Consider the following 144,179-nt stretch of genomic DNA (forward strand, 5'->3'; position numbering starts at 1 on the left):
CGTTTTATCGCCGTTTCGTCATCTTGAGCTTAATGGTTTGTTCCGCGATTGAGTCTGATTTGAGTCGACGGGGTCACGACGGGGCCGGAGTGGACGCTGTGTCTCCAAACAAAACAACTCAAGAAGCATTCCATCTTGTGTGGAATTATAATAACGCACCGAAAACGGTGTGTAGGAGAAAGATGAAACACCGTAGTAAAAGCAACAGCAGCAACAGCAGGCAGCCACTCGCTGCGCGACTTTTGAACGATTTGGTGGCGTCCAAATTTGGGCGGAATAAATTAGATCAACCGCCCGTGGACATTGACTGCACGGGTGGGTCGTAAATGTCACGCGCAGTGTGTAATTGATTTTTCAGCTGACATTGTGATCTTTGCAACAAATTGGTGTGTTGTGTTATCGGGACTGAAAAATGAAAAATAAAATGAGAGCAAGGGAAAGTTAAATACGATAAGTCTTCGTTCTTTCTGACTTTTTGGAAATATTAAAAAAAATACTATTAAGGACGATTGCAATTGGCGTCAGCAATTGAACAAATTATAAACAATTAATTACTGTAAAAAAAATTAAGAATAAAAACTAAACAACCTACAAATTATACACAACATGATGATACAATTTATAAAAAACTTAATACAATTTAATCCAATTTTTTAATCAACATTTCTGTAATAGTTTTGATAGTAGGCGAAAAACTTAATATGCGATTACTTAAACAGAAAAGTTGAACACCACTTGCAACTATAGTCGACTTCCGAGTTACGCGGTTTCTGCGTTCCTGACGAATCCGCGTAACTCGAATATCCGCTTAACTCGAATTTCACGTTTTCGACTAAAATACTATTGATTTCTCGGAGTTTTAGATTTAATTTTGTACTTTTATACACTTTATCATTTATTTGATATGATTCGTGCAAAAACTTCTAATATTTCTGGCCTTTAAGCGTTTTCAATTTGATAGCAAAAATGCAATTTATACAGAACTTGAAGCAAATTGTACTGAGTTGACATTTAATCTGTCAAATTTAGAAAACCGAGTATCTCCGAATCCGCGTAAGTCTAGAACCGTGTAACTCGGGAACAGACTGTATTACAATGTTTTCCACAGACCTGAACCAAATGGAATGTATATATGGTTTAGGTATTCACTAAAATACCCACCTATCTAAGACAACAACCAAGTGGAACAAAATTTGTTCAGAAGGGAAATTTTCGGTAATAAAACTTTCCCTTTTTCTTGGGCCGAAAAGGTAAAATCAACTTTTGATATTATTTAAGTAGAACGAATAAGTAATAACACATACTAAAATGCATAAACACCAATGTGAATTTAATGAATGATTTGATTTATGCTATGTTTCTGCGAATGGCAATAAATGTTATTTCGCAATCGTTGCTGAACCCTGACATAGAGCACTACAAATGTTACATTGCGAGCCGGTTTGCCTGGAGAAGTCGTGTGACGATGGATGTTCGAATGAAAATCATTTTGAATATAACTATAAAGATAATACCATTGTTCATTGTTCATGTATAGGTCCGGCATGTAATCAAAAATATAGTCATTGAGGCGAATCTGTATAAATAAAGGAAGAATTTTTTAAAAGCTAAATTCAGTTGTTTAAAATGGACGTGTACTCGTCTAGACACAACATATTCCTTATGATCTGCAATTAAAACGTTGCCATTTGAACGTCAATCAAATAATTCGATACAAAAAATTGAATGTGAATGTTTATTCCTCACAACCAATCCACCAAATCATCCAAATCATAATCTTACACACACTCAACGGTGTCGATCTGGCGGTTGGTTCCAATTTTTGAACATCACTAGTCATGCACGACCGGTCCAGGTATAAGACCGTAGCTCGTGCGACACCCTCTCAGCGCTTGTTTTTGTTCTCCTAACACAAAATAGCTTTCTTTTAAATCGAAAAAAAAACAATTTTTGACGTCCTCAGGGAAACGGAACGGTTTCTCGGTAGAAGGACCTAGACGGCTGTATGTCAAAATAAAATATAAAAAAACCCCACCACCAAACCAATGCACTCCAAGCCAGACAACCTCGAGACGGTTGGTGGACCGCACCAAAAACCGGAGAACCGGAATGGGTACAAAAATAGACGCACCCGTGGTCAAACCGCTGCGTGACGCTGTGCGGCACCTGTCATGCGTGCGTGCGTGCGAGCGGCAAAACAAGCGGATCGATGGGATGAGCTGGACGTCACCTACAATCACACAGCACAGATGCGGTGAATTCGGCCCCGGGTTCGATCCATCCATACCGACCACCGGCACCGGTAATATGATACAAGATCCCCTAAAGGCAAGGAAAATAAGGGGGAAAGTCAGCCGTTTTACACGACCTGTCACAAAGTGGAAAGCCATTGCCTGTGTACGCTGAGAGTACCTTTTCAAAGCAGCGGGTTTCGGTTGCGCTATTAGAAGGTGTTGTGGAACACCGACGATGATGATGATGATGGCGATGATGGCGACGCCGACACGGCCACGGAGCTTGCCAGCACATCAGCACCAGCAGTGGGCTGAAATGTAAAGTCGGGAGTGATTTGAGCTTCTTAAGCGAATGTGTCGAAAGGAAGTGACAGCTTACGATTTTCGCAAAGGTGTAGAAGGACGGTTTCAATGGTTGGTGGAGTGAAAACTCAGACCGTTGGTGAAGATGGATATGGTGTTACGGTGTGTGCCACAATTTGTGCATAATTTGCGTTTTGATTATTTTAAATGAAATAAGGCTACGCCTTATTTATAAGATTAATAAGATTTAGGTTCTAGGAAATTGGTTTTTTCCGTATAAAGTCGTCATTTTGTTATTTATGTTTAAATTTTACTGATTTATCTTTTACATCGCTAGTTTTTATATTAATTTAAAAAACTGTATTCCTATTTAAAACATATTTAAACGAATTTTTGCCTTAAATGACTTCAAAGTGGGTCCAAGCTAGTTTCTGAAATAATCCTGAAATAAATTGATTTATTTCAGTCCTAATAAGCCTCAAAACTATTAATCGATTATTTAATAACTTTACGCTCTTGTTGTGAGCATAAACTGCCCAACAGTTCCACGCAGCGTCTCCGAAATGATGTGCTAAACTCATTTAATGCCAAAATATTATGTACGATTATGTGCCCGAAGGCAAACAATTTATGACCCTGTGCTTTCGATTTCATTCATCCATTTTTTAAAAGTCGCCTCTACCATACCAGAAGCCCGTAATCCGTCGACTCCGTGCGTCGGAAATTTGTCATCCAGGAAGCGATAAACTATTACCCGGCTGGGTCCAGGCGGGATTGCATCGACCAAAACCGGGAGAGGTTAGAAATTAATGGCCACTTTTTAGGTGGCCCAAGTTTTGCCCACAAACGCTTTCACAGGGGAAAAAATACCATTCATTAATCAACAACAACCGGCTTTGGGATGGAAACGGGACGAACGCGATCACTTTCAGCAGTGCTGTTGCTGTTGTTCGTGTACGCCCACATCAAAGACATGCCGTGGGGGAATGGGAAGGGAGTGTTTTCCGAACGCTCTGAGTGTTGGTATTTTTATGTTTGCCTCTTCCGAAATGTGCGCTCGAATGCTTGTTCATCATAAGCCGGTGTGTGTGTGCGTGTTTTTCCATGACTGTACAGAAGTCGAGCTATGGGTTTGGGATGTGTATCAGTTTTCATTAAATCTGAAACATGTTCGTCGGAGTTCGGAGAGTGGGTGTGGACGAAAACACTTTCAACTCCTACCACGCTGACGACGCTCACCCGTGGAAATCAAAACAACACACACACTCAGTATGAGCGATGATCGCGTTCGCGTTCGGGATAGAAAATGTGTTCCTTTGCTGCATGATCTGCTTCTTTCACGGTTGGTAAAGATCCTCTACAAGAAAGTGTCTTTTGGCCCGGTACACCGGCAACAAACAGACACATTCAATTAGTCTGTCAAGTGCTCGGCGTGACATGGACGGTCGTGGGGGTCGTGACTTACTGGTACCGTACACTGCTTCGCACCGTTTGGCGACACTTTCCTGACAAGAGCTGGACGGAAATTGTTGTTTCGTACGAAGATAGATTGGAATATGATGGACGTGACCGAGTGGGCCGAATGATCAATGGAATTGGTCCGATGCGTTTGTTGCGGCCGTTTCCGATGTGGATCGAAGCCAACAAACGGAAGGTTTATGGTTCGAAGGGTCTACGACGTGAACAAATGATGCATCGTTTTAAAGTTTTGAAAAATTGGAAACGAAAAGGACGTCCAACATGACAGAGGGCACTAACATTTTGAGGAGCATTTTTAATGTATGATCGTTTGGATGAAGGGATCGCTTCGCGTTTTAATGCTTAGTATGTGTTTCCTTCTCATCGTCAATTTCGTTTTATGATGTGCTGAAAAGCCATTTTCACTTTGCTCTCCAATTTTAACGATTATATTTTATTTGCTTCTTCTCTTCACCCACTTTTGGAATGATGAAATTGATGTTTTATTGGCTCTCGGAGGATAATTGTCATAAAAAGCGAACTTGATTTTGCTCGTTATGGAAGATGTGATCGTAAATTTGATGATTGGCCCAGTTCGGTTGATTCATCATATATTAAAATGCGTGATATGGAAAGGGTTAGACCAAAGTCAACCTCATTTTTCAATTGAACAAAACATTTCAATAAACACAATTAAATGAGAAACAAACACTATCTAACGTTCTTGATTTCATGACTGTTTCATTTCAATACCACACCATCAGCTGTAACCTCAAAATCAAAAGATTGCGCTACAATCAACTGTTTCAGTGCGATGCAATCCTTTTGCCCAACTATCAAGCTACCGATCCATGACTGAAATTTCGTCTCAAGAGCCGTTCCGCTTTATTAAGATGACAATCTGCCACCTTGCCCGACTGGGCTTGACCAACACCGATCGTGTACCACAACCGTCTTACATTCCCGTTCGCAAACATTTTGTGCAAGCAAAAAAAAAAGGGAAAAAATGCACCACCAACGTGCATTGTGCGGCGCAGTGTGCAGTGCAAGATCACACTAAAAATAGGTCTATTTAGCGCGCTGATGAACTGATTCCACTTCCTGGCAAGTGACTGCACCGTAGTGAAAACCGTTTTCCTTCCTATTTGCGTTCCCATCCTTCGGTGGTCACACCTACAAAAGCCATTTTGTCACGTGCCCAGCGTGTAGCGAGCGAAGCTGGTTGCCAAACCGCAATGCAGAATGATCGCACACAACGTAGCGATCGCCCAAGAAGATCGCTACTGCGTTTGACAACTGTGAGGCGATGCGTTCTTGAGCCGGGTTAATTATGGGTGAAGTGAGTTTCCCACCGTGTGCATCCGAGCGGGAAAGACTAGGCGAACGAAGGCGTCGGTACGGTTTCTTGGATCGAGTGTCGGTTGCCAGTGCGGCACTTTCCGGAATGTGACAAATTCGCGCCAGTATTCGCACGCATTCTGTTGCGTTCGCCTGAATGGTGAGCGAGGAATGTAGGTACGTTTTGAAATGAAGAACTTAATATTGGAAAATTCTTTTACACAGCAGAATAATAGCAATGTTAGGAGTAAAAACTGATTTCTATATTAGTTTTGTCTTCACAGTCTTAGAATTAACAAATAATTCATTTAATTAAAAAATAGGAAAAAAAACCTCTTTACAGGGTTTCCCACGATTTATTGGTTGGTTCCCATACATTTTTGGTAGGTTCCTATATTTTTTTGGTTCCCACGATTTTTTGGCCGTTTCCTAGAATTTGTTGGTCCAATTGTATTGATATCCAACAAGAAAATACCGATAAATAATGGGAACGAACCAAAAATCTATGGGATACGATTAAAAAATCCTTGGAACGCACCAAAAATTCATGGGAACTGACCAATAAATCGTGGGAAACCCTGTATTAGTCAAATTATAGCCAAATTATATCAAGAAGTCCTATTTGAGAAACATCGTTTGATCTTCTGTCAAAAAAGAACATAAATTGTTGACTCCAAAATCACAAATTATGGAGAAAAATGTTGCAAATCTTCTTATTGACTTGTTTTTTATTTTAATATTTTGTATAAAATTATTTAAAAATAATTACTTCGCAATTTAAAAAAAAGTATCAAACCCAACGATTCAATTAAACATGATCATTTTCATTCGCCGTCTTTGAGTTCAAAGCAACCACACAACTCGTAGCAATGTCTCAGTCCAAACCTTCCGTTTACCTTTTTCTGAAATGAACACACGCGGCGGGTTTGTTTACTCGCCCGAGTGAAGAAACAATAAACCGACCCACCAGAACGTACCAAACAAACTGGACCGAGGCCGACCTACCGGCGCCGATCGGACGATCTTCCAGCGTGCCACCAGCACCAGCACAATCCATGCACGCGGTGCGCGATGTGGGATGGTGAAAATCCCGCACTGACCGATCATCACTTTGCACACGCCATGAAATCCATTCTCTCAGCACCCGTGCATTCGTTACGCTGCTCACCATTCGCACCCGCCCGCTTTCTAACTGACCATGGGCAACCGATGCGGGGAAAGGGGAACAGATATTTGATGGTGGGCTATAAATTATAACTTTTCACTCCTTTCTTTTACCCCTGCCAACGATTGCAACGATCTGTGTGGGAGAAAATGAAAGGAAGGAAGGACACAAAAAAACCTGCTCTTAGTTTCACGCACGTTTCTGTGAAACCGCTCTGCTCTGGGTGGCTGGGCGCCTCCATCACCCAGCGTCTCTAACAAGGCTTGGGAAGGGGGGGTATATACAAGGTGTGGTCCGGCCACATCCCACATGCTGCTCGCCGAGCGCAAAATGCATCTTGAAGCCGTGCGATCGTAAGAAGGTTTATTCGCTTAACGATCGCTAGCACAGCACGTCCGGCAGCAGGGAAGAGCACGAGCACGCCCCGACGCCAGCTCACACAATCGATGTAGAAAGTTAGCATTTGAGTAAATCGTACACAAGGAACGTGCCGACGGAAGCTGGCCCTGCGTTCGGGGTCCAACGGTATGGTCGTGTTTGGTCGTTCGGCTGAGGATGGTGTTGGCCGTGGCTTTGCGTTGACCCGCAAAACCCACACGTGCCGGACCATCGGATGTCGGAATGGCCAGCGACTGGCTACCGCTCGTCGAGAAGCCCCGCAACCAGGCCGGACATGTCGGTCGTCCCGATTTTTGCAACACCTTTCCTCAGAAGCGAATTCAATTTCCTCGGGAAAGGAGATCATTTAACAAAATACTTTTCTGTTTGTACTGTTTGCGGGTTTTCCGGTGGGGTAATAATAAGTGGATCAGTCTGTACTTTAAGTGAATGTGTTCTCTGGTTATTGAGTGACTTGCATTTCAAAATTAGTTCGACTATGGAACTTACAGTGTCATCCCAAATAGACAGCTCGTACTTCATATTTGATTTGGGGCTGCTTAACAAAAAATCGTTCCGATGTCGTACTTTGTGGGTGATTAAGAGATAGGTGGTACTTTGTGTAACTATGGAGCTTCTTAACAAGCACTTGGGACTCTCTGGAACTTTGCAGCTGGTTTGTTTGATGTGTATGGTTCATGATGGAACTTGAAGGCTTGTTAAGAAGGTGCGCTGAACTTCAGGGAGCTTCATAGCTTTTTAATGCATGACATTGGCTCTTGTCAAAGTGTCAAAGACTGATGCTGCTGCATAAATTAGATAACTTAATTGGAGATATAATATTGAATGAAGTGATTGTGATTGTACAGTAAATTGTGTGGATTCTTGTGTATTTCATAAATATTAAAGAATTAAAAATATACAAAATTACTTAAACGAGATAAATCTTGTAGTTTACTTCATCGATGACGCTTGCTTGAAAATAAAATAGTCCACGGCACCCTGGCATAAGGCAGCTGCTTAGGCGCTAGTGAGCAGGACCCATCTGGAACTTTGATGCTGTTTATCTACTGCAAAATGTGAATTGAAGCAGCGATCTTTTGCTTGTCAATATTTGCTTCATCTGATCGATCACAAAGTACCATGCGTCTCCATGCACTGATCGTTCATAAAACACCAGTCGTCTCCATCCATGTGGCTCCACAAAGTACCATGCGGCTCCACAAAGTACCATGCGGCTCCATGCAATCGAGTACAAGCCTTCCAGCAAAATTACAATCAAACATGAAAATAGCAGGTTGTGTAAAAGTTAGATGAGTAATCATTTTGACACAATCCTGCGCTTCTTGGCTAGTTCTATCCCATCCATGACTATGGTCCATGGTTCTCCATTGATTGGTTCATTTTGTATGAAGCTATTGTGTACAACACAATCGTTTTCCAAGATGTGTGGTGAAAACTGAGTTTGATCACTCAATTATTGCTTTCATTTGGCATTCTATCCTAAGAAGTTCAACATTTTGCTGATTTTGCTTTCCTCACTGCACTCGTTTCATGTTTCAAATTGTAATAATCTCCTCCTGCGCACTGAGCTCATAATTGTAATAATACACATTTTGAGCGAATATTAGTCCACCACCAGCACCACCACCTTCGCCGTCAACCAAAAGCGCCATAAAATGTGTCCCTTCCATTTCGCACCCCTCGTAAACCACTGGCTGCGATTGCCGCTAGTGCTCGCGCGTCTAACGCGCGACAGTCAAAACCCCCCCCCCGGGGCCAAGATTTATCGCCGATGTCACGCCGCGAACGGGCGAACGATGCAATAATTAATAGCCGACCGCGGACGCGCACTGTCTTCACGCGTTTCTTGCTTTCTCGTTTTTTGGCGAACGATAAAATTGCACGCATCTCGCCTGAATGTTGTGTGCCACCGAGCGAGTACATCCGTCATGATGTAGCATAAGCAGATGACTTATGATATGTTTCCGCCCCGTTCATCTTCGGGCTCTCCCGGGAGGGTAATACCCGCACGGTTGGCAAGACGATGCAGGTTACTTTCTCGCATCTTGTGTCGTGTAGCGAGTATTTTATCATGCGGCGCACATACATGACATTGCGCGTGAGGAGGGGCTTTTTGCATTGAAATTTGTGGGAAAGCAAATTGTTTCAGATTTTATTTGGGTTTCAGACATGGTTTGGGGTTTGAGTTTGGTCAAGGTTGAGAAAAATTGGGGTACAATTTGTCGCAAAGAAGGTAAACAAAGCCATGGTGCAGCTTTATTTGGGTCAACTCAAATAGAATTAATGGCTTTTGTACAAGTTGAAAATGATCTAAAATATGTTTTTTAAATAAAATTAGTTAGATTTTTATTTAAGACAAAATCCATCGAAAAAAGCTCATTTAACCATTTTCATAAACATAATAAAGAATTATTTTCCAAATAAAATAATCACCCCATAAATCACTTAACCACTTTATAGTAAGCTTGTTCTAAGCCAACAATAAAAATGTGTGCCTCTATTACCGTGCAACTATAAATCATGCTGACGGCAAGGAAATCCCACCAAACAGTTAAACAATCGTGATCCTCATCCCGCCTGTTTCCCCATTTCCTTCTTTCGTGTATAATTTTCCCATCCGAAATGGTTTGTTTGACAGGCCACGGTCTCACGGTATTCATCCGGTTCATCACAGATCTGCACCTGCACGAAGTGCTGACGACTCCCTGAGTGCTCATTTTAAACACGGTCGTATCGGTCTGCCACCCCTCTCCAAAGGCGTCCCCCCACATTTGTGCCTCATTTCCGGAGCGCAGTGAAGCCGAAACCGGCTCCTTCACGAGCAATCGCACAACAAAACGCACCGACTCGTGCAATGTGCGCACATGATCTACGGCCTGTTAGCGCCGTACATGATGCCGCACCGCGAACATCATGACGATGCAGCGGAAATGCCACGAGAGCGGAGGGCTGCTGTTGCTGTGGCGATTAATCTCGGCCTCATTTTCCTCGCACGATGCAGCACGCTCTGGCCGTACATTTGGAAGCAATTGGGCAAACGGGAGAGGATTATTGGGGCAGCAATTTATTCGCGGTAAAGGTCCCTTTGCCGACAGGTACGCGGGGAGGGGGAGCCAAACCGCAGCCGACAACATCTCAATTAGCATCCATTCATCCGGGATGCGCGCTTTCACCCGATCCCAAATCCGTCACGCGCGGGATAGCGTTAATGTGTCCCGTCCACATCAATCAATGTCGCCGCTAGCTGTCAAACCATTGGCACCTGTCAATTGTGCGGCCGTGAGACACGTCGCTCACTGCTAACAGACACTGCCCCTTTTGTACGAGTATCGCTTACAAGCACAAGAGCAATAAACACTTAGCGCAGAGAAATCGGTCCCAAGAGCGATCGAACTTAAGCACCACGTTTACTACCCCATTCTAAAGCGTTAGCTCGAGTGTTTCCAGTGCAAAGTGTTTCTGGAGATAATGCTAATGAAGAGCGCTGCTAATGGGCATACCAAGCGTAGCCGAAGGCAACCACTTAACGGCTCCGGCCTTAGCACGCATTCTCGTAATCGGGTTTCCGTGCGTCGAGCACAGCCGAGTACGAACGGGGTACGAAAATCTTACACCATTCCGTTCCGCTGGACCGCGGGGCGTTCAAAAACCGCAACAAAACAGCACACCTTGTTGTTTCACGGCTCGGCCGTAAGAGAGAAGCTATTTTTAAACCCCTGCTTGCTGCACAGCAACGGACCTGGCAGCAACAGAACACGGCACAAGACGTGGCAAGAGAATGAAATCATAATCATAACGTGGGCTGTGTTGGAGCGATGTTCTTGGCTTTGCTCTGATCGCGCCAGCTAGCACGATAAACAAGGTTTCCCTGCCCGCATGCTCCACCGATCCCCCGAGTGAAACAAGCCATACTTTACGCTCCCATTCTGCGTTGGATGCAACATTTCTTTCGGCGTTGTTTGGAGCGGTGCGGATTTATGATAAGTTTTCAACGGCGGTGGTCACAACGAACAAACCCGCAACAACCTTGCCCTGGTTTTGATCTCACCTTCCACTTCCACTCCGGCGTGATAGGTTTGGAAAAAAGTTTTTTGTTTTTATTATTTTGGAAAATTTTACAGCGAAAAGGACAACCTTTACCACCACACCACCGCGCAGAGGGAGTTTGCTGGAGAAAAAAAACGGGGCGGAAAATTATGGCCGCTGACTCGCAAGGGTGTTCGCTTAATGGTATTGGAGGTTGGGTGTCTCGTTGGGTCCGTGTTTTTCCCTTCTTCTTCTTCTTTTTCGTAAAAAACAAAATTTGGACAGGGACAGGGCAATGTGACAGTTATTGGAGGTGATATCCGCTCGGCTCCGTAGAGCGAGGGCAAACAACGCACACACACACACACACACGCACAACAAACTGCCCGCTAGCATGTTTTCGAATGGTTTTCATCGGGTGGAGAGACGGTTTGGGTGGAAGGGCGTTCTGTGTGCTGTTTTGCTGACACGACAAACGAGCCGGGTAAGGTATGTTTTGGGAATTTTAAGATGATTTAAGGCGGCACCGGGCGACATAGATTGTGGGAAAATGCTCGGAATTCATCGGGTGGGGAATGATGGTTGGTGTTGTTAGGAGGTTTTTGAAGAAATTAAGGTGTATTATACAGGGGTACGGCTCGAAAAATCATCAGTTTTGTTTATGTTTGTGTGATGTAGGATGGAGATAAAAGATAATTTAACGAATAAAAACTAATAACAAGCTATCTAATGATAGCTTAAACAACGACTCAAACATATCATCTGAATTTTGCATTATCATAAATATATGTTGAAAATGTTGAACAAATCAACATAGAACCAAAAGAAACTCAGCATGGCTGAATGAAAAACATATCCAACTTTCTAATTTACAAACACATAAGTTCCAGTCAATTTGTAGAGAGCTCTCGTAAGTGCGAATGACACTCTTGAGTCCCCAAAACCGCTTAACGAACGATGTCAGAGACTGTACATTGTACCTAGAATGATAAGGAGAACAGATGCTGGCATGTGTTAGAACATATTTGATATGAAACATAACCTTCTACATACTGCATTACTACAAAAACACACAGTGCAAAGCAGCACAAAGATGAAATGGTTTAATCAACACCAAACTGCTTCAATAAAAGACTTGATGATGCCGGCGGGAATAATCTACCCAAAACTTCTTTCCGTTGCCACAACGCCTGCGAGCGGGGAAATATTTCACCCCGAACCGACAGTGAAAACCTTTCCTTCTCGTGCCAAATGCAAACTAACGAAGTTCGCTCCGTAGTTTGAAGCTTCCCGCAAAGCTATTTCTGAACAAACAAAAAACATTTGTAAGGTTCCGCTTTACACACACAAAAAATCCACCTCAGTCTCCATTCACAACGGCATGTGCATCGATACGGCAAACGATAATGTGAAGGGAAGTGGATCGTATGGAGTTTTCCACGCTCTCTCTTTCTTGCGCACGCCTGCTCACCAGAGAAATAAAGCAAGAGAGAAAGAGAGCGTTTTCGCACACACATACACACAAACAAAATCTGTGCGCATGTGTGTCTCTCGGGAGAGCGCACCCCGCTATCGCCAAGACAACCACTCGGGGGAAGGGGGAAAGTGTATCACATTGCACACACACACACACACAGATACACTCCATCCCGCTGTGTAGAAGAGCGAGTTAGTTGTCTGACGACAATCGTAAATAAACAGCATTGTTGGGCGCCAACCGGGAAAACTCCTTCTTCTTCCCTTTCCGCTCAAACGGCTGCTGACGTGCGGAAAACGCCGGGTGATAATGCCCGCTCGCTGTCCGCCCTCCGCTTGGAAAAACAGACCGTTCCAGCAAGCCTACTCAATGCAGGTCATGTGACGAGGAGGTTTTTTTCTTCTTCCCATCGCACAAAAGACTGCACAAAACGGGCGCTCTCGGCTGCTTGAGCCGAATTGGGCGGGTCGGACCACTTGGCACGACTATCTGCATTATCTGTCGTCACAATGTAAGGCCCGCTGCCGCACTATGTTGCGAATGGCACGCTGTATTTTTAAAAAGGTTTCGTTTTCTTTTTCTTCTTCCTGTTACCGTTCTCGCTCTTGGTTTTGCTGCTCCATTTTGCTCCATCTGCATGCCATTTTTCTGGCCTGTGTGGCCTTTTGTTGCGGGTACTACCATGCAGGTGCCACCGCACGGTGGGTTTCCCGCGCCATCCCCACACGTTGAAGCAATTTTGAATAGCCCACGTGGCCTATTTCACAGTGAGTGGATACCATCCGCGCCTTTGCTCGCACTGTCTCTCTCTCTCTCCTGTTCTTCCTTTGTTTTCCTCGTCTTTTTGCCCGACCACTTCACAAGAGAGGGCGATAATGACGCTGCTGGAATGTAGTGTGTTGTCGTCGTCGACGTCGTCTCTGTCCTCGTGCTGCTTGGCGCCTGCCCCAGCTACGAAAGCGCTTTAGTGTAGTCGATAATCTAGCCTGAGTGGAAGGGAGGGTCATTTTCACTGCCTCCTTTTTCCTCTCTCTCTCTCTCTCTCTCTCTCTCTCTCTCTCTCTCTCTTATTCTCACTCTCAGGCAGCCTCTCTCGTGCTGTGTTACTTTCGAAAGCGCGCCACAACCGTGAATAAGACATCACTAGCGCAGCACGTCGCCGACTGTTCATGATACTGGGCGGTAGTCGCGCGCCTTTTACCGAAGAAACTATATCGCATTACTCCATCCAAAACATCAGCCACCTGCCGTCCTCTGCTCACCATCTTCCTTTGTTCCCACATCGTCGTGCCCGTGTGGTGTGCGTCTGCCTTTGAAGTAGCTTTTGGGCCGGCCTCCTTTGACGACACTTTCCACCTAAAACGCTCGTAACGTAGCTTGTGCAGTGATAGACCAATAATCGTGTTTTTTGTGGGTGTTCAAGTTTCAAGGGCTTATCTTGATCCTTGTCCACCCCTCACACGTGCATTGGTTTCACACACACACACACTGGGTTGCGTGCGTCGAAGCTGATCGCTGCGGTTTGTTTGTTGTACGCGCGCGAGCGAGATCGTGCTGCGGGCAGGCAAACCCGTCGATGATGCGGTGAAAGTGGCGCAAATGACCGTTAAAAGTGAAAAGAGGCGCATAAAGGCGTGCCATCGCGGTCGCGTGTTGTGGGCGGGGAAGGTGGATCAAGGTGCAAGAGAGCGCGTGCATAAACGGTGGCTGAAAATACAAAGATAAAAAAAACCTTCTTTTTGAACAAACCTTTCCGCAGCAGAGAATTCAATTTCCTCGCGAAAGGTTGATAACAAAAAAATAACAAAATTATAATTATAAGTTGGGGGAGGAAGGGGCACCATTGTGGGAGGGAAACCAGCGACGCAAACACGCAAACAGACCATAAGGAAGACATAATCGTTGGCTTTCGATTATGATATTGACATGATTTTCCATCCGGCCTGGAGTTTGTTCGTTCGCTCGCGCGTTCAGTTTGGATGTTTACCGTCCCTTCTGGCTGGCGGCATGTGGCGTAGATAGGATGGAACACGCAACAACAAAAAAAAAAAAACGCCAAACCATGATCCACAAACCACTCTACCCGAAGGGGTTGCGTGCCGACCAGCAATTACTGGGGCCCGGTGGAGCAAATTGCGTTTGATTTGTGGTTCCAGCCGTGCGACACACGAACGATGGAAATGGGTGGAATAAAAACGCAAGCTCCCGTCAGGCCCGCTCAACCAAACAACCTCGATGACGTGTTGGACAAATTGTCGAACAAAATCCGGCCGCTTAATCTATGGTCTTAATTCGAGCATTTAACGAAGCGGTGGCAAAATAATGGGAGAAAAGGATCAGCATAAAAAAAGCAAACCACCCATCCCGTTCGGTCCGAGTGAGGCTTGGATGCTCGGACCGGTCAGCAGCTCGGTCACGCACGGGCACTTTTTTGTGTGTGTGTGTGTGGCTAAAATTACACCCACAAAACACCTGCTGCCACGTTCGAAAGCCGTCCAAGCATGATAGTGAGGCGAGTGAATAGAAGAAAAAACAAGAGACAAAGCAAACAACGAAAGCGCTTGTTAAATGAAGGTTTATGTTTTGCCCCCCCCCCCCTGTCTCGTGTTATACAGCCGCTTATCGCATGCTATTGACATTCGATGATGCTTCCACCCACAATCTACTTGCCATATGGAAGCGATGCAATCGATCCGCCTCATTCGAGATACTTTACAGGGTTTCCCACGATTTATTGGTCGGTTCCCATCAATTTTTGGTGGGTTCCCATATTTTGTTGATGCGTTCCCACGATTTTTTGGTCGTTTCCCAGAATTTTTTGGTCCAATTGTATTGATATCCAATCGGAAAATACCAATAAATTATGGGAACGAACCAAAAATCTATGGGATACGACCAAAAAATCGTGGGAACGCACCAAAAAATCATGGGAACTGACCAATAAATCGTGGGAAACCCTGTATATTCACCGTTTTTTTGTGCCTCTTTTGGTTTTGCTGTAACGTTACGAGCGATAACGCTTGCCGACAGATTGAATCGTTCTGATGGGATCGATTTCGAATTCCGGCGCGCCGTTAAGTGGATCTTGTTCAGCTGCTTCCGTTTCGTGTGTGTTTTTTTTTTGTTGTTCTTGTGGTACTTCGTTGTAATCTTCATCCCGCACAACACCAATAAACGTTTGTTCGATGGTGCCCCGTTACTCGGGCGCCGTTACGTAACGATAGCACGTACGCACGTGGCGCTGGCGCGAGGGTGCGGCTTCATGGAAAATTCATGTCACGTGACACTGCACGGCACGGAAACAAAGCTCTGCAGTTCGCGCATTCATCGCATCGCCATTTCCCATGAGCCTGTTTCCATCCCAAACCCACCCATCCACCCGTCCTTAACCAAAAACCACCCGAACAAAGAGACGAACGCAGCATCCCAACTAAAAGGCAAGAATGGGAATTGTGTGTGTGTGGGTGTGTATGTGCGAAAAAAGGAAATTCGTTCTCCATCATCCATGCAGCGTGACGCTACCCCAAGCGGACAGCACGCTGCGTGCAACGAAGGCAAGAGCGAGCGGGCGAAAGGAAAAAAGAGAAACAAAAATATATGAAAAGCAATCTTTGAGCGTCATTTTCAGTAACAAAGAACAGAAAAAAAACACACACACACACATAAACACACGAACAAGCGGAGAGTAAAGTTTGGTCCAAGTTTTCCGCCCATTACGGGCAACAGGTGGTTTTTGGCAAACGTTATCCCGATAATGCGAAGGCATCCCCGTGTTAGGCGCCGTTGGATGAAACATCAAACGCCACTCTCGCTCTCTCTCTCTCACTTTCGCTCTCTCACACAGATGCAAACGCTCTCTTATCATCAGCTCGTAACGCTTGCCGTTACCATAGCAACGCGGCGTTACTTGTGCGTTACACCAGTCGCACGCGTCGAACAAAACAAGCACAAGGTGCCGCCACACCCAAGACCGATGGTTGATGGATGATGTGGCCGGTTTGTGAGTGTGTGTGTGTGTGTGTGTGTGTGTGTGTGTGTGTGTTTCCTCCCCCCCCCATCCCAATCGGTAACCATTCACACGGGTGACGAGTTTTCGCATGGAAGGATCCATTTCAGGATCCACCCTCCCACAAACTAATGCAGTGGGAAAAAAGTTTTTTCCTCCAACTACGGACTTCGGACCGGCTCTCTGTCTCTGGGGGAGGAATGAATTCGCCATATCCCAGCCCACATCAAAGAGAATAAAATTCTGTTTCCTTTTTCTTTTTTGCTTGCTCTCTTCCACACCTACAAGGCTCTAATACTGTATGTGTGTGTGTGTGAGTTTATGATCTGGTTCGAATTGGGGATTAAATTATTACCATGGAGCGCGTCCCACAACGGTCTGGCAGGGCTGATGCTTTGGTTTTGCTTTGTGTGCTTCCTGCAGTCGTCGTCGTTATCGAAACCGCTCGATTGCTGGACTGTTTCGGATCGATAGATGAGTAAATTATTTGTTTGCTTCCCATCGATTGCTGCGCGGAGGGAAGCCGTGTAGGATTTGATTGATTGCTTTGTGGGTTGTGATAGGAATGGAATTTTACCATTTTATTATATTTGGAGCTGTTTCTACAGCACTTTAGGGCACATTAAAAATACAATTCATGTAAAATATTACGTTGAGATTGCAACATTTTAATGATGTGCCAATCCAAGTCTCTCCTGATTGTCTCATTTTTAAAATGCAAACTCCGTTTTTAATGTTCTCATTTCCTTTTCCATATCGCACCATCTGTTCGCGTTGGTGACGTTCCATTACCTAGCGTACCGTTTCTCCCCTTTCAATTTACCTCTACCGAAATATTACATACAATGTGCCCTTTTTTATGCTGATTTTTGTTCATTTTCGCTACACTCGAAGGTCGAACTCTACCTATCGGTGCTGTTGCACGAGATTTTTGTTTGCCTCGCATGAACGGTTTTCTTGCACACACGAACAATTTCTGCTTCCACTGTCCTGTATGTGTGTGTGTCTTTTAGGGACTCTATTCCGTTCTCAATTACATTGCACACCGTTAGCTGTCGCCCACCGTAAGCCTCAGCCGGGGCTAGGCTAGTGCAGAAAAGAAGGGCAATAAAGTGACCATTTAATTAGATTTGCTTAGCCTGACTTGCTGCAAGCCTCGTAGTGTTGGTGGAGCCCGGTGTGCCGCGTGTGTTGGTAGTGTACAGTGTGCAAGTGAAGAAGGCACGGGAGATTGGTAATGAAATTTTACGACCAAGTCCACCGTGAAGTGGGTGCTGCTTGCGCTGGTTGTTTCTGACGCAATTTTTCCAGCCTGTGCGAAGGGGCTGTGATTGCTGTGGCGCTATGGGGAAATAGTAGCTTGCGGTCGTGAACTTTCCTGCCTTTCGAAGCTGCAATGGAGTGTTTGGAAGATGTATCGGGCGTGCTGTAAATGTTTGTTGAGGGTAGATAATTGAGGGCCCGTTTTATGGTGTTGGGAGGTAATTGATTTACTTTATGGTAGCTTTTTTCTATTAATTATTTATGAAATGTTGTGTAACTTTGTCACTATTATATGTAAGCTTACCTTGACTTAGTACTTACCGATTGATATCAATTCGCTAGAAAGTTAGCACATTAATTTGAACAATTTTTTTTAAACAATATTGTCACGCAATCCCACATTAAACAGATTTTTTTTGACAATGAATTCATGAGGCAAAAATATAAAAACGTCGTTTGCCTTTTTATCATGGAATTTACAAAAATCTTCAAAACAAATTCCAAACATAAAGCTGTTGTTGTATGCATTTTAAAAGCGCAAATCCGTAAATAAAATTCCTCTCCAGCTTTTTAGTACATTTTTTAGAACATTAGAGAAAACTTCCCAAGTTTTTCCACTCTCAATTGCACGCAAGCTCACGTAAAATTTAATGCGCTGCTGGGAGGCGAGTTTTCCCTACCATGCAAGTCATGTTTTCCTTTCAGCAAACCTTCCCCCACCCAAACACTGTGATGGTTCGGACACCCACCACTACATGCGGCGTTGGCGCTAGCATCTTCCCCTTCTTCGCTCCACATCATTCGCTCTGCTATGTACAGCACAAACAACCAATGGGAAGAGCCCTGCCACCGGCCATCATTAACGCACGGGCGCCCAGCTTGCTGTACTACCAAATCTCAGCCCCGTGTCTCGTACGCCAACCCAGTACACGCTACCGGTGATCGGCAGCATGACAAACGAGTCCCGCGGGATGTGGCCATACACCGGCTTGGGTGTCGTTGTCGTTTTTACGTGATGTGATTGTTTGATTGAATTTAAACGATACGATGGCTGGTGTCTTTTTTTTTTGTTTTAAGGGGCATCGAAGGGATGCACAATTTCCGAGTGAAGCATTACAAAAGTCGTGTAAAAGTCAATTAGCTACGGTTGAACAACTTTGCTTGTAGCAGAAACGTGGCCTTTTCGAACTTGTTGTTTGTGGAGTGGAAATTTTCAGTTGTTTTCAGTTTAATGCGGCATTCCAAACTTGTTTAGTTTTTAATTTCCCTACTTTATGGGTAAGCGGTAGCCCTATTTGCAACGCAAAAGATACAAATAATTACCTCATTTAAACTCTCATCCACAACAGTGTTACAGCGTGAGGTGTTGGGCGTATGAATAGAACCCATTATTGATTGTATCGATCGTCGCATACAGTCAATGCGATGTTCTTATCAATCGAACACGCTAAATGATTGTTTACAGCAATCACAAACACGAGTTCTGTACTACTTTTTCAAGTTTATCTCCCTCTCAAGCAGTTAGCTTCTCTCAATGTCACGCTTGAGCAACTTTTCCACTGTTCAGCTGAACTCTCAAAATACAGTTCCAAGAAATTTATATCAAATGAATAAATATTGGGATACATTTTCAAGTATTTCCGTTTTTTTATCATCCTCCCTTCGTATCATCAAACGCTCTTTTCATTATCTTGTAAGCCGCTTTCGCTTCATTTGATGTTTCGCCTCCACCAGCAGTGGCAGCCGTAATCCGATTGCTTGGCAATTAGCCGATGATGATGATGATGATGGTGATGAGGATGCCGATCACAGCAGCAACCTTTTTATTTCAAACTGTCACCTCCCCACCAACCGTTTGAGTGACCTTTTTATTCGTCTCGCCCCGGCTGCCACGCGGCAAATGCCATCGCCATCATCATTTTCATACCATAATTCATAAGTAAATATCACACCCACTGTTCGCCCATCACACACCTTTCGTCAACTGTGCCATCCGAGCGCGCGCGCGCCAAAGCGTTACCAGGGAAGGTGAAAAGCTGTAACAACGGATACACGTGTCGCGGCAATGTTTGGTGCGTTCGGGGACACATTTTCAAATGGGTAGATTAATCAGCTTTATGAAATTGATACGCAGTGGACAGGCACAATTGCAAGGGTATTAAAAGGCGGCTTCAACTCGCCCATCGCTTTCCGAGGTTTAATGGTAATTGAAATTTGTTTAAACAACCACACGCTCCCACACACTCCCTTACGGCAATTGAATCAATTTCATGTTGGCTCTGCTTTTTTTTATTCGTTTGGCAACCTTTTCCTGAACTGATGATGATGTTCATTATGATCCGTTTGGGTGCGAGACATAAAGCTGTCCTTTATTGAACGATTGGCGTCCCTTTAGTTGTAGTCCGTTTTCCAGGACCACGTTCCACAGCTGTGAAATGAAGGCGACAAACAAAACCAAACTACACCCAGGGGAGCTCATTTTCGCACAACGTTCTCCTTGTGGAAGAAATGAGGCGCAAAACAAACACGTGCTCTGTGTCCTTTTTTTGCCATTTTCGTCTTACAGTGCCATCCTTAACGGGAACAGATTGTCCACTTAACTGGTTACAAATGTTCGATTTAGATCAGCCGTGACGGGAATGTGTTATTATGGTTTGTTTTCTTTCCGTTTTACTGGTTGAACATCATTTATTTGCTTCAAACAGGACCTGAAAAAATCTATCCTTTTGTCGTACAAATGATGTTTATTTATATTTTTCTACCCTTAAAAATGATTTCACTTAATTACACGAGCGTTAAAATGTTACTAACGCCGAAGTATTCACTCTTGACACCAGATGATAACAAAAACACACACACCCATACCATCCCATTCCTCTCCCGTTTGCGGAACGAATCTTCAAATCATCAATTGCTAAACAAATAACGCTTAACTTCATTCTCCCCTCACTGTTGCTACTGTGCACTGTGCTCGTGCCGATTCCCATGGGAACTTGCCGGTCCCAAAGTCCCGAGGAAACTGTTGAGACGATTTCCCACCCGTAGCAACAACGCCTCCCTCGGTTGCTGCCGTCCAATTCCATTGTGTTCTGATTTAGTTTAGTTCAATTATGATTATTTTTGGGTTGTTTTTATCCCATCCTCCGCTGCTGGTTTGCCGAGATTTCGGCAGCAAGGGGAAAAACGATTATGTTCGAATTATGCAAATGGTATACACTGGTGGAAGGTACTTGCTTCCTAATTATTTCTCGTTTTCGCTTCGAGCGAATGGAGCGAGCGCATCCTACCTAGCATTCGGTCACGGTGGCTGATCTTGGTAAATGATTTTTCTTTTTTTCTTGTTTTTTTTGTGCTTACCATTCCGAGAAAAGGAGTCAAAACAAATTGCATGAGGTACTTATGAGGTACTAAGGATTGGAAAATTGTAATAGAAAGAAAGCCCTCCACGCCTTTAAACAGCTGCCAGCTTAGAGTGGGTGGGTTTTTTTGCGCCAAGCAAATAAATCAAACCTTTTCTTCTCAAAGCACATTTTTTCGGACATTCCAAGACGCCACAAATGACCAATAAGCTGATAACAATAACAAGATAACATCTCGCACTAATTCAATTTACTGAATTGACCACACACACAGCAGCAGCAACGCCGATCTGCCGTCCTCCCTTTCCGGCACAAAGAGGAGCGATACATCGGCAAAAATAAATCATATTGAACCGGGGCAGCATTTTCCGATTTGCTCTGTACGTTCGCCTGTCGGCAGCTTGACTCGGTCGACAAAACCGATCGAGACGCAAATAATCCTCAGCGCAAATATGCTGCACGCTGTGCTGTGCCCGGGGGTTTGTGAGTTTGTGTTGGGGTTGCGGAGAGCGGAAAGCGGCTTACATGTCGACTTACGCGTGGTAAGCATCTGGCTGTAACCTGCAGAGGGTAGAAACACTGTCCGAGAATGTTACAAGCTGCTTTGGAATGTTTTGGTAAGCGAAGCAAGATGCGATTTTTTTTTTTTGGGAAAATCATCCACAAATGGATGAGTGTATTATTTGAACTATGTTTGTAACTGTTTAACTTATAAATCGTCGTAGCGTACAGGTACTGTTAGCTTTGGTGTTGTTTTATCTGGTATTTTCAAGCATTTTAGTTCACTAGTGAACATATTTTAAGCTTTTCTCTTGATTTTCTTTTGTTAGTTTTCATCTTGGTTTTATTTTTAGTTGTTGTACAATATTGTTAATATCTATTATATTGTCATGTTCCCTACAGCTTTCTTTTTGCTTTTAATATTTTATTTGATGAAATATTTGATGTTTCTCCAAAATTTAACCCTTATGAACACTCTGCTACCATTCTCCCATTCTATTCCATTCTATTGTTAAATGCAATCATAAGTTAGTACTTTAACATGTGTTTTGTTTGTCTCTTCTTTTGCATTCTTCTGTCTATATAGTATACTTTTAGGGTTATTTTTCTTACAATTTTTCATGTTAGTTATGTTTAAATTTCACATTCTTTCATCTAAACTCTTATCAAACACATTCGTTTTTTAATTGATGGTCAGCTGCGTGTTTTTTTTTTTATTTCTGGTATTCATTTCACACGTTTATTTACCTATCACTAACAGAATCAATGAACTAAACATAAATCTAGTTAATTCCAGCCACAGCTTCAAATCGTGGCCATTGCAAATCGTTGACCTCTAACACAAAACTACTCATTTTTGTAAGCAATTAGACACTTGTGCAAACATAAAACCCAACGACTTCTGTTTTTACTCATTCACTACCACTTTGTAACGAACGCCACGCCAATGGAATGTGTTTATTTTTTTTTATGTTGTCCTTTAAGCGGATTTATACCCTCAGCTCGGTTGAGTGCCGAGGCTGACTTTGTGTGGTTGAATTGAAAAAAAAAATCTCAAAATCCCACCAGCTATCCTTTGCCTGTTTTCTTCCCTACTCTCGCTCGCATGCGATCAAAATCTCGAGCGTGAAATTGCAAAATGCATACCAGTGTCTGCGCTTCGCCCGATGAATAGTGCAGTGGTACCCCGGTTGAGCTGGCCCCGTTTGAGTCCAACACTACTAATCGGCGATTAATTTCGCAAGAGAATGTTTTGCAGTGTGCCCAGAGTTCCTCCCCTTTGTCCCGAGCGTGTAAAGTGTAAGGAAAAAATCAATTTAGCAAATCGGATAAGCGCAGGGATTGCAGCTGGTGAAAAAAAAAGCATCGTTATTTCGGGTGGCTCGTTGGAAGGTGAGCTGGATTACCTCGCACCGAGCGTACAAGTGCACTTTTTTCTTCACACTCGGCCTAAATGGGGAGTGCGGCTTGCGAAACATTGCTTCATTTCGAAGTAATGAATTGATAAATTATTTAACCGGAGGGCATACGGTTCGACTGGTTCGTTCGGTTTGATGGAAAGGCCGGAGATTAGAGAGAACGCGTCGGGAGGGTGTGTCGATTTGTCAACAAGCAGTAGCAGCAACAGTAGTATGGTTTTCTTTCTGTTCAATGACCGGTTATTCAGCAATTTCTGCCCGTCACCTAGTTGAACTGAAATTCAGACCATCGCAAAACAATGGATCCGTTTCATTTGAGACAAACGGCCAGCAGACAGCTTGTGTCAGTAACATTACAGGTGGTGGGCCATCTTAACAACGTGCCGTGCCGCATCACTTCAGTTCCAGCACACAACGCACTGACACCGCACGCGCGCTCTAGCCTTCACCCACCATGGCTCAGGAACAGTCGACCAGCACCACCACCACCGTACCAGACCTGAACTCGCCACCCTTTTCACGCCTGTTTGTGCTATGCGGTAAGCAAGTTACCGTAGGCGCGCTGGAGAAGTTCTTCTCGCCGTACGGCACGGTCGAGCAGTGCCACATCGTGTACGATCAAAGCACCGGCCAGTCGAAGGGTATCGGGTTCGTCAAGTTCCAGAAAACGTCCCAGGCGGCTCGAGCACTTAAGGAGGCAGACGGAAAACATATCGAACCGGAGCTGAAACCGATCAAGGTCGAGATTGCTTCCAGGTGAGTTGCAGGTGTAAAAAAAACGCTTCTTCTAGGGTATCTGTAACACTCTCCTCACTCATCCCGCTACCAGCACAATCGAGTCGAAACCGCTGGACTGTTTGCGGCTGAAGGTGAAATGCGCGGCCGAGCTGGACGCCGACGCGGTGAAGGCCGAGTTTGGCAAGATCTCCGCCGTCAACAGTGTGCAGCTGGTGCCGGACAAGAAGTCGCCGGGCAACAACGTCGCCTACCTGACCTTCGAGTCGTTCCTCGATGCGGCGCTCGCGTTCGAGACGGCCAAACCCGAGCACAAGGCCAAATTTGCCAAGATTAAACCGCGCAAGGTCAGCCTCGAGTCGGTGCAGCCGCAGGAGGCGCGCAGTTTCTTCCGGCCCGTCACCAGGAGGCGCTCGTCCACGCTGCTGCCGCCGACCAAGCTGACCGTGCTGTGCAGCTCCACGCTGACGCAGAACCAGATCTGGCGCCTGTTCGACATCATCCCCGGGCTGATGAACTGTTCCATCTCGCACGACGGTGGTTCGATCTCGTCCGCCACCGTCACGTACAACAACACGCAGTCGGCGAAGTACGCACGGGAGAAGCTGCACAAGTTCGAGTATCCGATCGGCGAGCGGATCGTGGTGCGCGATGGTAGTGAATAGTGGAATATTTGTACCCCAAATATCTCTCTTTTTTTCTTTCTTTCATTTGTTAGGTTTTCTATGCTTGTCTTGTACAAAAAGTTTGCCATGAATGATAGCTCAATAAAACAGAAACACTTTGGAACAGTTTGAGGGCGAACTACATATATTTCACTGTGAAACCCCTTTTTAGACTTTATGTGACTATTAAACTTTTTAAAGTAAGTAAAACAGAGTTTCACACTTTATATCAAGTCCGTGGGAAACTTTCCCGAATCATTAACTAAACAATGTGACATGTGGTTCAACGAATTGTATGACACTCAGGAACAGCTGTCCCTGAAACAATGAATGAAAATGATCTTTTTGCTCAAATTGTATCATTTATTTGCACTACAACCAAACACAAGATACAAGTATACAAGGTACAAGATTTCAAAGCAGCACTTTAGCAATCCAGTCGATGTAGAATGCCACCCGCTGCACAATGTGCAGCGAAACTTCCGATTTGCAATCTCCGATGCTGTAGACACCCAACAGGTATTCGGTAATGCCGGTATGGTCTTTCTTTCTCCACACAATAGGATTGCCAGCCTGGTAGCAGTTTTTCTTTAATTTTAATTTCAAGCGATCGTTGCAAGCGTATTCTCTCGATACTGGTAGCGCACAGTTGTTATCCGCAATACGCATACAAGCGATTTCCTGTGGTAGCGGCGGACAATTCAAACGTTTCTCGCAGTCCGTTTTGTATAGCGGGTGTATTAGTTCAAACCCTTCAAACTCTGCAATCAAACGTACGTTATGTGAATTTAGAACGTAAATCATCTCCCTCAAAACTGTATATGTGCTAGCGGGACTTTATACTTCATGCATTCCTGTATCGTTTAAGTAAAACATGGACCGCAGAACAGAACCTCCCCGCTAGCAAAACATGGTAATATAAAGATTTTTTTTATCATACTCACCATCGGATAGTATGCGTTGCATTACTGGTGACTCTAATCTATTCCGCCATAAGCAGGCAGGAAACAAATGAACGTTAGGTTGGATAGCGTTCTTTAGCTTTATCACAGCGATGTTGTGCGTTCCAGTCGTTTCATTGTACAATGGATGTACGTTTCTAGAATGAACCGGCTCAAATCTGATTGTTGAAGGATCGCTTTCCTCGCCATGCCAGCCGAGGCGCACCATCATTTGATCGATTGATAATTTGCCCAAGCAGGAAGCAGCGGTAACCACACCGCGAGTACTGATAAGATATCCTGGACAAACAGGTTTGAATTCAGTCGCATTTTGAAGTCCTATCGCAGCCTGTAGAATAGTGAACAATTTGATTGTGAAACACTTCTCAGATTTACAACCCAATTAAACGTACCGTGTGTGAATATTGAAGCGTGTGTTCATCGTTTCGCCATCGATTCTGTCGCTCCAACCTAAATTGTTGGTAGCGTGTCTCACATTCATTAAATTCTAGATATATTTCAGTCGATTGGAGCTGGAACGGCCAACAAACATACGAGCTACTCTTGCACAAAAGAAAGCTGTTCTGGATCGTTATTGTTTGGGTGGAGCAGCTACCAACTGATACACACACACCCTTCACTCCATTGAAAACACTTTGATCTCCCTGGTTTGGATTATGATAAAAACTGGACACCGCGGCAGCACTCGATAGCGAGGCAGCACTGGATACCGAGGCAGCAGTCAAGCCGGTTCCTCCTTGACCTTTCCTTGGTAGAAAGACTGATTCGAACCATGATTTGTAGGACTTAAGCAGCAAACCCACCGCGGGTTTTCCGAGTCCACATTCGCGCCCGGGAAGGTTTAAACCATAGGGAAATTTAGAAAGAGATGTGTAAATGGGTCCACCCAACACAGGATGACATGCACCAGGTGCGACAGACTGATAGTTGGCAAAACTCGCTGTTTTAGCTCTCTTGGTAAACCTTGAGGTGACGCACCAAAGGATTGCGTAATATTACTGCATTTGGGATTCTCGAATAATATTGCCTGCGACCTCGCAGGTTTATACGTGAACGGTGCTGGAAGACACAATATATATATGTATATATATATATATATATATATATATATATATATATATATATATATATATATATATATATATATATATATATATATATATATATATATGTGTGTGTATATAAGTAAGATTATACATATATAAGAAAGCTGCAAATGGCTAACAATTAGTACTCACTTTGTTTTTTGACAATGTTTAGGGGAGTAGGGATAATTACGGGAAGCTCTAAAAGCCAATCTTTTGGTACATCGTACTCAATGCAATGCGGACGAAAGTTGGAAAAGCGCTTAAGCTTTATAATTGCAATATTATTTTGAAGATGTCCCCCAAAATTTGGATGGTAAACAATATCATTTACATCAATCACCTCCGAATCGAACAACTTTACGAGGGTAGGATCAGCACTGCGATATTAAGAATTGTGTAAAATCGATCATTAAAGCTTTTGATACATTAGAGCCATCTACTTACCCATTCAATTTCACGCAAGTGGCCAACGTTATAACAGCATCAGGCTCAGCCAAAATGCCTCCACAATCGACACGAGACGGTTGTTGCGGATATATAAGCTGCACACTGTTTGGCTCTCTCTCTTGGAACATCGTCCGCTTATCGGCTTCACGGAAGAAAAGGTTTCTTTTTGCACAACTCATAGGGTCAAACGTGGATGCAGTCACCGATGGATTAAACTGTCGTATCGTTTCGATAATCCAATCTCTAAATTTGGACACCCGCACATACACACCCGGCTGCGAAAATCCACATGGTCCGCCATACGACGTCACGCCGACAAGAAATGGAACTAGTTTGTTTGCAAAATTTAGTTTGCTATACAGAGGTCCTCCAGAGTCTCCCTGATAAATGGGTCACGTAAGATATGTATTATTCTTCTATCAACATGTGAGCAACACCATGTGCACACGATGGCACATATGCGCGTGAGATGTTAAAGGTGATACAACATATTAGCCATCCCGTAAACATGACTGTGTATAGTAGGTTGGAGCCAATTGTCCTCAATTACCTTGCAAGTGTCCATTTCGATACCTGCTGCGCATAGCTGGTGATCGATTATACCATTGGCTAGTTTCATTCGGGGAACCCGACCTGTAAGTTTAACTATACATTCTTCATTTTTCACGGGGGAAAGCCACGCTGTCACGAGATAGTTGTTGGGTTTTTTATCTGCAAAATCATAAAAACAAAATACGTTTTACTAAACAATTGTTCCCAAGTTTTGCTGCTGCATTACTTCAAAGTTTATGGATTGAAGCGGTAGCTCCTTCAACAGCAGACGAGCACAGTTGTTTTACTACTAGTTTCAGCATGTTAACATTTAAACTAATAACAAAACAATACCAAGGGTCTCCAAACCGACGTCGACAACTTTTGACGTTACCTTTAGCTAATGGGTGAACGTTCACATGTTGTTTTGATAAGATTATATAAGCTAAAGTATTTCAATACCTAAAAATACCTAGTTCTAGGTCAAACTTGAGGTTTGCCTTTAAATACACAATGAAAAATATATTGGTAAAAATAATTAATATTTTTGTAGCCTTTAAAAACTCATCGCGGGTCGCATGACATGCTCTCGAGAACCAAACTTCTGCGGGGAGTTATTTAGCGACCCCTGAGTAATGTTAGCTTTAGCGGCGACTAACTTCCCCTCGATTGAAACTACCGCCCATTTGAAAACGTCAATTACAATTACAACAATTACGTTGCGGCTTCTATCTCCTCGATATTGTCCCAGAAGCGGCCGTTTTAGCTTGTTGAATAGCCAGAAGTCGTCTGGTGTCAAATCTTTCAAATACGGCGGTTGCGGAACAATATGGGTGCTAGTTTTTGCGATTTTCGACCGGTTTTGGCGACCGTCCGTTCGGGGAGACCCCATCCACCTCGACCGACGACAAAAACACTTGACGCAGCTCCTAAAACAATTTGTCACTCTTAGCCGGGATGATGTAGTGATTTGAAATTGGCAGGTATGTAAAAAACATACATATTGACAAAATAAAAATAAAAACATGGGGCTACTTTTGGCGCGCTAAATTTTACATCCAATGTCACCTTACTTTTTGGACACAGTAACCTTTTGCATATTGCAAGATGTTAATAGTACTTACCAAACCCATTTGCTCCCCAGCCAGCGGCATAAAGTGACGGGAAGGGAAGTTCATCGTCTAGCCACAGGCACGCCGGTATAACTCCAAAGTTTATTCTGGAATGTAGAAACACTATTCACTTACCATGTGCCACTTCAAATTATATTTAAATGACTTACCTTGCAGGTTCTTCCAACACCAGTATGGCAATGTCAAAATGGGAAGTTGTGCTGTTATATCCTGGATGAGGTATTATATCTCTTATTTTTATTTGTTGTGCATATTCAGAATCCTTACTGTGTATCAGATTGCGATCGCCTAATCGAACTATTGATGGTCTTTCGAGTCTGGAAAATGATATGAACACTTAACTTTTATGTGATTCTGCTTCGATAGCTTATGGTTTGGCAACAGCATGGATGAGACTCGCATTGTGCGCTTGCTACAAATCTTAAGTTAAAAAATAATGTTTTCCAAGAAACCTTGTTTTCAACTCACGTATTTGGATTATCCATACAGTGTGCTGCTGTAAGAACGAAGCTTTCCAATATGAGTGAACCACCGCAGCCAAACTCAATTTTGCCTTTTTCGTTCAGCCAACCGATAGCTGCTGCGTGGGTATGCTCAAGACGCGATGATATGTATCCCAATGAAGGAGCACTAAAGCCTACCGAAATGTCCGCGTAGTAACGTATTTTACAATCTGCAATAAAAGAAAATATATATCCCCGATCACACTGTTTAATTTAAGCTCCTTTTTGTTCTTAAATCTCACTGCCGAACGTTACCGTCGATAGTTGTCCTTTCATGCGGAATCATTAAACCATCATCTAAACACAAACAGAAAAAAATACAACTTTCAGCCTCAAATATCTTCTCGAATTCAAAGCTGCAACAAACTAACCGACACCAAAAACTCCACACACGATCGCTGCGAGTAACGTCAGGTATAGTATCTTCATTCCACAAGATTCTAAAACAAACTGATGCAGTGTGGATGTGCCATAGCTTTATATTTATCTCCAAAACTCCCAAACTAAAAAACATTGATTTAGAAAAATGTCGCGATCACAAAGTGCGAAATTAAAACCGGATCTTTCTGATCCTATTCAAGAATACTGCTCGCCCCTATTTTCATTAGAAACCAGTTTCGCAAGTTGTTTTAAGACACTTTGAGTGGAGTTTTAAGACACTTTTTGTAGCTAAAATGCTTTGGTTAACTTCAATGTGAAGATTAAACTTATCAAAAATATTTCACTGTATTTTAACACTAGCTTCGTGTTGTCTATATGTCCATTGTTTAATTTAACCAAGTAAATCTGCTGATTGGAGATTAGTTAGTCTTTCTTATAAATATCTTGAACACTTCACTTGCACTAAAAGCCTAACCTCATATGAATGTCACATTAAAATAATAATAAAAAATTAATTCTTCAATGGAATACATTCAAGATTTAAAGCCATAGGAAGCGTTTCTTGAGATGTTAGAAAAAGAAACTAATGCATCGATGGTTTGACCGAATAAATTCCACCAAAATTATCGAAGCGACGTTATCTGGCTCCTCGCGAATTTCGTTTTGGTTTATTTTTCGTGAGTCTCCCACTAAACATAGATGATTTGGCTAGGTGTTTGGTATGTTAACCCTTGCAGGATCATGTAAAATATTTTACCATTTATGAAATTTGTTACATATCCCCCCGAAATTAAAATAATTTCTCCAAATTTATTTCTAAACAAATAAAAAATATATCTTCTGACGGTTATGTTAACAATAGTACTGTATTGGATTATTCAGTCCTTGAAATCTTATGATCGTGAAAGGGTTAAAATACGATGATACCCATATACGTTCACGGAATTACTTTTAAGGAGTCTGAACGCGTGGTTTCGTATGATCAATTAATTAATTCATGACAGAAAAAAGTCTTGCGAAACCCCAAAGATAAAACCATTTTTAAACGCGTTGTAACCAAAGCTAGAATGAAGCGTGAATGAGAAGCCGGTCTCATGGTACAGTCGTCAACTCGTACGACTTAACAACATGCCCGTCATGGGTTCAAGCCCCAAATAGACCGTGCCGCCATACGTAGGACTGACTATCCTGCTATGGGGGGAAATCAATAAGTCACTGAAAGCCAACCCCAAAAGTGTGTTGGCAGGCCTTGACCGGCATCGGTTGTTGAGCCAAAGAAGAAGAAGAACCAAAGCTAGATACTAGGATTTTCAAAGTCAAACCAATCGCCAGGGTATTGACTTGTTTTACCATCAAACTATTAGAGCCAATCCATAGATATTTTAGCGGCGTTCCGAAAGCTTTTAGCGATTAGAGTAAAGCGTTTAATCTATGATATTGTTTGAGGTTAAAAAAGTTATGCTTTTGCGTTGAAACACATATTACCAACACATCTTTCTGCTTTGTTTTACCATACTTTGTCTATGTGAGGTTGTGTTTAGACAGGGTAAGCGACGTTACATGTGTTGCAAAGCTCAAACTGCGTATTTTTCCATGTATAGAAACATAAAAAGTGCTTTTCTTCGGTGATGCTTTCGTATTCTCCAGAGCAGAGTGTGCATTATGTTGCAGGTACCAGGTACGCTATGGGTTTAACTCAAATGTATTATCATTCCGTTACGTAACGGAAGTAACGGACCGTTATGTCAAAACATTACAAATTATTATAAAAACATTATAAATAAATCAATTACTACCATAACTTTGTTGTTTTTCATCGAACATTTTAAGCATCATGGAGCATGGAGGCCACAAAGTCTTATCGAGAAAATTAGTCAAATTGCCTCGATACCACGCTTGGACGATATTCGCTGTCCCACACGGCACGGTGAACCATCCTGTTGAAATTCGTAATTATCCTTCCCGTACAGTTCCTGAAGTACTAGGGCCATAACCTTCTCCAGGACCTCGGTCTTGTAGTACGCAGCATTGATTTTCACGTTTTTCTCTATGCATACCAGTGGGAGCTTTCACGGACGCGGCGTTTTGGAACCGTGGGATATTAGGTATGGGGGGATGCTGGCCAACGTCGGCGAACACAACCGACCATTTTGGACATTGTGTACCTATTGCAAGACGAAGAATTTCACATCAGTCAACACGGACTTATGACCAGCGTGACGCCAAAGTAATAGTTTGGCTCTGACCAGCCTCTTTTTCACTGTAGCCTCCGTTACTCCGTGAACCTTACGTTTCTTCGCATCCTAGGTCCTTCGCAATACGGCTTGCATCCTAGGTCCTTCGCAATGATGGTTTGAGCAGTCCCGATCGTCACATGCAGGCCAGCAGTGGTCTTCCGGATCGAGCGGTTCATTTTTCGGCGAAATCTTTCCCTCACGACTTTGATGGCTGCTGGTGTTCTTGCCAAATGCGGTCGCCCGGATCTCACATGGTCATTGGTCGGGTCCGTCTCCCGGTACCGATGAATGGTGGTATAAGTGAAATTCCGCTTAACCCCATGTTGTTTCAACCACCGGAATATGTCACTAGGTTGCTCACCTTTTGTTTAACAGTTTTACTACGGTGTCGCGGTACTCTTTCATCGTGCTTTGTCAACAAACAACAAGTGCCTGCAAGCTGTTGTTGATTGAATGAATCGGCTGAAAGTAAAAGCGAAGATCAAGCGTGTAGTATGCATGAGTGCTTTAATCAATTCGAGTGAATGAATAAACGAATGAAATGGCCAAAGTAGCACAGCAGTATCATTGGCAAAATAAAAACTCTGAAAACGTACGCAGCTCAACAATCGGAACAAGTAACAACAATCAAAGATACCGAGAAATACAGATAGAAATTAGAGAGTGAGAGAGTGAGAGAGCAAAATAGAGAGAGATAAAGAGGGAGCAATCAGCCTAATTATAAGAGAGAAGGAAGAGAGTGAGCGAGAAAGCGAGAGTGCAATAGAGAAAAGATTGATTGATTTGGTTTACATTTGTTGACTCTCAATGGATACCCTGTGGTTAGATACCCGGAAAAGACTCTCACAGCGTGTCTATAAAATCTGCCAATCTCCTTTGGTGATCCAGGTGCTATCCAAACCGCGACACAAGCACAGTCAATGATCAACGATCAATGTCAATGATTCTCATCGCCAAAAGTTTGGGGGAATCCCCCAGAATGATCCCATCTGAAGCGTGTTTTAAACCTACTACCTACCCATCACCTTAACTAAAAACCTGTTTCTAAACTTTACGTCAAGGTTACGCCGGCTAAACAGGTTATCAGCTGGATGTGCAGAGCGATCGTGGATCTATTTTGCCTCATTCGCGTTTCTGATTTCGAGGTGTGCAGATGTGATGGCTCGGAGTGCCATCGGTGTTTTTTTTTTTTTTTTTTTGTAGTAATTAACACTTTAATGGGCACACGATTCGCTCTCGTTTCATTGTAAAGTGCCGTAATTCTTCTTAACAGTGCATGTATCGCCGACTCGTTTTGATGGTGCTTTGCTATTGCCTGTCATCTATCGTTCGTAATTTCTGTTTTCTCCTGTTCCGAGTAATTTGTTTAGGGTCTAGCTGTACCATTCTATTTACGGTAGCAGTACCGTTAGCTAATTTGCCGTTAACTATTGAACAGCGCTCAATTCAATAACCTACGAGAAGTGAAAAAATCCATCACACCACCGGTGGTTTGCGCGGCCGTCAAAGTGCTACACACCAAAAGTAGAAATCATTCGTTTACGGTTACGATTTAGGGCGAAACTACTCGCAATACTATGAAGAATGTATTTGAATCTTATAGTGATTTTCGTTGTACAGTCCATAGTTGGTTTACGATTCATAGAATAAATACTGTACTGTAACGCAGTTACAATAAAACACCCTTAACATTTTAAGTATAAGCTTTCATTCAATTCTTTACGTTTTCCTTTACTAAGATGCCGCCTGCGCGATCAGTTTTCTCTACCGGATGATGTCTGCGTGTGCCGCGACAGGTTAAAAGAGCCACTGACGAAACCCTACAAAAACAACCATAGGCCATTAGAAAACATGTATCTGATACAGCATAAAAATTCGATGTCAGCGTCAAATGTTGGAATCTTAATTTCAATGGAACGCTCCGGAGAATTTGAAGCACTTTGCAATGTTTAGGATAGATGAGCACAATACATATTGATAACCGAAAGAGAAATTGATCCTGAGAGCTCGAACCAAATTATTTTACTATCGAATTATTGCAACACTTTCGTGAACCACTCCACGTAGAATGCAACATGATGCACAATGTGTAACGGAAATCCATCAACACAGTCTCCATAGTTGTAGATGTTGACCAAAAACTCAGTAAAGCTCGCTTCGCCAGTTTTGTTATATTCTCGCCATATTACAGGATTTCCTGCTTTGAAGCGCCCGTAAGTGTTACGATCAAGATTTTTATACTTTTGCATGTTTAAGCATTCTTTTTTATCGTATACTATCAACGATTCATGCTCCGTATGCATACAACCCATTCCGGGAATTGTAAACGAACGATTTAAACGCTTTTCACAGTCCGATTTGTACATCGGATGAATGGGCATAATCACACCAGAGGCTGTAAATGACAAATGCGTTATCCAATCTTCAATTATAATGACTGTACTGTAAACAACTTTTCTTTACTCACCACTATGCATAATGGCTTGATGTACTGGAGAGTGGGTTGTATTCTGCCACAAACACGCTGGAAACAGATGGACGAAAGGATGGATAGCTTCCTTCAGCTTTATCACAGCGATATCATGCTCTCCAGTCGTTTCGTTGTACCTCGGATGCACGGTTATAGCTTCGATCAGTCCAAATATGAGGTGACGATTAGTCCATCCCTGTTCTCCGAGACGTACGATTGTGGGATTGGTAGATCGAAGCCGCAAACAAGAAGCAGCCGTAACAACACCGCGAGTACTGATGAGATATCCGTAGCACTCGAATTTCACATCGGTTTCGGTTTCCCAACCTATCCCAACCTGAAGCAGAGTGAAAAAACAGTCAACATGACTTTTAATATGCACCTTAGCCACTTCAACCGAACCTACCGTGTGTGAATATTGAAGTGACCTATCAGTTCCTATTTTTTCCATCCGTAACTTGCTGAGGCTTTTGTATCGTGATTCACACTCGCTAAATTCGGCCTCTATTGCACTTGGCTGACTTTTCAACAGATTGGTCGGACAGCAGACAACTGAGCTACTTTTACAGAATATAACTCGTTTCTGGGCGTTTTCTATATCGATTATAGATGAGCAGTTGCCAATATGCACACATGTACCGTTCGCCTCGTTGGAATAGCTACATTGAGATCCGTGTTCCAGATCTTCATCGTGGTACGACAGCACATCAGCATTTACAGATTTATCTCGTACACTTTTCGTTGGTAGAATGACTGACTCGAGCCATGACTTGTGAGATCCTAAATTCAACGCCACTGCCGGTTTTCCAAATCCACAATCATTCCCGAAAATATTCATTCCTTTTAATCCTGGAGCCTCAATTGGTCCACCCAGTAAAAGATCACACGATCCTGGTACAATAAACTCGTCTACGCCGAAACAATAATGTTCGTTTTGGAGTTCGCTGGATAGATTGCATTTCTTGTTTTCGTACAACAAAACATTGATTTCAACCGGCTCATAGTAAATATCTGCAAGATAAGAAATAAAATAAACATTTATATCCCAAAGTTGACAGTGACTATGAACTCATTACCAGCCGGTTTTTCTTTATCATTGAAGTAGTTTATTTTTGGAAGGATTCCAGTTGCAATTATTTTATTTTCATCAAACGGATGCATATCGTATTCTATACAATCCGGACGATGGAGGGAAGACCTTTCAAGTTTTAAAATGGCAATATTATTGTACAACAGGTTGCCTGTGTAGTTTTTATGCACAACAATTTCCTCGATACCGATGACCTCCGATCCGCCCAATTTCACATGGGTAGGAGCGGTTCTGTAAATAAAGATTTTATTGTACTTAATTATTATACATTGTCATGGGTTAGTCATGGGTTCAAGTCCCGAATAGACCGTGCCCTCATATGTAGGACTGACTATCCTGCTATGGTAACAATAAGTCACTGAAAGCCAAGCTCACTTCATTAGTGGGTACAGGCAGAGGCCTTGACCGACAACGATTGTTGTGCCAAAGAAGATTGTACATTGTTTACTTCCGGGGCTTTACAGTTCCTTGACTAACAAACATTAATTAGTAAACACATTAAACGGCTCACTGTTAATATTTAAGAATATCCTTACTTACATCTTTTGAGTTACTTGTCTTATCCACTTACCCGTATAATGTGACGCATTGAGCCGTCGTGAGGACAGCATCTGGCTCAGTAAGCAGACCAGAACATTTTTCGGGAGATGGCTGTTTCGGCCATATGAGTTGCACATTGTGAGGCTGTATGTCAAATTTCGATGGTTTATATCTTTCACGACCATATAAGTGCCTACCAGCACAAGCCAGGGGCTCAAACATGGCGGCATTCACTCGTTCTCCATGTTGCTGTAGTGTTTCAACAATCCAACTTCCAAACTTGGACACCTTTACGTACACACCTGGTTGAGAATTTCCACACGACAAACCAAACGATGTTACGCCGACCAGAAACGGAACTTTATAGTCTCCAAAGATTAGTTTGTGCTGTAGCGGTCCTCCGGAATCTCCCTAGCATTATTTTTTTTAACAAGATGTTAAGTTCGAAGGAAATCATCAGTTGTAGTTCTTTATCGAAGACTTACCGGGCATGTGTCCATTACTTTATCCCAGGCACAGAGCTGGTGATCCATCAGACCATTTTTTACCGAAGCTACTTGACTATAATATGGCTCACAATCTTTGTTTGCCATTAGGTTCAGCTCTGCTTTTATGAGAATGTTTGTTTTACCATATCCTGATTACAAAAAAGAATGAATTTTCACATAAAAGCGTCGCTAAGTCCTTAAGCAATGCCATCAATACAGCATCTTAATTTTGCTACACATTTTCGATATTATGAAGCATATACTCACCAAACCCGCTAGTACCCCATCCAGCAGCTTCGACCTTTGAGAACGGTATATTGTCGTCCAACCACAAACACGTTGGCATAGCTTCAAAATATAGACTTAAATATGGATATTTGGCTTATTATTATCGTAAATTGTTTCCAAATTTTCACTAAGCAACTCACTTGACTTTTTCATTCAGCATCAGCAGTGCAATGTCATAAAAAACCGAAGAAGTATTGTAGAGCGGGTGACGTATTACGCGTGTAATTGTTCGTTCCTGCACTAATGCATCCTCTCGATCGTCATAGAGATTTAGATCGCCTATTCGAATTATATCTGGTGGAAGTAAACTGTAAAATAATATGTACATGCACATTATATGAGGCTATGGCTTCGTACAATGGTTTTGCCTTCGCGGGTTAAGTGTTTTTTTTTTGCGCAGATGGGCATGAATCAAACGAGAGACAAGGACTGTTTCTGATATTAACTTAGAGTAAAGACTTGCATTTGTGAACTATGTAATAATAATGCTACATTTGGTAAGCTCGTAATAACTGTTATTTGGCCGTCCTCGTGGTACAGTCGTCAACTCGTATGACTTAACAACATGCCCCGCATGCGTTCAAATCCCTGATGGACCGTGCCTTGATACATAAGACTAACTATCCTACTATAGGTAATCAATAAGTCACTGAAAGCTAAGTTCACTAGTGGTACAGGCAAGCCTTGACCAACAACGGTTGTTGTGCCAAAGCAGAAATAAGTGAAACTCACGTGTCACGATCTTCAGTACAATGTGCTGCTGTGAGAATGAAATTTGCCCATATCAGTGATCCTCCACAGTTCCAGTTGACTGTACCATCTGGTTGTGTCCAGCCAATAGCTGCAATCGCAGAAAATTCTCCGGGTTTGCTGGGATTTCCAATTGCCGTAGCCGAAGATTTAGATGGAGGTGGAAGGATGTATCGTAAATTGCAATCTGCTTGATTGAACGAAACTACCAATTAGACACGACAATCCTTCTGTACTCCGTTCATGAACTTGCTTTACCGTCAATAGATGTTCTCTCATATGGCATAAAATATTTGCAGGAAACATCTGAACAAACAAAGACAACAAAGAATATCACTAACAACAAAAGCACTAACTACAGCAAACCTAGCATCAGCACTGATCCAACAATGTCACCAATCGTCAGCCAGCACTTGCTATCAAAACTGAAAACCTACCGCAAGCGCATAACACGCAAACAAACGTAACCAGTCGCACAAGATAGAGTATGCTCTTCATTCCAACAGATCACTACAAGAAATGACCTTCGTGGAAGACACCACAGCTTTATATGGATGACATGGAAGCCTCCGAAATTCACGACACCAGAGGGGACCACGAAAACCAGTTTTATCATTTTATGAAGAATGCAACTACAAAATCAAAAAGAATTCGTATGAATATTCATGACAAATTTGGCAAAAAGCTGTTTTGCGGATACCTCTAAGGTTAGCTTTACACTCCAAATTTGTCAAGAATATATCGGTACCGCTGCAATCGAATGCTAGAAGTTTTTTTTTCGGGATAGCTCACTAGCTCTTTAAACAGCCAACTGAAATCGAATCGATTAAGTATTGCTACCATACGTCCCTCTTTTAATGCAGGATTTGACCTGGTCGAAAAGGACTTCCACGGTCACAAAATGATAAGTTTTTTTTATTTGGGTTTTAGAGGTTGTATTCCTCACAATTAACACCGTGAGAGATAGAATGGTAATACTATGACGCAGATCTGATGGCAAACCTTGTCACATTCTACTGTATGAGCTTAACTTGGCTACCCCATTGTACTGTGAAGCGATCCGTTAATATATATCCCACTAATCCCGCACAACACCTAACACATCCGCTGGTTTTCAAAAACCAACAAAGCAGGTTTGAAAGTGATATAACATATAACAATGATGAATAAAAAAGTCATATCAACATTCAAGAATCACCCATGCACATCACCGTCGTACTATTCTAGCTTGTGCAGCGTTGCTCAAACCATCCCAATCATTATGTTAATAATATAAGAAAAGAATTATACAAATTTTAACACACATCCACGGTAGCCAATAATAATCTGGAAATTGGTTGAATTGGAAAAACAAACAAAGTTCAATTCAACAGAGAAACCCTGCATTTTACGCATCTGCTTAACGGAAACAAGTTTGTGGTTCCTAGGGTGCTGGACATAGTGAGCTATTGGCAGGTTTATCCCATTCGTGTTTCTGAAATCAACCTGTGCAGATGGGTTCTGGTTTATTGCTGTTTTGGATCTTCGGATCGGTTGCGCTTTCGCATCGATTTGTACTCGTAAGAAGTGAGAATGGTAAGCTAAAAATGTAGCAAGCAAATAAGAATCAGATAATTGGACAGTTTTAAATAAGTTTGTGGATGAAGATAATTTGGCTGCTTCTGTTGCTGGAAAGTGTTCAAGTGTCTGTTCAATGCTCAATGCAATTCATTTCAAACACAACACATAAAGGATACTTGTGTTCTCTTTATAAACTACCCATCGTTAGTTTTATTCCTCTTTCGTTAGTTCCTTCTCTTTCTCTAATCGTACATAAACAAAACAATATCCCTATCCCGCAAAGGTAACACACTATATGCGTCTCACAACATCTGACTGTTACATTGAGTAACTAGTTGAGCTTAAATCATACTACTCTAGCAAATATATGTATCTTTTATAGTTGAAGCTGATTATGACGGAGATCGGTTAAACGAAACAACCCAGTATCATCCCCTAGATGCGCTGTTGCTAGAATCAGGTATTTATTCTCAAACAAATAATATTCTAGTATAGAAACAAATTTCTGGTGCATAGCCTTGTAACCGAATCAATACAACTAGTTGAGCTTAAATCATACTACTCTAGCAAATATATGTATCTTTTATAGTTGAAGCTGACCGCAACGAAGATCAATTAAACGAAACAACCCAGTATCATCCCCTAGATGCGCTGTTGCTAGAAACAGGTAATTATTCTCAAACAAATAATATTCTAGTATAGAAACAAATTTCTGCTGCATAGCCTTGTAGCCGGATCAATACAACTAGTTGAGCTAAAACATTAAAACATAAAACTACTCTAACAAACATTTGTATCACTCTTTTACAGTTGAAACTGACCGCAACGAAAATCAATTAAACGAAACAATCCAGTACCATGCCTTAGATGCGCTGTTGTTAGAAATTGGTATTTATTCTCCAAAACATAATAATATCGTTTATAAAAATTCTTCCGTAACACATCTCAACAGCAGAGGATGTAAAACTACCAGGGTTCAATAAATGCTGCTCCAACAGTTTTTCTTTTCACTCTCTTACAGGTGGTATCAATAAGACGGATTTCGATGCACCTATCCAAACAAAACTGATATCTCCTGGTATGTATTTATAACAAAAAATGCTTCTCCCCGATAATAGGAAATTATTTTAATGACTCCAATAGCTTCTACTGTACTAACACACAATGTTCAACATTCAGACTTTATTTTGAACATTCCTCTTAATGTGCAGGTTTGTCTTTGTTTTCAATATAGCATTGGAAAATTTACTCAATATCAGTACATCGGATCATTGCTCTGTACACTTCATTTAATAAGGTATTCATTTTACTTCATAGTCTCTTGCCCATTCAATGCTTCTGAGTGGGAATATCCGCACATAGTTTCGGTAGTTGACGTTAGAAAACATGAAGCATCGTGCATTGGAACCCTCATATGGGATGATTTTGTACTCACAGTGGCTGAATGTATAACAAGGTATAACAAAGTTCTAACAGCTATATTATAATTTATACTAAATTGCGTATTCTGTTTCGTGCAGCCGTCCCATCGCTCGCTTACAAATAGCAATAAACAACCCGAATCAGGCGAGCTGCCTAATGCGCAAAATTGCACAAACGTTTACGCACCCGTACTACCCCCAGCGCAACCAGGCAATATACAACATAGCATTAATAAAGCTAGACAAAAGCGTTGCGTAAGTTCATTGAGGGACATCAGCTATGTGAGCTTAAGATTCTCTTCTAATCTGTAATTTATATTGCCACAGTATAAGACTAGATGTTATTCCCACATGCTTTTGGATGAACGACAAATTTCCAGTTGATGGGTCAACGGACGTACTTGTTGTAGAAGGTGACATGAAGTCATCTCGTATCAAGTCAAGTTATACAGGTCACTTTAACAAAACTGGGTACGTTACTCCATCCGCGAAGACAAAGCACAACAACTGTAAGGTAACTTGACTTCAAAGATACTTTCCTTGTTGCTACCTCACAGATCGAACTTATGACCGTTTGTCTCATTTTTGTTCAGCCCAAAAGCTCAAAATTTATTTTTGCGATGGTCAAAAAGAAGGAAAAAAATGTGCCTCACTTGGTTGCTGTAAGCTGTGAAACATCTGCCACGAAAACATTGATGCCCATCGCTACGTTGTTTCCCTGGATAACGAAAGTATTGCAACAAAACAGTACGAATGAATTTTTAGACAATTACATAAACTCATGCTTCGATCGCCACTATGACACACGTGCTTTCGATTTCAATGTTCCTAATGGCAATCCTATATTTGACCCATGCGAAGCGCATTTTGAAAAGAGCGACCATCAGGTACGAATCGTTCAAACAGATGATAACGAGACCAACAACACCGTCTGTTACGGAGCTCTCGTTCAGCGTAATGCTGTGGTCACTTTAGCGGAATGTGTCGTGAATCTTAGGTAAATGTACTAAAGCTTCATATGTGCGTATGTAACAGAACGTTTCAAATTATTGTGCCTATCACAATATGCTTTGTTGTATTTTCAGCGCCGACGAGCTGAGGGTTGCTTTTTCCGATTTTTCCATGAATGTTCGAGACGTTGTTGTGCATCCAGAGTTTGAGGGTGCTGGTAACATCTTCGTGAACAACATAGCGGTATTGATGCTGGAATATCCCGTGCCGTTCTTTTCTGTCTCTACGGGGTGGTACGAAGATACATTGGCCAGTGAAGAAATGTGGATCTCTGGAGAGTATAAGGAAAACATGTTTCCGAATTGTGATCCGTCCAGTGAGTAGTTTTGCTACCGTGGTTGAGCATTTGAAAACAACAACTAATTCCCGAAACTTTCTTCGTACCCTCATGTGTAGGAAACGAGACATTTGAGTCTGCATCCGTTTACGCAACCGCACTCCAAAACGCAGAATGTCTCGATAAACTAGCTCAGCTTTCATGGCAAAACAATAACACACAGCATCTCTGTCTGCAAGTAAAGTCAGCCACGGCTTTGGACACTTGCAACATCAACAAAGGAGCTGCACTGGTCGTTTCGAACGAAACTTCAAACAACATTTACGGATTGAATTTATTGCAGCATGACTGTGATATGAGCAAACCAATAGTTGCGGTGCGTCTGAGTGCACACCAAAGATGGTTGAGGTCTGTTTTACAAACTTCGAGTATAAACATAAGACAGGATTTGCATCTTAACGAGCGCTGCACGTATCCAGGAGGAGTCGAGGGACAGTGCGCCGAGGAGCAAGACTGTCCAGGCGCTGAAGAGCGTATCCCTCCGTCCCTAGCGCCTATGTTCTGCAGCAATCGATCGGTTATTTGCTGCCCAGATAAAGTGCAGCCAAAGCTAAATGCAATCGAAACTGAGTTCAATGAATGTGAAAACCGATATCGTCATCTAAGACAGTCGCTTGTCACCCAATCCTTTCAGTCACCTCATCTGGTATGTAGTATGAAAACTAGACATTTCAATCATCATTATTTCAATATGTGTATGTAGCGAAATCTTATTCTTTCTTTAATTTGCACCACCTTCTTTATTTAAAGGTCGAGCTTGGATGGGAATATGATCATTTTAAGCTTTTCGATTGTCTTGGGTACCTGATTAGCAGCCGGGGAGTTGTAACATCGGCCTCTTGTGTTAAGGCGAAATTTGCATATCCAAACATCGTGCGTAACGTACACCCTACTGATAGGATTGTTGTACCGATAGAATCCGTACACATTCATCCAGAATATAACGAAACGGATCGTTCGCATGATATTGCTCTGATAAAACTGTCGACGGAAAACTACATGACGGTGAATCTATTTCCGGTTTGCCTGTGGCAGAGCCGCTTCAATGAGCCATCCCAGCGACAAGGTCATTTGTTTGCTGTCTTAAAAGGTAAGAAATGTAGCTTTACAAAAAGAATTCAAGAAACAGCTAGTTCGTGTAGTTATCACATAGGCTATTTTGCTCATAATATGAACTCATCTCATCTGCGTGAGTAAAGGTTAATTTAGTAAGTGAGTGAAAGTGACCAGTGAAATTTTTGTCATTTGAACTGAATTTTTCAATTCTTTGTGCAACTAAAAATGCCATCAACACCACACAATGTATCAAAAGCTACTTACTGATAACATTTTATTTTTTGCAACTTTATAGAACACGAATGCCGGCTCAAACCAATGAATCAACAGGAATGCAATGTGATATCGAAATACCCGACAGTGGCATCTGAACTGTGTCCCTATGATCCGTTTGTGCGCTCCTGTGCGCTGTACTATATTCCTGCATTGAAACATTCTGCCGTAAAGTGTAAGTTTGCCGAAGATGATAGTAAGCTCTGTAGTAGCTGTATAAACCCTGGCACACCTATTATACTGAACGACTTACTGGATGACGAAGATATTCCCATAACTTACTTGTATGGTATACACGGAGCTAGAGAATGTGCCACAAAAGATGTTCGCTTCATTCTTCGTACCGCATATTACATCGATTGGTTTGCCAAAGTGCTGAGGTAAGTTGTACAGAGTAATATTCTTCAACTGTATGAGCGCATTGGACAACAATCGCAGTGACTCATGTATGATAGAATGTCCTATGGAGCGAATAAACCTAGAAAGGATAAACATGAACCTGGCTGGATCACAATTTTTGTAAAACCATCTCACAAAACACTCATACTCATGTCAACACAATCGCAAAAAAAATATCCTTCAAGATTGCTGATGGTTTTTGGTCACATTAAAAAAAACAGAAGACCATATCTGATGATTAAATATCTCTGGTGTTTCGAAAACAAAATGTGTTGACGTAAAATGTGTGATAATCGGCCATCAGGAAACCAACAACATCAATTGCAAATCGCTGAATAAATTGCAACGAGATTGAAAATTTTTCAAATTTCGTTTAGAATTTTTTTTATAACAGATGACAAAATTCTATTTTAATACTAACCATAAAACTCCATTAAACATTCCGAAACATATTACCATGCAACAGCTTGTATCAATCGCATGCTTCTAGTATCAATAACATATGCAAAATCCAGTGGCGGATTTAACGGCACGCGGACTGAGCGGCCTCGGGGGGCCCCGTAGATGGTAGTTTCAACACATACAACAGTGTGTACAGTAGTATCATCGAGAACTTCTGTACAATAGGGATCTCATGGACGAAGAGTGTCATACTTGGTATTTGGTACTTGATGTCTAAAAATAATCTAGATATTTTTTTTTATTATATCGTTTCATAGACTTGAAAAACAATCAAGTATAATTATTCGCTATAAGGCAGTGTGTTAGATCGTCATCAGGAAGTTCGTGATCTAGGTGTGTATTTGTTGCTAAAATGTGTATTTGTTGCTAAAATATTCGTCTAAAAAACGAATTAGACGTTGTTTCTTCGAGAAGAGCAACATCTAAGTGCCTTCGAGACCTCTTCGCTCTCATAGCTTGCTTGTTGGTGAGAGCAGGCATACCTTAAATGGATACAATGAGCCGTTACTAGTTATGACAAGGCAATTCAATACATGGTCTTATCACTTTGATTTTAATTTAATGGCCAACACATTTAAAAAGAATATTTTATTAATTTACAATTTTGTCGACACCGGATTAAGACAGATGTTAGGGGAATAAGTTAGGGATTAGGTGTTGAATACTTAAATAAATAAATAAATAAAATCATTAATTAATAAATAAATAATTAAACATTATGGGTAGTCCAGGGATCGTACCCCCCCCCCCCCTCTCCAGCAAACCATTACGGTGAGTTTGAAACAAAGAAAAATACAATATCTCCTCCCCCCCCCAACCCCCTCGCTCGACACCAACAGGGGGCCTCACCTTCTTTTACCGCTTAGGGCCCCCGATACCCTAAATCCGCCACTGCCAACATCACAAGGCCAGGGGATCGCGATGGCTAGAGCAGTTTATTAGGATGCTGGACTCAGTACGAAGATCGGACGGTTGCATAGATGGGAAGTTGCAATCAGGGACCGGAAATCCAAGAAAATGGGATGGGATCTTCTTTTCGTTGGTCGAGGAAATCGCGCTTTAAACAGTGAAATAGCAGGTAGACCAACGACTCGACTAATTTTGTGCGTTCAATACAGTCCCAGAAAGGGACAAAACCGCATCCATGAATGATCATCATGGTCTTGTCCCACTTCTACTGTTACGCCTGGATCATCTCGATCCATTCCTCCTGTCGGGCTAAACCACTTATTTTTTAATTGGCTTTGCGGGTTTTGTTTGTTTTAATCTAAACTGGTTCTATGAGGAGAGGTTACAATGAATTACCAAGGTTTAGCAGTTTTTAACACCGTGAGAGATGACATGATAGTGCCATGAAACAGGTCTTACGGTGAGCTTTGTCTCTTCCCGCTCTATGGATGAAACTTTTTGCTGCACTCTGCAAACCGAATTTGAATACTTCTCATCATGAACCGGTTCGCAAAAAGGGCCCAAATCTTCAAAAACTAATAAAGCAAATTTTAAAACACAAAACTCGAATGTTGAATAATAAATTAATATCAAACAATCAACACTCCATCACATTACCGTCATGCTTAGCTAGTTCTGGCAGTGGTTCTCAAGCACTTTCGTCTGCTGATTTAAATAAAACAACCACGTATAATACATTCATAACAATTTCTTTTCTAACCTGAAATGATTGAACATTGGGTCCTAGGAAGAACATTAGACAAACAACTAAAAAAATTTAATCGGAAAATGAAATTGACGATGTTAAATATACGAAAAGAACCCTGTATGTTACGCATCTGCTTAACGGAAACAAGTTTGTGGTTCCTAGGGTGCTGGACATAGTGAGCTTTTGGCAGGTTTAGCCCATTCGTGTTTCTGAAATCAACCTGTGCAGATGGGTTCTGGTTTATTGCTGTTTTGGATCTTCGGATCAGTGGCGCTTTCGCATCGATTTGTGTTCGCAAAGTGTTTTCAAGGCGAGCTAAAAGGTCAGTGAATAATACAGTGTTCAATTGTGGTTTGGATATATTTGTTCTGAAAAAAATATTCAATTGTTATGCTTTGGCTATTTTGTTAGCCACTAGATGCTTCTTATATTGAATGCAGAATGTTTTTAATTTACTTTTTAGATGACATTTCATCCTCTGTTTCTCAGTGGCAATATCCCCACCTAGTTTTTATCACTAATCGATATTCCTTATCCTGCATTGGTACCCTCATATGGGACGATTTTGTGCTCACAGTGGCGGAATGCATAACAAGGTACAAAATAAAAGGTCTAGATATATCATTGTTTAAACTAAATGGCGTATTTTCTTTTGTGCAGCCGTTCCATCGCTGGTTTAGAAATAGCAATAAACAGCTTGGATCAGGAGAGCTGCCTAACGCGTAAAATTGCACAAACGTTTACGCATCCTTACTACCCCCAGCGCAACCAGGCAATATACAACATAGCATTATTAAAGCTGGACAAAAGCGTCCCGTAAGGTCATTCAGGAGTTGTATCTTCGGTTTCGCCTCTAATTTACACTTTTTATTCTCACAGCATAAGTTTAGGCGCAATACCTGCATGTTTATGGAAGAAGAATGCTTTGCCAGTTGATCAATCACCGCACGCTGTTGTTTCCACGGGATTGGGAAGAAAGTTAGACTCATACTTTTATACATTTGATCACTTTAACAAAACTGAGTACGTTACTCCATCCGCGAAGACAAAGCACAACAACTGTAAGGTAACTTGACTTCAAAGATACTTTCCTTGTTGCTACCTCACAGATCGAACTTATGACCGTTTGTCTCATTTTTGTTCAGCCCAAAAGCTCAAAATTTATTTTTGCGATGGTCAAACATAACGAAAAACATGTGCCTCACTTGGTTGCTGTAAGCTGTGAAACATCTGCCACGAAAACATTGATGCCCATCGCTACGTTGTTTCCCTGGATAACGAAAGTATTGCAACAAAACAGTACAAAAAAATATTTGGAATTATTCGAACTAGATTTATGCCCCGATGACCATTATGACACACGTGCTTTCGATTTCAATGTTCCTAATGGCAATCCTATATTTGACCCATGCGAAGCGCATTTTGAAAAGAGCGACCATCAAGTACGAATCGTTCAAACAGATGATAATGAGAACAACAACACCGTCTGTTACGGAGCTCTCGTTCAGCGTAATGCTGTGGTCACTTTAGCGGAATGTGTCGTGAATCTTAGGTAAATGTACTAAAGCTTCGGATGTGTTGATGTAACAGATCGTTTGAAATTATTGGGCCGATCACAATATGCTTTGTTGTATTTTCAGCGCCGACGAGCTGAGGGTTGCTTTTTCCGATTTTTCCATGAATGTTCGAGACGTTGTTGTGCATCCAGAGTTTGAGGGTGCTGGTAACATCTTCGTGAACAACATAGCGGTATTGATGCTGGAATATCCCGTGCCGTTCTTTTCTGTCTCTACGGGGTGGTACGAAGATACATTGGCCAGTGAAGAAATGTGGATCTCCGGAGAGTATAAGGAAAACATGTTTCCGAATTGTGATCCGTCCAGTGAGTAGTTTTGCTACCGTGGTTGAGCATTTGAAAACAACAACTAATTCCCGATACTTTCTTCGTACCCTCATGTGTAGGAAACGAGACATTTGAGTCTGCATCCGTTTACGCAACCGCACTCCAAAACGCAGAATGTCTCGATAAACTAGCTCAGCTTTCATGGCAAAACAATAACACACAGCATCTCTGTCTGCAAGTAAAGTCAGCCACGGCTTTGGACGCTTGCAACATCAACAAAGGAGCTGCACTGGTCGTTTCGAACGAAACTTCAAACAACATTTACGGATTGAATCTATTGCAGCATGACTGTGATATGAGCAAACCAATAGTTGCGGTGCGTCTGAGGGCACACCAAAGATGGTTGAGGTCTGTTTTGCAACCTCCTATCATAAAATTAAGACAGGATTTGCATTATCACGACAGATGTGTGTATCCTGGAGGTGTTGAAGGCTTCTGTAGCGAAGAAAAACTCTGTGATGACGCTGATGAGCTTATTCCACCATTTCAAACGCGTATTTACTGCAACCATCGGGAGCTTATTTGTTGCCCGCATCAAGTTTTCAGCTTCGAGCAAATCCAGCCAAATGCAATTGAAACTGAGTTCAACGAATGTGAAGACCGGTATCGCTTCCTCAGAAAGTCGCTCGTTTATGCCAATATGAACAAAACCTTCCAGTCACCCCATTTGGTAAGTAGGAAGAGCACCAGAAATGCATGCTGAAAATACTTAACTATTCATATGACGATTTTCGTTAAATTTGCACTACTAATTTCAGGTGGAGCTTGGGTGGGAATATGATCATTTTAAGCTTTTCGATTGTCTTGGGTACCTGATTAGCAGTCGGGGAGTTGTAACATCGGCCTCTTGTGTGAAAGCGAAATTTGCTTATCCAAACATTGTGCGTAACGTACACCCTACCGATAGGATTGTTGTACCGATAGAATCCGTACACATTCATCCAGAATATAACGAAACGGATCGTTCGCATGATATTGCTCTGATAAAACTGTCGACAGAAAACTACATGACGGTGAATCTATTCCCAGTTTGCCTATGGCAAAGCCGCTTCAATGAGCCATTCCAGCGACAAGGTCATTTGTTTGCTGTCTTAAAAGGTAAGAAATGTAGCATTGCAAAAATAATTGAGGGTTTGCTTCGCATGTTCATGGTGAAATCTGCGAACAGCTGAATCGATCGGTTCTTAGAACCTCTGTTAATGTAATCAACACTACACAATGTATCAACAGCTCATTGCTAATAATTCTATTCTTTTGGCAAACTTTACAGAACATGAGTGCCGTTTTCATTCATTGAGCCAGCAGGAATGCAAAGTGATATCGAAATATCCGACAGTGGAATCTGAAATGTGTATCTATGATCCACTTACACGCTCTTGTTCGTTGTACTATATTCCTGCATTGAAACATTCTGCTGTAAAGTGTAAGTTTGCCGAAGATGGTGGTGAAAGCTGCAGTAGCTGTATAAACCCTGGTACTCCTATTATACTAAAAGGCCTGCTGGACGACGAAATCATTCCTGTGAATTACTTGTATGGTATACATGGAGACAGAGAATGTGACGCAAAAGAAATTCACTCCATTTTTCGTATAGAAGCTTACGTCTATTGGTTCGTAAAAGTACTCAATTAATTATTTGAAGCAATAACATAGTGAGAGCTACTGAATATGTTTAAGCAAAGCTATTGAACTTTGTATGATACGCAGTATGCCTTAATGCATCGCGCTTCAGCAAACCATAATATTGATTATGTTTCTTTAACAAACAGCAAAACAAGCAATAAATAAGCCTTCCAGCAATCAGAACCTCACATCAAACCGAAACTGATTCTCTTTCTCCTGGGGGAATTTTGAATAAACGGAGAATTGGAGAATCTATTCAATATTCGATAATGTTTTTTTTTTTAATCTTTAGCTTTATGTTTCACAAATATTTTTAAACAAAAAATAAGTTCAAAAATACCAAAAGGTACCATATTTCTAAACACAAACAATTACAGTCTGTTCCCGAGTTACACGGTTCTCGACTAGCGCGGATTCGGAGATACGCGGTTTTCTGAATTTGACAAATTAAATGTACAATAGCAGTACAATTTGCTTCAAGTTCGGTAAAAATTGCATTTTTTCTAACAAATGAAACCGCTTAAAAGTCAGAAATATTAAAAAGTTTTGCACGAATCACATTAAATAAATGGTAAAGTGTATAAAAGTACTACATTAAATCAAAAACTCCGAGTAAACGATAGTATTTTAGTAAAAAAAAAACGTTAAATTCGACTTACGCGGATATTCGAGTTACCCGGATTCGTCGAGAACGCAGAAACCGCGTAACTCGGGAACAGACTGTATTACCAACCTCACTTTTGCTGGAAATGTTCGTTTCATTTGAATAGCGTTCGATTTCATGCACATGGTTAATCCGCCTCCGGATAATGCCCGTTTTACTGTATTGTCCTTGCAATAGAATGATATTTACCCATAGTGCGTTTCAGCTTCTAGCCAGGCAGCCAGCTGATTTTGACATTTGCCATCCACAAGAACCAGTTTGTTTACAGTCGCTGCTGCTCCTGGTGACGAAGACAAGTTCTGCAAGTGTATTGCATGTTCTGTGTGCTTTTACTCAGTTAAACACCGTGTTGTCCGATTGTCCGTCAAGTGTCGGTACCAGTAGAGATAACACCATGTCGGATGTGAACCGCGCGAAAGAAATCTCCGAGGAACCGCCAATGTCCAGGCTGTTCGTGATCTGCGGCAAGCAAATCACGAAGGAGCAGCTAATAAAACACTTCGAACCGGACGGCACAATCGAAGAGTGTGTTGTGATAACGGACCGCAAGACCGGTCAGGGCAAGGGAGTTGCCTACGTAAAGTTCACCAAAACGTCGTCTGCTGCCCGTGGGCTGAGAAAGAATGGCACTGTTGTGGAGGGTGATACGCGACCAATTAAAGTGATGATTTCCGCAAGGTAAGAAAACAGGCTTTCTTCGACAGTGTGGTAATATGGTTCATATTTCCAGCTACAACCGTGACAAGAACAGTGATACGTCGGCGGACGTGAATGAAAACCAATTTCTGCGCCTGTTTGCAATCGTGCCGAGCAACCGTACGGAGGAACAGCTGAAGGAAGAGTTTGGTATGCACGGGACGGTAACGCAAGTACGCCTAGTACCGGACAAAAAGAACGACAAACAGTGTGCGGCGTACATAAAGTTTCCCACCTTCCTTGAGACGGCCCTGGCCATCGAGAACTGCAACCCTCAGTACAAGGCAAAATTTTGTGTACCGCGCAGCAAGCTACAGCAGGAGCGGGAACAGAAGGGGCAGCTGTCACCGGACACGTTCAACCGGAAGCGTGCCCATTCGCCCGATCGGCTGTCGACGGTTCGGGGTGACACGAAGCTGGTCGTGATCTGTAGCAACCAGCTCAATCAGGACCGATTGTGGCGCCTGTTTGACATATGCCCTGGGATGAAGTACTGCAGCATTATCACAGCTAGTAAGCTTTGCTAATGATTTGCTTGATGCATGGGTAAATAATTCTAGTGCTGTTGTATCTTACAGGTGAGATCAATATAACGGCCGCAGTCGTGTATTCAAGCCGGCAGGAAGCACAGCGGGCGGTCGATAAAATCCACGGCCTAGAGTATCCGCTCGGCGAACGGATCATCGTGCGGTTCGAGGAGGAGCTGAAGGAGGAACTCATCACGAAGGATACACTGACACAGTTTGGACCGCCGAAGCCGCTCGTGCCGGACGCGGTGCAGTTCGTGAAGAAAGCGTTCTTCATCTGCATGCCCGAGGCCGTGTCGGTGAAGCTGCTGACGGATGCGTTTTGCCGGTTCGGCGATCTGATCAAGGTGTACCTCGTGCCGGGCAAACGGCATGGCTATGCGGAGTTTGCGAGCGATGTCGCGGCCAACCGTGCCATTCAGCAGCTGCACGGTATGCAGCTGGGCGATTGCCGACTAAAGGTGCTGGAGTGTGCCGAGTACACGGGGGACCAGAAACGGAACCGGATGGAGCACTAACTCACCGCACGTACAATCTACTATCCGACGGGTGAGCGATGTTGCGATAGTTATGGTTTTTGGCGTTCTGTTTCCTTTTCCATTCTTTTGCAGATGTGTTGCGTCGTGTGGAGTAGCGTACGTGGAGCGGACGGCAAACGCGATTGTTCTACTGTTGGCCGCATCAAAGAGCTGTTGCCATAACTAATCGAAGCTATTTGTTTGCAGGTATGTACTCATGACGTTTGAAACCCCTGTAATGGTACTGTAAGCTAATGTACAACAGACTACAACGAAATACTGCATTGGTAGAATGAAAAATAGGATGGAAATAATATGTTTGAAATAAGAACTATGAATGACTTCTGGGTATATTGCAGTAACCTATACTCTGAAGCACTGTTTTATAGTAGTTTAGATAAATCTAATCTCAAATACTAAAATAAATACTAGAACGTAGGAAATTAAAATTTAATTAACCTTTAACAATGTTCACACAATTTCATAAGCAATTTATTCAATGCAAACGGGAGAAACTATCGAATAGAAGAATCAAATTGAAATGTTGTAATAACCGGTACACTGCACAACTCAAACGATGTAGAAATTTGACTTGGATGGAATATTGTAATAATTATTAACACTAGAAAGTACTTCAACACACTAGACTTCTTTAACATTCGTGCCTAACTAACGAACATGGAATAAACCTGAGAACTTGACTGTTGTACAAATCAATTGTTTATTCTATTCATATGTAGAAAATGAGAAAAATGCTTCAGATTGATCAATATTTAGTTTCTTCCATGTTCAACTATGTCCCAGATGAATGAAATAATTCAACAAAAGAAAAAGTAAGTGTTTTTTCGGCAAAATCGAGATAACCGTACGGTACAGAGGTGTAACAGTAACTGAAGTGTCCGGTTTTCGAGTGCGGCCTCTTTTATAGACATCGGAAGGCACTGCGCATGTCTGGCAGTCATTGCAATGTTTTCACTGCATATTTCCTGTATCAAATACCTGTTAAGTTGTTACTTACCTGTTTTATTATTACAAAAATCAACGCTAATTTAACAAAAATAGGAAAGTTTTGTCAAAATGAATTCCTTTTCATTTAATTCAAGATGATGAATTTGATGGCTTTTAATTAACAACCATTTACAAATCTGCTGATTTTTCAATAGAACCAAGAACCAAGTTTGTATATCAAAATATAAATTTAAGTAATTTAGGTTACTACTAATCCCTCTTGGTGCCTGTAACATAAAACATAAAATTAAAGTACGAATTAATTGACGCCGTCTGTTGAAATGGTAATGAGATAGTTTTTATGTTTATTTCACTGTTATTTCACTGTTACTTGACGATAATATTTGCTGATACACTTTACTGCACCGTGCTATTAGACCTCGATTTAGAGCTGAGTAATCAGTTACACTGGATTGACGAGCTTGATTGCAAAACAGAAAGCTTACTGGGTTCTATTCATATGCAAGACTGCTGTAAGATTACCATTTAAAGGGAAGAACTACCGGTTTGCTAATACCTAATCCTGCCCCTGGATGCTAGAATAAAGCTGTACGACAAAGTAGTTTACAACGACGAGTATTGTGACCTAAACTGATCAACTATGCACCAAAACGATAGCAAAAAATTAAAAGCAAAACATCGCACTAGCGATCATTTGTGTGCTCGAAAAGGGTGGCTATTTACTGTCTTACAAACCTCCTGCCAAATCGTAGCTGTGTGATGTCGATACATTCCCCCCAGGACTATATTTAAAAATTGCTTTTATTTCTGTGAGTGAAGTTTGCGTGTGAATTGCACGTTGCAATAGGTTTGCAAAAGGTTGCTTGTAGTATTTAGATATGATCCCGCCCGTCATCGGGAGGATGTTTGCAGAAACAGTCCGGTGGACAGGCGATCGGTACGGTCTCTGTTGGACAGTATGTGCATCGCTGATGATGATGGTAATCCTCGCTGATAGGAAAGAATCAAAACCGAGAAGAGATTTAAATGCATCATCAAATTTGATCGACACAAAACGGAAAGGATTCACCAAGTCAATTGCGAGATCGAATGAACTGGTGCAAATCCTTTCGTGTGTAATTAGGCATGAACATTCACGATTGTTGTCACATTTTTGTCACACTTTTGTCACTTGGTATGTAATATGTAATTATGTTTATTAAAAAAAAAAACAAGATCAATTTCGTTATCAAACCCAAATTGCAGCAAGAAATGCTGTCAAATATCGATGCTTCCCAGGGGAGTCGCTCCCGGCGTTACGGTCCTGTTGCTTGGCTGCGTTAATTGGTACTGAATAATTGATGAAATTAATTATACATTTATATCAATTTGACAATTCAATTTTAAGCTCCGCTTTCGGTCGTTACCGTGGAGAAGAGGTAAGAGTTGCCACCGATCTTGCGACGGCTTCTGAAGGTTTGCTGCTTCTTAAGCAAATGATGATTCGGATAATGATGAGTTCGTAGTGAAGTAATTGCTCCCATAGCAAAGCAACTTGCGTCCGCCAAGGTCTACAACCCTGAGAAAAGAATGGAAAAAGGAAGAAACAAAATTAAGTACCTTAAATACTTCCACCTTTCCAACAACTGGTAAGCCGGCGTGTGTGTCGAGAGGTGGATTTGTTTAGCGGCACTCGTAGTAAACAAACTATCTCTCGGGGTGCTTCAACTTCCCCTGCTTTGCAAACAGCAAATGATGAAGGCGTTACGCACTAGGAAGGAGCGTTAAATGTAGCGTAAATCCGACGGTTTTGAATGCCATTCACGACAAGGAAAAAAGGGGTTTTCTTTCGATAGTAAGGAGCCAACCGGTGGAACGTTCAAAAGGGCAGACTGCGCGTTGTAAAGTTGGTAACACTTCATAGCCTTTCCAGATGAAGGGTGTAATTGAATCGTTAAAGCTGGCACACTCACTCAACGGGGAGGGTGTGTCAGCTTCTACCCCGGTCCTGACCGGCACGGCATTTGTTTGGTTCTGATTGCTTCGAAGGATTGTATCGTTGTTATCGGCTTAGTTGTGATACATATCTTGTAATGGAAGGGAAGGTAATGAGGTGCAATTATGACCGAGAATATTTTTTGCTAGCTATGATGATGTGTTTTCGGGGGCCAAGATGTTGTGGAATTTATAACCTTTTCGATAAGTTTTTATGAGATGATTTGTTAGAGTGGTTTAAAGGTTGAGTATTATAGTATTTTGGAAATTCACGGATGATCCTTACTTGATGTGTGATCAATTATAGACTCCTTTATGGATTTGAAAAGCATTTCCTACTGCCACTTACTGTGTTATTTACTTTACTCTTACTAACAGTCTTGGAATTGGAAAGATAACTACTACGAAGTCTGTAAACTGTTTCTTGGTTTAAATGCCGTGAAGCCACTTTGCCACCTTCTTAAAGGCCTTAATGTAAGATGAGTAAATTGTGTAACTAATTGTTAATTAAGTGTGAATACATCACGTTGTCATGGAAGGCCACAAATTAGTTCTGAGGATATTGGTCATGAATTGGACACTACCTTTCTATGAAACGCGATTGCAGTTATTCAATCTTCATTCTTTAAGCTTTCGCCGCCAAGCGTTTCAGGCATGTTTCATTGGTGGCTTATTACTTTCTACTACTGATGCTCCTGATTTACTCTCGTCCATCTCGCTGTATGTTCCCTCTCGTTCTCTTCGTCCACGTGATCCTCTATCAATTAAAACATGTTATACTCTTTATACTTTCAATGATCCTCTTCTATCCTGTTTGAGGTGGTTTAACCAATATCTCTTTGATTTCGACTCCTCTCTTAACTTTTCCCGTAATCGTCTTCTTTCCTCTAAGTTTATTTATTTCTTCTTCTTAGTTTTCTTTTAATTTTTTTATTGCTTTAAGTTTATGATAGTCTCTACGCTCTACCTGTGTGTTTTTTTTTCTTTTGTGTTTTGCTAGGTCAGAACTAGTTTAGTTAGGTTTTTTTCATGAATGATTTTGTTTATTTGTTATTGTTTAATTAGTTTTAGGTCTTTTTTATTTAGCCTTAATGGCGGATATTGGAATAAATTAATGAAATGAAATGAAATGAAATGAAATGCATGATTTTTAACAGATTTCAACAAGGTTCTGGTTCTGGAGCTGGCCTTCTAGATTTTTTTTTAAAGGTCTCTGTATCTCTGTAGTTTTTCAACATTAAGAATGATAGAACGTATGCTCATGATGTGAGTGCCTAAAGGTTCCACCAACGAAAGTAATGGGGTTTTCTAGAAAATAGCTTTACTTCCTACCTTAAAAAATACTTATTTTTGTTTCTGACTAATCTGATTGCTTCGGGGTAGATTCTGGGGTCAAATATCGTATGACACAAGTCCAGCTTATACAAGACTGAACAAAGATATTGCTTACTTATTCTGACTTTAGTGACTTCTCCAAAAATTGAAAGAGAATAGTTTAGTTTCTGTGAAAAGTTTCTATATCTCTTTTAGAAATGAGACCTAAAACTGTTCTTTTACTTGAAAATTATACTCACATCCAATATTCTTCATAGTCTAAATCTGCTTAGAACACCTATACTCTTCCACGCTTTTGTACTGTAACAGTTGCAAAAATATTGCATTATAAGCTCATTTAAGTATTCGACATGGCAATTCAACCTGTTGCTAGCACATTCCACAAAATACGACACACTCTTTGTTTCTAGAACCTCATCGCCAGTACATGATCAGGAATCGAACGACATTGGTAAAACTTATAAATTCTATTCAACACTCACCAACGGACACTTTCACTTCCAACTGCAAACAGCTCATCATCAACATCATCACTGGCATTCAGTCAGAAGCAGCATTTGTTTGCTGCAAATGCGAATCGTAAGGCCAATCGCCCAAGAACACTTTCACATTGTAAACGCCACAATAGTGGCCACCTCAATGCACATCACACATCTACACGGCACTGTGATAGCATCCCGATCAAGGACGACAGTCTGTTGAATATTTGAACGATCCTTACGCGGATGCGTGTCATCTGTGGTACGGCACACGTCGGCGATGGTAGTGTCTAATGCCGACGGCTTTAGTAACTGTGTGAGCCGCCCTGGTCGAAAATGTGCCAGGCGCCAGGCCAGGCCGGGCTGACACGCAACAGATCGACCAGCGTGACGGAGATAATGGGAAATTGCTTCACAATTTAGCAAACTCCTGCAGGGGGCTTTGGAGTGCGTGGGAGCTCGTCCTCGGGGGAACAATAATCACTGAAGCGACATGATTGCTCGCAGTGGCAGGAATGTGAAGCACTGCTGCGCGCACGCCTAAACGTTACATGAAGGAATGGCTCCCGCGTCTCGGCCGCTGATTGGTCGATCTACGGTTCGGAGGGGCGTGATTGTACGGCTACTAGCTTGCTACTACAAAATTCAATTACACATACTGGAAAGGAAATAGGACAGCCGGCGCTACTCGTTCATTACCTTTTACGGGCGTCATTCACCGGGCGGCGATTCTTTACGAACAAAAGCGACCCGTGTGTTTGTCTGCAGTGTATTTAATAAAGGACGTAGCTTGTCACAAATTTAGACATCCTTTCGCTCGTCTCCTTTCCCGTCCGCTGGTGCTTCTCGGCGAGCCTTTGTTACGGTTACATATAATTGTTTTATAAGCTTCATTCAACCATCCGCCATTGTGTGGAGGTAATAGAATTTAAACAAGACTATTGATTTTCCTACAAACGACCAGTGGAATGAGTAACCATCTGGCTCTTGGTCTTTTTCACTACCTATCTCTCTCTTTTTTTCGTTTTACACTCCTAACGATCCTGACAATCATTATCGTTTACTTTGCCGCCCTTCTGCTCGCAAAAAACAAACAATCCACCACTCCGTCAGGTTGACTTTTCAGGGTACCAGAGTCCTGAACAAGCGGGAAAATAAATGAGAACATCGAACCACCCACCACCACCACCACACCCAATTACGCTGCACTGTGCGTGGTTTTTCCCCTGGGGAGGTGAAAAGGCTTGCGTTTTTCTCCTCAACATCACCATTTGTGTCTCTTCACTAGGAAGGGGAGAGCGTAAAGCGTACGACCGGGATGAACAGCAAGCCAGGGCGTAATTGAATGCGATTTGTGGTGTGAAAATTAATTAAATACAAATTGAGTTGATTATCGGTGAGCGTGAAGTTCGCAATCATCCTTTCTATCGCTGGTGTGCGCTGATTCGACTACGTAAACCCCCCGGACACGGTCGGATGAGCCGTGCGGTGGTGGTGAGTTCACTTTATTATTCATTTTTCAATTTTCCTACCAAATGATCTACCGGGCACCGGGAAAATAATGGTCCGGGTTGGCTTTTGGCGGTGCAGTCGGTGGAGAGGACGTTTCGTTCGAGTGGTTTATTACCGTGGGAGAGAGTGTTGTTTGTGAAGGATGAGGCATTTATCCATTGTAGCGCTGCAGCAGTGGCGCGTTAAACGGTGGGCGGACTGGGCGGCCGCCAGGGGCCCCGGCGATCTAGGGGGCCCCGTCATTGTGGATGTTCGACTTCGTATCGATTCTCCCCCCCCCCCCCCCTCTGGATGGGACTTTTACCATCTATTTCAAAAAGACTCATTTTTAATTAATGCATTTTTCCCATCGCTTCACTCACTGTATTTTGTCAAGGGCCCGAACCGAAATACCGGGGCCCCATACTACTCAAAGCAGCACATTAAATGTTCTAAGAAATCTGCCAATACTTGCATCACAGTCGCAAGCGAAGAACGCTGCGACATGCGCGCACAGCTCAAATCAATACCTCATCATCGTTGTCGCAAAGTATTGGACAGAGCGAGAAACCGTTAATTTTTGCTGGTGTGGGTGGCCTGTGCACGAGCACCCAAACCCAAAACCACGCAGAGCAACTTGCTGCTAAAATGGAATGCACAGCACGCTGCGCTTAACTACCACCGAAAACCCGTTACACAACACAATCATACAACACACCCAAGCAAAAATTTAAAGACCCCGAAACACAATATCAATACACCGACTCGTAGCCGGTAAAATTAGCAGGAAAAATTGACTAACATCAAGCAAGCAACGGTGCTCCAGTGGGTAGAGGTTTCATTCGAGAAACGATTCCATCGATATCGATGTGTGCGCTTTTCAATTTGGCTGGGATGAAACGTGCCTGCGCTTGTCTGGGGCCCCTATACTTGTTTTGCAGATGTGTGCCGAAAACAGACAGCTGTTTTCACGCGAAAAATGGTATTCACATCTCAAGCCTGAGATCGTGGAGCGTGCCTGCTTTTAACGAAAAACCTTAAATTTTCACGCGGGGTCCTACTCAACTTTTGTGGTCAACTGACAAATAGGGGAAATCGGGAAGGGGTGGTATTCATATGTCCAAAAAGGAACTCGAAAAAGGAACATAGTTGTATTTACATACAACTTTTTGCGTGAAGACAAAATAAAAAACCGTTACAGCTATACTGAAGCCAAAACTCAAAGGTGGTTTACGGGGCCTCAACGATTATGTGGACTCTTCGATGAAGGGGTCCCGTCGGTAAGGGCCCCGTCGGTAAGGAGGCCCCATCAATAAGGGTCCCCGTCTATTAGGGGCCCCATCAATAAGGGGCCCCGTCCATTTGGTGTCTTGGTGTGGATGGTCCGTGCTCGAGCTCACCAAAAAAACGCGGAGACACTTGCTGCTAAAATCCAATGCACGGAACACAGGACAGCGCTGCGTTTAACCACAAAGAAAACCCGTTGAAACAGCCACAATCACAAATCATACACAGACAAAAATTTAAAGGCCCCTAAACAAAATTTCAATACACCGGCTCGTAGCCGGAGAAATTCGCAGGAAAAATTGACACCAAGCTCGCGTTGCTTTAAAAAGTCTAGGAAGATCGTTTGGTCAACGGTCCTTCAGTGGGTTGAGGTCTCATTCGAGAAATGGTTAAATCGATGTCATTGTGTGCACTCTTGGCTGGGATGAACCGTCTTGTTCTTGTATACGGGGCCCCTGCTACCGCTTTGCGATTTTGTGTCGAAAGCAGACAGCTGTTTCACACGAAAAATGGTATTCACATTCCTGGCCTGGGATAGTGGATTGTGTGTGTCTTTTAATGCAAAAACTAAAATTTTCATTCTTGGCCCTAATCGAACACATCAAGTTTGTGGACCGAAGAGAAGGGGAAATGGGAAAGGTTTCAGTTAGAAGGAAGGGGGGAAGGGTATAAAAATACTCAAGGAACCTATGGACCATGTTCATTTATATATGGTTTTTATCGACTATTTCAATTTTTGCGAATACAACAAGACCAAAAACCGTTACAGATGCATCTACATCCAGCCATAAAACGAAGAACAATCTCCATTGCCTCGGCCATTTGGGGGCCCCGTTGATGATTCGGTCGATTGAGGGGCCCCTTCCATTTGATGTTGTCAACCTAATATATCCCCATTTTTCCCCGGGGGTTATGTTTACAATCAGATTTACTATTACTACCAGACCTATCAGAAGCATATTTATTTTACTTATCAGAAGCATTTTACTATCAGAAGCAGAAAACATTTGCCTTTTTAACATGTGCAATATTTTTGTTTACCATGTGCACCTTAGTTGGAAGCGTAGAACGCTGCGATACATGCCCAGAGCTCAACACAATATCATTTCATCATCGATGGCCCAAAGCGTTGGATCAAATGCATTGAACGCTACGCGCGAGTTGGGTAAAGCGAAATCCGTTACAAGAGATGCCTCACACAAACTACATGCACATACGACATTAAAAGGCTCCGAAACCGATCTCAACACAACGGTTCGTAGCCGTAGAAATAAGCAAGAAAAATTGGCTGACACCAAGCACGCTCTTTTTATCTGTTGAGGTTTCATTCAAGAATCGATTCCGATGTCGATGTGTGCGTTTTTTAATTTGGCCTGTGTGTATGTTATCACGCAAAAACTAAGAACTCGTGCCCCGGCTAACCTTTGGGGCCCCAGTTAAAATTGTGGACTGGACGAAGTGATGGTGGAAAGGCAAGCTGTTGAAGGGTTTGGGTCAAATTTGGAAGGGTCGACGGAAAGGAAATATCGATATGAATGATCGCGTAAAATTTGAACTAATTAAGCTATCGGCAAAGTCCGGCCCACCACAATATGCAGTCAGGCCCGAGAAAATATTTGCGCGATTTTGAAAGATAGGAAGATCCTATTTATTAAAAATTAACTGAACATATTTTAATATGACAATTCATATCGTTGAACTATTCCAAATTTGATCACCATAACATGGATTGTCGGACCAATCAATATGGTCAAATTTGAGGAGAAATTAGAAAATAGAAACGAATAATTCCATAAAAACCTAACTGTTGATTTTACGAGAACAATGGTTACACTCTATTGCTTTTTAAGGATGCAACGATTTTCTTGGAGCTTTTTTTTTAAGAAATGCACTATCAATTCGTCTGACCTGGCCTTACTTGTCCGTGGCCTCATAAAAGTACTGAACGATTGTACGTTTGTCTCGATATTTTTCAGCTGTTAACTATTTTGTACCATCTCCAGATATATCCTAGAAAACAATTTGAAACATGGAAGGAAGGGTACGTTAAGAAGCGATATTGCGATTTTGCTTTATTGTTTTGAGCTTTTTATGACTTTTGCACACTATGCTGCAGACTCTTAATTGAAGAATCTTTACATTCAATTTTAGTTATTGTAATTAATAAAATGAATTTAAAACTTGCTTGGATGATATAATAATCTAAGAAAACCAATAACCAATCGCATTGTTTAATAACATAAATATCATATCATTTTGTGTATTAACTGTAATAATATAATAATGTATGTGTAAAACAAATGCATTCTCCTGGCCCTCACCGCTCGATCATTTAGAAAGCAGCTGATCTAAAGCAGTGGTCTCCAACCTGTGGTCCGTGGATTACTTGAGACAAACATACTGCAATACAAGGTATTTCCAGTTACTTTCGAATGAAAATATTGTTTTTCCAGCGTGCAAGAAGTTATCGCTTTGACCGATTGAAAATGAAGTGGCCGTAATTCGAAGCCAGACGGTACTTCAGTATTCATTGTAAAGGTAAACCAACGTAAAAGCAAAATATTGTTTTCATGTTATGCTCACGATGACGATTTTAAATCAAATCGTCCGTATTATGAAACACGAGCTGGAAATTGTAAAGTAGGAAAGAAAATATCGTTTAGAACCATCGTTCTTGTCCATAAAAGACAAACGTAACTAGCTTAGCGAAAACGATAACTTTCCGACCTTTAACTTCTATTGAGTATAGATAAAACCAACAACAACGATCATGGCAGGTCAGATTTGTTCGGATTGTCAGGATAGGACTAAGCCCATCCATCATCTATCGACTTCTCATTTAAGGAGTTTACTTATGTCCTCCTACCCAAGGTAAGCCCTCTAAACTCCAACGTCCTACAGGTTTTTATGATCGCCTAGACCAGGGGTCTCCAAACTTTTCAGTTCGCGGGCCGCATTTCTTCGTAAATATCGTTGTTGAGGGCCATTTACGCGTTACTTTTGGTAATGAGAACGTTTAAAACTTGTTTTGACAAGAAAATACTTAATAAATGTTTTAAAGTTCTGCATTTTTCTTTTATAGTAACTTGATTCTTGTCTTGGTTTAGTAAAAATTAAAAAAAAATGATGGAAACTGTCAAACATATATGATATTTACATTATCCTTTACAACATCATCACGGGCCGCATTATAGGCTCTCGAGGGCCGTAGTTTGGAAACCCCTGGCCTAGACGATCAAGTGTCGAAAGTCCGCTTCGAAACAGTATCCACAGTGCCCAAAATTTTAACATACCACAAAGCCTTTCTGATATTAATGATTGTTAAGTCATTACTATCGATTGAAAATTAGCGAAAAAAGTATTAAAATTGGGGTTTTTACTGATGCGCGGGTGGCAGTCCATTCTGCTTATGTTCATCTCTGTTTCATAAAGTTTTATACAGATGTGAATTGTATTTTGTCGAAAGAAGTTTGTTGATTTGGTATAATGGGTATTTGGCCGAATACGCACCTAAAATTTATCGGGGTGTCTGTAAGCGGTTACCAAATCAAATTTTTGTTCATCACGAGCAAGTGGGCTTCGCAGTATGTTTTCCTTTGAAGCTCAGACGTGTCGTTTTGGTAGAATAAATAGCTGCATTTTCAGTAATTTGTTTTACTGATATTCAGTACCATGTATTACTTAATAGCTTTCAGTCAAAAATGTAACTGCAGCAAACTTATACAATTTGCAGTGTATGATTCGTACACCAAACCCCCCCCCCCCCCCCCCCCCCCCGCGATGGATTTGGTGAAGGGGCCCCGTCTACCATAACGCCTAGGGCCTCGGAGAGGCTTGACCCGCCACTGCGCTGCAGTGTAATTTAATCGGATAATACTGATGGATAGTGTTTCTCTTTGCAAAAGGATGAAGGTGGAGAACTTCATATGAAATCATTTATTTAAGGCACAAGGAGTGGTTTATGCAAATTGTGCAAGTGAGAATGAAGTATTTTTTTAATGTTGTATTTTTTTTTGTTACTTCTATAGATGAAAAAATATTATATTTTATAATAATAACTACAGTATTATAATAATTATTATAACTAATGTAAAAATAATCATGCGAATAATGTACCAAACTATGTTATTGAATTATATTTTCTGAATTGTTGCAATCCATCAAGCTGAAATTTACTATAAGAAATATTAAATCATTTATAAGTCTTTTTCATTTTGATAACTGTATCAAAGTACCAAAAATGTTTGTAAATGTTCCATTTACTAAGCAACTTTCTCTTAGTTTGTTCTGAAAAGCGCCATAAATATCTCTGGCGGCAGGTTTCGGTACTAGTCAGTAGGCCCCGCCTCTTTCTTTTTCGGTACATAGAGTGCACACTATGAAATGCTAAGGACAGATATCCATTTGGCAAGGCGGTATTTTTTAGGTGTTTTATTTCGATGTGTTAAATATCAGAAAAATGTATTTATAAATAATTTCAGCAATGCTTAAACCGACAAAAGACACAAAATATATGTTCGATCAAACCATGTACTTCCACCAGCAATCTCAGGCAAAGGATTGTGATTGGTTTATTTACCGTTCGAAAAAGGCGGTTTTGGAAGCGTTATTTAAGGCTGCGCGCGTACGCTATTTACTTTTGCCGCGCGACCGCGCCAAAGTTTAATTATGTTTCACTCCTCCTCCTTCGTGGCATGTGCATTCAAAGCGTAGGTGATAAGGAGAGCCATGGGAGATGCGAGGCTGCTGCAATGCATCTCGGCAAAGGACGAAAGAGAAAGAAGGAAAATGAAGGAAATGGCAAGACCCTTAGCCATCGCTAACGCACCATGCACGCACGGTTTCATTGACTGGTGCCCGGGCCGACCGCGGGATCATTCTTGATTTGTACCCACGGTTGCACGGTTCTGCTGTTGCCGGGCTGTTGCTGGCCCGTGACCCGTTTGCTGGCGAGTGGCCAGGCTGCATCCGCGGCCGACCCATTCCCGCAAACGGGCCCGCCGGCTTGCAAACGGTCCGGGCCGGTGGCCCAAAGCGACAGAAGCGACAAAAGAAGCGGCCACTTCTCCAACCACTTCTACTCAAGCGGTGGGAACAATCTCGAGAAACATCGGTGCTGCTCCCATGTCCGGTGAATAACGTTCGTGATCTTGTGCGCCGCCGAGGAGACACCCGGTGATCCCGGCGGTGGCAAAAACGGTTTTTGAAAGTACGTTTGCAAAAGAGAATTCAATTTCCTTGCAAACGACATAAACTATTGAAACAATAGAGAGAGAAGGAGGGAGAGAGAGAGAGAGAGAGAGAGAGAGAGAAAGAGAGAGAAAGAGAGAGAGAGAAAGAGAGGAAGAGAAAAAGACAGAAGGACAGAGGGAAGAATCAGATAAATTCCCTGACCCAATATTGATATCCCAAGCATATCAATGATAGTTGTCCAAGTTTCGCAGACGCCACGACCAGGCAAGGCAAAGTGCAAAATTACATCGCGCATGCAAGCTTCAAGTTTGATAAAGTGCATAAAATTGTATGCAAGCTGTTGTTAGAGCTTTTGTAGCACTGCAACATTGAATGCAACTGTCAGTGGAATTTAAGCTACAAGCGGCATGTCCTGTTATACAAAAGCTCTATCAATAAAACAGAATGCTTTCAGAACACTACAAATGTTTCCATTGGTTCAATTTTGAATATGAACTGTTGTTGTTATACAAATAAAACTGAGTGGCTCTGATACCAAATTATAACGAATCGAATTGAAGTAACTAATATCAAAATGTGGGTTTTATCAGTGATTAATCACCATTTTCCAGCTCAAATTTCAATCTATAGTCAATGTCTCGTTGTCTTATACTCAAGGTATGAGAATATAATACCTCATTTGTTTTATGTTTTAGGCATGTATTTCGTTTAATATTACAAACCCCTTGTTATCCACATCGATGCTATTTTTTGCTTCCTTTTTATTGGCAGTATAATAAATCAGTGATCAATGCATCAACCCTTCCCTGCTAAGCTGTGTACAGCTTATCACAGTTTGGAATTTTAATTGAAATATCTCTTTTTTTTACATTTGGTAAATCACAACCCGTTACTCTCAACCCATGCATGAGTGAAAATAGCATGTGTGCCGGTACCATTTTTTTGTGTGTTAAAATCTTTCTCCAACACGCATTTACCGCACAAAACAATCCCTCCTAGGCAAACCTCTCTCTGCTCTGGGTCCGGGTGTCGATTATTATTACGTCGATCGCGTCCCATTATTCGAAGGCACGAGTCCTTTTCCGGGCACACGCTACATAGCACACGCGTAATTATATCCCTGTCGGCTACCTTTCCCTACGACCCCTTCGACACACACACAACAGAGACCCCTAGAAGAAGCATCTTGGCAGCAAACGATTTGCGTACAGGCGCAAACGACGTACCCAGGTGGTCGTACGAGAGCACGGTGCGCCCTCATAGCATCAGACGCAGCAGACACACGGTTACGCCTGATTAACTATGCACCCTTTCAATCACTCGTTCGGCACACACACACTGTGTTCGATTCGACATCGGTAGTGTGCCGTCGTGGCACACTAAAACTATTATTGGAATCGAACCGAAACCGAAACCGAGAATGCCAACAGCGCGAACCATCTACCATCTGGCATGAAAATGAAATTAATAAAAAAGCATGTGACGCACATAGAAGACGCACGCATTAAATGATCGAACCCCTGACAAAAGAATAGTTCGATTTTTGCTATTTCCAATACTAAAAAGGGGACTGTTTTTTGGGTGAGTCTTTTAGAGCTGCGTCCGTTGCAACATAAATAAACACAAAAACCACGGTGCTTGTAGAAAAAAAACTGCAACTGCACTCACTGCCCTCAATAGTCTCGCACAGCATGAAGGGTACAGTTATATGCAGGAGTTTTTTTTCGGTGCTACTCACAAGTTTTCCATCCCCCTAAAAATACAGAGAGTCACCCTTTGTGGGTAGGACGAAACACACATACAAACGCAAATCTTACCCCTCAGAAAACGACGAAAAAAAACTGCAACCGCGTCCTTTTTTTTCGACGCAGCAGCATTTTTTTTTTCGAAATACATTCTAAAGGCCGTTCCTCCTTGCGTTTTCACCCATCACTGTATGGGTGTCATTTTTTATGTGTACGCAAAAAAACAGAAGGGGACGAACGGAGCGTACCGTCGGGACAGCAAGCCGGGAGGGAAGATTTTCCACTGCAGAGCACGGCAGGGTACAAACAGGAAGGGAAAAAAACGTCCCATTTATGTTAGTATATGCTTCATTTGGAGTTTTTTTTTTCGTCGCTTGGTATGGAAAATGTGGCGATTTAAGAGCAGGGGTGGGAAGAATGGGGTTGGATTGTTGCTCGCTCGTGGCCAAAAACGCAAACCGGCGCCGAAATCGGTCTTCCCATTTTGCGATTTTTTTTCCTCGCTCTTCCCTCCGGCCTTTACAGCTTGATCGTTTTCTTCGCCCTTCGGTCTAACCTCAAAGACTTTCCCTCGTCTTGAACCACCTGCGTCCCTGTGTATTTTTTTCCATCACGTATGTGTTGGTGTGTGTGAGTAATGTGCTTTTCACCCACTGGCGATTGGAAAATTTTCCACTTTCCTTCCGGAGTGAAGCATCTTTTTTTTTTGGTTTTCTTCTTCTAGCTGCTTCAAATCGTGGGTGAGCTGAACGAAAAAATGAAGCAGCTTTGTGTGTGGGTAAGCGCCCAAGGACGACATCGTTTCGCGTCAGGAAGAAATTGGTGATTTAGTAAATTTTTACCTCCTCCTTTCTTGTATCTCGGCTCTCTTTCTCTCTGCTCTTGTTTAATGCCATGCTTTCGGCACAACGATGGTTGTGTGTAATGCGATATTAAATTATGACGACTACGGGACCAAAATCCAAACACTCACACAAAGAGATTGTGAAACTTTCGTACAACCAACCAACCAACCAACACAACCCAGGCACTTAGGGGCACCATCTGTGGGTGAGCATGAGCTGTGTCCTCCATAATTTTGATTTTTTTTTACTGCAGTGGAAAATCTTATTTTTCTCATATTTGCAGCGAAACAAGCTGAGCTGTTTGGGCTGAAAAGATAAAGAATGATTGAGGGCAGTGTTGCCAAACATGACTGTGATATTTTTCAATTTATTATTTTGTCGTTAAATAGTAAATAGTGTGTAGTGAAAAATATTTATTTACTTGTTACGATTGAATAAGTTTTTATTTTATAATTATCCAGTGCACTCTAATAAAATTGAACTAAATTTCATCTTCAAACATTAAGCATAATCTGAGTAAATGTGGCGTCTTTTTGGCGTTAACTTCAATGAGACGCATTTAAAAATTATTCTAATCAAGAAAATGCTTTATTATGCTTTGATTGCTCCTGCTTCATTTCTGATCACGTAAATTAAGCTCTTATCCAATCGTTTGTCTGTCATTAAATTCATTTTAAACGCTACCTATACACTGACCCTGCTTTAACCTGCGGTTCATAATGAATATAAATGAGAACTGCTTCACCTGTGCCGAGTTCCACACACACACATTGCTCTCTTATCGATCAATTAAACTGATAATCGATCTGTAATTATATGTTCATAACACACACACACAAATTAAGCTTTACTCCACCTAGAAATCCTCGATCTCTGGTGTATACGGTAAAACAACGGCACACGCCTCTTCTGCTACATTAGACCAAGCGCTGTTTGGCTAATAATCACAATCGGTAAGAAAATCGATCGGAAATCGTCCAGACATGCGATTGCAACAGTATTTATACCTTTCCCTCCTTTCCTCCATGTACACCAACAAAAAAAAAACAACGACATGAAAAACCAAAAGCCCCAGTACACATGTACGAACCCGTGCGTTGTGCGGGCGCTCTGTCTGATGGGTCTGATGGGCGACATATAAGCAGCGGAGTTCGGAGTTTCGTTTCGGTAATTTATGGGCATTATAGGTTGGCGTCGCTATTGGGCTTCCGCATGCGAGACATGTATACGTTGCGGTGGGGTAAGGGGCAATCCATCGAAACTGGGAGCAAGACACGGGGCGGTTGGGAATTGTCACGGACGTGCCTGTCTGTCGCTGTATGTAATTTAAATAACATTTTGCCACCGCTGGCAGTTCTATCGATCGGTCTGAATGCGGCATGTGTGTGTGTGTGTTTATGGGTTTAAAATTATGTTCCAAACATACTCTTTCATTGTTTCAAACTTTATGAGCACCTGAAACTGGAATCAGAACGGGGTGCAAGGTGATTTATAGCGCATTTTTGGTGTATATTCCTATTGGTTTGAATTTCTAGGACGCACTCTGGCAACACTGCGCTATTTTTTAGAACTTTATTCTATTCTTCTGCGTAAAAAATGCTCTCCCTCATCACGACCACAACGGTAGCACGTTTTGAGGGATAACAATTTTTCACGGTTTTACAGCGCTGAGGCTGCAGCTTCGGAGGTAGCCCTTCGCGACCTCAATTCCACTGAGACGAAGAAAGCAACGAAACCTCCCCTAAACAAAAAAAAGAAAAAATCCTCAAACAAACAACAATCGCCACAAGAGGCGAGCCACACGAAATGGGGGAATAGGGAAAAAACTCTCTGCGATGCTTCTTCACGGGCGCAAATCATCTGATTTAATGGCAGTGAATCCGGTGTTCGAACTCGGTGTAGGAGCCAGGCCGGGGCTGATACTCCGACACGGTAGTGTGTGTGGTGAGATTACGCGACAGGAGAGGCGTCATTGGTTACGATGGGTGAGGTTTCTTTGGCTTTTTCTAGCTTCTAAACACCCCCTCGTGCTCAGGGCACGAACGGTACACGTGGAGAGTCCTTGTGGGACCGTCGTCTTTGGGAAGGTTCTTCGTTCAATTCAACAAGCACACAGAGGAATAGCGAAACAATGCACTCAGTGGTTGATTGGGATGGGAGGTACAGTAGTTGGCAGATTTTTAGTGTAGCACAGGAGGCAGGACCTGTAGAAAAATTCTTCTTAATTATGCATTACTAAAGAGTACCTTTCAATAGTGGACTAACTCTTAAATTCTAGGACACCTTCCAATAGTCTTCAAAACCAATGAAGAGTAAAATTGTACCACACTGTACACGGCAAAACAAATTACGCAAAAATGAGCCATAAACTTGTGGGCCTGCTTTTCTTATCCCCCCTCAAAACAGTGAAGAAAACGAAACACAAGAAGCGAACAACTCCACGCATTTCGGGACCCGATAGTTCCCGGTTCCCGTTTGTCATTTATGCTCACTCCTCCTTTTTGTTCGCCCCCCCCCCCCTTTGCGCGCTCACTTTCACATGCATAATAAATTCATTTTTAATTAAAATATTGGCATGATGGGCTCGGCGAAAGCAATCAGCAGGAAAATCAGGAAATGTCTTCCTCATCGTCCCTTTCGAGCGATCCGACCGACTCATCAACAAAACGCTATTGTAACGATTGTGCTGTATGGCGCCCGAGTTCGATTTAATGATTTCTGCACGGGCCCCTTGGTGAAAGACGAATTGCAACATTTCCTTAATGAAATTCATCGAAATGAATTTTTATCTCGATCTCGTTATCCTGTGCCGCCCCACCCGGTCAGCGCCCGCTTCGTTAGCAGCCAACCGTGAGCTTGCTACTGTTCCTTTTTTCCGAAAGGAGCTGATCGCTTCACTGCTCCCTCCTGCCTGCTGTTTCCGGTGGGGGTGATTCTTATTTACATATAATTAATCGTTATCCTGACCTGCGGGAGGGAGGGGAGAGGAGGCGGGAGTGAATTTTGCACACAAAGGCTGAGTGTCCGATTACAGACAGGATTTGCTGACGTGTGGGTGAAATTGGAGTCGGCTTGATGTTGGTTCGCGGTGTCATATTAGGTCGAGTAAACTGACATACTACAAATCACCAAATGGGAAAGCATAGAAATCACCAAAAAAGGATCATCTGCTGCTGCTGCTGCTGCTGCTGCTGGACACGTGGATCATTTCCGGACAGATGCGGGACGGGTAGCCGGGTCTTCCGGAATTGGACGTATTGCTAAATGTGCGTAGCGCAAGTTGCAAAATGGCACGTAACGCTGGTTTACATCACTTGACTTTGATTTGAATGTCAGTGCGTGTGTTGTCTGGACTATGGTCTATCGTGCTGGTGAGGTGATATTGAGATGAAAATTTAAATAATTCTAAAGTAATAATACAGTGAAGAGTGTCTAATGTGAACCTCGAAATGGACCTAAAACTTTGGAGAACACATATTCAACAAATGAAGTGTTAAAATATGGCTGTATTTGACCACAGTCTCGATTTATATATCTCGTTTTTATATGACATGTCATTGAATACATCTAATTAGATAATCTTGATTATCTAGTGTAGCCAAGAGAAATTCGTCCTAGGAAGACTGTAGATCTGTAGACTGTGGACATCTTGCAACATGACATAAATGAATGTCAAATACTGGAAGCATCAGATTCGACAAACTTCTATAAATTTCCAAAAAAAAACATCAAAATCTTTAATCTTTTAGACATCCTCGCTCAGACTCCAAACATATTTGGAACGTGATGTCCAACTTCCTTAACGCTTCCAGCCAACAAAGCAAGCCTCTACATTCCATGTTCATTAATGGGACAACAATCGCAAAACATCAACACAATTATCCATCCAAAACCCCTTACCGTTTATTTGCAACTTGATGTCCAATTTGTTCATCACTCTTTCTCGCTATGCACCAACCTCACCAACGTCATCGCACAAAACCCCGAAAACACACGATGATGAATGTAAAACCGACCCCGAGCTGATTAATCCCTTCACTCGCAGAACAAATCTCCATAATAACCCTTGCTTCTTGAAACGTCCTCTCGAAGGAGAAAAAAGGGTTGTCGTCACCGCCATCAAAAACGGTGACCGGGAAGGGTAGGCTCCTTCCCATTGCCACCCGTGCGAATTTCGGACTGGCATTGAATCTCTCACACCAGGCGTAACCTGGTGAACGAGAACCGCCTGCGTAAAGGGGGCGTGAAAATGAGTTAACAAACGTATCGCTCCCTCGTCCGTACGCTTTATCTTGATCCTATTAGTTTATTGCGCAAAATGCTGCCCCGACGCTGATGATGAGCGACCGACACCGATGAGATGCCTCCGGGCGGGTCACCGTCTCGTGCCGATGCCGTGAGCATTATGCTGCTGCTGTCTCATTACTCTCTCGGTTGAGTCATTAGTAGTGGAAGGTCGAAGTCGTCGTTGCCCATCAGTTGATTGGGAATATGCTCCCGGTGTTGAATTGATGTAATTTCCCGATGGTCGATGGTCGGTGATGGTGGTCGTCGCTGCACGTCTCTCCTGGGAGTGGCTGCCGTGGATGAATGTCATAAATCTGTTGATTGTTCTACCACGGCAAGATGCGCGCGTGTTATTAAAAGCGAGGAGGGACACATTTTTCGGCGAATTCTTGCGATACGTTCCGTGGGTCGAGGCAAATGGACGTATTTATGTAACGGTGCCGCTAAACAATGTTTGATTTGTGATTGTGTGTGCGAATTAAGAAAGGACGACACGTGTAATAAATGAGCTCTTGTGTTAGGGGTTCGATTACAATATATCATGGGAAATCGTAATTGAGAGCAACAATTAGAACGAATAAGATAGCGTAAAAGAAGCCTCATATGTGTCTCTAATAGTGTTCTTTTCTGCAGAACTTCAAGCTGGAACTACGTTGACATTATCTAAAGCCTAATTTACCTAAATACATCAAATGTCACTAAATTGGAAAATAATGTCACAAATTTACATGTCCCTCGATAGCAACCAGCATTCAACCTTCATTAACTCGGCCACTGGCACGATAATTTCTATCATCCCACGGTGCGTGCGTTCCACCACCAGTTCTTTCTCCCCTTGTATTTCCACCGGATGTCACTCCTACACTCATCAAAACAATCATCTATCCAGCAACACACACACACACACACACACACACACAAAACCGCTGCCGCTCCTAAAACCATTGATTTCATGCCGTGACAATGTCATCTGGCCGCGTCCGATTTGTTCGCGTGTGTTTCCCCGCACCGGTCAGCATTAGAGCGCTTCCACCGGAAACCACTTTACAACCGTTTGTGTGACCTAGCCAACGTCAAAACAAAAAAAAATCCCCTACAATTTCACGCTCGAAGGCATAGCTTCTTCACGCACACGGGGTACGGTGCCTTTTTGGACGACGAAGCTCCGCTTTTCAAGTAGCTGAAACTTCTCATTTAGACCAAGACGACAGCGTTTCTAACCAGACTGCAGGCAGCACGACAATAACAGAAAAAAAGGAGCGATGTTCCTCATTTCGAACGTGTTTATCGCTGGCCGAGCGAGGCTGATGTCACCGTGTGCGCTGGTCATCAAGTCATCAAGACCGATAAACTCCGGACCGTACGGACTTCCTGATAATTACAAGTCATTTTCCACCAGAAAAGACCACAAACGTTGTTTCAGAATGAGGTTTTTTTCTCAGCTGGCTTTTATATTCTTCTTCAGCGAAGAATGGGCAGTTTTCGAACCATTTTGGAATCGTCCAACGAAACGAAACCACGCAGAACCCATTGCAGAAGGAAATCAAAGAAAAAAACCACAAAAACCACAGAACTCCGGGTGGAGGAAAAGTATAATCTAAGAGCGCGGTCCTAGCTTTCGACCTGTAGGACCTGAAGCTGCAAAACAAAAACAAATTACTTAGCTCTCTCCTTTGCTCTCTGTATTTTGATGTTTCTTTTTGCAGGAGAGATGCCGCTTAGAGTGTAGAAGAATAATTATACGCTTCCACCTTTCCAAGGATCTTCTTCTGCCTGCAGCTCGGTGTGCTGCTCAGTAGGAAAGGAAGTAGGAATTAATTCGAGTACATTTTAAGCTTCCCTTTTTGTTTTTGGGCCGCCGTTAAGATTTCCTTCGAATTAACAAAATAGCGCCAGTTGTTTCTTGGTGGGGGAAGTTCGTTAGAAAATGCTTTGTAATGAACGCGCGGCAGCAAAAACAACGCCGTCTAAGTAGTCGTAAAACATAATCACACCTTAAGCTCGGCGGGACGCGAACCCCGTCCCACAAAACTGTCCCTCCTTGCAGTCTTACAGGCTCACACGGGAGCCACTTCGGGCCAGAGGAAGCATTTTTAATTATAGGCTACTGGCCAGCGGCTACGGAGCAGCTGGACTTTGGCTGCTTCGTCAATGGTGTGGAGAGCAAGTGGGATTTAAATAAGATTTACTTCAAAGTCAGGAGGTGACTTCTTCTCAAGAAGTTCGCCTGCCTTGCGCTCGTTGGTATGCGGCGTGAAATGCAGCTAATGTTCTGTTGATGATCCTGGGTGGATGTGCTGTTTGGGGGAGGAAGTACCGAAAAACGACCACGACCAACAGTTGTCCAGCACCTTGGGCGTTGAATTTCATTGACCATGAGGGATGATGGACTTGTTTATTTGCTGCCAGCCGTCTGCAAGCTGTTGCCAAACCTCAAACGGCATGTCCTGTCGTGAAGCAGGAGCAAAATAAACTCAAGACAACCAATGTCCGAAGTCCTTCATCCGAGAACCGTCAATTAAATGCGATTCCCTTTGCGTTTGTTCATTGTCCCAACTGTCGTTTGGGCTTGGCCGTCGCAGGATGACGGAATCATCGAAATCAAGCAATAACAATAGACGAAGACGATGACGGTGGTTGTTTGTGTCTTGAGTGTGTCCCCTGTTGCACCCCTGTGTAGCGCGTAGCACCTTGCATAGGGGCTGCAAGAGAAGGAAGCACTTTCTCCCTCCCGTTAATTGGTGAACCATTTTGGGCATGGAAAAGTCAAACACAAACAATAGAAACACAACACACGAGCGGTTGTAATCGCTTCAATTCCGTCACAGTTCAGATGGACTCTGTCCGTGTGTGTATGTGTGTGTGTGTGTGCAAAAACTCTGACATCGAAGGGGAAGAAGACGTACAGAGAACAAACAAACATGACGGGACACAGCGCGCTCCCATCCGTTTTGGTCGCAACGCAACAGTTGGTTTTTCGCACCCTTCTTGCGTAGCGAACTGACCAAAAAGTCGGAACCTGACGGGATCCGTTTCACTGTCGTCCCCGTGTTTCCCCCTCGCAGAGAGAGAGACTGAGGTCAGCCGTCGCTCGGACCGTAATAATTATTCCGTAATCCGCGTATAATAACCACCGCTCCTCTGCTGTTCTCGCTTCTCTTTCAGGCTTGCAGGAGTTTAGGTACTCCCAGGCCAGCTTCTGGAACGCTTCCCTCCCCGTGGAACCCTGAACCATAATTAATTTACTCAAACCATACCTTTTCGGAAAAGCCGGACGCTCGCTGTTGTTCTCTCTTTCTACCCTCTTTCCAAAGGTTCCCTGTGGTTGGGAATCTGATCCTCACACTGACCATCATCAGCGGCACCTCCTGCCGATAGACAGCGAGAGACAGACGGTCAGTGCGCGCGCGAGGCACGTTAGCACTTTCACAGTACAGTGCGTGTGCGATTAATGCGATTGACGAGGTTTGAAGGTGTTAAAGTGTGCCGTTTTGGAGGTAGATTTGATTATCATGGTTTAACATCAATATTTCATGGTCTGTTTGATTTACAAGTTGACCGTAAAGACTTGCATTAATTAGGGAAACTGTGATATTATTTATGTTCTTTTAACGTTTTCAACTTTAAAACGAAGTTTTCCGTGTTCATCACTGTAAAGCTCTCACCCAAGATTGCTAAAATGTATTTTACCGTCCCATGCTTCTCGCACAAACTCGCCCGAAAAAGGCGTAACATAACATCATGCCACGAAGCTACGGCCAGCCAACGAATGCATTTGTGTACGGATGCCGTGGCCGAGTATGTGTGTATGTGTGTTCGAGAGTGTATTTAACAAATCACTTATCACCTTCTCGCCGTGCTTTTACCATCCTACCGCAACCCTTTTTACCGCAGAACGGTACACAGATTGATGGTAAATTTAACGTGAAATTAGTAAATTATCAGCTTGGAAGATTTTCGAACGCTTTGGGCTTGGGGCGTGAAGATCCGGAGTGTGTGTGTGTACCACCGCTGGGTTCAGCCACGATACCACCCCAAGCTTTCTTCCGCGACTTCAGCTCTACACTTCTTTGTCGTGTTTCTTTCGCTCGATCGATCGACTGTTGTACCACCGATCGAACCCGTAACGAAGAAGTCACGGATGATGTTTTCGCGTTCCGGTCGATAAGAGGAAAGACAAATTAGTGCGGACGTGCCCGAAGCACGTTGTCGTTGACCAACTCCTTAGACGGGGAGACACCCGGAGAGAGAGAGACAGACACACACACACTCACACGAATCGCACGGAATGGGGGTAGAAAACATAAATAACCAATTCGATAATCTTGTACCGAAGTGTTAAGTTATTTGACTTTTCCATTTGTACCTTGTTTTCGGGGACTTTTTCGGGGACCGTCGCTGTCCTGTTCCGAGATGCACTTTGTTGCTGCAACCCATTAAATGAACACACACACTCAAAAGTTGAAATGCGCTTGAGGTTGTTGTCGTCTTGCCTTTTATATTAATATTATAAACAAGAGTCTTTAAAATTCTTGTACGCCTTTCGGGAGAGGTCGCTTATGTTTGGTCGCTGAACTTTGGAGGTTTTCGACATTTAAGTCCTATCATTGGCAACGAGGCTTTAAGCTGGGAAGATACGATATAGTCTTGAGAAGTCTTTATTACAATTTGATCACTATTGGGAAGTGGTTTCTTGTATTACTTTGCTTACAAAATTTGTATCACAGCCGTAGGAAATGAAGTGAACATAGGCGTCTTGAAGCAGAGTCTCTAAAAATGGCAAAGAATTGAAAGATTTGTGCAACTTTCGATACTAAAAGGAGGTTCAGTAGGTTTGGGCCTCAAATTAGTCTGTTCATCAGGATCACTTGTTAGACTTCACAAAGATTTACGATCAAGGTCTTTGACGATTAAAGTCGTCCAGGTCGATGTACGCTAGATGGTGTTAAAGCATTCGTCTCAAAAGCTATATTTAACGATCTTCAGACGTCTAGCATAACCGGTTAGAGCCTTTAAAACAATTGGTCTCTCCAGAATATCAAACTCTAAAGCCACCAGAGTGCCAATTTCTGGAATCGAGCCCATAGATACATCAAGTTTATTTTAATTGAATTACTATCAGCCTTTCAAGACAGCAAAAACGGGACGAATGACAAATGCTAATAATCAACGGGCAAAATATATCACCGCACAACAGCTTTCCTTCCCGGCTGCCCCATTAATTATCTCGCTCGCAAAAGGCCCCTACCCAAGCCATTAATCATATTGATTTCTCGCTAATAGCACGAGTCGCAACGGTGCTTTTTTTATTATTTTGCGTCCAACGTCCGCACTGCGTCAGCAAGAGCACCCAGGACATTGATATTTAATTTGCAACCCGCGACAGCGAGCGCATCAATATTATTACCGCAGCAAAATCAATCTTCCACCGCGCGGGCTCCACACATAATTTGGTGACTGATTGAATAACAGTGGAAGAGTGTATGGAACTGTTTTTCAAAAAGAAGAAACAAGTCAGACTGAAGTTCTGGAAAGATTCGTTTCGGTATTCGGCCAGCGGAGACAGTAACCGAGCATTATTTATCATTAAAATTATCACACAAAATGACGCTCACGGCCGCGTGATGGACGGATGCATCCATGACCACGGGATGGGCTTATAATCATAATTTCTGTCCCAATTTTTAAGAAACGTTTGCTGGTTTGATGCCTCTTTTTTATTCGTTGGTTGGGATGTTATGATCGTCTTCTTTAACTCATCACTGCTCGTTGCCCTGGGTTTTTGGAATTATTAATTTTAAGCTTACCGCGTGTCCGTCCTCTTGCTCAACGGATGCTCATGATAGTCAACCCCTTGTCCCCCATGTTCACCCCATCCGCCCAGGCACGAGAAGGTGATGCTTATTATTATTATTTTGATCGTTTCTCGTATATTTTATGTTTCTACCCACACCTCGGGGCAGCGTGCTGGAATCCGGATCGTCGTCTCCTGGCCGTCGCCGCTTACATCTCTCTTTTCTGACCTCATCGAGTCAGCGAGCTCGCCACACAAAACCCCACAACCAAACCACGGTACGCCGTTCGTTTCAGGTGCGCCCGCTGGCCACACTTTGTTTCGTGTTTTATTATCCTTTCTGGGTCTTCCCGTCGCTTCCTTTCCTCTACAGTTTCGCTCAAAACCGTTCCGGGATGCTCTGATTTTGAGCTGTGACGGTGTGTCTCTGTCCCGTGGACCAGCTGAAACGAGTAAGAGACAGACGTGGCGAGGCGAGAGTGGCTGCAAAGCCACTTTGTTTTGGGTATCGCATTCCCATTATCTACACCTTTTTTTGTTGCTTCCAAGCTGTGTGTCCTGCTGCTCGAGCTGATGGTTCATGTCGGTTCCCTCTCCACTTCGCCACTGCTCATCCCGCACGCTGTCAGGGTTTATTTTTATTTCAATTCATTCAAAAGTTGAAAAATTTACTGTATTGTTATGTTCGGCCAGAACGGGTTTTCCGACACCTTTTATTCGGTGTGGGTTTGGCGGTTGGCAGACGGATTAAGGTGAGAAAAAGGTGAGAGACACGAGAGACCAGGAGCGTCCCGGAATGCCGGGCGGTGTGTTCCGTGCCGCGATCGCGCGAGCTGGGTGACACGGCAACGTGACAGTAGTCGAATACAGTGCTGTGCGTGAAGAGTGTACGTTTGTTTGGCAATATCTTGTTTTGTATGTTTTCCTACATCCAGTACCTAACTGGTGATGCCTGAACTCGACTAAAGTGCCTCAAAATCCTACCATCGATATGTTTTGTCCCACACTGTACTGGTTGCCGCCTTAAGCTCCACAACCATCAGAACAACCAAGAGCACAAAATGCAGAAGGAAACACACACACACACACACACACACACACACACACACACACACACACACACACACAAAATTCTCGGGTCGCCTCAACTTTAGCTTCCATCCCCCTCGAGGTATTTGAAATTAGAATTGTAAAAGAACACATTAAAACATCGAACCCACCGGATCGGTTCTTCGTTCTTCCCGGAGGCAGCCGAATGGGCGTTCGTCGTGAGCATTGTGTGGAAAGAGCTTTACTCCCCGGTCAGAGACAGGTGTGAGAAAGGAAGGGTGGCCTCAAGACGAATCTGACGTAAAGACATACCGTAGAGACGACGTTCGTTCCTTGGTGGAGCCTGTAGCAAATAATAAAAGCAAACCGGCTCGCCCAGAGAGGTGAGACAGGAACGATATTGATAATGGTTGGCCTAACACCAACACACGACCACCGCTAAAGTCCACCACCAATGCACACACACACACACACACGCCCACAAAGACACGTTTAATCATGGCATCGCTTGTCACGGTGTCGAACCCGGACACCGCAAAACATAATTGATGATGCTCGGTGGTACGCGCTCGGTGTGTGTGCCAGCTGGATCCCGCGCTGCCGTGGCGCTGGAGGAATGCTGTCCTACATCTATTCCCGGGCTCGAGGGAGTGGTATCGCTTTATGATTGCTACTCGTTCGCCCCCCTTCGTTCTCGGGTCGTCTTGGCGAGGTTCCAAAACATCGTGCCGGCGCGTGATTAGAATGGTCAAAAGTGCGCGCGCGGCCGGGTTCGATTGTTTGGCGCGCGTTTTTTGTGCGCGCAGTGGGGGAACCCGTTTCATCGACCCCGAGATCCCGATTCGTATCGCGAATTAAAGCGAAACCCGGGCTCGAATCCGGCCCACGACGAACGACGTTCGCTGCTGTTGTGGCTTATAATTTTGGTTTTTATCTTCACCCGCTTTTCCTTACGCCCGCTTACGATTCGGTCCCGTTCTTTGCGCTTTCGCAAATCGCAAACGCAAACACGCTGCTCTCCTTGCCCTTGGTGACGAGCGAAGCTGCTCGCCATGCTTCTTACTCGCAATTACTCGAAGCAAAGAGAAACGAACGGACGAACAGCACAGATACACAAATAATGCAGGCCTATCCATCAGACGGAGACGAAATTCGTCGATCATAAATGGACAGTGATTTATTTTCGATGATGATTATGAAAATGATCCCCCCGTTGATCGTTGACCGATCCTCCGAGCCGTGCACGATCGTTCGTGCGGAGAGCGGAAAGAGACGCAGGGGGCACGCGAAGGGTGTAACAATGGGGATGAAGCGGCGGTGAAGGAGATTTACTGCGATCGACGATTCGTCGCTGATGAGGGCTTGTTGGTGGCAAGGAGGAGAACGAAAAAAATCGGTCCAGCATAAGGCTACAGTGCAGTGCAAAAAGCGACTGCACTCAATGTTTTATTCACTGCAAATAAACCAAACGATATAGTTTTACGAAAAGGCAATTGTTTACAATAATTCTCACGAAGTTGGTAAAAACTTTTTAAGCCTGTTTTAATGCTAAGTGTCGTTTGGCTTAAAAAGGCTCAATTAGTTCATGCATAAACATCTTAAACTACTTTTGTAAGCTCTTTGACAGTGGAATACAGAATCACTCACCTCTTCTTCATTCTTTCAATAAAATAATTTTTAAGCCCAAGTAAACAATGTTAAGGTACTATTGAATATTGTTCAACTGTAAGTATATATTTGACATCCAACTGAAATACTTATGCCTATCTGAACTTTGTTTAATCGTAACTAAACAATTAAAATCCTGAAGTTGATCTGTTTGTTTCATGCAGAGCAGTCTTTTGTTTATGTCTTCACTTACAAAATCAATTAAAAATAAGTTTAACATAACTTAAATGCAACAAAATGAACCTCCAAGAATTGAACCCGGTTAATATAGACGTACGTTAATATTGGAGAAAGCAAATGTTTAGTTACGATTGAACAATGTTCAAATAGGCTTCAGTATTTTAGTCGCGGATTGGGTGCCTACTTGGATAGGAGGCTGCAGCCAGGGACCGAGCATCCTGGACAATAATTGTTGATCGGGCCATTTTACAACGACGTGCTCCATCGTAAGCAGACCAACAAGAGATTTCAGTTGGACGTTAAATGTTTACTTGCAGTTGAACAATTTTCAAATGAGCCCTAACTGTATACTTGACTATTTGTATACTTGAGCTCTAAAACGGTGTAAAATTAGTATCTTTACAGTCCATCATTAGTAATCTTGAATCTTCTTCTTCTTCTTCTTCTTTGGCACAACAACCGCTGTCGTTCAAGGCCTGCCAGTACCCACTAATGAAGAGAGCTTGGCTTTCAGTGACTTATTGTTACCATAGCAAGATAGTCAGTCCTACGTATGGGGGCACGGTCTATTCGGGACTTGAACCCATGACGGGCATGTTGTTACGTCGTACGAGTTGACGACTGTACCACCAGACCGGCCTTGAATCTTGAATCTTCTATCGAATTAAAATCCAAGCGCTTGATATAGGACCTCAGAACCTGTCTTAGGCTTTTTACGATCCTTACAGACTACATTTACATGAATAATCAAAACATATAACAAACCACTCTTTACTGACGAGTGCACAAAATCCGCCCCGCACTGTCGGTGGATGGGGGAAGGTGAAGATAATTGTCCCTCGCAATGCGTCCGATCGCGGAGCCGTGTTTTGTCTGTGTTGTGCGGGATTCCCAACGGGTGGGAATCGAAAGGAGTACGTACGTACCCTCCAAATTCGACAGCTCTTCTCGGACCGGTGGGTGTGGTGGGTTGGGTGTAGCGGTGAAATAAATTCAAATTTACAATGAGTTTCATCTTTTGAATAGAACATACATTTTACTGTATCTTTGCTGGGTTGGGTCCGCTTTTTTCGCTCTCTCCCTCTCTGTCTCTGTCTCTCTCTATCCCCGTCTTCTTCTTCTCTTCTGCGGTGCTCCAGCGGTTTTTGTGGTCGATTTGGATTCGGTTGGTTCGTTCCGGAATTCATCATCGATTTGTTTTCGTTTTTCCTCACCCCAAACCGCGTACCCTCGGGGCACCGACCGGCCGGACAAGGGCACCCATAAAACTATGTGCAACACACGGGGGTGTTATTGAACCGAGTTGCCAAGGTTTTTTTCGGGAGAGGTTTTAACTCGCCGTAGCCCGGCCGAGAGCGTCGGTATTTTTATTATTTACGAAGCAAAACCAAACCCTCCTGCTCCTCCTGTGCCGAGGGAGAGGACCCCGAACGGGAAAGAGGTCATCTGGTGTGCTTTTTCGTCTTCTCCGCTTCATCGCCAAGCAAGCGGAGCGGTCATCATGATGCATTATGCAACGACGCATCGCGAGTAATGACATTTCTGACGGGCTCCGGTGCGCGGAATTGGACAAACGACGGGTTCTATTCATGTGTCACGTTGATTTGTGTGAACACAGGGCACAGAAGGAGAATCTCTCGTCGGCTGGTTGGCCATTTATTTTGTGCTTTTTTTCTCTGTTCGGTTTGCTACTGGCCTTCATTGGTACCGTATATTTTTTTTAGTAGGACGCAATTATGCATGGTGATCACGAAACGAACCCACAATCAGTGGCCATACGAATGTAGTGGCATTGGGAATTTTCGACGCATCATCAGGTGACACTTATGATGCGAACGTTTGTCATATCTGAGAAGCTTCCGAGCGGAGGACGGTGTTCTGAGCGAGGGAGTGGAATTTTAATTGAAACCGTCGTGACGGCAATCTAGCTTCAAGGGTGCAATAAAACTGGGAGTGATATTAAGACATTTGCCAGCTTGCAATGTGCAATAAAAGCCCATGCCCGATGCGCCTTTCTCGGTTGATTTATCTGCATCTGCGATTGCACTGTCGCAGGCAATAAACACTTACAACCAAACACCCTTTTGGCCGTTAATTAACCGATTCGCTCAACATCTCAATTTGTGAGATGATACCGTACCAGACAAAGCGCACGCGCACCTTTTCCAGCATCAGCATCGCGTCCTGATTGTGCAGTGAATTAATGAGTGGCTCCCCCTCCGCTTCGAAACAAGGGGGAGTCGGTTTTAATTACTCGATGACTTCGATGCTCGCGCCAGCGACAAACCTTGATCGCTGGCTGCTTGACGTTTGGTGCTAATTAAATTAAGAAGCGTTCATACCACACACTCTCCACACCCCAGTGATGACAGTTGACACCAGAAGGCTACCGTGTTAATGCTCTGCTACTCCTCCTTCTTCTGCTGCTGAAACGCATCGTGGAAGGAAGGGAAGGTTATCTCGTTTAGCCCTTTTGTTGCGCTGTGTACTCCATGTGGGCCAGGATCTCCTTTGCCACGACCGCAAGACGTGTCTATAGATGTACGTTCGCGAACAGCGTAGTTGGGCCCTTATGGGCTGCGTTCTCCAACGACGACCCCAAAAACGGTCACTTTGAAGATACGCATCTTTCCGCCCGGTGCGACTGGAAACGACTCTGGATGCTCTGGACGTCCCCGAAGGATCGTTTGTACCTTCTGTGGCCCCGACGTGAAAGACGTGTGATATTTCTTCCCATCCCATTCATGGCACGTTCGTACCGGCAGCAAAAACACAACCACACACGGCCCAGCGATCAGGGAAGAAGGCGGTCACCGCGATCCTTCCTTCGGCGCAAGTGCGGATAGTTTGTGGGCCTTTTTTGCCTTCGTTGTTGCTGTGTTTACTTTACTTTCGATTCATCCCTTAACCGGCACCAATGTCCCAGCGTCGTTTCCGCGCGCGCGCGCGCCTGTGTGATGACTCCGTGCGCTGATCGTCGCGATAAGCCACAGAAAAACCATTCGGCGAAGGGCTGAAGGGGATGGCAAAGGCCGGGGAGGACAACCATTTTGTGGCCATTGTTGGAAATGGTAGTTTATTATTATTATTTTTTCCGATCTCCGCCCGCTCTCCGTTACCGCGGTTTGACCGCACCGGCAAGCAAAAGGGGAAGTCGATGGGACGTTTCTGCAACGATATGGCCGTACGGTTTGACTTCCTTAGAAGAAGGGATAGGCGGCAACAACAACTGCCACAACAACAAAAAACTACGCCAGCCGGAGAGCGTCAAAACGGGCAGCAGATGAGGCGCGTAAGGCGATCACGTTTGGCTGCGGATCGTTTGCTGGCTCTCGAGGACGAGACAAAACACGAGCCGCCATACGGATACGGGCAAGTCGCCGACACATCCCAGATCCCGGGAAAGGTGCAAAAGAAGCTTAGTGATCGGGGAGAGTAAGCATGGGAAGTGTCAATCCCTTGTGTGGTTGTGTTTCGGGCACGGGTGGAACATGTTGCGATGTAACTTTGTGTTTGTTTGCAACAGGTTTGAACTATGGAAAGAGGTTTGCTATCAAAGTATCTTACAAATATGTTTGGATGATACGATTTAGTCGATGTATGATTAAATTTATCATACCAGATGTGTCCTTAATGTTGTATTTGATATTGTTAAAATGATTCTTATTAATCCTATGCGATTTTCCATTAGAATCCATATTTCTTAAAGACAACTAGCAAGACATAATGCATTCCAGGATGAAATACATTTTATATTTTAGCTGCCAAACTGTCAACTATCAAACAACGATCCAAGAATCTAAGATCTTTTTCTTCTAATTGCTCAAATCATGTTGGAATTCTGTTTTTGGGAAGTCATGTGCCAACATTCGTCTCAACAGATAAGGTCGTCATTATGAAAAGATTTCAATATTGTTTAGTTTTGAACCCTTTCGACCTTTCGTACAGTAGTCCTAATACCAAAGCACGACACCATGGCATGAACTCAGAGACATAGAGTTATAAAACGATTTCAAACATAATCTATTTTCCTAATATCGTTATCTTTTACTTGTAAGTGCAATTAAATCAACATGATGTCTTCAAATTATCTATGATGGCAATAAGTTCTGTATTGATGATTCTGAGTTCTGTGTTCACAGTTCCTTTTTAAGACTTAATACCTCTTATAGGCAAATGCGATTTCTTACCTTGGGCATCACAGTTCCCTCCCAGCTTTTTCTAATGCAAAATGAAGTAGAAAACGAACTGACAAAAAAGGGAAGATTCTTTCCTCCTTAACGGCTATCCAATTTGTGTGTACGCATTTTTTTTTCTTTCCTTCCTGCTGGTAGCAGGATTCGGGTGGATAAAAATGAAAATAATAAGAAAAAACATACGCACACAAAGCTTGCCGAAAAAGCGAATCGTGCGCCAACGGTTTCGCGGTAAACGGCCTCCCGGCCTCCATACAAATTCCATCCCGGCTTTGCGTTTCTGCCCCAGAACAACCACACACCCCTAGAGTTTGATTCCGCAGCACAAAGGACGCGACGCAACCGTGCGCTCTTTGCCCTTTTTTCTTGCACCAACCTCTATACACCGAAGGGAACGAGAGGGCGTCCAGGGATTAAAACCTTAACCGTAAGAAAGTCCGCATGCCGCGAAGGATCTGGATATCAAAGCATAATAATGATGACCATGGCAGTGGACCGATGTGTCGAGGGTAAAAAACCGCGGTTGGAGGTGAACGGCAGGATTATGGGTTTTACGAAGAAGTCATCGTCGTTCTATTGTTGTTAGTTGCCGGTTGGGCCTGTGCCTTGTGGTGCGCAAGGATTCGTACGGTGAACCAACACGTTGGATACGACAACACGGGCTGGAACTGGACCCAGTGCAATGCAAAACCTTCCGCAAGGGAAGAACGTCCGGGGTTGCGGATTTAATTATAATCGAAGCAGAAAAAGGTTTCAAACTTACATTCTTTTCTATATCATTAAATCAATTTGAAGGCAATTTTGGGATCCAACCGGATCAGCTAATGCCTTGGCTTTGGTGGAGGGGCAGGGTCGGTCGAAGCAAGTTCCTTTGTGTCCCTTTTCTTGTGGTGGGGGAATGGGAAACAGAAATCCGTTGGCGCGTTGTTGCATTTTGGAGACGGGCGACGGGTTTTGCACCAGTTTTTATACACTTGCTCAACAAACTGCCCGAATCGGTTCATGATTGGACTCGCCCTTGGAACGCTTGTAGCAAGAAGGGTTACGCTGTGCGTGTGTGTGTGTGTGTATTTGTTCGATTAGCATTCCATACTCCAAAGGATTATTGGAGCGTTTTCGAACGCAAGGATTCAAGCTGAAGGTGTGGCAAGTGGTTCGCGGCCAGCGACGAAGGGATCAAACCGTGAACAAAGAAAATGGAAAACAGCGCAACAACGGAAGAACAACACACACACACATGCTGCAAACACTAAGCTATCACGATCGCCTTTAGGAAAGGGTTTCGGACGCGCGCGCGCCCTCGTCATGCCAGCAAAGCAGGGCCAGTGAAAAGTGAAGATAATCGCAGGTGTAATTACACTTCGCCGTCCCATGCCCCGGCCCGCAAAGGCTCTCACGATCATTTGATTGCTCGCGGAAGATTTGATTTTTGGGGCTCCACCACCACCAGCATGGGGAGAGTTGGTTCTCTTGGGCCGGTTTTCATTTACGTTTCACTCGCACACACGCATGTAGGGCTGGCTTTTATGATAGCGTGCTGTGACTGCTGTGCTGTCGGTCCAGGAACACACCGAGCCAGACTGCTGAAAGGGTGCTAGAACGTTTTTTAATGTGATTCCAGGGGCCCACGTGTGTGCTGTTACACGATAATTGTTGAGGAAATCATAATTGTTACGGAAAGTTTTAGTGTTGGCGCTCGCGTTAACTATCACGTGGAACTGGGGTTTTTTGGTGTGAGTTCTTTCCTGAAAGAGTGAAACTCGCTTGCTTGGGTCAATTAGTTGTGATTTGATTTTAATTGTAGCAATGTGCTTTGGATTTTTATTGTATAAAGGACCTATTATTTGTAAAGAGTTGTGCATCAAGGTTATTCAAACATCGATGCAATTTTGGTCAAAGTTGATTGCTGTCAGTCTTCTTTAGATTCTCATTCTTATCATTAGCTTTTTTTACCGTTATAAGTCAGTTGCTTGGTTTCAAATTTTGGACTTCAATTAACGTTGTAAATAATGGTCAAATTTCTGTTCAATTCGAATTCGATTGGGAGACTGTCATGGTGCGGACTCCCATGGACTATGCTAATCAACCTTAACTATGTTCTTATTTTAGCTTTTTTTTTACTTTTTTAAACGTAGAACTCAACTAATACCAGCTTTTGACATTGACAATAACAAGAAAATAATTGTTAATCATCCGTTATTGAAGAAATGAACATGTATGGCTTTTGTGGAAATTTGCTTCATTTGTAGTAAAAGGTGGTGGATTGTGCAGTTTTGCATTTAAAAATTGCAATTTGTTATACAATCCAGCAGTGAACAAACTATTACTTATGTAAAACGTTCTCATAACATGTCCCTTTATGACGATGCTGCTCATTATCGGAACTCATTACGCGTTGAACTCACATATCATCAGCACAGCCGTGTGTAGCAAAGCATCGTAAAAATAACCGATCAGCCATGACGATGGAAAACAAATTTGAGTTCAATCTTTCTCCCCTCGGCATAAAACGGCTCGCCACCACTACCCATCGCCATAAAAATGTTGGCTTATGTGTGTACGGCGAACGGTCGAAGAAAACCGCACCACCGCCAACAACAAACCACCTTTCGGTGTAAGGATTCTGTAACAAAAAAAAACGCAAAAACCCCTCAAACCACCGCGGTTGATGAGCCCTTGTCACAAGCTCGAGCTCGGTGCGCGCCAGCAAAAGCTAAGAAGATTCTTTCTTCCCATTGTGAAGGTTGATTTGGCCAAACGATTCCGGCAGGACCGGCGCGACCGGTACGCTGAAACGAACGCTGTGGAACGAAAAAGGTAGCCACGGGGCTCGCCCGCTCGCAACTCACCTCGGTGTCTCTCGGTGGCAGAATGCTACGTTTTTGCATAAATCATAAAACACCATTAAAAATATAGCGCGGCATTCTTTATGATGCATTTGCTCCGGCTCCGGTTTCGCGCGAACTAAGGAGAACGAACGAACGCGCGAAACACGGCGAGGCGAGGTTAAGCGCGTCACGTCCGTGGTGTGTTTTTTGGCTCCTTTCCTTTTCTCCCTATCCCAGGCTTGGAACTGGTCAGTTCCAAACGATCGTAAAATTAAGAGGCTCCACCGGTCGAACGCGAGAGTGCCCTCCCGTGCGCTCCAAGGCTTATTGTGATACGTTTTCGTTAGTTCGTTCTTTCTACGGGGGTTTGCGGTCAAAGAGGGAGGGAGAGCAGGGGGTAAGAAAACGTATCGAGACACAATCGACAGTCCCATCCAGTCCCATCTCCTTGCCCCGTACTGGAATTATTGTAATGCCTCTTTCGCTCGTCGTCTTGTTCTTTAATTCGACGAAAATCCCGCTTGCTGGTGCCATGACCGGGATACGGCATCAATTTCAGGCCAGCGATTGGCAGGACATTGAAGCTATAAGCTGGGGAGCGGTTTTTTGTTTGTGTCCATCTGCCTCAGCACATACACACAAACCGACTTTTCCTTTGTTTTGAATTCGCTTTTGCGCGGGATTTCATTCGAAAAAAAGCAGTTTGTATGCCGAACAATCGAACCATCGATCTGGATTGCTGAACCTGCAAGGCTGGCTATCCCTTTTTGTGAATCCTTCGCTGTAACGTGGAAAGCGGAAGTGATGAGTGCGGCAAAAACTGCCTCACCCATAATAAGTCCACATCACAACAAAGGGGGAGAAAAAAGGGAATCCTCATCTCCCACCTCAGGCTATCCATCACTGGGGGAGTTGTTGGGAAAAAGAAGGGAAAACGGAGAATATTAAAAAAAACGATAGAATAATTTATTTTAATTCGATATGCACCAAAAACATCCGCCTTCTGCGAGATTGTGCTTCCTTTCGCCGTGTGTTTTTATTATCCTTCACCGTTTTTTTTTTGCCTTTCTACACCTTGCCCGTCTTACGCGTTTGTGTGTCCCCTGCAAGAAAGCATTAATCGACCGGTCGGCATTAATACCGTCTGAAGGCAAGGTAGTCGTTACAATGATATCCCTTTTGGAAAGTGTGACCGTGACCGTGCTAAGGGAAGTGAGAAATCCATCCACACCCTCCAGACAGTCGAAAGTGTCGATTGCCGAGAGAGGTGAATAAGTGGAAGAACACATGAATCATGCAAAACAGATGGACATGGATGATGGGTTGAGCGTGCTTTTTTTCAGCTGTTGAAGGGAGTCCATAGTAATAAAACTTATCCGCATATACTCTGGCCAGCAGCCTCGCCCAGGTGCTGTCCGTAGGCGTACAACACTCGAACAAGGGAAGGATACTTTGCATAGAAGTGGTGACTCTTCTTGGGCGATGGTCAGCAACCGTTTTATGGCAGCGCTATTACAGCGTTGTCTTGCAAGCAAACACCTTTACAGCGCTGAAGGCGTGTGTATGAAGGACAGGGGAAGCTTTAAAATGAACCTTGAAAGGGGGCTCGAAACTAAAGCTACAATCAATAAGGTGAAGGAGAGCTTGATTTGCATTCGCCTTTATGCAACAAGAAAATTGCATCAGTAACTAAAAATAACATCCCCAAACCTTCCAAGAAGCTCCTTCCTGTTAGCTTCCTTTCTTTATGGCGTTTGCCTTTTGTGATCGTCTCCTTCTGATGAATGTCTTCGCTCTTCGCTTGATGAAGGCATCAATAATCCATCCTTGAAACGTTACGGAAACGTGTAAATTTGAAGTTCTCCCTGTTCACCTTCACACACACATACACCAAACGAATGAACGAACGAATCGCTTATCTGTTTGTCTTCTCCGTCTGACCAATCTCACGTGGGGCTCGGGCCACATAAAATCCGGCCTCAACTGCTCCGACTAATGAACGATCGTTTGCATCCGTTTGCCAGGCCGTTTCTTGTCTTGTCTGGTCTGCCTTGTTTTTTCAGGTGCTCTGTGCATCCCAATTCTGGTAGCATTTTCGAGGCGGGCAGGAAGTTTTGTTGCGTGTCATCATCGACACCACAATGTCTCCCTCTCGATGGGCAACGCATGTGCAACGCCCAGGGTAAGGGGGAATTCGTCTCGGCCACAGACAAAAGTTTGGCAAACGAATGATAATGACCATCACGGGTGGTTTCTTGCTTTTCGTGTGGAGTTTGTTACTTTTTTTGCAGCTCCCTGGAGCCTTCTGCTGGGAGAAGATGTTTTGGTGATTGCATCGACCACTTCGGTGGTGCGACATTGTTACAAAAAGTAACGCGAAACGATGAATAGTGATGATGCTGGAAGAATGCGAGATGAGTGGACGTGAGAGAAGAGCGGCGAGTGATTTAAATGATGTTCGATTGGAACGGACATTATTCATATTTTGAGTGTTTTTAATGGATTTTGAAGCGGCGATTTCTTCATGGAAATAAAAGGGGGGATATTTCTTTAGCATTTTGAATGGAGTTAGCAACACAACAAAGCCAGCCACACAAAGTTGTTCTCTCTAATTGATTTACTAGTGAACGGTTGAACAGCATTTAGCATCAATTTAAAGTCAACAATCGCCCATTCAATGTTGAACCACTTCCTTCCACAGACACACAGACCCAGCGCACAATTTTGTGAACAATGGAATGCAACAAAGTTTCACCGGCCAATGCTGCAAAATAATGATCACGTTACGGTTTATGCAATCACAATCACTAACAAAACTACTTCCAACCCTTTTTATTGGGTGGACGGGAACTGCACTTTGGATTAAATTTTGCGTGAAGCTCCTCCCAGTTCCCGAAAGAGGGGGTCTGAACTGCAATTGCAGCCAGCAAATCTGGAGCAAACTTTTGCTCTTGCTCACTCACTCTCCCGCAGTGTGGGATACAATCGAACTGGATTTGTGCGTTTGTGTGCGTATCTTGTGCATCTTCTCTCCGCTTATCGTTCGAGCGTTGGAGACACGAAACAGGCAATGCTCTCTTTCAAATCACTGCCATCACTTTGGAGCGCTCTTTTATTCTCTCTTCTCTGTGACATTCGCTAGAAGAGGTGTAGAAAGTCCGAGTTTGAGCGACATTAAACCTTTTAAAGCTTTCCTTTTTCTCCATTATGCTTAGAAATGCTCTTCCGGACATCATCCATCCATCAATGTCAATGTCCGGAAGCTAGCAAAAGGTACAATTAACGCTTAGAACTGAAATCAAAACTTTACTTCACTGCAGACATTAGGCTAGCCGCCCGGAAACCGCACACCACGCTTATTTCACCTGAGTCACGCTCGATCAATTGTCACGGTGGCACAGCAGGGCGAGGGTTCTCAGGTTCACTCTAATTCCACAGCTCCTACCCACAGTTCAGGTCACTTGAATGCTCCAACCGGAGTTGCACGTTGGAAACCCAAGAAGCTACAAAGCCGACACTAATTCACCATTAATTATGCTTCACGCGCTACCCGCGTAGTCCAATAGCTCACCACTCACGTTTGTAATGTCACAGGGCAATGGCTCTACTACCACCACTTCCACCACAAATCTGTTGAAGAAACGGCACCGCAGGGTTCTCTTGGAATTCACTTTGGCCACACTCTTCTGCCTGTGCGGGAGATGACGGGAGTGTGAGTCAAGCGCGATGCTTGATTGATGAAAGGCGGACGTTGTTGATTTGTTGTCCGCACATTCCGTAGCCTTCCAGTCCCGGTGGCCGTCCGCTTCCGCGCCACGCGTTTTATTCGTCCTCCAATCTGCCCAGCTCCAGACCAGTTGGTAGGCCACTTATCGGGGATGATTTTTTTTTTTTTTTTCAATGTTTCGGGGCAACTCTCGTAGACGGGACGCGCATCCGTTCGTCTGCTTTTGGAAGGTAAATTCGTCGAACAATAGCTTAATTATAGTAATTTATAATAATTTTTCCTCCTCGCATCATACCACTGCGCAGTCGAAATACACCAATGCAGAGAGAGAGTGAGCAAGAGAGTGCGAGAGCACACTGTGGCGTAGAATTCTACGCCTTGCGGGCATCAAACCTCATCTTCTCTTCACCACAAAACATCGGCGTAATCGGACGCGAAGCAGCGGAGATGCGCGATGGGCCGGCTCCACACCCTGCGGAGACCCGACGATGTAGCAAACCCCCCCCCCTCCCCTTTTGTTCCCAATTTTTGTTTGGTATGATAATAACCCCTCACGAGGAAATCAAATTCTCTTCTGTGACTTGAGGGTATTCAAAAACTGTGTTATTTTTTTTGTATTCTACGTTGGATTTCATCTTGCGTTGGATTCTCTTGAACAAGCGTTGTTTGTCTGTGTTTCTGCGCCGTTAGACACGCAAAACGCCGATGCGTACGACAAGCCAGCGGGCCGTGCCGCACCCCGTATGCCGCAGCCCCCCCGACCGGATGAATCTGTGCGGGGCGGGAGGAGAGGAGCTGACCTGGGGGGGAAGTTGGGCCGGCTCTAGAGAGTAGATGGAAAGGGGCGGCAGGGGTGTGGGGATTGGATCGCGAGAAACAACGGGTGGCGCGATCTTGACGGGGAGGAGCGTGCGTGAGCAGTGAGATGAGCACGTGAGGATGTGACCGAAGAAGACCGATGGGGGAGGACTTTGCCCCGCGAAGTGGGAGGCTTTGGGAGGACTTAGCGAAACAGGAGACGATATGCGCCTGCGGTGCAGGAGAGGGAGAGAGAAGGATCGAACCTGGACGGCAACAACCGGGCAGGGATGGTGGACGTAGGGGAAAGCGGAAGCTGAGGAGTGAGTTGTCACCAACGTGATCCTGCGATAATGGTACACACGAGAGCCTGAGGATCTGGAGCACCAAAGCCACTGGATGCGAATGTTCCCACAGGAAATGCACGCTGGCGGAACTGCACTCCCCACTTCCGGAGTCCTTTCTGTCCGACACTCTACCCAAGTAGTCTTCATCCCTGGTTGTCCTTCAAACCCCACCCGCACATACACTCACACGCGCATAAAGTCCTCTGAACGGTAGTCATCCTTCGACCAAACCATCTCTTGGGACAAGTCTCCCCTCCCGATCTCCTTCTAATGCACTATCCACACGCTGATGCTCACACACACACTCACGGCAAACTCGCACACACCGTCAAGGGACACGCCGCATCGTTGCACCCCGGGTCACCGCACCGTCACTACAACCACCATCACCACCTAACGCACCGTCCCAAGAAACCGAACACCAGCCCCCAAGCCATGGACGCTCCCCATGGTCCCACCACCACGGCGACCACCGGCAAAGGAACGCGACGGGACGGACCTCCGACCACACCGAAATGCGTACGAACGAAAGCTTTGGGCTGAATGGCGGTAACGCTAGTAAACAGCGCGACATGCTACGCTAGCGATTGCTAAGCGCGGGTACGCAAAGGGAAAGCTTCCAGCTATGCACGCTGTGTACGGAAGCGAGATGAGAATGGCTTCCATGGCTTGCTGCTGTCTTGTTCGTGCGCTGCTACAATCGAGGAGGGTTGCGTAGTGCTCGCTCTCGCACCCGGAGGGTAAGGGTGAAATTGGACGCTTGTCTTCTCGTTTGCTCAACAAACACGCGCAAGCGGTGAGATGGAATAAAATTCGCGATTAATGCACCGTTTTGGGAGCTTCGCGGGAGGGGGAGTTCGCAACTTAGGACCCATCTTTTTCAAGGTGGGGGATTTTATTCGAAGTATTTGTCGGTGCGTAAGAGACATTCAATTTCAAAGAAACATTCCAATAAGTTGTTCAAAGTAATAAATAGTTTCGAAATAAGCTATTCCAGTGAAGCGTTTCAAGTACTCTTCAGATATCCCATAGCCCATCTTCAAGAAACTACTCGTCCTCGAGGTCCCTACAAAAGCCCCTGTAAATTTGAGTAATTATAACATCAGGGCTTACCGAGGCCCTCCAATCCCTTTGCGGGCGGAAACCAACCAACATCCCGAATAAACGGGGCATTAGGTTTACGTTCAGGGCGCGCGAAACACTTGATCGGCGGACTCGTTAAACACAATGACGGAGCAAGTACCCACGGACCACCAGTCCGTACCGACCAGCGCTATTCAGCATTTAGAGAGAACCAGCATGAAATTCAAAACCCAAACGAAATGATTTGATGAAGCGGTGCACACAGCAGTAAACTCCCTCCGAACAATGTACGACCACGAAAAAGGGTCATTACGTTGTTGCCTTTTCGTGGTTCGAGGTTTTTGGGTGATTTCTATCTCGTGTTTTTTTTTTTTTTTTTTTTGGCTCTGGTACTTGGGAGTCGGTAATTTCGGTAATGCGTGTGGAGCAATTGAACTGAACCGAAGGAATTAGAGTGACTCGCGTTCGCAACATGTGTCACTTTTAATGAGCTTGTGGGTAGGGAGGCTCCAAGCTGTGATAAATTACCTCCCGTAACTCGGTTTTGAAACACACAAAAAAGCAATTTCGGTGTTTTTGTCTATGAAAACTAAGGTAAAGAGCTTGAAGATTCATATTTAATGAGTTATTGGCACAGTTATTCATTTCAGGGTTTCAGTTTTTGGTGTTGTTTGGAGATCCTATTTTGTCCAAATTGTTGGTTGTATTATTGAGCATTTCAAGGCGTTAGAGCTAACTTTAAGTTTCATTCATTTAACTTTCAAAAACATTCCAACAATTGAAGGCTAATTCATTCATACAAAAAAATGAAATATTCTCATTAAAACTCTCTTTCCTTTAAGCCCAATATGCATATACTTTGCCGTAAAATCACCAAAGAAAGATTTTTTATTTTGAATTCAATCCCGAAGGCACTCACAGAGCCCAAAACTCAACAATACCTCACATCCCATGGTACACAGAATTGCGTCATCGGGGAGTGAAAAACGAACCGAATTACCGCTTTGAATTTTGCTGCAGCACAAACAAATAAATCGCGCCCTCTCTCTTCCCTCTCCACGCTACCTATCGTACCTTAGGATAATCAATCAAAATTCACCACCACCGACCGTCACCGACCATGCTGCTGGTGCGCATCCTTCGCAGGAGGGATATTTCACGCAAATGCGTGTTGTTTTTGATGAATCGATTTCGGGTTCGATTTATCGATACCACCATACTACACACATACATTGTCTCTCGGGGCACGATCACGAACTCGGTCCACAATTATTAACGTCCACAAACCGGTCGTCATGAATATTTACTGACTGGTGCGGTATCCATTATTCCGGGACCATATTCAGGCTGGGTTGGCCTTGGAAACTGTTTTCGAGCTCGAGCTGTTGTGCCTTGGTACCGTGGCTCAACAAAATCAATATTCGCAGTGAATATGTGGAAGGATTTTTACTCCCGCGTTGAGAGAACAAGGCGCCGCCTGGCAGAGTGCACACTCAGTCCTTGGGTTGAACGTCTCGAGAGCATGTGTCAAGGATAGCGACAGTAACAGTAAGAAAAAAGGTTTCAAATCTTCTCAAGCGAGAGAAACGGGTCTTAAGATGGTAAACGCTGAGCTTTTCGTTTTCGAGCTCAGCTGAAATTCTCTTCTACACACTGCTCCACTGTTCCGCCATGATAAGATACACAACAAGGCGCTGGGTTTTGCCTGCCATCATCGTACCGAGAGAAGAGCGTAGGAATGAATATAATGTATTATTTAAATTCTGACGATTGTTCGAGACCACGATGGAAAGAAAAATCGATATCTTGCTTCAACGCAACGCGCACAAAGAGACGCTTTGTTTGCCGTGTTTCGAAAATGTTGCATGAGCCAATCTGGTTATTTTTACGGCTCAGTTTCATAATACGTTCACAGAAACTACTCTGAATACAGTCCTTACGTGTCCTTCAACTCCCAAGAACCAACATGGCGTCCATCAATATGGAAGAAGTGGCCTCCCTTGGCATCTTGATAATTAACTCCGGTCCGGTTGTTGCACCCCGTTGACCTCCACACAGAACAAAACCACTGTCCCCACCAGTAAGGTGATGGTTACGCCCTCTTTTTACAACCCCTTTGTGCTGCAAATGTGTCTTATCATAGTCTGAAATCGAGCTTTTTGCAATAAATTCCCTTAAAAAGGAAAAATCAAGAAAACCCCACCAGGAGTGAAGATCTACTGTGAGGCGAAGCATGCCAGCTTCAGGTTCGTGACTCAATCAACTCAACTCTCTCCTAGCATGTTCGCTGATTTGCTGCAAGCAAAACAAACACATACACACACACACACCCGGAGCAGAAAAAAAAGTCCAAAACAAAACGGCGCAAATTGTGTCTTAATTAAAACAAAGACGGCTGCTGTAGGAAAAAATAAAACCTGCGCCGCCACACGCTGAAGCAAATCAACGAATGAGAAGACAAAGTTCGACCGGCGTGCACGAGCAAGCGGGAAAGCGAAGCAAACCGACGCAACCGGTCGTCCCGCTCGCGCTAATGAGTGAACGAGTTAATTAATTAAGCTTTCCGGTGGGGGGGCCTAGCAGAGCGAAAAGCTCCACCGTGGAGCAAGAGCCCCGTGAAGAAGAAAAAGAAGGCAGAACTTACAACAGCAAAACTGTTATACGAAGTAAAAACGACCCCAAACGAAGCGAACAAAACAAGCAGACAGGCGCATCGGAACGGCTGCTCAGGACCCAACTTTTTCTCTTTTAATTAACATCCTTCCCGATGCTCGTTTGTTTTACTCGCACATTTTGCTCTCAGGGCATTCTGCACAAGCGTCCCCCCAAAGAGCCTCTGTATTGACATCTAAAAACCCTCAAGAGACGCCTCTTTTAGCCAGAGTGTTTCTCTTTTCGTTGGGGAGATTTCATTTACTTTGCTCTCCACTCACTCGTCCTGCAGCGCATTTTCCCCGTACAGCAGCATCGTCCCCATGGTGTGAGTAATTAAGCAAACCAACCAATCACAGCGCAACGGGAGGATGGGAAAAACCAGCGTGGGGAGCACACAGAATCCTTATCAGGGGGGGATCCTGCGTCCTAAGGTTTGTTTGTGTGCGTCCGACGGGTTGGGAATTTATCCCTTTCGGACGAACACTCGCTCGATCGCTCAACGTGGGAAGGATAATTACTCTACCATGAGCGGGGAAAACCTCCCACCATCTCGCTCGCTCATAGTCGTCTTCTCTCTCGCTCTTACACTCATCAGCGCCAGGATGTTCCCTCAGCACCGAGTTGGGCAATTAAAACAAACACACAGCGCAGGAAGCTGTGCTTCGATGGTTTGCTCTTTCTGTCCTTGTTCGTTCGCAGGGGGGATGAGTTTTTCCGAACCGTTTTTTCCACCGCTTCCCTCGGCTCGGAGAAAAAGTCCAACAACAGCGAAATTACTCGTATTTTCGTTTCGTTTTATCCTGCTGCTTCCACTGAAGACTAGCAAGACCCGAAAGCGCGTCCTTGTTGGGTGATGCGCGTCTTTCTCTCGCTCTTTTCTCGGCTGTCTTGCGGATTGCCAACTCTTTCGCGGTCTCACTCATTAACTAAAACACACCCTTTGGTGGTTAGTTTTGCAGCCGGGACCTACGACAACGTCTAGCCAGTTGGCCTCCGAACGAGGTTTGTTTGGTTGTTTGTTCTATCGTACGATGCTTTCGCTTGGTAGCAACACATACACACAAACAGTTCATTCATTAACGCTCGGGGTTGAGATTTAATGAATGAAAAAAAGGGGTGGCTAGACTATCGGTGAGGGCGCCTTCTTTTATTGCGCTTGTAGTGTGTGCTAGTGGTTTTAGTGGCTGCACCTAGCGCCTGTTGCAAAGACATTTTAACGATGCCGGGTGTTGAGCACGAGAATGACTTAATTGGTGGTGCTGTGTGTGGTTAGAGTTTTTTTTTACCATGGCATCAATTTTTTTATCGTTTCTATGCTTGTAGCGGGAAACTTTGATGAATAAATTATGCTTTTTATCCGTTCTGGCTAGGGGAAGTTTGAGAAGGTACAAAAAAGGATTTTTTTATTGTTGGTTTGGTTCTCGTTTTTTTGTTAATTTATTGTACCTTGTTGTTTTCCACAATCAGTTTTGATTTTAAATAGTTTCATTACTGTGTTTATACTTCACAAACATTAATTTGTTTTCTTGGTTATTTAGCTACAGTGACGCTATTTTAAGCTTTTAGTTGCTTGACTATTTTTGAAAGATGTTCAATTTTATACATATTTTAACATGCAAATGACTTATGGTATATTAAACATATTAAACATATTAAAATCATATTTATAAGCGTCGATTGTATATTTCTGTTATCTGTTTCTGTCATTGACTCTAAAAAACATCTTTTCCACTTGGATTTATTCCAGCAAATATTAAAAATGCCGGTCTCGCAGTACAGTCGTCAACTCGTACGACTTAACAACATGCCCGTCATGGGTTCGATCCCCAAATAGACCGTGCCGCCATACGTAGGATTGACTATCCTGCTATGGGGGGAAATCAATTAGTCACTGAAAGCCAAAGCCCACAAGTGGCACAGGCAGGCCTTGACCGTCAACGGTTGTTGAGCCAAAGAAGAAGAAGAAGATAAAAAAGAAATGCATATTTATTATCAAAAAAGCTTTAATTTTTTTCTACACATAAATCAATGTTCATTTCCTAATTTTTCAACCGCGGCTTGGCTTGGGAAAAAAACCACTCACGCCGGCATGAAAATACAGAAAACGAAGTACAAAAAAATAAAACATTCAAAAACACACACACACCCTTCCATCATCTCACCAACTTCTCGCACAAGAAGGCGTGATTCGCCGTCGAAATTCCTGTAAACATTAGCGCTTAATTAATTATGTTGTCGGGTGTGTGACGTTGGGCAGGTCCCGGGCGACCTGCTCAATCGCTACCCGTTCGCTTTCTTTTCGCTGCTGCTGTAGCTGCTCCTTTATGTGTTTTGGTGCGGGTATTCTTAATTTGTTCTTTCCATTCCGCTGCCCTTGTTGTGTGTATGTTTTTCATGTCGGGGCTTTTTTTTTTGGGTAACGGCCACCAAACCCGCCCTGGACCGCCCCTGGGGTCAGTGCGGAGGTTGAATGGTTTATTTGCGCTTGTCTTGACTTAATGCACTCAAGCGTCCGGGTTGAGCGGCTGCTCTCGTGTCTCGCGTCCGTCTTATCGGACTACATCGGTTCCTCCTGTTGGTTTCTGACTTCATTAGCACCTCGTTGACTTTCTCGATGAATGTTTTAGCGGTGTGTTTTTCTTTCTTTCCGTGAGGTTTGCCCTTTTTTCCTTTGGACATGGTAGCAAATAATATTAGGCCGAGCTTCTTCTCGAGACACTTATAAGAGAAAAATATGATTTTTAATCAATCATTTACCCATAATCTACCTGTATATCAAAAATCTTGCTATGTTTCATTTTACCACACAAAAACAAAAGCCCAAACAACGCAAAACAGAAACCCCGACGGAACTTGGTCATTACAGTCGAATGAATTTTTATTAGGGCTCGACGGCGGCAGTTGCTCGCTCTGTTCTGTTTCTCTTCCCTTCCAGCACAGCTGTGTAATGCTGTTTTTATGGGTCATGATGGCGACAATTTCGTCACGCTCGAGCATGCAACAAATTAAGTGCGAGCTTTCTTCCTTGCCGCCCCCCGTGTGCGGGCCCCGAGGTTTTGGGCTACCGACGTCACGACTGTGTAAATCAGTGAGGGCGACCAGATTTCGACCGTTCGGTTCGTGAATTGGTTCAATGAATTTTAATTGATACTGATTGGATCAACGCTAATGGTGGGGCGTGTTGGGGAGGGAGGGTGAGCGTCGCGGACGTTATCTGATTTGTTGGAACGTGGAAAACGTGGACACCGGCGAGCAGCTGGCTTAGGTTCGTGAGAATATGCAAAGAACGTGTCACCATTATGCGGGTCGTTTTGGGAACAAAATATCAAATAAAAGGGGAAAAGTTCAAATATTACAAGAGAAATGGACGAAAAACAAACATTTTTTGTAAAGAATGTAAGCCGCTTTACGTCATTCGCCTCGAGTAACAAACTCTTTAAATTGTGTTCTAAAAAATCAAACTGCAAATTCATACTGTAGTTCTCACACTCTTATAGGGATTTAATATCCTGAAATCTGAGGCTCAGTAATTGTTAGAGCGTCAATTTATGTTCAAATTACCATTAGTCACGCTAATTTTGATTTCTTCGCTTCCCTTTACAAAAAAAAACGAAGCAGAATCCAAAATCCATTCACCAAACCCTACCAAAAGAACAGACACAACAGAGTGAAGCTTTCTTGGTCGGTATCGATTTTTCACTACCGACGTACTGTTGTTGTTGGTCGTCATAACAGTCATAGCGGCTTGCGTTTTCAGCCAATCTCGAAGTGGAAAATCGTGACGCATTATGTGTGCGTTTTTGAACAAAGTATGGGAAGCAGAAAAGGTTGCGAATGCGTTCAATGTAGAGTTGTGTGTGCAAAATCCGAAAGAGAGTTTTTGAAAAAAAAGTTGTACATATGTTTGCTACACTTGATTCTATTTTTTAACTGCGATGTTCAACAAACTTTACAAGATATAGTCTATGCCAAAAGCAGAATAAAATTGTGCCGTTGCTAGCGTAATTCTGTTACCAACGTGCTTCTTTCCTTATTCTCAGCCGCTTTTTCCCTGTCGGGCGCACGCCGGCGCAATACAAACAACCCACAAAGTCGTACACATACACACATACATAAACACTCTGAGAGATGGTACGCTTGTGCCCACCTGTGTGTGAGTGCATCACTTTACCACATCCTTCACCCCGGCGACCGAACAAAGCGTACGGTGCGGTGGAAGTACACCAAAAGAAAGAAAGCACGACGATGCATTTACAAACGAACGAAGCAACTGCTACAGTCATGAAACAACGCCAAAGCTGCGAGCTGTGAGGGGAATTGAATTGAAGAAGAATTGGAGAGTGTATTTGATGATTATGTTTGATTTGATTAACTAGAGCGATGGCCGAACGAATAGGGTTTGGTTGGAGAAACTCAATGCGGGAATGAGGGTAGGTTTTGAAAACAGTTGGTTATGCTGTGCTAGCGATGCATAAACTTTCCGGGATCAAAAGTTTTACAAAAAATACAATTATCTTTTATTGTAATTCACACTTTTGTTATGCTTCTTGCCGTTTAAGACATGAAACAGAAAGTTGTTAAGCTTCATATAAAACTGTAATCTTTAGTGTAATAATTTTTATCTGAAACACACCTGAAAATAGAAAACCATGAATCCCATCATTCCGCCAATGTATCATTTGTAGTGTTTCGAAAACTTGTAAAGCATCCGCTTATTGACATTGCATGCAAGTTATCAGAAGAAAAGCTCTTTTCTAGCTGTATAAAAGCAAAGTTCCATTGCCTCAGCTGTGGTATATGTACTGTGGTAATGATTGCTTCTCACAGCAGAACAAATTCATCTCTCAAAGGGCTAAATTATATTTATTCAAAATAATGTTCAAATTTTGAAACTAAAACAATTCCAGATTCAGCTGCACTTTTAAATAATTTTACCCCTATAATTATGATGAAGTTAAAACCATGCTTTGGATACAATATTTGAAAGCAGTTACTATGAACCTCTAGATTAAATTAACTAGGAATTGTACATAATATTCATGATTTAAAAACCGCACAAAACAACCGTGCACTATTCTTTCCAATCCACCAATCAGTTGCTTTCCCGTAGAAGGAATTCCTGTACATGCGCAATATTCTACCTATGCACTTCTTCCAAGAATTCATTCCATGTTTCCCTTTCATCGGACGCTCCAATAATGCTTATATCGACACGAGACATCAACCACGAATTCATTCGGCATTCATTTTCCCAGCTGATTCGTTCCCCTCCACCGGCTAAACGATACTGATTGTTATTGCCCGCAGGAAGCCCAAAAGGATACACACCGTTGACTGGAAGTAGTGGAAGTCGACTGCATGTTGATTCCATCAAAAACCTTCCCATCTTGTTTGTTTGTATTTAGCACCGTTTGGGGTTGAAATGAACACTCAATCACAGTTCACTTTCCCGGGTTTGGCGGGACAAATCATGACCATGAAAGGCGGTACACGCGCCAACTGCGGTTCGAAATCCAAATGAAATGCCACAGGATGCGAAGAAAACACACAGACACACGCACACACAGACAGATCCACAAATCGTTTTGATTTTTATCAACTCCTAGCCAACAAACAAACGTTACAATTCGCTAGTGCAGCACGGAGCTCGTTCGATGAAGGTCGGCACGATCGCTCCCGGCGGGCTCGCAGTCATTGTTCTACTCGTTCTAGCAAACAAAAATATTTTTTGAAAGGAAAAGCACACATCCTCACCGGGCATTTCTTATGTTTGTTTCCTGTTCCTTACCGTCACCCTTCAATGGGTGACTGGCTTTACCCCCTTTATTTCCCACTACTTTTCCTCAGCTATTTTATTTAAGCCTTTTTTCCCTCCCAATTTCCAATGCGGTGGCGTTGGCAATGAGCGTTTCTTCGGCGTTTTTTTTCTATCGAACCCATTTTCCTGCGTTTTCTTTCGATCCTGTTGCTATTTGTGCTGCTGCTGGTGTTGAAGGCATGCGTTGCATTCAGCGACATTTTCCGGACAGAAATATTTTTGCAAGCAGCGACTATGCTCCCGCAGCATAGTCGAGAAGGGTATCATTAAAATATAAAACCAGTTTTTTGGAAAGTCCCAGTGGCAGAAGTGAATTAAATTTCCTCGCACTGGGTGTTAAGAACATAAATAAAAAATAAGTGTTATTCTTAAGAAGATTAAAGAGCAGTGCACAATTTTAACAAAGTGATCGTTTAGCAAAGCTTAACAAGTGATACAATGTGGCAGACATGATAATGATCATACAATTTAATTCCAAGTCATACAAACTAGCTCAATTATTGCCTAAAAGACTCACTTACTGTTAATTGTTATGATGTCAGCCGAAATAAACGTGCCCACGGTGTCCTTTGCACGTGAAAATGGCTTGCTCGGTACGTGGCTCGCCCTGAAAATAGCACCCGCCACTTCTAATTGTCCTCAATTGAGCGTTGCCGCCGAGTGACTGTGTGCCGACGCTCCGTAATTGTTGCGTACTAATGATAATATTCACGCACAAATCGCTGTCACGGATTAACAAACGACACGGCTCGTGTCGCGTACGGTGAATTAATTTTATGTGCTAACGCCAACGCGAAAAACAAACTCATGCGTGTGTGTGTGCTCTATGTCTGTGACAATGTAGCTCACTGTAACGGAAACTAAACAAATGTTTTCTTCTTTTCCGAGACCAAAAACCAGTGTCTTAAAACAAAGTCGCCCGGTTTGCTCGTCAACCTGCGGGTCAATAATTCCTTGCCACGATGCTACGCCTTTGTAGCTGCTTCGAGCAAAATTTATTACGAAAATAATTTACCCCGCCCTGTGTCGGCCGTTTCCGTTTCCTAGTCACAGGCCCAACTCGACTCAAAAAATGAATCGTTCGCTTAACAAACCGCGACTAACATGGGGCATGAAATCAAACAGATGCAAGGCGAGTAACGACGCGGAAATTCCAAAACCTCGGACCGGAGCGGAGGGTGAAAAAATTTGAATAATCGTCCTCTACGACCACATTACTTTTGTTTTATACGTACGCGCACCATCGCGAACAAAACGATCCTCCTTCCCCTACACTCGGTCAGCTCTGCTACCCAATGCTCGCGCAAATTAAAATGCAGTGAAATCGAGCGGAACTTAATATCTTCGCCAAAGTCGCGAAGTGGCCGTCGGTGATTTTCTTTCGCTTTTGTTTTCCTTTATCATTAGACAGACAGAGGGAAGATCTTTTCTTTTCTTTTAGCTCTCCACCACTCATCTTTCTGTATTCCAAAAAAGCGAAAAAACGTTTTTCCAATTATCTTGACTCGGCATCTTGGCAGACGCTGCTTAACGTGGGGGAAGCAGCAGCAGTGACCGTTGCTTTGCCGTCGAACAGTATTTGCCACTTATCGAGTGCTATTCGGAGACGTTGAGATAAAATAAATGAGATGCTATATATTTCCTAAAATTGTGCAGGATGGTCTGTCTTGGAAATAGGACACAAGGGCAAAGAACAAAAGTGCTAAGCGATAGTGATTGATGAATATTGAACGCTTGGTGGAGATCAGCGAATGAAAAGAAATGTTTAAAAATAAATATTTTATCCCAAATTCTTCATAAAGGTATTCTCATTTTTATTAGTTGCTTCATACTTCCAACCTTTCCATAACACATAAAAATGTCTGAACCCTAATCAACAAAAGGTTTACTTCCGAAACAACCCAGCATTTTGCAAACAGTTTCCTATTGATTTTCCTTTATGTGAATCAGCTCCTCCATCGGAGACGAAATCAATGAAAAAAGGGCGAATAGATTTCACCACACACACACAAACACACCTTCTAAACGACCTTACCTCAACCTTTTTACCCCAAAATGCAAGAAGTGCTGAAAGAAGCTTTTGCCATTTGATTGCTTCCGTTAGGCCCCCCGGAAAAAGGACACAATGTGTTGCCCCCTGTTTCTATGATTTGTGTGGCGCAAGCAATGCAAAAAGAGGGTTTCGATGCCAATCGTACTAGTTTGCTCGAAAGGTCCCAAATCTAAAGGGAAATGTGGAGGGAAAGGCGGCTAGAAAGGGAACACGTTTTACATTCCAAATACATCACTGTCACATTCGACACATTCAACGGTGTTGCCTAGGGGTTTTGGGATGCTTTTTCCCGCTCCATTTTCAAGTAGCATGATGATCGTTGGTCATGTCTGTTCCGTCTGAATGGTTCCATTCGGATTGGATTTTTGACTCAAGAGAAAATCAATAATTTTCCAACTCGACGTATAATGGAATCGTACGTATGCAATGCTACTCGAATCAATCAAATAAAGCACTTAAAATCGCTTTTCAAATCTAGGAATAAATCCCTCCTCGGGGTCAAGAGTCAATCTTTTGCAGAATCGTTCTTTCAATTCAATCAGCTCAGAAAGAGCAAACCAGACACCGCTCGAGACGATCAAGAGGTGGCGTGTGTTTTATGCCACAACAAAATCAATGCTTTATACCGCTTCGGACAGATATGTAAAAAAAAAAACTTGAATAGGAAAAACAAGGCCTGTAAACGTGCTGTTCGCAAAGAAGATACACATCGGACGCCGCCGAAGAAAAATAAACCTTCGTTGTGTGGATTTTGCTTTACTCTTTTTTTTTTTATTTCATTTTTCCTCAACACACACGCGGGAAAACAGATCCATCAACACTGCACGTTTGCAGGCAGATGGGAAAGGTGGAAATGTGCTTGCTTGTTTGACGAGTTTTTGGTCCCAGGGTATCGATATGAGCAGGCCTATTAAATGACGCTTTCGACCGTTGACGCCATCGTCTGTCAGCACTAGCACGTTCGTGCATTCAATGGCACGTTCCGGAAGGAATATGGATGAAGACGCGTATGGGAAGAAGTGCTTAAAACCGTGCTCAGTGACGTACATGAGGACGTTGTACGTCATTGTGAATAGTAAACAATATATTGTATGGTGCAAGCTGTGTTGAAATTGTTTCTAATTTATATTTTGTTCAAGCTAGATAGGCCTAATCTCTTATGAAATTGACCCTTTTCTTAGTAGAACTATGGGCTCATTGCTCATATAATCAACAGCTGCCGGTATACTATGCTATACTGCCTGTATACCATTCGCATTTTAAAATGATTTTTTTAAACCACCAAAAATCAGGTTAGTGTTCTCGAACGCATCCCTATTTTTAAACAATTTTTACTCCATCAAATTTGCACCAAAACCCCTTAACCTCTAGCCAAATCGCTAACCATAAATAATATCCCCCTTTTTATCCACAAACTCACACACACACTCAACCCATTCATTTGGCAAACATTTCCCCCGAGTTTTTTTTTCGTCTGCGAAAAGAGAAATGCCATCAACTCGTCAACAAACACCCACTCGCACGGTCGCCAAACCGTGTGGCGAGGTCCAAAATTTTGTAGGTCAATGTCAGGTGCAGTGTGGCGAGGTTTTTGACCAGCCTACTGCTGCTTTTGCTTCCTCGATTTTTTTAATAACTGACACCGGAAAGACAGTAAACACCTTCACCATTTCACCATTAGGCATGCCAGTAGATGCTTGTTCAACCCATCTTGCCCATCCAGATGTATTATGAGTAGAGCTCTAGAAGAACACACCATTCATTCACTTTTCCTTTGCCGTTAGAGGAAATCGGAACGATCTTTTAACTTTTTTTCGAACTTGTTAGTACAAAACAGAAGTCCTCGTTGAACATTTGGCTAACAACTTTCCAAGGCATAAAGCAATTAAAACCAAATCCACTGAAAAAAAGAGCTACTACTACACGACACCGCACACTGCCTGCAACGCTTCCTGCTTGGTGAATGATTTATTTCTGGAGCATTACAAAATCGGGATGTCAATGGCGGAAATGTTGTCGCCCGCGGCCGTGCGCGACTTGTTCTCTCACCGCCCCTACCGCGCTGCCGGGCTGGCAAAGAATGGCAGAGGCGATCGTAAATTTTCTCCGCCCATTCCACATGTCCCTACTACGACGAGGGGTGGGAAAAGCGGCAAGTATCTGTCGCTCCGCGTTCGAGTACACACTGCACGATCATCGCCTGACACGCTTTCCACGATCCTCAGCTGCATCGCCACTGCTTCGCATGCTTCGAATAGCCGTCATGCCGTCTTTGTCCGGCAGCTTCTCTTATCTGATCGTGCACGATCGAACGAACGCGGGTTCGGCTTGTCTTGAACGGGCCGAACATAACGACGATCCCGACGAGCGATGGTTTTTAACGCATCGCTAGCAGAGCATGCGGCAAACGGCGCAAAGTGTAGCGATCGTCCCCGGGGCCGGCTCATTGTACCGAAATCATGTCTTGATATAAAACATTTCTCGATTGAATGTAAGATCTTCTAGAATTTTTGTCAAAAACCCTCTTTCTATCGGCACAAACCCCACCGGCAGTTGACCCACTCCCTCGAGGAACGGCGGAACTCTCGTATCGTAGTTGGGCCTCAGTTTTGTGGCATTGTTTTGAAGTCATTTCCCCCCACAGTACGTTTTGTTTCCGCCGTTCGCCGTTGGTCTGCTCGGTTGCCGGTGGCTGATAGAGTGGGTAATAATCAACTAAAAACAAAAACTGGGGCTTAAAATTGGGAATTCTATCAGGAATGCTTGGCTGACATTGCACAAACCTTGCTGTTATTTGTGCTGCCAACTATTTAGTCTCTGCAGGAATGTGCGGTGACCGGCGGTGTCGCTATTGTGTCGCCTCCGTCGGCCGTTATTTCATGCGTGATTGCATCAACGGGTTTGGCGCTCGCCAACAGCTTGCTGCCAACCTTCAGGAGAGCTCTGTGAGTGTTTATCGGTAGCACACACACAGTGACACACAGGCGCAAAACTATACTTAGTAGAAGATTAATTCCTACGGTCCTAGAGCCAGTCAGTGTAGCGCGTATAATTAATTGGGCTTCGGGGTGGATAAGAATAGCGCACCGGCAAGAGCATTTACGCAAGCTGCTTTACGCAGTTTGTCAGACTGATTGGTGTGATTGTGAAATTGTTGCAAGTGTGCCCATGTTTTCAAAAATTTAATTTAATTATCTTTTCATTGTAAAAAAGGTCAAATGAAGCCAACGTTCAAATTAATCTAATTTCTATAATACTCATTCGAAATAAACGAATCATTTTGCATCCTACAAGCGTGGTGCAGTAACTCTGCTCAACTCAATTTTGCAACCCACTTCCACTAAACAAATGATTACACTACTGATACAAAACCCCAAACCCAGACCCGGAACCCCTTGCCGTATGTGTTTATTTAACCTCCCTGTCATTAGCTAATGATGACGTTTGATAAATCAATGTCCGAAGCGGCCCAGTTGGACCTCTCACCGGAGGCAAACATAAACGGCCGGACACATCGGTTTGGTTGACCTCCCACATCGACCATCGTGGGCCGTCCCTTGTCGGTCAACGATGTTGGGTAAATATTTATTCAGCATGTTGATTTTGGACGGCACGGGAAGGAAGAAAGGGGTACTGGTAAGGCATCATCGTTTAAGGCAACGATTCTAATGTATCATTCGGGGGTTATTGATTTTAAAACGCTTCTGGGGCATAGTAAAATGTTATTTGCCAAGCTGACAACGCCCGATATATATGTTTCACTAGTTTTATTGTTAATTTTAACTTCCTACATCCACGTCCGGTACATTTGCTTTTTAAACGATTCTGACATGTTTACCTCGGAAATAATAAATAAATGTCAAAAAGAGGCAGCACGCCTCCGAATATAACATCTTTGAAGAAGAACTCGCAAAAAGAAGCCGGAGTGAGACTGTTTATTTATTTTATCTGATTTATGGGACATTGATTACTGTTGGGTCCCGAAAATGGATGACCGTTTTTCCCCCTCCGGTGTTGTGGAAGGAAATAAAATGAACAATGGCAAAATGTATGTGTTACACTTGTTGTTTATTTTGTAGCGAAAGAAAATTGCTTCCATTTAGCTGATGTTATGCCTTTTCACTACGATCGATTATGGGGTACCCCGTCCGTACTGTTTTGTGGTACGATACACAACCCTCGTTCGATAAGCGCTGTCGTGTACTAATCCCTCCACCTTACGGCTGTTTTTACACATCACATACCGAACGCGGTCGAATGTGCACTGCAGCAACAAGAGCAAACCGAAACAAACAACATAAAACCCGTCCACCATAATTCGAACGAATGTTGCCACACGATGAAAAGCAAAATCGTAACCACTAGTCAAAAGCCAAACTGCGTGTGTGTGTATGTGCAATAGCGCGAACAAGCCATCCACGGCGGCAACGAACGAAATGTGAGATATTTCAACTACCGTGAATGAAGCAGGGCTGGGGCAATAAAAAGGCAACAACAAGACAAAACAGCGTACGAAAAAGCGAAGAATTAAAGAAGAACACCAAAACGAAGACTAATTGAAACAAAAACAAACGATTGCAGTGAAACTGGCCAGGCAATAGGAGATGAACGTAGGGTCGAGGTGTAGAGGAAAATCGACACCGATTCGACCACTTTTTTGTCAGAGAAAAACCCCACAACAAAATGAGCAATAAAACGGGACAAAAACAATACTGAAGCTCCGAGAAAAAGGGCAAAACAAAACACATCCACTGATTCGTCTACTGAAAATCTCCTGCGACAGACCAACGATAAGAGCAAGCAAGTACAAAACTGAGAAAAGAAAATGAAACAAACACGCCCAAAGCCGCCTATTGCTTCGACTCTTTTGCGCCAGGGACTTTACGGACGGGGTGGAGGCTGTGTGGAACAACGATAGCAAATCCTTCCTCCCAATGGAGCAGCCAGCCATCATCCCGAAGGCTAAAGTGCAAACAGATAGCGAGCCGGTACGGGGAGACCATTGTTTGCCGTAGATATTTTGCGTTCAGCGTCATCATCGTCGGTGTTCGGTCGTCGTTCGCGATGGAGGAGATTGGTGGCGTGGTTCGATTGGGTTGAATGAAAAGTAGTGCAGGAGTACGAATTACTTGCTTAAATCTTAATATGATAAGCTACACATTTTCTTAGTTTTATTTTATTTCAATGAATTGGATTGATTTTAATTTTATGTTTATATTATGTTTCACAATATTTCACTTCTTTTATGTACATTTCTTTCTTTTATACAAAATCGCAATGTTTATAGAAGTAATTCATCCTTTTTAAGTTATGTTTTTACCTTCTTTTGCTTATATATTGTATTACGTTTTTACTTAATTTTCTATTTCTATTTTATTCAAATAAAAAGTCTTAATTGTACTGGAAAACGGATCCAACTAAACATTTTTCCTACACCAAAGCTCTCCCTAGCAACGAGATGAAGTGGCAAACGAGTGATCAATGTCGTCCTTTCCCGGGGATTACTTACTTCCTCGTTTCACGTTCTCCCTTTCTGTCTCTCTGCACAGTCTTTACACAAAAAAGCAGTGGAAATGTAATTAAATTCACAAACAATGGAGTCATCGCCGGTGCCGGTTGTCTTTTGGAACTGGCTCCCCCACCGCTCCTTTCCTATGTTGCGTTTCACACTGCACAGCAACACTCCCTTCGACGCGCCATTCACCCACGACCACACGACAGACGCTGTTAACGAGAACCAGAAAAGGGTGTGCATTTACATGCCACTCGAGGCCGGAAGTACGTACCGAACCCAACCGTGTACGGCGGTTTTTGTTGAACCAACGTCCCCTAAGGCAATGGTCAGCTCGTGATAATGGGGAGAAAGAGAGGAAAGAATGGGCGAAGAGACGGATTTAAAGCGGACGCCTGGTAGCTCGTGGCGGACAGCAACTCGCTTTCGTACTGGAGCGGGAGGAAATTAGTGCGATATGGTACCGTTTTAAACAAGCTTCTGCTTATTCGAGCGTGCCTTTTTTCCATTTGATTATGCATCTTTTTTTTGTGTGTGAGAATGTCTCATTCCGAGGGGTTTTCCTTTATTTTACTCCACTCACACACCCTTAGGGCTTCTTTATCCGCTTACTGTCTGCCCGGGGAAAGGCGATCCGGTCGGCTAATGGATGTTTGCGTATCATGGAAATTGATTTTTTACAGCAACTGCCGATTTGAGCTACTTTATGGAAATTTAATAGACTCCCTTGTTGCGGAAAAGCGTAGCCGAAGAAAATTATGCCCCGAGTCGGTTTTGGTTCCCGGTTTTTTTTACTTCCTGTGTCACTGCCAAGAGCCTAATCCACAACGACAAGGGTGACCAATTAATAGGTTTTAAGTAATTTAAACTTTCAACCAGTGGTTTTAATGCGGCCTTCGTTTGGCTGACGACCACAGTCCAGTGAGTGTTGTGATAATACAGGCCAGCTGTATTAAGCTGTTTGGTGAGAGATAATAGCGACTGGGAAAGGTAAACACGTCTTGGAATGAAAGGTGGCAGGGGTTGTCCTTGGTTCTTCCGGTCTTTATTAATGTGGCACCTTACTTTGTTATCCAAACGCCCAAAGCCAGATTGATGTCGAGTGGCAGGAAATGAAAACATCTTTCACTGACACGCCACAAAGCCCTGGAGAGAAATATGCACCACAGAAGATGAACGTGGTGGTGTTTTGCCAGAGATCTTGTCCAACAACATCCGTTTCTTGCTCGATTGCCAAAACGGTCGCAGGGAATTCTTGCTGGCTGGGTTTGCGTACCGTTTTTTGCATCTTGTGTGACGTAGATAAGCTGGAAAACCCTATGCGTCGTAGGACAGATGTCGTAAATCTTACACCCCCTTGAAGGAAGACGTTACGAAACCTAGAAGTTGCAAACGATTTTACATCTATGCTAATGCGCCGCAATGTGTTTTTGGGGTTTGAACTTTCGAGCAGGAATGATCTTTTGTTTCAATTTATTGCAACGAGTTTGCTATTCTATGTTGTATGTATTCTATGTACAAGGAGACCAAATATTGCAAGAATAACCTAAAATATTTAAGAAATAATTGTTATTTCTCCGCACAGCTGTTCCCTTTTCTCCTTTGTCAATTTAGAAATTAAGCCCCCCAATCAGATAAACTCTGCTTAAAGACTAAATCATCCAACACTTCTCTACCCAATGGAATGGAAACCCCCCCCCCTCCATCGAGATAAGGTGAAACCGCACCGCAAGGTAAACATCATTTGCGGTGAAGAGCCTACCTAACAAGGGACAGCCGTGTTTTGCACGCGTTGCGAATAACTTTTTGCCATTTCGTCTAGACGCCCAGGCAAACTTTTGCCTTCAGATGAAACTGTCGAGATAATCCGAGCCGTACCGAGGTGGCAGCACAACCGTAGATGAGCCGGAAAGTGGAGTGGAAACGTATTTAAGATAATCGGTAATTTTATTGAGTTTGCTGTGTCTCTGAAGTGTCTTTCAACGGTTCAACCCGTGTGCGGTTGCTTGGGTTGGGAAGAAAAATGAAGTAATTTGTTACCAGCGCCATCTAGTGACAATCTTCCGTAGCAGCTGTTAGTGAGCGAACCGGCCAAGGTCAGCCATACGACTCCCGAAACCTGAACAAAGAGTGAAACACGCCCGCTTGAGTGTCGGTATTTTGCTGACACACCAGAATGTATACATCTCTACCACCACCACAGCCAGCTCTAGTTTCCTTCATCCTGATAAGTCTAATTGATGGTGAAACGTCAACACTTTTCTTCCGCTGCCGTCGTTGGTTCAAGTTCACTGTGGATAGTAGTGGTGGCAAAAGGGCACAACCTCAAAGATGTTTGCTTTTGCCCTCCTCTTTCGCTCGCTAGCTCTCTTCTTATTTTGTGCTGACAGCTCGTCAATGCTGATGATGATTGACGATGCAGCATTTGTTGCGAGAGCAGTAGCTTATGTGTGGGTAGCATCTTTTTCTTTCCCTTTTCAGAATCGTTCAGAGTAATGACCATAATACTACGATAATACTAGCTGGTGGTCGGTTTCGTTTTGAGTTGATTTTAGATGAAGTCTTCAAGCAGTTCATATTTCCCCATGCTCGTTTTGTGCCCGATGAAATATGGTGATATTTATGAGAAATCTTTCTTTCATGAACCATGTGTGTTGTGTAGAGTGATTTCCATTCCGTATCGATTGTATGTGTCTTTTTACTGCCATGCTCGGTGGAGATTCTCAACAAAACGCCATACATGCAATTTATAGCATCTGAAAAGGAGTGTCTGTGCGTTCAATAAAAAAAAGGTCAATATTCCCTATCCTATCCTTTGGGCCAAACTCCCAAAGTACAATTTAATTGCCACATCATGAAAGGAGGGCACGACTCTCCTCCATCGTACGGTGGGACTTTTGCCACCAGGAAATCGTTTTACGATGCCCTTCACCGCGTCAAACCACAAACGTTATTAAAGCAGTCTTCGAGATCGGGAATGGCAAAGACGACGGTGGCTGTTCTCCAGACAACGGTGTCTTCCAGTGGCTGCCCGGAATGTATTCCACGCTGGGACAGCGACATGTGTGGTGAACAAATTCTACGTTGATTGCAAACGGTTTCCCTCCACACACAGAACTGCTTCCCGGACCGACAACTTCGTGAAAAACAACTCGGTCCCGGTGTGTTTGCTCGCTGCTCGTTAGGCGGAAGGAAAAGTTTTATCGTCTCACAGCCGGATGCGTCGTCCTTGGACTGGTACGAACTGTGTGAGAGTGGGCAAAATCCTTGCTGCTTGTTATTGTGGTGGAGCATTTGTGATTTATTCGTACCGCGCTCCACCGTGCCTTTGAACCGTTTGGATCCGTTCCTCAAACATACACCAAATGTGCAACGGTTATGCTAACGAACTGCCTCTTTTGCAGCACTACTTCCTTTTGCCACACGGAATCGGGAGGTTGGTTTCAAGCCCGGGACGAATAATTTGAATTTTGTTTCTCATTACTTTCACTACACGGTTATCGCGTTCGCTTTACATGCGCTGGAGATTTATGATAATTGCAAATAGATGGGAGCACGTCTGTGACTTTCTACCGCAAGTGAAACAGTAAAGATTTCAATTTATTTAACTACCAAAACTCAAGAGCAATGGAGGCTTTATGCACAAATAATCGATCTAAGTACATGGTTTTATCGATCGTAAAACTACATTGCTCCCGCTGTAACCGCAAAGACGCAATGCAACGGCGTTGTGAAGTGGGTCTCCAAACCTTTTATTATGGAAATGTGTTTTCCTCCACATCAAATCACACACTCACGCTCGGCGCGGCCGCCCGGATATCGAAGTGGTTTGCAATGCCACAGAAACGATTGCCGCATGACATCAGTGTATATTTTCTCGCTTAATGCCTCATTCGCCGCAGTAGTGATCGTTGAGAGTCAAGCTGGGGGCGAAAGGGAAGTGTAGGAAGGCGAATTATTTTGCCATATTTCGGTTGGCAGCTGGCCAGCGCAGTAATTCAGCCGTGAGCTGTGTATCAGGAACGTTTCAAATGGAGCATCGGCTGACTCACGTGCCGAATTTACTTTGTATGGTGAGGGAGAAGGATGAAACAGATCGAGCGAATGATCAAATGTTTAATAAAGTGTAAACAAAATTATTTAAATCAAATTAAATGTTAATAATTTTTTAACATGGCTAATTTAAAGCATTGTAACAAACAAAAAAAAGCCAAAAAAAACTAAATGAACATCTTATTTACTAACTTATACGATGAAACCCTACAACAGTTCTTTGAAAAATAAAAAAAAAGGAAACCATAAAACAGTGAATTGTCTAAATGAATGTTTTTTTCCAATAATAATAAATAATTTATCTTTCCTTGGAAGACAGATAACTAGTCATTCGTATTGATTTATTTCCGAATATTTCTTGCTGCTAGACTGCAATAAAAAAGTAACAAACGAAAAGGGACACCCAAGGTGATTTTTCTCGCTTGCTTTGCATAATGAACCAGCTTGAACGAGGACAGCTTGAACACACACACACACACACACACACACACACACACACACACACACACACACACACACACACACAAAATCGCCGACTGTGTTGCAAAACTTCACTCACAAGCAAACGCCAAACACTCTCGGTGCGTCAGCATAAATTTGCATAGCATCCAACGGGCATCAATATAAATTGCCCTTCCGTTGCCTTCGCCCGGGCACGAAAAAGGAATCAGATCAATAACAGTATCGTTCGCCCCTGCAGCCGGTAGGGCTCCCTTTTCTCCTGACGGCGATCGGAAACAGGAAAGAAGAAATCGTAAAGTAATCCCATTAAGCCCTACCCATCAGCACTTATAAGCGGCGCGGGCCCCGTCGGGGAATGGGAAAAGGATTTTTCTCCCCGACGTGGCTGCTGATGAGGCAGTTCTTCGCTTACGAGCACGTTTGCTGTGCGCGCGGCGAAAATGCTTCCCTGTTGAAATTTATTATAATTGAATCATTAGCGACAGCCGCCGGTATAAATCGTGTGCCGAAAGTGGAACGTGTCTGCTGGTTTTTGGGGGGTTGGTGTTTGGTGCGATCCGTGCGATTCGCAAATTCGCGAATGTGGAAAACTGTTCGGCCAATGGCTTCACACGAAAACTGGTGGCGCTTAACGTCTTGCGTCATCAATTTCGTGCACGTCTGTCCCTGTCCCCTGGACGGCCAAGACGGAAGCAATAAGATATCGATTTTTCATCTTCACCATCGGTGCGGGAGGCGTTGCCCCGTGCTTGGGGCGAATGAAAAGGGGACCTATCCCACGGCAGAACGCAGCTCACTTCCCAGGCGCCGTAGAACTTTGACGATTCTGTATCGATTTGGAGCATGAGCTTCGCTTTTACCCTTGTGTCAGCGCATTCATCAAAGACATTTCAAGACGGTAACGACATCGGCATTCCCACTGACAATGATTAATAGATCTTAACTCACACGTCGCGGTCGTCGATCTGCCGGCGGGTGAGTGCCAATTTGCCAAATAAAACGAATTCCTGTTGCAGCGTGGTTTTAATGGTTTCAAATCACCACAAGCGGGCTGCTCCCGGTTTTGTAATGAATGTCATAAACGTTGGCCACAAACATTTTTACTGCATAGCACAGCACCAATGGTCAGACACACTCGGGCTCACAACGATCGCTCCTACCACACCTTGCAACCAGCTGGCGGAATTCCCACAGACTCATACGCTCGTGTGGAATTTCGTTCTCTTCTCTTTCTTTCACCTTGCATCTCGACATGCTCGGAGATCGGTATGTGAGGAGCTGGGTAACGCTGGTAACAGGGAATATAACAACATTTTGGCCGCTCTGCTTCACACCGTGCTGCGGCTGCAGTATTCCTCCCGCAGGATAGGAAAAACTGTTTATACAACCTCTTTCCATCAAATTCGGTCAATCGGCACCAGAAGGTAAAGCTGGTTACAGAGAAGAGAAGCGAAAGAGAGGGAATGCTGTTTGGATTACAGTGATGGGCAATTTGGCAAGTGCGGCTTTTTTGGTGGCAAATGAAGAACATTAGGCCTAGTTTTATATTCTCTTTCCATCAATGTCCCATTCAATTGAAGTCATTTTAAAGAATTAACAGCCATTGTGAGGAATGTTAAAGAACTTCCATGTAGATATGTAGTAGAGATAAGTTCTTGAGATTATTTAGATGCTTCTTCTACAGTGTCTGTTTTTCTGATACCGTCAATTGAAGGTTTGTTGTATCTTTCTAAAATACTCCAGGGATTCAGAGCTGAGCATAAGGATGAGAGCTACATAAACAAGTCTGCGTTATGGGTCTTCTCTGCTTCAATTGCTTGTCAACTCTGGCATAATTATTTCTCCTTCACTGTGGAACTATATGACAAATGTTATTATCAACATATCAACAGTTCCCCACGATTTATTGGTCGGTTCCCATAATTTTTTGGTTGCTTCCCATATTTTTTGGTGTGTTCCCAAGATTCATTGGCCGGTTCCCAGAATGTTTTGGTTCAATTTTATCGATCTCCAATCAGACTTTACCAATAAATTATGGGAACGAACCAAAAATCTATGGGATACGATGAATAAATCGTATGAGAAGCTCAAAAAATTATGGGAGTCGACCAATAAATTGCGAGAAACCCTGTATAACCCATATTACTCATGAACGAAATTATTCTTTTAAATTCAATTATTAAAGTGAGTATCCTTTTTTTTAAGGAGCAACGGTGTAAGACTATGAAATCCTTCCAAAGTAAGCCTCAAAGAAATTTAAAAACCTTGATGTTGGAAAGTATTGGAGCATATTGTAACGTGATAATACCGATTTTGGAATAGTTTTTGTGTGATTAATTTTTAGAAATACGTGAAAATATATTAAAAGTAATTCCAGAGAGTATAAAACATCCACCTCTTGAACCTCACATAAACAGCAACAACTGTAAGCTGCCTCAGACGGTACACGCGCGCGCCCGTGTGTATGACCATCCATACCGTCTGTCGGGAATGTTTACTTTTACCCCACCACTCCGAGCTTCTTACTCATTGCCTCGCACCTTTCCACATCCACCTCCCACCCTTAACGAGAGGCCATCAGCCCCGGAACAGGTGTTTCATTAATGTGTTTTTACAGCCCAAACCATCAGCAAGGCAAACCTGTCCCGGTGGCGGGATTTAGAGGTGCGTGTGATTTAAATCGTTTCAATATGCTACCATCGCACTGTGTTTGAGTGGAGCGGCTTTGCTGTTGTTGGATGAGTTAAACCATATCGGCGTCACTCCCCCGAAGGCAAGGATTTGATCCTAGTGTGGATTTAAAGCCGGTACCCTCGCACGGTTCGGTCAATCAAAATCACAAAATTTACAATCCCTCCTGTGTTCCAGCTTCCTGTCCGTCCCCCCCGTTGGTGCAAAACGGTTTCACTGCCGCTGTTCGACGTTTGTTTGCAGTGCTCTTCAGCAGCATTTGCTTTACGATGGATGGAAAAAGGCACCCATTAAATAGCGGCCATTAATACGGGCCTGGGTTGTGCAAAGAGGAAAAGCTATCGATTCTCCCACACACACACACACACACACACATACACAGGGAGAAAGTGGAGAGTATGGTGGTGGTTTAATGGTTGAAAATGGTGTGGTCCCTGTTGGCCAACTGTCGTTCCCGCACCGCTTCCCAAATGGTGGTCGATCATCATCCTTTCAATCATGTGTCCCGCGCACCAAAAGCAATAAAACTGAAACCCCACGGATTGATATTTTAATTTAATTTGTTGCATTAATATTGCGAAAGTATAATCCTCACTTTCTCCATGTTCTCCTTCGTTCCCCACAAAACTGTGTTTTTTTCTTTGCTTTTGTTGGGCGAAATTTATGTCCACACGCAAAAGGGGTGTACGTGCGCACGGGAAAGGACTTAAATTCATGTCGCGTTACAACAGTTGCCGGCTGCTGTGACGGTTGCCGTTTCACCGTTTGGCTGTTATTTTATCGCATTTGGCGAGTCGAGCAAACGATTATGATCATGCGAGCGGATTGTAGGGAGGGATAGAGACACATAGAGAGAAAGGTCATGTTTTGAGGAAGCAAATTTAAGACCATGTCTGGAATGTTGTCGAGCAAACGCGTACGTCTACCTTCTGCTGCGTGTTGTTTTTTTCGAGCGTTCTACAAAACCCAACATTCCAGTCACTGCAAAGAAGCAGAAGTTTGTCTTAAGTGTTGTTACTTTAACTTTTCCTTCTTCCCAGCCAAGTCGCGCCCAACAGGAAGCCAGGGCGGAAGGAAGTGGGATTCGGTATTTGAATTCTTGCAAATTTTCTCTTTAAGAAGGAATGGACGAAAAACAACCAAAAACCGTTTGAGCTGGATTTGATTAATGGTGGCTTCGTGGCGGATTTTCCGATTTACGTCAAATCCGAGGTCGGTGGTTGGGAGTGTGGATTACTTCAATATTTACCTAAGCGCACTCCGCTTGGTGCCATTTCGTCGGCATCACTTTCTCCAACTCGCGACGCGTGTGTATGGTGAGCTGAGCTACGAGCAAAACAAGAACACTAAGTTTAATGAAAAAAGTTGCCACTCTCTCAATTGTGACGTTTGCTTTGAACGACCAGTGAGGAAAGGAGCATAAGAAAGAACGGGGGAAAAATACGCTCCACCGGCACGGCAAAGTTGGGAAATTCTTCTTCAGCCCAATAACAGATTACAGCTTTACAGGGAAGTTATTAAAAATTCCGCCGGGTGCCGGAAAACTTTTCCCCCTTCTTTCAAGCATTATTGTGCAAGAGAAGGCACGGAAGGGAACCGAGTTGGGTTGAACTATAACAGGTACAACAGCCCCAACTTTCCCTTCTAGTCAGCCTTAATTTTATCACAATGATAAGGACACTGTTTCTTCTCATTCTCAAAAGAGGTAGTCACTTTCTATAAGGGAAAGAGTATATTTGCTCCACACTCCTTTTGTCCAAGCCAAAGGGAAGCTTCTTGTCATTCCGAACGGGTGCAAGCTCGAACAACAGCTGGCACAAAGTAGATAATTAGTTTATAATTAATGTTATTCTATCGGGTTGGCTTTGGTTGGGATGGCTCTTCCACTTCGGTCTCAGTATCTGGTTCGATTGCAAAGTCCCGTAAGCCTCGAGGGATATTATACCGGACGTGCTGATGCTCATTTGCATAAGCTTGTTTAGATTACTAATTTAGAACAAATGAGAAGGTAAGTTGCTGAGCAAAATGAACCGTTAGAGATTATTGGAGGATTTGAAAACAATTTCCAGTTTCTAAAGCACCTTTGGCTACTAATAAAAGAGTCTAATATTTTGTATGAAAAATTGTTTTAAAATATTGTTCTAAATCAGTTATTAAATTATCAGTTTCCATAATATCACAACCACCCTGTGCCACATACAACCGAACAGAGCTTCATGAGTTTCCCCTCCATTGGAAAATGCACTTTTTCTATGCTTCTGCGCACACTCCCTCAAAAGTCAGATGAATCATCGATAATAGTAAACACAAAATCAACAACTACTGATACAAAACTAATATTCTGCTAGATTGTCCTCAGTACAATCCTCCTAGCTTGATATCAATGAATCCGTTACCGATGAAGCTCCAAACTGAACTCTACCAGGTTTTGAAGATCCCCTTCTTTCAATGTACTACTCCTCAGCGAGGAAATTTAATTCACTACTGTCTGAGGTTTGCCGAAAAACACCTTAAATATCCTTTCAACTGACGTTGAAACTAGCAGGAGCTAGTATGGAAATTTGACATATTGTCAAGTGAGGCTTCGAGCAGGTCGGTTTATCCGACGATTGTTGTGTTCCGCTAGCGATGTATAACCGGAGAGCTGTACGCGGCAAGTTGTATGAGTTAAATCTCTTTCTATATTCCACTGGAATCCATTTAATGCCATTTTATCGAATAGATATTCTCTAAAGATAGTTAAATTTGACCGATAAAATCATTTAGCAGAGCTCTTTAGGCGTTATTTTCCTTTTACAAAACATTCAGTACATATAGCACTCATAATTTTGTAATAAATTGAAGAAAGTAAAGGAAATTGTTTGGTGTGGATTCTTGCACATGCGCAGAGTGTAGTTAAACTCAATACTCTTTTATGACAGTAGGCAACCATTAGAAAATGTATAACAGCTGAAAACTTTGTATCATCTGATGTATGCTTTTCGTAATAGCTTTAGAGTGAAGCTTAAAGTAGTCCTAAAACTTTATTTGAATATATTGCAAGTAAAGCCTTTTGTTTTCATTTGTAATAAATTCTTAATAATAGAGAATATTGTAAACAAACGCATATTACGCGTCCATGTCTAAAAGGTTCAGTATGACAGTATGCCAGAGTGTATGCTAGTTTCCAGTAGATGGCGCTTTCTAGTTACATCAACGCCTGAAGGTAGGCAAGAATAAGCATCATTCCCGGATGAAGCCGTTAGTTTCAAAGCAATGTTTTAATAGTTGTAATGTAAATGACTACACATTTTAGATAATTTATACAATTTCTATTTGGTTTGGATCTTAAATAATATAAAAAAATTAATGCTTGGATATTAAATTAAATAAAGGATAAATTAACTAGTTGCAATGTGTACATCACTAATTAAACTGTCTCAGTAGTCTCAGTCAATAGTTAGACTTTACAATCAATAAATCCCTCTTTTCGAAACAACAAACTCAGTCTTTCTTTTACACATCTTCAAATGACGTTTACAACCATCTCTGGATGATGCTGTGCCGTACTGCAGGGCTTGTTTTGTTTGTACTTCGTCGCTCAGACATGCTGGCGCCAGACACGATGTCGCGACATTTTTCCCATGCTGTTGGGTTTTGGTCTCGCACTACGGATATACTTTTTTCGTTGGAGACGATTTCTTTTACAAATCGCTAGTGGAGAATGTCGACCAATTGATAAACGTCTGCCGCGAACGCTCGTGGAGGCTGATTCAAAATTGTAGAGCAAAATAACGCTACAACTACAGACATATCACTTTATGGAAATCAACAGTTTTTGGATTGTCCTCTCGCAGCAGTGAATTCAATTTCCTCGGAGAGGGCCATTAATGTGTCAGAAAAATATATACATTTTTTTAATTGTAATTTGATGTAGTAAGGTAAATTAACCTGTCATATCTCAATCTCGGTCATCTCTCAATACGATATCAGCACAATCGCAGTTTGCAATATGTAATAAATATTTTACAAACTATGTAAGCAACTTCCAAAAGTGTGCAAACCATGTAAAAGATGGTTTTATATTTTTCATTTATATTTAACAGTCTATTACAATCAATCAAACTTGTAACGTGGTTACAATAAGCTCATGAAATATTTCACTGCACAAGCCGCGGCAAACATAATTCCTACGAAAAAGTGGCAAGCACTGTAGGAGTGCTGTGCTTTCATGCTTTTGCTCCTTAAAGCTTCACCCTGGACAAAAGCTCTAGCGAGCGAAATCTCTCGTTCTTTCTCGCTGGTAGCACACATCGCCATATCAACGCCATCCTCCAAACACTATACGCTCCCCCCACGTATTTTGCTTCACCCGCTGAGCGGCGCACAATTAAAACGTCACCGCATGTCAAAAATCGGAATTTGAATGTAACATGACACTTTTCTTACGACGGTCTACAGCGAACAACTTGAGCAAGATTGTACGGCAAAGAAGAAATCCGAAAATCGTTGCAAACTTGAAAACCGGAAAAAAGGACCCATACAAAGTCAAACGATGAACGGTTCAGTTATGCTGCTGCTAATACGTTTATGCTTTGCCATGCTGTTCTCGTTTCCCTTTTCCCCTTTTTTCGACAAGTTGCACCCTCCGATCAGCAGGTTTGACATCTCGTCAGCCCAACCCAACCGTCCAGCAGCCTCGAATGTAATCTGATATTAATATTTTAATTAGTCCATCAAGCTTAAATCGATAGCTCAGCAAACGGGGGAAGAAAAAGAAAGCAAAAGCAACGCATACCTTTTTCCCAGGGCAAAATAAATAATAATGCAAAACTAATAAAACTCAAACGATCCGGTGTTGATAAATCAATGACGGGTTATTTTGGGCGCCAGTATAAAACTAAACCAGCAGCGAGATGCACCGTTTTACGATGTGTTGAGCGAAAACACGTTACCTGTTAATCGTATTTTTCCCAAATGTCCCTGCCCAACATCCAGGGTCCAGCGTGCAGAGTCGTCGATCTCGCTGTTGCTGTGTGCTCTGGTGTATGGGCGGGGATAGTTATTTTTGTAATCCTTTCGCAATAGTGAAAGTTTTGTAAAGGATTTATCCAAACCAAAACATTCCTCGCGAAAGGAACATGAGTTTTAAAATAAACAGTATAGAATAATGTTTGCAAAAGCCGTTGCTCATCTTCGGATGCTGTGTGAGACAGCGCCATCTGGAGAAGTGCAACATTTGTAGAGCTCCGTTGCACAATAGTTCAGAGGAGCGAGAAAATCGGTCAAACAAAAGCACTTTTTATTACCTCTTTTGAATTTCCTCCGAATATCTTCTTTATTTTTTATTTACTTAGCTGCTCACCCTTAATATTATTCATATAATTACAATATTCTTCACATCTCTCAATCTCAAAGGTTGTATAGGGGAATGACGGTACCCATATAAGATTCTTATTTGACTGATTTTATCCGTAATTGCAACACAGGCTCAAAACAACCCTCGGATGCACAGAATGCTCAGTAAAACAAGTTTTTATTTTAATTATTTTCTTCGTGCAATTCCCACATGACTATTTTTGCCGCCTCTTCTTTACGCATTCCTTCGCCGTCAACCTTTATGGGATAAGGCCAGAAGCCCCAGCTAGACAGCGCAGGTCTTTCTTTGTCTAGTCTTACCGGAGTCAGTGGGAAGTAGGATGACCAAGGGAAAGAAACACGCACAACACATAAATAAGCGGATAATATCAAATGAAAGGTAGCATTGGACATGAAAGCTCCAATGCAGAAAACATCCAACAAAGACCTCTGCTGCTGCTGCTGCTGCTGCGTGCGTGGGGAGCATGGGGAGCCATGCTGCAATTTTTGCCATGACCTTGCGCTTTGCGAAGGAAATGCCGTGCATGCGTAGTGGGAGCTTCGCGTAGCGCAATGCGGCATTATCAGCGATCGGGGCGAGAGAGAGAGGGAGACTCGATTGACGAGGGAAAGAAGACACAATTCGAAAGGCCAAGAGTACGACCATGGAGTGCGCCCAGCGAATAATATTATTTGAAATACATAATATCAACAAAAATTATCACCACAATTAATCCACAGTGGTGATGATGGTTTCAGGCATCTGATGATGGCCGAAACAAAGATAAGAGTCTAAATCCTCATCATCTATCCTTTCCGTTTTGCATATTTCGATCGGCCACAAGGGTTCACATTTCTATACGTCAGCCGTCAATCGATCGGCCCTCTTGAAAAGGGTCGCTTGATCTATGCCGGGTTTCCTAATCCATCGTCCCTCGATCGATCAATGTCAGTCGTGAGAAAAAACGCGTCACCAAAGCAAAAGACACAGACAAGCCGGCGAAACGACCCGGTTAGTTTGAATTGAGCCAACGATAATCCAATGCCTTTTTTTCGTCTATCTCTCCTGAATAGAGTTCAAAGTTGCAGCTCCAAGACAAACCGATACTGCCGTCCTTTCATCGGGAATAATTACAACCCCGATTGGGTGGTAATTAGACTCCACCAACTCACAAGCAGTAACGGCAGCCCTTTCCTTTTCCCGACAGACGATCAATCATGTCGGTGTCACTGTCATTAGAGAGGGGAGCTCTTTACAACAAAACAAAGCGGCCCGCTGTTGATGAATTGATTTCGAATGAGTATTAAAGGTTCGGAGAATGTGCGCTCTGGCTGTGTGCGTCCAAAAAGTGCGACAAACAACAGTTCCTCATTGCATTTCACCATGTTGCATCTACGCTTATCAGCGACCACGAGGATGACCTAGAGGGCGCCAGTGGATCGACAATGAAGCTGGATTGTTTTGTCATTGGTAGACTGTTGCTTAGACAACAGTGTTTGTTTGTTCAAACATGTTTGCCAGACTTCCAGCATCCGTAGTTGGGGATGATACACGAGCCCAACAATGTTGTGGTGAAACGTGGCTTACAATGTGAAGTCTTGTGAGAGTCGAAATCATTTCGCAACACGTCCGTTTGACCTAGAAATTGAGACGAGAGCACAGGAATTGCTTATCACGTGATGTTTTGACTAGTGGAATGTTGTAATGTTGTACCAGATAGTAGCAAAAATAATAGTTAGTCTTGAAAATAAAATGAATTTTAATTTAGTTTTTCATCATTTTATGTTGGATTAAGACTGCCTATGATTTTAAGCGACATTTTTGGTAATATAAATGAAAATTTTCCGCAGTGATGTCAAAATGTAACTACTTTCATAGACACATTTCTTCCCCAAATCAAATGGTTAGGACCTCATCACTCAAAAGATATTCAAATCTTGAACAACAATGACCATTGACAACAAAAGATACCTTTTTCTCCACAGAAGCTCCACCTACTTTTTTCTTAACCTCGGAGCGCAGCAACAATCGAGCGAGTTTTCCCACAATTCCTTGAAGGGTGAGTGTGCGAGAAAAACTCCCGCTCTCTCCCGCCCCATTGTTGTGTGCGCTGACAATGCGCAGCGCATTGTTATGAAACCCCGTTCGGGTGGGCGCCTGGTATAGCGCCTCCTCTTCGCTAAAACGCGTCAACAGAGGGTGGAAAATCCGCACGGTCGAGTGAGTGAAATGGACTGCCTGCTCGAGCCAAACTGATAGGAACGAACAATACCCGGTTGCCCTTTAACACGGAGCCGCAGCGAATCCTGCAGAGAGCTAAACACCGGCGACCTGACGCGTGAAGGTATTTTTGTTGGCAACGAACCGGAATTTTCCTCTTTGCAAGGTGGATCAATCCCTGTCGTTCTTGGTAGCGTTCTTGCTTGGTGGAAAATGTTGGCATAAAGATCGCACGCGATACGTCAATGGCCATTGTCTGTGCAGTGATTCGTGGCTGCTTTTCGCTTTGTCTTTCCCCGCTCGATTATGTTGTTTTTCCTGCTCATTAGAATGATTTTCCGTCGTCGCAGCCTTGTTGGTTCAATGTCTATTCAATTTCAATTTATTTGTCTACTGCATCCTTCCGATTGATATCCTTACTTAAGTTTCATTCTTTTGTTTTTTCTAGCACGCTCTTTTGTTTAATTTTCAAGCACCCATACACGGTAGCGGGTACCATCGGTTCTATTTGCGCTTCTCTCAGTCTCGTCACCCTAGTGAGCTGTATTGTAGAATGAGAAAAAGGACCCGAAATTCAAATGATTCTAAAGAGACACTGCACACTGAGAAGGTATCGAGGATGCCGGGGCGTCGGGGAAACAGCAAACGGACGGGAGTCGTTTTGTAGATAAATTTGTTTAAGCAAAACTTTTACCCCGTTTGATCTTTTTTCCCGATGTTTTGGTTCCGCCCTCGTTAGGGGAATGACGCACATCAATAGTGAAGGTGAAGGAGTAGGGGAAAACCCGTAATGGGAGGGGAGTAATGTGATGTTGCAGGTGAAACGAGGATGAAAGGTTACAAAAGTAAACACAATTTCCCTGTATCTCGTTAGCGATAATTAACAACGAAAGCGATGGTGAAGATTTTCTTCTCTCATTCCTTTTTTTTCGCTCGGAGAGAATGAAAGGTGAGAAATTGTCTGTGGTTGGTTTTCCATGACGGAATGTTCTCTTTGGCATCGTTTGCCGCTTTTCTTTCGCTGCTTTCGCGTGCTCGTTGAAGAATTTTTACGGTTTAAATGGGGCTATAATGGCATTTTACTTGCAAGTTTCTCTTTACGGTTTGTGCAACGATGACGATGCAATATTGCTCCATGGTTCAGACTGTCATTATTTCGTCGATTTGAATTTATTTTTAACTTAAAGATATTTTTGGAACTTAACACTATCGAACCCTTCTTCATTTTTATTTAATAAAAAGGTATTCCAAGCGACTCATTCAAACCTTTGAGATAACAAGAAACTCGTGCAGCAATGACATGCAAAACACAAATTCAATAAGGCTGGTTGTGCTTACCATCATATAGATTGCGCATCCTTATCTCTCATTATTAATGATGCAAGTTATCTTTACCTCATTTTTTCATCCAGGGATGACACAAGAGTTTTTCTCATTCCATTTAATGAGTATTAATTTGTACATACTAAATCCACATGTTTGGAAAATATTCCTCCCTTGGCATGTATTCCTATCACACAGCTATTCAAATAATTTCCCATTTTCTCTTTCCACCACCAACAAAACCGCTCCCCCGTCTGGGCGGCCAGTAGGTTGTTGTAAAATAAATAACCGAATCCGAACTTCAAAAGGAACGTCAAACGCGCTTCCATTCCGACAGTTATTGTAGCACAAACAAGTCAACGTAAACACACTTGCGAACACACATGCACCCAGCGAACAACATGGTAAACAATCGTAGCAAGTCATGCAAAGAGCCCCTTTTCCCGTGCAGCGCGGAGCAGAGCGAGAGAGCGATGTGTATTTCCCACCATTGGCATACTTCGATTTATTGACTCTTCGTCGCCCAAAAGCAGCAACAAAAACAGCAACAAAAAAACCAAGGATGGCAAAAAAGGACTTTTTCCGATGTAGGAGGTGAAAAGCTTCCTCCGTACCCCGGTTTGTTCCCCAAGATAACTGATGATGACAAGGGGACTCGGCCTTCGGTCCATTGATCCATTGAGTACGCGAATGGCCCAACAATGGGTTTGCAAATGGGAAAAGGAAATTTCGAACGATTTAGGGTTTCCGGTCTCCCATCCTTCCCTCACGGCCTCCCGGCGGATCGTTCCCATTCATTGCACCGGATCAATAGAAAGAAACAGAGCGACGACATGCGACACACAATGTCGCTGAAAATGCGGTAATCGGAAAAGCCAACAAAACGGGTGTCGCGGTATATTGAGAGCAGAAATGAATGGAAGAGAATGTTGCTTTTTCCGTGCTTTTTTATTGCAAAGTATGTATAAAAAGTACGAGCACGGAGTCAAGAGCACGGAGTGTTGTTGTTCGTTGTCGCTGGTGTCGCTGGCTCTTTGTGCTATCAGCGGAAGGAATAACGGACGATTAAGATTACGATTGAGGTTTCCGGTATGAACGGTCTTATGAACAGACTGGTTCGTTGGTGGTGGATCGCTCTATTCATCTTTTTGAATAATAAATACTTATTATGAACATATTCTTTTCCTAATCAGCATATTTTTTCATTTGGTCAGTTTTTATCCTCATCTTGCTATTTTGGAAAGTATTATGTCACACTTTTTATTGAAAGAACACTTTTGCGGCCTTGCTTTTCTGTTAATTAAAACATTATTTAATTATTTAAATACATTGCATGGCACAAGTCTTTGCACATGAAACCTTGAATGAAACATGACCTTCTTCAAAGACTATTCATATTTTTGTGCTGATACAAAACGAAAATCGTTTGATCCCAGACGCAACAAAAGGATCAAGCAAACGAACGAACCCGACAGCCCATGCGATGCATTTGGTGCTTTTAAGCGTTATTATGTTAACGCATTTCCATTCCCAACGCTCGACTGCACCGGTCAGCTCGTCCAGTACGTCCTTTTGAGCCTTCCAACTCCATTTTCCCCCTCCCAGTTTTTGTGTTGGCACTTTCATTAGGAAATCATTAGCCTTTTGATGGTTCAATAAACCATCCCTTAATCACCCCACATCCCCAGACCACTTACATTCAATGCAACCAACAACTACAACAACAACAACAATAACAAAAAACGAATCCACACACCAACGGCCCTTTCCACCCATTCGAAAACACAATCCGACAAACAACAAATCAACGAACAAGCATTGAAATGGAACCACTTTCTGCCCACTCAATTACGCATCGAACGCCAGCGTACGCAAACCCACAAAACGTGTGCCGTGTGCCTTACTAACCTCACTTTACGAGGCGGGCTAGCAGGAAGAGGGATCGAAAAGTGAACAGGCCAAGCACATAGAGACACACGTATGGTAGATATCTTCAAGTAAAAAAAAGCCCTCTAAACAGCTCTCGTAAGTGGACATTCAACAGCAAGCCAAATATTCCCGGCATGCCTTTACAATTGACCAGAGGGAACGCCATCGACCGACTGTTGCGTTATTTGATCCTTTTTTAGGGCAGCTAGTGAGAGTGTGCGTTTCTTTTTAAAAAGGGGATTTTTATCCCTCACATCCTCCACTACTTGCGTCGGAACTTACCGATAAAGGTACTAATCACGTTGAAAGACTTCGCTCACCCCACGGACTTCGATTTTTTATCTTCCCAGTCTGGTATGAAATTTTTATTTCACCAATCAACTTGTACGAATTTTACGAGTCCTTTTTTTCTCTTTCACACTGCTAACACTTCTTGAGAAAAAGGTCCGATATTTCCTTTTTAAAGCACAAGGAGTAAATTATGAAAACGGTGTCCAGTTACCAACGGACACCAAGGACGCATAAATCAACCATTAAGCACCGGCCGCCACCGCATCCTTATGGGTTGATTAGGTTCGATTTCGGGGAACGGGCAATCGTATAAACTTACAGGAAATGCCCCCACTTTACCCCTTTGCCGATGGCCCGCTTAGCTCGATTGGCGAAATCGAAACCGCAACATGACCACAGTTTCACGATTCCAGTGAGGTTTCGTGAGTTTCGGGCCCTCTGTCAAGGTTTCTTCCTTTTTCAATTATCATAAAAATTAAACATTTATACACTCCGTCAACCGATGGATGGAAAGGCACAGAGAGGGACCGGTCACTTGAACAACCGTCAGCGCCGCTCTTCATTTTCCAATTTCCATTGGTTTTTCCGTGAAGCGCAGTGTGCTGTGGATCCTGCTGTGCTGGTGACATTTATCGATTTCTCCCTAGTGACGTCGGTCACTTTGGCGCGTTGCCATGGAACGGGTCATCCATTTTGAAGTGGTGGTGGTGGTGCAAAAACATATTTTCACTTTCGGTGAATGCACGTGAACGCTTTTGTTTTTTGTATAAAAAAAGTATAATTGAAACAGAAAAATGTTCAAAAGAAGGTTAATATTGATATATCCTGCTTTTTTCTTTGAATGAAATACGCGGCTTGTGTAGCGAAAATTTAAAATAAAAACATTTTTCACATAGACAAGCACGAGTCTCGTCATGCGCAATGTTTTTCCGGATGCTTTTTTGCTTGTCTCACGAGCATAACTGCCAACAGTCATGCCCGTCGCATTGCCAACGGGCTTTGATTTAACGGCTCTGCCTGTCCCTCTGTCTCGACGGTAAATTATTCTTCCCAATCCACACACACACACCCATGACCACCATAATGCAATCATAACGATCATGTAATACACTGCTTGACAAGCTGCACAGCGCGATAATGGAGTCTGGGAACGTGTGTGTAATACCCGCTGCGCTCATCTCATTATCATCCTAATCGTACCGTGGCAGTGTGGTGGTGGGCGATAAAACGCTACCGTCATCCGAAACATGAGAAGCATAATTTTTGCACCCGAAAACAACATCACCAGCTTTTGACACTAATCCCTCTATCATGGTATCGGGAAAACGGCGAAATCTGTCGATGGTGACGCATCGATAAGAAAGGGAAATGCTTACGGCAGGAGGGGGGGGGTCGAAGGGCTCAATTCCATGGTATTTGGGCCCGTGTAATCCTCTTGGTCGCATGCGTGTGTGTATGTGATGTTGGAAGATTGTGAAGCGCTAAAAGTACAAGAAAGCCGGAAGGAAAACTTTGTCAATCAAACATTAGTCCCCGGAGTATTGAAGCCTCTAGTGTCCTTTTAGGTTTGTGTGCTGGTGTGTGTGTGGTGTCCTCTGGAACAGAAAGTAATTAGAGGCAGCAAATTATTGACAAAGTGGACAAAACAGTCAAACCGAAAGGAAATGGTAAGCTTATAGACAGAATGTAACGCATATTCATTCACTCAAAGCTACGTTTTAATATAATTTATTCATTTTACCTTTTTTCCATTGAAAAGGCCACTTGAAAATGTCCTCAAATACCTTTATTGTCATAATTTGACCTCAATTTACAATGTCCTGCATAATTTATCCCCGGAAAAGAAGCAAACCCTTTCTCCCTTTGAGACGGTTACCTTTTCTTCCGGTAGCAACTCCCCAAAGGCTTCCCCTAAATTGACCCCTACAGTTCCCATCAATTGACCACCGTACCTGATTGATGGGCGCGCGGTCGCTCTAAAGGAATGTTTGCTATCGCTCTCTTTCTCTCTCTCTCTAATCCATCTATCTAAAGCGATTTACCTAAGCGATGGTACCGAAGAGGCAAGACGACACGACAGGATACATTCGATTACAATAAATCACACTGTCCTCACTCACCGGTCGATTAAGGACTTCGGGAGCTTCCGGTGTGCAGTAGTACAGTAGGCAGAAGTCGGTTTGCTCGGGTTTGCTTACTGGAAAGAGGGAAAGGATAACATAGCGACGGTCACGGTTCTTTACACCATCCGGTAGCAATTGAGCCCGGGTGCTCGGGTGCATTGTTGCAAGGGGAATGTAGGCATTGCCGTACAGTGGTGAGCGTAATTATTGGTCTGTTTAGTAATTTTGTTTTACTAAAATCATTGTATATACAAGAAGAGTGCGTTATGTTTGTATTTAGCTCCTTTAAACCATGATTACTGTTATTTATTATTTATTATTTATTGTTTAATATTCAACGGGCCGTATGGCTTAATTAAGATAAGTAACAGTACATTTAAAAAATACATAGAAAAACAAAATTTGTATCACAATTCACAGCGGCCACGGCAGAAGCCGGAGACGTTCCTTGAAGCACTGAGTTCAGATGTTGATGTCGAAGCAATCCGAAACAGTGTTGAAAACAGCCGACATGCGGAACATAGGGTCAGACCGACCAGCGCTGGAACGGGGTTGAGCGAGCCGTAGAGTCTCTCTCGACCTAAGTGTTCGGGGTGGTGCATAGATATCGACTCGATGCAACAAAGGCGATGAGTCGATAGAGCCATTTAGCAAACCAGCGATGAAAGACAGTGTATTGCGTCTTCTATCCGAAAGAGGTTCAAGGCCTAGAAGACGGCACCGCGCAGCCTACGGAGGAAGATTGTTGCGATCCTGCCAGGAAAGTAGGCGTAGGGCATATCGCGTGAGCTTACGTTGAATCGCCACAAGTCGATCAATTGAAGAAGCAGTAGTTGGGCTCCAGACTACGCACGAATATTCCAGAACCGAACGAACGATACTGTTGTAAACAGCTTTGATACACATGGGACTGCGGAATTCATTAGTTGTCCGGATAACCACGCCAAGTTGTTGGTTTCCTCTGGCTACAACGTTATCGATATGCTGTTTAAAGTTCAAACTAGTATCAAATAGAAAGCCCAGGTCTTTGGTATGATTTTGTCGATTAACTGCAGTGCCGTCCATGAAGTAGGTACCAGTAACTGGGCTCCTGCAGCGACTAAAAGACACACAGTAGCATTTCTCGATGCAGATAGCCAGTCCATTGCGCTTGCACCACGAACAGAAGATTTCAATGCAGTCTTGCAGGAATATACAATCACCTGTGTTATGTATAGGCGCGAAATTTTTGCATCGTCGGCAAACAGACTGACACTGTCGGGAGGTAAAGGTTTTGAAGCTCATTTCAAAGAAAAGTTATTTGGTGTGTAATTCTACAAATCACACTAAATAGTATTTAAATATGCCTAATTTGTCCAGAGCTCTGAAGGGTTGGTGCTCTGGAAAAGGTGAAATGCTAAGTCACTTTGCCTCACAATAACTTTAGATACAATGTTTCCACCATATTCCCTTCATAATATTCCCCTCACTGTACCGACCACACAGACGGTAGATCATCATCGAAAAGGGGTTTCCCTTTTTGTCAGCGAAACGCTTCACAAACACTTTACTTCCCTCTAAACTAACTCCGGCACATCGATTCCCCTCGTGTCACTATTTGAACAAAGAGGGAAACTGAAAGAAGAACACCGTGTTCTTTTAATCCCAACCGTGAAACCCCGTGATGGTCTAGCAGGAGACAAAAGCAACAACCTCTACACACGCACACAAAAAAAACATTATTGTAAGGGAAAGTGATAGCAATACTGCTCCCTTTTCGGAGGATGAAAGAAGCGAGAAAGCTAATAAAAAAAATACAGGAAGCTACCCGGGCAATAAAAGAAAACCAAACAACACTCGTGCAGCGAAGTTTTGTCATCACCCATCATCCTCATCCGCATCGTAATGTTGATCTGGGTGCCACTTTTCACTCACTTCGCTCACATTTGCCTACCACAGTGTTTGTGTGTGTGTGTGTGTTATTGTGTTTGCATAATCATATACATAATGTATGGCGGTGTAATAATGTTTTCCCTTTTATGCCTGTTTTGTTTCCCTGCTACCTACCGGTACGGATTGTTTGTCCAGTTTTCGGTTTGTATCGTTCCTTGGTGGGAGGGAAGTGGTGCTTTGTAGTTTTCTGTTTGACATTCGGATCACTTTTCATATCAAAGGACCCGCGCCTCGAGCGCGACCTCCCCTGTTGTTGTGATTTCAGCAGTCGATTAAAAGGATATTTAAATTACTTTTTGCAACTGTTGCCGCACTTTCGGCTGCCTCGGCTGACATTACAATGATGTGTTGTGCTGTGGAGAAAATGGACCTCAAAGAGAGTGACCGAGGTCCGAGGTTGAACTCACCCACAGCATAATTGGGTCGAGGGACAATCACAAAAAAGGCTTTCAATTCGAATGAAAAAAAGGAGGAAAATGCTCACACAAAGCACACTTCATCCGTCGTCCACCTTTCTGTACTGTAAGCTGGGACGATAACGAAAGGACAATTGGAAAAATGTGCTACCGTAATTGAAATTTGCATACGCTCGACTCACTCCCCCCCCCCCAGCCCACCCTAAACGGACGCTCGATTGTTGTCCCGCTTTGTCGAACAATCGGGTCGGCCGGTTTCGATTGAAGTTCGGAGCTTTTGCGTACAGTGCCCGATGCCGCCAGCGAATTCCAACCGCGGAAGGATTTATTGACGACAGGTCTTTGCACAGCGAGCCCAAATCCGGATTAAGCGTATTGGTTGTAATTGAATTTGCAAACGGAATCTTTTGTGAAGGATGCCGCCAATTTCAGGGGAGAAAAGGGATTGTTAGAGTTGAAAGTCTTAACATGGTCTTATGGCACAAAATTAAGACTTTTTAAATTTTATTTCATATTTTAGCTTCTAAAAGGAAACAATTGCTCTCTGCTCCTCATAAAATAACAGAAAATCATAATTAGTAACATTTCAACACACGCCCTCTCGAAATTCAACCGAAGAACCCATTGTGGTTCCACATTCCTCTCACTTCCTCCCTTCACAAGAATCCATTCAAAGTCAACAAGTTTTCCCACTTTCTGTGCAAAAACCCCTCCTGAAACAGATCCTCGCCAAAGAGTGCCCTTTGCACGTGCCGGCAAAACCACGGCCAAACCACGACACGACAAGAGTAGAATCACGCCCGGAAAGGGGCATGCAATGTTAATTGTTTCCCCGCAATGAATCGGTTCCTTGGGGGGGGAGCCATAAGGTGAACCGCAAAGGATCATTTGTTAGTCGTGCTGGAGCTGGGTTGAGGGTTACAAATGGAAAGACAGAGAAACCACATACACATCCTTAAAAAGGCGCGTGTTTTCCCGAGAGGACAATGCTGCTTGCCTTGCTGAGAAGAGGTGATGGAAAATTATTTCTTTTCATTTGCTCAAACTCATCTACACCTCTTAAGCTCTCCCCGCTTATCTCCTCATTCCTTCGTTAATCCTTCACACAATACACGTTCGTTACAATATTTCCTCCGTTTGGCAACAATGGGCGAATCGATGGCTCTACCTACTTCTCCAGCTTCCCTTAAGCCATCATTGGAAACTCATTTATCATCGTACACTCGGTAAGTAGTTGAGCAAATCGAGAAAAAAAAGGAAGGCACTTGAAGGTACAAAGAAACGACACAAAAGAAAAACATAACCTTTAAAAAGCCTTCCCATTTAAAGTGTAAAATAAATTGAAAAACCTCTGTCCCTTGTGCCGCTCCCGTTGTGGTCCCGTGTGCTGCTGAGATTTCTATCCTTGATGGATGATGATATTCCACTGTTTGCTTCACTGTTTTGCGCTACCGCCAACAGACAGGGAAACGCAACATTTGGGCATCCGTAGGCTATTTGCGTACGCAAGCGACATCACCGTGACAGTTGCGACGACGATAAGGATCGTGCCATACTTGCAAGTGGGATGTATATATTCAAATAAACTCACCCGTTTTTAATCCGTTCTGGGATGGCGATGGGTTTTCGGGGTTGATGAGCCGCACGCCGCTTTACAGATCATAACCTTACCTTATCGGTGGGCAGACATCTTATTGATGTGTGTGTGAGTGGAAAACGCCGAGCTTCAATTATCTCGCTTAATCGCCACACTCTACCACATTTAATTTCACTTAAAGCCCAATCCATCTTCAAAAACCTGCTCCCTAAAACACGGCTCGAACCCATCGGACAACAGACAACGACCCATTACTTATGCATGACCCAGAGCGGACGCTGTTTTGCATACGAATTAGGCCGCGCTGTTTGCTGCGGAGAGTAGCGTTGATGTCAAAAAGGTGAATTTATTTTGGCAACAAACATCAAACCGCTTCGAGATGAGCATAAGAAATGCGTCTTGAACGCAACAGCTAGTCTCTTTATGGATCTTGCACGTATTTTTCACACCTTTTTGGGGCAAGATGTTACATTCTGCAGCCATTTCTGCGCAGAGTTTGTTTTTCACTCTAAATGAGATGCAATTTTAAATTCATGGTCACTAGGGAAGAACTTCCATGGCGCTTCTAAGCTCGGTTTTGGAACATGTAGCGTCCGGAAATGTCTCTGGCGGTATGGTTTGTCACCCTTTTACCACCTTTTGCTTGGAAACTGGACGGGATGGGAAATAACACAAGCATAACAGCATCCGTCATCGGAGTGTTTGAGTCATTCACGGAAAGTTCCCGGGCGCGATCCAGCTCGTTTCTTCGTTCCAGTTGCGGTAAAGGTACGCTGCACTTGTGGCGGCTGGAGAATAAAGTGGAAGAATTCCACCTTTTGCTATAAATAAAACGCCACACATCCAGAGAGACTCGCTCGGCGTCGTAAATCGCTCCACGCGTGGAGTTGAAAGGTGCGTTCGGCTGCGGATACATACGATACGGGGCTCGTTGCAGCAGGTCTTGCTTGCTTACTTACCTCTGGCTCCATCGTTTCCTTTCTCTATATCAGTTCCTACGAATAGTCTATTTTGAAATAACAAAATATACGAAAAATAAGACTAATATAATTATTACTATCCAGCCCTTGGGATGATCTACTCGAGCTCATATGTCTATTTCCTTCAAAAAGGTAAAACTCTTAAAACACGAAAAAATAGCACGTAAAGTACATCCATCTATTATTCATCGGACGGACCCACCTCTTGACTACTGGAATTTTGGAAGTGCAAAGAGAACTTCACTGAAGCAAAATGAAAAAAAAACACATCACAAACCCCCAACCGATTGCCGACTTTTCATTGATGACGTGCTACACAACATGCATTTGTTTGGTCTTTGGTCTTTCGTCCGAAAATAGAAACCGCTCGATGTGGAAGAAGAAAAAGCAAGAGAACATAGGAGCAGAGAGGAAAACAAGCCATTTCTGTATGGAAATGTGTATAGCCGTGAAAATTGTGGCGGGTTTCCCTTGAACCAGGTGAACGCGGGGAATCAACTTCAAGTGGATTTGGAGGGATCGACCAAAAAAAAAAAACATCACTCCCGAAATGTTAGCCATTCATTACGATTATTGACTTTTCCCTCGCATTCTATGTATATCCTTGCTTTTTGGGGAAATGAGAAGTAGAAACGAAAACTACTTCACTTTGATCATACTAAGTGAAGCGTCGGAGGTATCGATGGATGCATAATCGAGGAGCGAGAGGCTTCGGTCTGCCTCTTCTGGTATCCTTGAACGCGTCTGAAATATTGAAGAAAGTCGTTCGATTGGAGCAGTTCAAGAGGACGCCTAACATTCTTCATCTTCAATGAAAGTCATGTGCGTGTATCTCCAAAACTGCTGTAGAACATCGCACAATCGCAGATCATTCTTACGCTAACGCAAGTGTTCCGATCAGACCCGCTAGATCGCGTTTTCCAGACATCCGGCGTAACAACAAACGCGTGGAACTAGCTCAACCCTTTTCTCGACATGTCTCGCACGCAGAACACACGACAACATGACGGATGATCTTAAGATCGAGCGTAAATGAAATAAATAAACAGTGCAGGAAGCTCTCTTTGACTGTACGATCGTTTGATGATCGTCTACGGCCTAACATCTAGCACTAGCTCCATTGAATTTGCTCGCCAGCATCAGTGAGTGAAAGAAGCAACAGCAACAACAGCAAAAAAAAAACAGATTAATCTTACAAAAACATCCTTTGCTTGCTTCGCACTGCACTCTGCTGAATGGTTCCGATCAACCGATCAAGTTGACAGGCGGGCGACGAGAGCAGAGCAGCTCCCATTCAAACAAGAACCATATGGTTTCCTGGGCGCTGAGGGGCCTAAGATAGATAGTTCATCTAGCACTGGCACGGGCAGGAAGAGTAGAAGAAGAGTAGACAGAAAGATATGGAACCGTTCGCTGGTTCCATCGTGTGCCAGCAGCCGCAGTAACAGCCATCTAGCAGGGAACTAATTTTAGAAGTCCATCTAAATTCTTATGCACGTTTATGAACTTCCACGCTACACTTGACTCATCCGCGTGATTAATGGGTGTAATTTTCGGGGAGAAATGCTTCCAATGATTGGAGCTTGCGATGGTTTGAAGGAACAAGGGGAGTATTTGGTTGGATTTATTACAACTCCGGAACACTTCCCCCAGGGCCGGTTTTTGATGTTCCAGATTTAGAAAGAGATGGTTCTGTTTCTCTTCGATTCTTACCAGATTTTAATTACGTCAGCGTTAGTGTCAATCATATTTCTTTCTTTGGAGATGCCGTCAAAGGCATGGAAGATAATTTTACATTTAAATAATTTTACTTGATTCAAACCTGCTTGCCAGCAACAAACAAAGCGACGTGTTCTGGCGTCTAAACAACACCGATCTGAGTGGAAACAGCATATTTCATAACCTTTCGAAATTGATCTTCTAACAGTTAGACCGAAACAAAAAAATCAAAACATGATAACATGCTCCGCGATTGAGCTTCATTGAGCAATTCGGCTGTGATTTTTTATTGTTCGTCTAGCCGGGCAAGCGATAAGCCTACCTCAACAGTTGTTTTTTTTTTCGTATGTCTTTTGTTGATGAATTACGGGCGGTAAAACGAAGAAAGGAAGAAAGAGTCTTCATGGAGGAAATTATGTAAATTCTTATCACGCTTCAACGTGGACCAGGCTGTAGCCATGCCATGCAGTTTTGTGATTTATTGTGTGTGTGTGTGTTTGATTTGTCTGGTTGTTTTGTTTTGTTTTGTTTGTTATTTGCTTATACCTTTAACGAGGAAATTGAATTCTCTGCTGTTAAAGGACTTTCCAAAAACGAGTTTTTATATGTTATTTTGTTCAATATTGCATTTAAAATTCGGCAAGTGAATTGAAAACACAAGTGATACTATCAATCTCTCTATGACGATTCATAATGGACGCGGGTGGAAAAGTCAACCGTTCCCGAAGCGCTCGCACACGAAACGGGCGGATACGTCTGGCGACCGCACCGTACCTGGTGCCTGTCCGGGCAGCGTGGACGCTACCCTGCCGTCCCAGCACACCAACCCGTAGTGCCAACCAGGAAGCCTCGGGGAGCCACCGATCGGGGAGCTTCCTTTCCTTTGCGTTCCACACCAACAACCACCAGCACCACCGCGGTCACCGCCGACAGTTTCAGAGCAGCAGCGAATGGAGACGAAGTCTGTGTCTGTGTTTGTGATTAGGCTCTAAGGACCTGTCCGTGTGTGGAGGGGAGGAGGTACCAATAAAGGACGGAAAAGATGATCCAACTCCGAGCAAAAGCCAGTTGCCACCTGTCGTGTGTTGCTGGTGGAGTTGCCATGACACTACCCATCCGTTGGATGTCTACAGGCAAATCCTTCCCAATTCTAGGGACGCTTCAGGGACCCAAGCACCCCCCACTCGAAGGCATTCCTCCGACGGGTTTGAGTCCTGAAATCGTCTCCAGAAAAAGAGTTGGACCTCACACGTAGACTCCACGGATAGATGAAATGCCACAGACGAATCCACCAGACAGACACTAACCAACACGCGCACTGACTCTCACCCGGATGTGTGACACACCTTCGCACCGAACCTTTAAAAGTCCACTCACACAACACACACGTACAGGAAGTCTTAGAACTTATCACAACACAAAACGACAACTCGTTCCACCCGCCACAACTGCAACGCAAAACTGACCGACGGTTCGCGCGATGGCGTGACGATGGCGTTGGGCTTTCCGACAAGATCTTGGGAAACAACCTCCAAACCAGTAGGACCTCCGATAACTCCCCAATGGCTGGAAAGGTGACCAGCACCGGCTTGGACAGGCGGTAGGAGGGGTAAAACCCCCGGGCCGAACCAGACACTCCGAAGCGCTTTCAGGACGATCTCATCTTCACCCGCACCATCGATGCTCGATGCTACAAATTCCGGCAGTTCGGCCGCAGCATCCACCGGCCCGCTCTATAGGCAGTGGGACGTGCTGCGCTAGTGATTGATAAATCCAACCGGTCGCAGTTCATCTCGCTACCATGGTAGCGCCGCTTTGGAACGATGCAACTTGCGGCAGTGTCGAGCAGTGCGCAGTCGTCGGTTGAAGTCAAACAAGTAGCAATGCGCTAGAGCGCTAAAGAGAGAGAGATAGAGAGAAAAAGTGAGAGAGAGAGTGAGAGAGAAGTCAACAAAAAAAGGACAGGAGGGAGCAGTAGTTCCAGTGGGTCGGATTACCATCACCAGCGGTGGCCGCCAGCACGCACGGACGGTTCAGTTTGTCCGCAGCATCCAAGTGAACCGGTTTCGGTTTATAGCGCAGCCCCGAATACTCTCAGTCCCAGTCCCAATATTCCGACACGAAAACGAGCTAAACGACCTCAGGGCGATCTGCTGCCTGGAGTGGTGGGCACAATTAAAACATCATCAGCAGTGCTGCGCTGCGAGGTACGATGCCCGCGTCAGCCCGAGCACAATCAACGCGATTGTTCTACAGCCCTGAGTGGCCAGAGCTTTGTCCGGATGCGCTGCATCCGAGGTCAACCGGTTCGCTGGAGGAGTTTGCTGGTCACGTTTGCATCGGACGCACCGTGACGACCCACAACGCGGGCGGCTGTGGCAGCAGCAGCAACCGGGGAGGGATTCTTCCAACAAAACAAAAGCGCCTACTGTGATGCGGATTTTGTTTGCCAGAACAATGATCTTTCATTGTCATTGTCCAGAGCACGGGAAGACAGTGGACAGGACTTGTTGGTTACATACGATCGGCCGTTTGGAGATGATGAGCAAAACAGCGTCACGAGTTCTTCCAGCAACACATATGAGCAACAGCTGCTGTGTCTGGCCACGAAGCGTCACACAAAAAAACGGGGTAACGCTGTGTCACAACAACACAAACGATTGTGCCCGCCCGTGTGATATGGACCTATATATGGCCGAAATTAAAAGCATGACATCAGCCCGCACAAACGACGCAAACAAACACATTGGATGATCGCCATCTAGGCACCGATCGTCGTCTGTTGGTTCGCCCGATGTCAAGGGCAATCTTGGCATCGGTTTGGAAAACAGTTTGGGATCGTAAATTTTCAACGTCTTCCCTTTATTTTTTTTTGTGGACGAGCTGTTTTGGTCCACTTCGAAATGACGCGTCGAACGCCGGATTGTCGACGGGGGCCTCCGGCGATATTCCGCCTAATGCGCAGCACAGTCACCGGACACCTTCTGGGAATGACTTTTTGACAGCACAACAAACGTGGTTTAATGAGCGTTGTTTGGTGAACGGAGAAACCTTTCAACGGGGACGAGGAATGCATGGGAATTGGTTTACATGTTTATGTCATCTACATTCTGTTTGATATGTTTCAAGCATGCAGGATTATGTTTCATCCATTAATAGATGTAGATAATTTCTTGGAAATATTTCATCAGACTTTAAGGGTCTAGCTTACCAATTTTGACAAACGGATCAGATCTTCCAGGGCTTAAATGAATACACATTAAGCAGAGACATTATTATGATGAAGAGCTTCTTATAAGACCGGATGAGTTCAATTCCTATCCAGATCTCGCTTAACAAGGACTAGCTTTCCGGTCTAATAGTAAAAATAAGTCTTGAAAGGCTGTATATTACTTTTACAGAGACTTGAAAGTACTGACTTCTTGGGGTTCTCGCTTGAAAGTACAAGGACTTCTTGGGATCACATCCACTGAGAAATGGGGATGCTTTACTTGAATTTCATGTGAAAATTGTCTGTTAAAGAAAAACAGGTCATAACAGAGAATATGCTCTCTTTTAATCTCTCTCCCTCTCACTATTCCTTTCTTGCTTTGCTCAAAGAGACCTCAGGGACCGGCTTTGAGGTTTTTCATTTTATTACTCTTTAAACATAGCTTTTTGCAGTACCTTCGAGCATATAATTGCATTCAACGTGTTCTGGCTCAAAATTCATCTTTTAATTAGCTGGTTTTTAATGGTTCATTTCCTGCTTTTTGATTTTTAACTTTCATTTATCGTTCCATTCAACCCAAATGGAATGTTTGCAGCTTGATGCGTCGCTTTACCTCAATGTCGTTTTCTAATTAACAAATCTGAATTCCCGCTACATCTTCAAGATGCTTATACATTAGTTTTTAGTACCCCAACTACTTAAAACATACCCAACCAGCGACCAGCGTAATCTCTCGCTGTGCGTTAACGATCGGACATAAATATTTTCTGACCACTTGCACCCATCATATGTGAGCCACACGTTTAATGCTCCTGCTCCCTTCGTGTGGCGTACAGTGGCGTGTCCACCTCGCACGAAATAATGCGAACAAGTTTTGATGTTCGCAATACCACTCAGGGCTCTTAATCCGACAGCAAAAGTCATTACGGAATTATGCTACACAACGGGCTAAAGTTTGACGCACAGCACACATCTCCAATACCCGAGGTAGTTGGTTCGCGAGGGCTTTCGCCTTTGGCATTTTTTCCATTAGCGCGCTTGTCAGCAGCAGAAGCTGTGTGTCTCGGGTTTTTGAAAGATTAGCAAAGCCCTACGACTGCAACGGGAAGGACAAGTTTTGGCTCATACACGCACAGCATAAAAGAAAAGAAAATCCCTCCACAATCACCTCAAGATTGGACGACGACCTGCCGTAATTCAAAGAATGTCACTCATTTGCTCGATCGTTTAATGTGGCTGTTTGTTGTTGGAGAAAGCTAATTTTTCTTTGATTCAATATTCAATCATCTTCCAAAATAACAAAAAAAATACATTTTACCTCAAAGGACAAAGCTCAATGTGATAGAAAAAAAAATGAATTTGTCCTTCCAAATGAATCTTTTTTGTGTGTGTTTAAGTCTCTTCCTTTGCTTCACACGCGCACAAACACACCCACCCGGATCTTCCTGTTGCTCGCGAAATTATAATCATATTTTCCCTCTACGGTACATGGTAATTTCCGAACAATTGGCGCGCCGATTTGCTCAACCTGGGGGGCACCCTCACCCGCGGCTACACGGACGGCGAAGGGAGGGAAATTAGAGCAATATGCGTCCCGCTGGGAAGCCGAACAAAGTTTTTTTTTGTACCCAATGCGCTCTTCTTCGATTGGATCTTCCCATTGACAGGTGATTGAGCACGCAGAGGGAAAGAAAAATCGAATCACGCCACGCTGTGCGCCAGCGTACCAGACCAGGAAGTGAAGCGATTTTCCGATATTTTTTTGTGTGTGAGGAAATAGCTTCCTCTAAACATCTAATTTCATTCATCCAAGGTCTTGTTTTCGCCAGAAAATCTTTGACAAAATCGATGACAAATTGAAGCCGTTTGCTCAACTTTTTAACGATGAATAATCATTCCCAGCCAAAACTGTCCCTATGGGATGCTCAATGGCATTGGCAGCGAATGTGCAGGCACAAAGAAAAGTAAAATTTTATTAAAACTTCCAACCCCGCTCAGCCGCGCGTTTCTCGGTGGCTTGCAGCAATATCCTCCGAATATGCAAAAAAAAAGAGAGCCGACCCTCGGGAAACCTGCTAGCCAGCCGTGACCTTCAAAACGAACAACGATACCAACGATTTCGATGTGTGGCCACAGTCTCAGTCTCTTGGGCGATCAAGTGCAACACATTCTGCAAGCATATGCAAATATGCACAGAAGGAAAATGAGAAAAAAATGGAAAAGAATCCCAGCATGTTGCATTGCATTGGAAGGCGAACAACAGCGCGCGAGCGATTGCTTATCGAAAAATGTTTCCCCGTTTCTGGACCGGTGTCGAGACAATCCCCTGCAAGGGATCGCTTCGAAGGGTGGAGAAGAGATGGCGAACAGGCTGGGAGAGGCGAACAATTCACAATAAAAGTATAATCCCAAAGGTTGTTGGAATCTTGCGCGCGGACTGCGGAGAAGGGAGAAACAGGAATGCATCCCGAGGCGAAGTCACAGAACTGAAGACGAAAATGTGTTACTGATGCTTTGGTTCTTTGTAATGAACCTTTCGTAACATTTATTGCAATTCGAAAAGATACTTGTTTGCGTTAAACAGTTATTGAAAATCAACCAAAAGTCCCATACTCGCCCTCAATTGCCTTCGCGATCATAAATGATCATGTGCTCCGAAGCCATCTTCGAGTCCAATTGCGATTGCAACTCTATACATGTTGTCCGTTAGCACGAGCGGGCCAATGAACCAGAACCGGTAGGAAAGGAAGACCTGCAAAAAAAATCTGCCCCACGGTCCATCGGCACGAGAAGAAGCAGGTTTTGGTTTGTGAACGCTTCCCAGTGCAACTCTGCAACCGGTGCAGAGCTGTATAGATAGTGCAAAGATTAGTAATCCTGGCCGGACTCTTTCCCCGAAGGCCTTAGGGCTCACGCTCGTCGCCGTCGTGGAAGGTGGACATCTTGGGGCTCCAAACTGGTGGTGTCTTTGGTGCAACCTGTTTCCCACAGGTTCTTCAACTCTTCCCGATCGCTTTAACGAACACGCTGTACTTGCTGTGGCTTGCCTATTGCATCTAGCCCTGTCTACTCGTCTACTCGTCGCTGAGTAATCCCGCTATAGTACTGGAATTCCCTTACCATTTGGATTCAACTCGCTGTAAAAGGAAAAGCCTAACAAGCAAAGGTAACACGCATTTGCTCGTTTCGCTCGACTGCATGTGTGCGTACTGGATCTTCATTAGCGGACCATAACTCAACCCCTTCGGTTGCCTTATAAGGGGTGTCTAGAAGAATTTATATCCCCTGAAGATCAAGCTTGATCGCTGCAAACCTCTTTTGCCACACATTTTGTACACAATTCTCTTTAAAAAAAATTAACAATATTTCTCACCAAAAAAACGGCCAACATTCAACTGCATCGTTTAATAATGAGTTAATAAATTGTAATTATTCCATTAAAATCGGCGTGTGCAACGCAATCAGCATAATACGGCAGCGCACAAGCGCGCAGCAAACGAAACCAGTTTCCTGCCCCCTCGCTCCAGATACTGTTCAGGCGGCTTGCGAGGAATTCACCGCGTGGTGGCGGTGGTTGGTGCCCTCGATGTAAATGGGGAGTAATTTTTTATCATGTTTTATTGTTTCATCTTAAACTTTTATTTGTTTGCATCTCAACCACTTCGACTGCGTAGCGCTCCGGCCGGGGAGATCGTATCGGACGACGGTCCGGGATCGAGTGTTGTTGTTTTGCATTGGCATTGGCGAATTGGAAGGGCAGCAGCAGAGGACTCATATTCCGCGGACTCACCTCACCGCTAAGCTCTGGTTCGACGTTGTGCTGAAAGCTAAAGCCACGGCCAGTCGTTAGCGGCTGTGGGGCGATTTCGAAGAAGAAAAAAATAACCAAGCGCGTCTCCTTTAACAGGTTCCCTTTGCGATTGGGGGAGATGTGAACGAGGGTGAATTTGGGTTGAAAAGTAGCTGGAATTGAATGGGGGAATTCGTTTCTTGGAGTATCATTCTCCACATGAGAAAGCTCACGCTTTTACACTAACCTTCATTATCTCAACCTCCAAAATGAAATCTTAACTAATGCTCCAATTCCAGAACCTTATCATTTCTTTGTCTTCCCATGCTTTTGCCACTCTGATACTGTTCACAGCATCTCGTTTATCTCCTGCCTTCGACAACATCGCCTCCATTAAGCTCTATTCCCCCCCCGTTCGGGTGATGAACTAAAGCAGCTAAAGCGAGCCTTTAACACACATCCTCAGACTGTTTCAGCATCCGCTCAATGAAAAGGGGTGCTTGCGATTAAAGCTTTTATTTGTGAGCCATTTTGCCCTCTTTTAAACACACCTCCACGCACGCGGTCGCACATTCCTAGTGTGGCTGTTGTTGTTTTTTTGTGTAAGAATATCCCCCGAATCGTATCTGTCATTATGTACGGCATGTCGTTCGGTTGATGTTCTCAATTTCATTTAAAAGCGTCCCCCGCTGATGCTGTTAAAAAGAGGTGGAATCGTTTTCGGGAACGATCAAGCAAAGTCCGCTGGATGTTCACATAAGTGTGTGAGGGATGATAGTAAAGTGAATTGAAATTAAAATAAAGCTACAATCAGTTTTATTAGCGTGTTTTTTTAATAGATTTTGGTGGTGGGTTTTGTAGTGTGCTTAAACCCGTTACGAAAAAGATAAATAAAAGAAGAATAAGTAGAGCGCTTACAGCTGTGATGAGTATTTTTTTTCTTTATTAAATTATTTAATAAATAAAATCACAAAAAATAAACAAATACTACAATTAATACATCATTCACTTCATTAATCGTTTTCTTATAACTCACCAAAATATTTTTTCATAATTTATTCACATCAATAGTGCTCCTTCTCGTCTAAATCTTGATCAACTCTTCGGCTAAAAATCCTCCCTATTGAGCTGCCGCTCGTTTGGTTTAATTTTTAATGCTTTCCGGGAGTCGCTTTAATTATTGCTTTGCAGACGCAAAATGTCAAAGGTAGTTGACACACTAGTGGTGGGAGCTCGGAATCAGACCTACCCGATTCCGATTCCGTGTTCGGAATCAATTCCGGAGCCGATTCCGATGCTTGATTCGATTCCGATTCCGGAGTCGATTCCAAAGCCGATTCCAGAGTTGGTTCCGGAGCCGATTCCGGAGTTGAATCTGGAATCGGTTCCGGAATCGATTGCAGGATCGGAATCGGCTCCGCAATC

General features: G+C 43.4%; 6 protein-coding genes and 1 long non-coding RNA gene across 10 annotated transcripts; 4 read left to right on the forward strand and 3 right to left on the reverse strand.

The window, feature by feature from the left end:
* The first annotated feature begins 23,323 nt into the window (after positions 1-23,323).
* On the forward strand, positions 23,324-24,474 carry LOC121599239 (RNA-binding protein 45-like). The gene is made up of 2 exons (XM_041926899.1): positions 23,324-23,706; positions 23,780-24,474. Exons 1-2 carry the CDS (start codon positions 23,405-23,407, stop codon positions 24,348-24,350), a joined length of 873 nt encoding a protein of 290 aa, XP_041782833.1. The 5' UTR covers positions 23,324-23,404; the 3' UTR covers positions 24,351-24,474.
* Positions 24,475-24,599: 125 nt separating this feature from the next.
* LOC121599237 (polyserase-2-like) lies at positions 24,600-30,534 on the reverse strand. Of its 2 annotated transcripts, XM_041926896.1 has the most exons (11): positions 29,386-30,534; positions 29,270-29,311; positions 28,980-29,184; positions 28,661-28,828; positions 28,503-28,597; positions 27,398-27,558; positions 26,845-27,227; positions 26,551-26,777; positions 25,705-26,371; positions 25,295-25,640; positions 24,600-25,111 (listed from the first exon to the last, which is right to left on the reverse strand). In XM_041926896.1, the coding sequence occupies exons 1-9, from the start codon at positions 29,441-29,443 to the stop codon at positions 26,154-26,156; spliced, it is 1,557 nt and encodes a 518-aa protein (XP_041782830.1). In that variant the 5' UTR covers positions 29,444-30,534; the 3' UTR covers positions 24,600-25,111; positions 25,295-25,640; positions 25,705-26,153. The 2 variants fall into 2 exon arrangements, with proteins under 2 accessions (XP_041782830.1, XP_041782829.1); XM_041926895.1 differs by having other exon boundaries at positions 24,601-25,111; positions 29,270-30,534.
* Positions 30,535-31,699: 1,165 nt separating this feature from the next.
* On the reverse strand, positions 31,700-37,890 carry LOC121599235 (transmembrane protease serine 9-like). Its single transcript, XM_041926892.1, has 11 exons — positions 37,696-37,890; positions 37,517-37,564; positions 37,241-37,445; positions 36,649-36,816; positions 36,488-36,582; positions 36,218-36,369; positions 35,764-36,143; positions 35,179-35,423; positions 34,509-35,113; positions 34,100-34,439; positions 31,700-34,027 (listed from the first exon to the last, which is right to left on the reverse strand). Exons 1-11 carry the CDS (start codon positions 37,754-37,756, stop codon positions 33,666-33,668), a joined length of 2,661 nt encoding a protein of 886 aa, XP_041782826.1. The 5' UTR covers positions 37,757-37,890; the 3' UTR covers positions 31,700-33,665.
* Positions 37,891-38,728: 838 nt separating this feature from the next.
* On the forward strand, positions 38,729-43,659 carry LOC121599234. Its single transcript, XM_041926891.1, has 13 exons — positions 38,729-38,833; positions 39,201-39,278; positions 39,408-39,485; positions 39,629-39,706; positions 39,840-39,896; positions 40,136-40,274; positions 40,339-40,494; positions 40,567-40,753; positions 40,833-41,236; positions 41,325-41,566; positions 41,647-42,233; positions 42,338-42,677; positions 42,939-43,659. Exons 1-13 carry the CDS (start codon positions 38,752-38,754, stop codon positions 43,298-43,300), a joined length of 2,790 nt encoding a protein of 929 aa, XP_041782825.1. The 5' UTR covers positions 38,729-38,751; the 3' UTR covers positions 43,301-43,659.
* A 1,989-nt stretch (positions 43,660-45,648) lies between these two features.
* Positions 45,649-49,528, forward strand: LOC121599236. Its single transcript, XM_041926894.1, has 9 exons — positions 45,649-45,756; positions 45,898-46,030; positions 46,095-46,250; positions 46,314-46,500; positions 46,580-46,986; positions 47,075-47,316; positions 47,397-48,007; positions 48,096-48,435; positions 48,608-49,528. The coding sequence occupies exons 1-9, from the start codon at positions 45,663-45,665 to the stop codon at positions 48,967-48,969; spliced, it is 2,532 nt and encodes an 843-aa protein (XP_041782828.1). The 5' UTR covers positions 45,649-45,662; the 3' UTR covers positions 48,970-49,528.
* Positions 49,529-49,668: 140 nt separating this feature from the next.
* Positions 49,669-52,149, forward strand: LOC121599238 (RNA-binding protein 45-like). 2 transcript variants are annotated; one of them, XM_041926898.1, is made up of 4 exons: positions 49,669-50,302; positions 50,355-50,833; positions 50,899-51,396; positions 51,573-52,149. In XM_041926898.1, exons 1-3 carry the CDS (start codon positions 49,770-49,772, stop codon positions 51,363-51,365), a joined length of 1,479 nt encoding a protein of 492 aa, XP_041782832.1. In that variant the 5' UTR covers positions 49,669-49,769; the 3' UTR covers positions 51,366-51,396; positions 51,573-52,149. The 2 variants fall into 2 exon arrangements, with proteins under 2 accessions (XP_041782832.1, XP_041782831.1); XM_041926897.1 differs by having other exon boundaries at positions 50,899-52,147.
* Positions 52,150-52,657: 508 nt separating this feature from the next.
* On the reverse strand, positions 52,658-93,988 carry LOC121598737. Of its 2 annotated transcripts, none has more exons than XR_006005611.1 (3): positions 93,716-93,988; positions 53,741-53,892; positions 52,658-53,663 (listed from the first exon to the last, which is right to left on the reverse strand). It is a non-coding gene; the product is annotated as an uncharacterized LOC121598737 (long non-coding RNA). The 2 variants fall into 2 exon arrangements; XR_006005610.1 differs by lacking the exon at positions 93,716-93,988 and adding an exon at positions 56,126-56,843.
* Between the last annotated feature and the right edge of the window lie 50,191 nt (positions 93,989-144,179).

The sequence above is a fragment of the Anopheles merus genome, chromosome 3L (assembly GCF_017562075.2).
Source record: "Anopheles merus strain MAF chromosome 3L, AmerM5.1, whole genome shotgun sequence".
NCBI classification, from domain to species: Eukaryota; Metazoa; Arthropoda; class Insecta; order Diptera; family Culicidae; genus Anopheles; species Anopheles merus.

Excerpts from the sequence above, each read along its gene's own strand:
- LOC121599239 (XM_041926899.1), top strand. The coding sequence starts at position 23,405 with ATGGCTCAGGAACAGTCGACCAGCACCACCACCACCGTACCAGACCTG. Across the intron at positions 23,707-23,779 it reads AAGGTCGAGATTGCTTCCAG|CACAATCGAGTCGAAACCGC; the intron begins GTGAGTTGCAGG and ends TCCCGCTACCAG.
- LOC121599237 (XM_041926895.1), bottom strand. The coding sequence starts at position 29,528 with ATGTTTTTTAGTTTGGGAGTTTTGGAGATAAATATAAAGCTATGGCAC. Across the intron at positions 27,559-28,502 it reads CTGGGGAGCAAATGGGTTTG|ATAAAAAACCCAACAACTAT; the intron begins GTAAGTACTATT and ends ATGATTTTGCAG. Across the intron at positions 26,372-26,550 it reads AAACATTGTCAAAAAACAAA|CACCGTTCACGTATAAACCT; the intron begins GTGAGTACTAAT and ends TGTGTCTTCCAG.
- LOC121599235 (XM_041926892.1), bottom strand. The coding sequence starts at position 37,756 with ATGAAGAGCATACTCTATCTTGTGCGACTGGTTACGTTTGTTTGCGTG. Across the intron at positions 36,817-37,240 it reads TGTACTGAAGATCGTGACAC|TTTACTTCCACCAGATATAA; the intron begins GTGAGTTTCACT and ends ATTATTTTACAG. Across the intron at positions 35,114-35,178 it reads TGATAAAGAAAAACCGGCTG|ATATTTACTATGAGCCGGTT; the intron begins GTAATGAGTTCA and ends CTTATCTTGCAG.
- LOC121599234 (XM_041926891.1), top strand. The coding sequence starts at position 38,752 with ATGGGTTCTGGTTTATTGCTGTTTTGGATCTTCGGATCGGTTGCGCTT. Across the intron at positions 39,486-39,628 it reads TGCGCTGTTGCTAGAAACAG|TTGAAACTGACCGCAACGAA; the intron begins GTAATTATTCTC and ends ACTCTTTTACAG. Across the intron at positions 40,275-40,338 it reads GTGGCTGAATGTATAACAAG|CCGTCCCATCGCTCGCTTAC; the intron begins GTATAACAAAGT and ends TGTTTCGTGCAG.
- LOC121599236 (XM_041926894.1), top strand. The coding sequence starts at position 45,663 with ATGGGTTCTGGTTTATTGCTGTTTTGGATCTTCGGATCAGTGGCGCTT. Across the intron at positions 46,031-46,094 it reads GTGGCGGAATGCATAACAAG|CCGTTCCATCGCTGGTTTAG; the intron begins GTACAAAATAAA and ends TCTTTTGTGCAG. Across the intron at positions 48,008-48,095 it reads CCTTCCAGTCACCCCATTTG|GTGGAGCTTGGGTGGGAATA; the intron begins GTAAGTAGGAAG and ends TACTAATTTCAG.
- LOC121599238 (XM_041926898.1), top strand. The coding sequence starts at position 49,770 with ATGCCCGTTTTACTGTATTGTCCTTGCAATAGAATGATATTTACCCAT. Across the intron at positions 50,303-50,354 it reads AAAGTGATGATTTCCGCAAG|CTACAACCGTGACAAGAACA; the intron begins GTAAGAAAACAG and ends TCATATTTCCAG. Across the intron at positions 50,834-50,898 it reads CTGCAGCATTATCACAGCTA|GTGAGATCAATATAACGGCC; the intron begins GTAAGCTTTGCT and ends TGTATCTTACAG.